At 38.4% G+C, this 137,960-nt stretch overlaps 5 protein-coding genes across 6 annotated transcripts; 3 read left to right on the plus strand and 2 right to left on the minus strand.

Annotated features, from left to right (window-relative positions):
* Positions 1-5,964: 5,964 nt before the first annotated feature.
* On the plus strand, positions 5,965-11,422 carry LOC116710487 (keratin, type II cytoskeletal 8-like). Its single transcript, XM_032549567.1, has 9 exons — positions 5,965-6,454; positions 7,977-8,185; positions 8,594-8,654; positions 8,753-8,848; positions 8,950-9,114; positions 10,316-10,441; positions 10,634-10,854; positions 10,953-10,993; positions 11,096-11,422. Exons 1-9 carry the CDS (start codon positions 6,044-6,046, stop codon positions 11,350-11,352), a joined length of 1,587 nt encoding a protein of 528 aa, XP_032405458.1. The 5' UTR covers positions 5,965-6,043; the 3' UTR covers positions 11,353-11,422.
* Positions 11,423-28,793: 17,371 nt separating this feature from the next.
* On the plus strand, positions 28,794-32,885 carry LOC116710654 (keratin, type II cytoskeletal 8-like). Its single transcript, XM_032549813.1, has 9 exons — positions 28,794-29,264; positions 30,460-30,668; positions 30,773-30,833; positions 30,931-31,026; positions 31,139-31,303; positions 31,413-31,538; positions 31,627-31,847; positions 31,938-31,996; positions 32,093-32,885. Exons 1-9 carry the CDS (start codon positions 28,902-28,904, stop codon positions 32,200-32,202), a joined length of 1,410 nt encoding a protein of 469 aa, XP_032405704.1. The 5' UTR covers positions 28,794-28,901; the 3' UTR covers positions 32,203-32,885.
* Positions 32,886-53,273: 20,388 nt separating this feature from the next.
* Positions 53,274-66,185, plus strand: vstm2lb (V-set and transmembrane domain containing 2 like b). Its single transcript, XM_032550563.1, has 4 exons — positions 53,274-53,583; positions 62,839-63,008; positions 63,914-63,958; positions 64,868-66,185. Exons 1-4 carry the CDS (start codon positions 53,469-53,471, stop codon positions 65,165-65,167), a joined length of 630 nt encoding a protein of 209 aa, XP_032406454.1. The 5' UTR covers positions 53,274-53,468; the 3' UTR covers positions 65,168-66,185.
* Positions 66,186-67,279: 1,094 nt separating this feature from the next.
* Positions 67,280-81,903, minus strand: tgm2b (transglutaminase 2b). The gene is made up of 13 exons (XM_032550394.1): positions 81,771-81,903; positions 75,816-75,995; positions 74,751-74,969; positions 74,352-74,470; positions 73,925-74,053; positions 73,655-73,832; positions 73,430-73,562; positions 73,249-73,352; positions 72,926-73,165; positions 70,505-70,780; positions 70,256-70,416; positions 68,159-68,295; positions 67,280-67,880 (listed from the first exon to the last, which is right to left on the minus strand). Exons 1-13 carry the CDS (start codon positions 81,778-81,780, stop codon positions 67,730-67,732), a joined length of 2,037 nt encoding a protein of 678 aa, XP_032406285.1. The 5' UTR covers positions 81,781-81,903; the 3' UTR covers positions 67,280-67,729.
* A 1,700-nt stretch (positions 81,904-83,603) lies between these two features.
* Positions 83,604-119,479, minus strand: quob (quattro b). Of its 2 annotated transcripts, none has more exons than XM_032549758.1 (24): positions 119,147-119,479; positions 104,051-104,248; positions 102,072-103,551; positions 100,326-100,499; positions 99,924-100,047; positions 98,271-98,364; positions 97,886-97,972; positions 97,652-97,768; positions 95,902-95,997; positions 95,669-95,817; positions 94,906-95,044; positions 94,577-94,699; positions 93,136-93,333; positions 92,096-93,036; positions 89,730-89,979; positions 89,219-89,308; positions 88,537-88,761; positions 87,741-87,911; positions 87,127-87,304; positions 86,121-86,237; positions 85,759-86,013; positions 85,288-85,562; positions 85,086-85,149; positions 83,604-84,576 (listed from the first exon to the last, which is right to left on the minus strand). In XM_032549758.1, exons 1-23 carry the CDS (start codon positions 119,147-119,149, stop codon positions 85,111-85,113), a joined length of 5,523 nt encoding a protein of 1,840 aa, XP_032405649.1. In that variant the 5' UTR covers positions 119,150-119,479; the 3' UTR covers positions 83,604-84,576; positions 85,086-85,110. The 2 variants fall into 2 exon arrangements, with proteins under 2 accessions (XP_032405649.1, XP_032405648.1); XM_032549757.1 differs by having other exon boundaries at positions 95,902-96,000; positions 119,147-119,478.
* Positions 119,480-137,960: the final 18,481 nt, after the last annotated feature.

Genomic DNA, 137,960 nt, shown 5'->3' on the forward strand with positions numbered 1-137,960 from the left:
TTTTCACATATCTTGATGCATAATAGATGCAAGAGAGGCCGCTTCTAAATGTGTGAAGGTGACTCATTCTTACTCAGAGAGTTCCTGACATTCCCCCTCTCTACTCATTTCTCCTTTTCCTCCTCTCTTCCTGGCTGACTAAAGACACAGTATTAAAATCCACCCACTGGAAACAAAATGACAAAAAAATTGAACAAATTCAGATACATTTATTTATTCTTTTTCCAGTTTTATGGGGAGGACAACTGACAAAAATGTGAAGGGGTACACATCACACCGCAGCTCAATGAAATGTGTCGTCTCAGAAACATTTTCTCTGTTGGTTGTCATGTCCATTTTGAGCTCAAAGACATTTCACAGGAAGACTTTAAAGGATTGACTGTTCATTATTTGTAAATTCTGAAGAGCCAGATCCATTTCTCAAACTAAACAGTACATGTTTGTTTGGTTATTCATGCTATGATCATAAACTCTTTAAAGGACACTTGGATTTATTTTTAATATGGTGGAAAAAATGTCAAAGAAAATGCACAGTGAGTAAATGATTCTGCCTCTTTTGTTCAACTTTTCATAGTGAAATGCAAACCAAGGGTTCTTTTGACTTTTCCGTTTATAAAGATATATAAAAATGTGAAACTGACTTTTATTTTACAGAAATTGTCAGACAGTTTCCACGTGTGGCACTTGTGATTTTCTTAAAAAGGATCATTTAGTAATATTTTCCCTCCCACTGAACAAATGTAGTTGAATAAAAAATTTTAATTCAACATAGCACTACAAAGTGAAACCATTTTTATTGATATTTTGCTATTTTTTTGTTAATCAGGTTATTTTAAGTAATGGAGTTTTTAAACAGTCTATCTGAACAATGGAAACTGAAACACAAAAATGTTCTCTTGAGGAAAATCGAGTCATGTTAAGGATCTGTTCACGTTAAATAATTTTAACTGTTAAGTTATAGCAGTGGCCCATAGGTGGCGGCATCACGTTATAATTTCTCCCGCTGACGTGGAAACACTGTGCAAGCTCCAGGAGGGTTTGCTCTGTTGATAACAACCAATTTGAACACTAGAGGGCAAAAGTCTCAACTTAAACGGTGGTGTAGCTGAAGGATAAAAGGATCTCCACATTTACTGGGTCTCAAAAAAGTATACAGTCAATATTATTATTTTTAGAATGGACAAAAACACATGAAAAGGAAAAGCTGGGGCTAAAGTAAGAAAAAGCTAAAAAAGTTCTGCTATGCCAACAATCTATAGATCATAATCAGTAAGTAATAATTAAACAATTTCCTCTTTTAAATGGGTTGATATTTTTACGCTTTTTAAATAGAGGCCCAGTCTATCACTAGAGTGTCTTTAATTGCCTCTAAAAACTGCGTACGTCTGTGTAAAAATACCAGATTCGGTGCAATAAAAAGTAGCACCAAAATAAATAATTTAGAAGCACTTCCACCTTCTAAGTGACATAAAATCTGTATAATTCAACTAAAAAAACAACCAAACTGAAGAATCAAGAATAAAATAAAATTTAAAAAATGCAATAATCTGATTGGACAAATGTGTATACTCTTAACTAATTTTTGCTGAAGCTCAATTGAAATGTTTTAAATAGTTTTTTCATTCGGTATTCTTTTATTCGTTCAGCATGGCCCCAGACAGATTTGGTGACGCTTAAACCCTCAAAAATGACCAGATTGTGTGGACATCTTTTATGCAACAAGTTTCTTTTGATCTCTTTGACACTGTTACTTCAGCTAAAAAAAATAGAAATGAGCAAAACTTTATTTCAGGTCAACCTAATTCACTGTATTTGATTAAAATGTGTGAGTTTATGAAAACAATTCGATGTAATACTTATATGTAATATTTTAGAATATTACAAAATATTACATTTTCTCTGTTGGTTGTCATGTCCATTTTGAGCTCAAAAACATTTCACAGGAAGACTTTAAAGTCAATACAAATATTTGTAATACAGACATGTGGGATCAATCAAAAGTATGTTTAGTACCTGCTTAAAGGTAAATACTTTCAAAATTTAATTTTTAATATGGTAAATGAGCCTCATCAGAACATATATTCCAATTTGATGAGATGTACATCTACATGGGATACATATCAGTAAAACTGAAATAGCTTTTTAAAGATGATCACAAATCTTTTTTCTTTTGATCACCAAAACCTGGGATTTTAACAGGGATGTGTAAACTTTTGAGAGTCACCTTCCATACTTGGATTTTAGTGGTTGTTTCATCCGAGCTTTGACAACAAAGGATTTAACATATTTCTTAATAACCTACTCATCACCTGCTTTAAAGTTATTTGGTTATATGACTCCAATAAATAATTTATATGGGTGAGGTCAAACAGGGATCCATACTAACACTAACTGGAGCTGAATTTGTGAATTTGTGCATTTCAGCACTTGGATAGAAACTGATTCTGTTTACAAATATAAGTTTGAATAAAGCAGGGATGAAGTAGTAACATGTGAGTAAGAGATAGATCGAGGAACTGGCAAAGGGCTGAACAGATACAGAGCCAACAGTGGGATTTTTTGTTTGTTTTACTCAATGTAATGGCATTAAATTGTGTAGATTTCTGTCCTGACTTGGGACAGAGTGTTTTATTTGTCTAGGGTGAAGCAGGCAGAAACTCTTGCAACATATGCTTCTAACAGCACATAATGCACAGTCAAACTTGAAAACTTGAGATAAAACAGAAAAATCAAACAAAGTCTTCTTGCAGACTTTGATCAAACATTGAACTTACTCTATTGTCCTTGTAGTTTGCTCAATACTATCTACACATTTAAGTTCAAAGTTACTCAGAGCTATAGCATGTAAAATATATGTTTAAGAGAGCATTAAATGACAGGAGCAATAAAGCATTAAGGCCAAGAACCATTTTATGTGTTGACATTTCTTTGCAGTTTCATGCATCCCACCCAGTTCCCCCGCCAATCCCCATGAGTCAGCCAGTGGTTGTGAAACAGATTTCTTTCTTATCTTTGCTAATTGTCTTCTCATATACCCCACCGGCTCCTCTTCTCACCCTTGCTCCCGTCTGACTTGTCGCACATACGTGTGTCTCTCGGCACATTCCTGCCTTGGTGTGTCATTTAGCAGCTCTGCACAGGAGAACGTCTTTGTCTTTTTCTGAGATTTGAGAATAAAGTTTGCAAATTGCCCTCTGGGTTCCCAGATTTCCTGATCAAATAAGGAATTGTATCAAGGATAAGAAAAGCGACCTTATTCAGATTCAACCCAATGAGCTGTAGCTTTGTGTAAGGGAAAAAACAAAAGTTGGTTGACTTGTACATATATGGTCGTCTCCAAGTTCAGCACAAGAACTCCTTCGTGAAGAATTACGTCACTCCTTGAGAATAGCCAAGCAAAACATGTATTTTTAACAGGACAGCTTCAATTGTTGTACATTTTTAAAATGTGCCTCCTCCTGACATGTTTTAACAATTCAAAGTGTTAAAATGGTAGTTAGGGTGGCAAGGAGACCACTCTGGTTAAAGTTGGCAGCAGCAACATGAATCACAATCCTGCCAAGCTACACATGCATCATGATTTCCACACAATAAGATTTGAAACTTTTTTTTAAAAATGGTGAGGTCTTCCCAGAAAGCTGTTTAGATTTGAGATATGCGGCGCCATGGCAACAAAAGCACACAAACACACATGCACACCCAGGACCAACATGCACACGCACACCCCTTCATCCATCCATTCAGTTTTCTGTTTCTACTTGTTTGTCATTCTTAAATATTTCAAGTCATCAAACCATTATTACTATTTTCCCCTCCCCTCCAGGGGGTCTTTTGTGGGCTCTAGTGTCCCTTATATGAAAGTAGGCTGACAGGAAAGAGAGAAGGGGGAAGACATGCGGCAAATATCGCCGGGTCCGGGAATCGTACCCGCGACGGCCGCGTCGAGGACTCAAGGCTTCCAAACGTGGGTAGCGCTATCCCCTAAGCCAACACAGCACGCCCCTGTCAAACCCTTATTACAGTGATTTTTTATGCTGACACATGAAATTGATACTATCTCACAATTAGCAAAATCAAACAGTTAAGGAGCAAAGCACTAGTCCAGATTTGTACAACTAAAATCACATTAACATCTTCACAGGCTTTGCAAAATCCTACACACAATGATTTCCAAAACATTGACCAAACTTTTGTGCCTTTAACACTGAAATCGATCATAATGTAGCTTCCTTCTGTGATCCAAACAAAAACTTTGAAATAAATACACCAATTTGATGTGAGAAAAAAAAACTACAGGTATGGATTTGTCACTTTGTCACTCCAGAAGATTTTTTCCCCACGTTGTCAAACCCAGCTGGGAAAAAGAAGTGGATCATGACTAGTGTGATCTTTCTTTTTCATTTCTGGACTTAGTTAATTATAAAAAGTTGGGACATGAAGAGAAATAAAGAAATTAATAATCGGAATTTTATTGGTCTGCCCAAACAATCTCAGCTAATGTTGGCGAATTTATTTGTATACTTTCTCTGTGTAAATGCAATAAGTGTTTTAGGATGAACACAGGAATGCTTGCCTGAATCCAACAGAATCAGACCAGATTGTAGAGCGCGTTGGATGTTTTGACAGGAAAATTGGAGTTTTGTAAGTAATTACAGAGTTTTAATTGAAGTGTTCCAGTTTAAAAAACATCTGAGTTAAATGTGTGAAGTGTTATGGAACACCAGACAGAATTGCTTGCTCCTCTATCTTAGTAAATCAAATGATTAGCATCAGTGCCAAAATAACATGCAGGTACTTATAAAACTGATCAGACTCTACATCACAGGTGTCAAACTTCAGTCCTCAAGGGCCAGTGTCCTGCAGTTTTTAGATGTGCCACACGTACAAAACACTGGAATCAAATGGCTTTATTACCTCCTTCTTGTGTAGGTAGGTTCTCCAGAGCCTTGCTAATGACCTAATTATTTTATTCAGGTGTGGTGCAGCAAAGGCACATCTAAAAGTTGCAGGACAGTGGCCTTCCAGGCCTGGAGCTTGACACCCCTGCTCTACATGGTTCCCCTTTCACGAGAACTGAAGGTGTTGAACTCAGCTTATTTCTAAAATCCATGCAGAAATCTTTTGTCTTGGTGACATTTAGCATTAAGTTGAAATTGAGAGCGAGAGAAAATGTTTTCTCAGTCTTTTTATAATTTGCTCTGTGGGTGGGTTGTATTGAAACTAAGGTGGGGTCTGGTGATAGGAAGAAGGATTGACCGCATTTGTTTTTGACCTCACAGATGTAGGAGGAATTCACTTGGTGGGTGAGTACATAAACACATCAATCCAGATGGATAATAAAAGTGCTCAGAAAAATGGCTGAACCATAAGGTCTTTTCCTTGGGCCAATAGTAAATGCATCCATAATTCCCCTATCTATTTTATACATGGGTTCATATTTTTGGTTAGTGACTGTTTTGGACAAGGATCCTTGAATAAAACCAAGTAAACAGGTAGATCTGCTGCTTCCACAACTATGAGACATATGGTCACTTCTCAGCACCAATATCACACTGAGTAGCCGAGTTTCACTGACACATCTATGATAAGAGGCTGTGAAGTGGATAAGATGGTGGTAAAATTAGATTCTTAATTATTTCCAAGGTATGAATTTTTATAGATAAAAAAACATGAGAGGCATTGGTCAACAACTGTAAACCTGCTAGAAGTTGAATTATTTCTAAAGTATGGAAAATTCACCTTTTCAAATATCTGAACAAATTTGACTATTTTTCTGTATTACAACCGTAAAACAAAGAATGCTCTGACTGTTCTTGTGACTTGAGTCTCTAATTTGCTACAAATGTGTAACATGACGTAATTTTCTTTCCTGACATTGCCTCACTTCTACCCTTCTCACTCTCTCCTCTTCACTACAGCCAATCGCAACCCGGCGGGGTCCCTCCCCTGCTCTGATAAATACCACGGAGGACAAGAGAGGCTCCATCTGCCCCGACTCTTCTCCTCTCTCACCACCTCGGTGCTACAGACTCCCACTGTGACCATGTCTGTCAGAGCTGTAAAGACCACCACCCTCTCCACGGTGTCATCCTCCAGGGGTCCCACCCAGGGCTACAGCAGCCGCTCATTCTCCGGCTATGGGGGCTGCGGTGTGGGGAGTGCCAGGCAGAGCTACGCCGTCCGCTCCTCCTATGGAGGAGTTGGCAGCAGTGGTGCTTCTGTTGGTGCTGCTGGGGGGTTTGGACTGAGAGGAGGTGGAGGGGATTTCAGCCATGTGGGCTTTGGTGGGGGTATTGCCAATGAAGTGGTGGCCCCCATCACCGCCGTGACAGTGAACAAGAGTCTGCTGGCTCCCCTTAACCTGGAGATCGACCCCACCATCCAGGCCGTCCGCATCCAGGAGAAGGAGCAGATCAAGACCCTCAACAATCGCTTTGCTTCGTTCATTGACAAGGTCAGTCACTCAAGCGGTTAATATAGCAAAATGCTAGGGACCAGCACAACCTCAGGGAGAAACCTTTGTGTCTATATAATGGGGGGGGCAACCATCTATCACTCTGTTATAGAGCTAATCTACAACAATATGGTAAGGCAATTAGATCCATTAATCTGCCAAAGCGGCCAGGACAGGACACATTAGAGAGGGTAAAAGTTTATATCCACAGCAGAAATAGAAAAGAAATAACGCACATTGTGTTGAACTGACTTTTGGGATAGATAATAAAAAACTCAGGAAATGCAAAGGAAATGAGTGTTCTGCACACCAAAGCAGGTGATCAGCCTTGGGACATTGTCTTACAGAACAACATTCTTTAAAATTATATTTGTGGAACAAATCTGGGGGAAATTACTTGTTCTGCATAGAGCCTAAATAAGTTCACTCAAAGAGCTCAGGATGAAAAGTCAGACTCAATCCAGCAGTGTTTTTGAGAAATACCCTGCCGAATCACTTACAGAAGAAAAAGTTTCAGGGGTCTGTTTTACTTACTGGTTAAGAGTAAACAAATTCCCTATGCTTTTTTTTTTTTAAAGTGCATTTACAGGTTGTACAACCATAAACGGAAAGGAGTGGAAGTAATCTGAGAAATAGCTGCAAGAGACAAGCCTCTTGTTGATGTTCAGTAAATCTTTGCAGAAGAAACTTGAACAATGCCTGTTTTATGAGGCCAAGAAAGCTTTTATGCTGAAAGAAGAATGGATCATTGTTGTACCTCCTAAATTAAACATGACAATTCTTTTTAGAGAGCAATGCTTGTTTTCTGCAACGGACTTGTTAGATTCTTCAGTGAATTGCAATTTTTCAGCACTGTATAATAGTTTTCTTTATTCAAGGAGGCGCTCAATAATGAAAGGGAGTTTTAAATAAAGCCTGCAGTAATTCCTTGGATCACAAACCAAAGTTCACTCTCCCTTTGCTTCCCGGACCAGTGTGACAGCAAAGAAAGTACACACAGAACTGTGCCTTTGTCATCATGTTGACTCCACCTAAAGACAGGATGGCAGAAAGAATCATTGCACAATTGGAACCTGGGACACAACACCACATTGTGTTTAACTGTAGCATTCTATGAAAAATGTATTATTTTTAACCTAGCATTTAGTGTCTCTGAGCAGTCAAACTTATTGTTTTTTGAGTCATCCTTGGACTTTACATTAATTAATTATCCATTTGTTCTTTGACAATTGAAAGAAAAAGAATGTATGTGTTTTTACAAATGAATATAGGTTGCAAAATCTCACTCTTTTATAACATTATAATAGCCATTAAGTTTAGCTTCGAATCAGAAGCTTTAATGCAGACTCCCATTTCTGCATCATCAGCCAGTGGGGCGCTGAGTGGACATGTTCATAACTCAGGAACGACTTGTTCAGGTCGAAAGGACAGATAACTTTGTGTCTGGTTGTGCTGCACTGGGAAGAAAGCCACACGAGAGAGAATAAACATAAATTTAATTAATGACTCTCTTTGTCTTCAGGTACGCTTCCTCGAACAGCAAAATAAAATGCTTGAGACGAAGTGGAAGCTTCTGCAGGAGCAGACCACGTCTCGGTCCAACATCGACACCATGTTCGAGGCGTACATAGCCAACCTTCGTCAGCAGCTGGACAACCTGGGTCATGAAAAACTCAAACTGGAATCCGACCTGCACCAGACGACTAGCCTGGTGGAGGACTACAAAATCAAGTATGTGGAGCTGCGGCTAAAACACTAAAACTGGTTTGATTCTTTTTCAACTTCACGTCCTGGAAAGTCCAGCTTTCCCAAAGGTCTTTTGGTGCAGCTTTAATTGGCCTGTAGTAATCACTCTGAAGTTTTAAAACCAGGGGGGAAAAATGATTAAGAAATTGTCCCAATTGCCAGTTCGTGTCATTTAAGATTAAGTATTTGCCAATACAGAATGTAAGTCTGATACTTCACTAAACTCAACCCCACCTTAACTCACATGTGGAGCAGTTTACTGAAGCAGTATGCTAAAGACAGTATTTGTTTTATATCTCTTGTTAATTTGGATCTCAATCACTCGTTTGAGGACAGTGTTGGTAACATGACACATTAAGTTAGCATAAGTTCTCATTGTTTCTGCTTTCTAAGGTATGAAGAGGAGATCAACAAGCGCAATGAGTGTGAGAATAACTTTGTCCTCATGAAGAAGGTTTGAGCAAATTTACCTACAAAAATAATGTATTGGGTCATTACTATAAACTGTCTGGTATTCACCATTAAATGCTATGATTACTCCGTCATCTGAAGGACACAGATGCAACCTACATGATCAAAGTGGAGCTGGAGGCAAAGCTGGATGGGCTCTCAGATGAGATTGAGTTCTTGAGACAGCTCTTCGATGCAGTAAAAACCTTTTATAATCACACAATTCCACATGCATGGCTCCCTAAAGTAAAAGTTCTGTTTTTTTACAGCTTATTTCAATATCTTATCATTTTCTGTAGGAAATTATTGAATTGCAAAGTCAGATCAAGGACACATCTGTCGTAGTGGAGATGGACAACAGCCGCGATCTTGACATGGACGCTATTATTGCTGAGGTTCGAGCTCAATATGAGGACATCGCCAACAGGAGCAGAGCGGAGGCTGAATCCTGGTACCAGAACAAGGTGGTACAAAATTTCTGATGACTTAACATGAAACCCAATTGATGAGCAGCCGCATTGTTTTGTTTATTATATTTTTATAATTATTGTATAGCTCGATTGAAAAATCTTGGGTTGTTTTTTTTTAATACTAGTCTTATGATCTTCAGAAACTGGCTAGAATAGGAACAATCCACATATATTTTTCAAACATGCATCATGTGCCACATGGTTTATTACAAACACCAGCTAACAGCAGCGTTTCATGTGACACTGACACAAATCCTATCTCTACAGGCTCCAAGAATTTTGACCAGCTGAATTGACCTTGTTACCCTCTTACACCTAACTTCCACATTGGAAAGTAAAATCTCTGGCTTGGAAACATACTAGGTTACATATACATACTTATCCCTCTGGTGGTCATATGTGGCCTCCATCTGTTCTTCCCGTGGGATCAGTTCTACCATGTCTGCTACCCTGGTAGATACTGATGTGAGGACAATATCTGGGCGCAGATATTTCATTGGGGTAATTGCAGGAATTTGGTACATTAAGAGTAATTTTCGTAGGATGGTTGTTGCAAAAGGACAACAAGTTGTGATGAGTTCCATGTATTTTAGGTAGTTTCACAACATTAACAAAGCTGATTGCCATTTATGAATGCAATGTTAGTGTCATGTTGAGTAGCAATTTTCTGATCTATGTGCAAAATCATACTATCAAGGTATAAGGTAAGACTTTTTATCTACAAACAATAATAATTGTGCAAAAGTCAAGCCCCCTCAGGACAAAGCTGGATTTGGTATCATTTGAAGGGGAGAGACGTAGGTTAGTTGGGGTTCATGAGACTGAGGTAGGTAAGGAGGGAGACTGGCGGTTTACTGTGGCTTGAGGCAGGTATTAGAGGGGCAAGTCGGGTTCTGGTGTGGAGCAAGGAGCACGTATGCATTCAAGGCACCAATTCTGAAAATGCTGGGGAGTCTGAGGAACCAGGCAGGATGTGAGTCTGATGGCGGAGAGCTTGTTGTTATTTCAGGTTTCATGTTGTTATCTGCCTCCAGCAAGCTCTGCTCTCTCTGGTCAGACCATTAACATAAGAAATTACTATTTGTGTACTTCTAAGAGGCAAACAGAGTCAGAAGAAGCAGCTGAAAAACATAATAAACTTCAGATGTAAAAATGAAAAGAATGAGGAATTAATGAAACAATTTTTGTGTTCCAGTATGCAGAGATGCAACACTCAGCTGGGAAATATGATAACGATCTAAAGTCAACCAGGGCTGAAATCGCAGACATGAACCGCAGAATAATGAGGCTCCAGTCTGAAATTGACATGGTTAAAGCTCAGGTGAGAAATCAAGCCTAAACGTTATACGGTCTGCTTTCTTTACTTTATTATAACTTTGGATTCACATTTTTGAATACTCATCAATTCGTATTATACGCCTACGATCCAGAGACTACTTTGTTTCAATTTATCAAGGCTATAAGTTTTCTTTTTTTTCTGCATTGCTCTCTGTTTATGTCCTCCCAATCTTAGAGAAACAACTTGGAGGCTCAGATAGCCGAGGCTGAGGAGCGGGGTGAGCTGGCAGTGAAGGACGCCAAGCTGCGGATCAGAGACCTGGAGGAAGCTCTCCAGAGAGCTAAACAGGACATGGCCCTGCAGGTCCGCCAGTACCAAGAACTGATGAATGTGAAGCTGGCTCTGGATATTGAAATAGCCACTTATAAAAAGCTACTGGAAGGAGAGGAGATCAGGTAAACTGTTGCTGCTTTGTAGCTAATGCGCCACCTGGCGGTGATAAGGAGAACTGCGTCCACTTGAAAAATAAAGTTGGTTTCTATTCCTTCTGCAGGCTAGCAACAGGAATCAAGACCAGTGTTTCTAAGCAGACTTGTAAGTCTATGCTGTGGTTTCATGGAAATAAACAGTGTCTTACACACTGACACAAACAGCATCACTTTGGTTTTTAATCTTTTCTCTCTTCTTACCACATAGCCTTCAACTACAATGCCGCCTATAACCTGGAGACCTCCTGTATCCCATCCTACGCCAGTTCTTCCCTTGATTCAATTAAGTCAAGCAGTGGTTTGGCCTCTGCCCTCGAAGACGGGGCTGTGAAGACCACCACGGTGACCACGACCGAAACCGTGGTGACCAAGACTGAGGAGAAGAAGGAGGAAGAGACTCAAGGAGTAACTGAGGAAGAAGAGAAGAAGGAGGAGGAGGAGAAGGCGGAGGTTGAAGCTGAATAGTGGTGTCTTGATTTGTTCCTGATTTTGATCTTGGTGACTAAAAATAAAGCAGATCTTCCCAACCTATTGATCACTTCTTTAAAACTCAATGATTAAAAGTATGTTCTGATACAAGAGCTATAAACAAACATTTTTTCTCTCCAATAAAGTACTGCTGGATGAGGCAGCTTGATTTCCAAACCCTGAAGTTTTTAAAGGGGGCATATTATGCAAAATCTTTTTTTTTTTTTTTGCTTTATGTCACGTAATAATGTTATTCCGTCATCAAACACAAACCTGGAGTGTTGCTTTCACTCATTCCCGCATGTTTGAGAAACCCTTGAATCTCCTGTGGCAGTCATTTTGGTATGGAGATCTTCCATGTCTGGGTGGGGAGGCCTTAACTCCTGCTCATACAATGAGTCACCTAATTCCACAAAGCTCTTCCTTGGAGCTGCAGACTCCAGCCGAGCTTGTCTCACAGAGCAAAAAGCTATATATTTTTCTACCTTTCTGTGTTTTTTGGTTTTTTTGGGTTGTTTCTATAACTTTGTTGAAAAAAAAGAATGTATTAAATTCAGTTTTTGACAGTAATCAGGGATAATCGCACTGGCACTTTTCACCCAGCAGATGGCGGTGCTATAAAGCACAGCTGTAATGTGGACCTTCAATTCTTTCTGTGATCATTTAAAAAAAAACACAAGGATAAGGAAGAAAACGCAAATTTAACATATTTCATAATATACATGATGTCATATCTATATGTTGGCAACAAAGTCAGTTTTCACTGGAAAAATAAAAAAACGCATTCAGTTCTGTTCTGAGTCACTGCATTAAAAACATTGATAAAAGGTTAGTTGCACTTCACTCAGCAGCAGTAGGAAAACATTTGAAGCATCATGGTGGTATTTTCGTATTATCATATTACGGTTTGTGTGTGTGTGATACGTGTACATATCACACACACACGCACACGCACAGACAAGTTTACCTATTAACAGAGTTAGAAAGAGAAACCTAATGGATACGAGGGATGCAATCGTTTCTTTCTCAGAAACACCAGACCAGTACCAGCCTGCCTGGGTCCTGACTCACATCAGCTTAAGAAATTTCTATTTGACAAAATCAATGGCTGGTCATGGCTTCTTGTTAAATGATGTCAGACCCTTTTCACAGTTACATATCCAACCAGAGTTCTCATATAGCAATGTAATCAAAAATGCAGGTAAATACAAGTAAAACTGGGGTAATTGAGGGGACAGCGATTGTGCAAATGTGGCCAAATGTGACCAAGAATAATTCAGTAGCAGAATCTTTTCTCTTTTTCAGTAAAAAAGGAAATCTATCCAAGTCCATCGAGGAACAGGTTTGAACAAGGATAATGGATGGAGGTGCTCCACCTCTCATGGAGTCAGAAACGGGAAACTTGCCAAATGCCCAAATCCCACCCAATGTTTGGCTTTTGTTAATGCGGAGCTGACAGACACTGGTACAGACATGAAAAAATAATGACCTAACCGAGTAAAAATGCCACCCCAAAGAGGACCCACAGTTTGTAAACAGATTGGGTTTGCCGTAGTATTTATATCTGACCTGAAATGACACTAACAGTTCATCTCAGGTGGGAAAAATGACAGTACAAAAAAAAAATCTCTGAAAGCCATTTTTACACATGTACTTCACTTAGAATAGAGCGGGGCACACCCGTGGGTCACCGGTCGATCAAATTACTAACATGAAGAGAAAGAAACAGACACCCACACTCTCTGATGAATACTGCTTTTCATTAGGATGAACAGCAGAGAACAAGTGGGAAAAGAGCCATGAATGTACAGAGATAATGAAAATAAAATACACAGTAAGATGTCTATTGTTTGAAAGCCTGATTATTTGTTGGTTATGTAGTATTTGTTATTTTGTTGTATGCTGTCATTTATTAATTTTTTTGTTGTAAATATAGACTACATGGGCATGATGGGTTAATATTAACTCAAGTATGTGTGGGTTTTCTGTTGATACATCCAAGAAGAATAACATGAAGGTAAAGGGGTAGTTTTAATTATGTAAAGTTTTTGTTGGTACTCCTGTAGTAGCCTTATGTGTCGTAGATGCCATTTCATAGTTAGATTGCTCAAAAGTAGATAAATCTTTTGAATGTTGTGAGCTAATAAGCTATTCAAATGTACACCATCTGTTTTAGGGGACTTTAGAAAATTAAAACTGCAATGGAAAATGTGTCAGTGGAACAAAATGCAATATTACGACGCAATATTTTCCAATATTAGACGTTTGTCTTCTAGGCCCCTATCTCATTATTCTGTAGGTACACTGGTCAAAATTTCTTGTGGTGATGGGCTCTATCCATTAAGTAAAGAGTGTCTCTTAACTCGGAGGAAGTTGTTGGTGTGTTGCAGAAGCTGAAGAGAGCCCAGTAGTAGCTACAAGCAGCAGCAGGCAGGAGCCTGCAGCACATGAAAAAAAAGTGAAACAGGATTCTTTGCAGCTTAAATAGACCTTTCAACTTGCTAAGGTATGCTTGATATATACTGTGTGTGAAAAATCATGCATGAGGTAGCACCTATCCTGGGTCCAACTCAAAGGCTTTGCCTCACTTTTGCTGTTAACAAGAATATGTAGTTCTGGCAACCAACTTATTTATCTGTTGTTGCGCCAGAGCATGACCTTTTCTGCTCCTTTTATGAGAGGAATATACCCATGCTAGAATGACCTGATATGCAAATATGCAGATGATAGCGCCCTGCTGTTAAATAATAGTAATGTATCAATATATCATGTTGTAAAACAATAAGGAAGAACAAACTGAAGTCAAAATCAGTTAAGAAAACTTAGTAGTAAGTAGCTAAGTTTCAGAAATAAAACAAAATCTGCCATGAAAAACAAACATAGACATACACATCAACAGATTTCCTGGAATTGCTGAGAAAAAAAAAAAGTTGTACTGTCGGTCAGACAATCAGAAAGTGAATTAAAGCGTTCAAGCAAGAGTTGAAGTGAACTGAGGCATACAAACATGGAAAGCAAAATGTACAGAATATGTCTGAAAAAGCACAAATGTGTATTTTCTCTTTGTATTTTGGATGTTTGGCGCAATTAATGTTCTCAATATGAACATGTATTGAACTTTTCCAAGTTTATTTAGAATCTGCCATCCAAATGTGTCTGAGTTGAGTGACACTCAGACACAGCTTACCTGCTAGCCACACAAGTGGCTTCATACGCCCATTGATAAATCAAGTTCTACATTCAGAGTCTTGGTCACCTTCTAAACACTGAATCACACCTTTTATTCTCTGACATATAAACACATGTATTCACTCAACAGCTCATTTATCTCTTGTGTGTTTAGCCAATGGGAGGAATGGGTCTACTTTACACAAACTCAGCAGATGACATGCTAAACTAACACTGTGCATGCTCCACCTTGCCGCAACAATGCTGAACTTAGCAGTATTGGTCTTAGTCATTGAAAACGGTCAGCGACAGTTGCTCTCCTTACTATGATCACAATTGTGGACTGTTCGAGTTGAGAGACAGGAGTTTTTAAAGAAAAATATTTCAAATACTTGGCAGGTGAGAATATGAAGACAAAATGGGTAAGCAGGTAAAGTACACAGGAAAATATGAACGAATTCTGAGCTCAGTAGTTTTATTAATGGATAGGTGGGGTCATTCTGAATGTCTTCAAGCCTTGAAGTTATCAGTTTTACTGCCAGGGTGTGCAGTCTGCACGGTATGCCTCTGTGGAGCTGTGGTGTCAGCTGGAATTCTCAGCAGAGTAAATATGTTCACACATGAATGGGAAGGAAAAGTGAACGCCTTTCTGTCTGTTTTGTTTAGAGGTCAGAAAGGTTGGAGAGTTGTAACACTGCACTGAGTCATTAAGGCTTCCCAGATCACATTTCAATCTGAATGTTTTGTGTGAAAGCTGATTAAAATTGGCAGCTCAGAAAACCGAGCACAAACACAGCATCTTCACAGAAACCCACTGTTTCCGCCAGCTGAGGACTTATTTAGATTTGAGTGACTGAACAAAGCTGAGAGCCATTCTGTCTTAATTCAATCCAGTTTATTCATGTTGCGTCAGTTCACAACTGTCATTCAATTAACCAATTCTGATTTAATTAAAAATGAAAGAAAAAGGAGAAAAATGTTGAACTGAGTGATTAAAAACCTGAGTTTTAATGGCTTTTGGGTATAATTTATTAAGCATGGTTTCAAAATCATTCGAAGCTTTGGGATTAAATACTTTCTTTCATTAATCCACTTGGTTTATTGCTGAAGTCAGATGATATCAAGGTGAAAACAAGATGTGGAGGAGAGGGTTTTTAAGTATGTTCACATAGCCAAAACCTCGGATCAACAGAATGACCCACGGATAGGCTCGGGCTGAAAAGGAATAGTCTAGAATAACAACACTACAGCCGTCTTACCTTTCCTTATATATTAGGTCATGCAAGGACTGGAGAATTTTATCTTGACACACCTCATTGTTGCGGTGAAAAGTTATGCATGAGAAAAGTAGATGTCCAGTGAGACTACATGCATTCCTGCGAGAGCTTGACGTTTATGATAGAAGTTGGCTCAGCGTCTCAGGGATCGGATCAACAAACAAGAACACAACCTGGACCCGTGCCCACGGATGAGCCGATCCTAATAAGGAGCTTGTATCTCAACTGATCTATTTCCAAATCATAAAACTGAAAAGCAAAAATGCAAACACACATTGTTGTCAACTGAGGGTTAAATCTTGTTGTCAGCAGCGGATTGTACTGCTACAAAAGATAGCTTGGTACTTTTTAAAACTTTTGAACAAACTTATCACCGTATTTCATCTGTAGCGTAAAGGTCTTTGAACATCTACTATTTAGAGGCACACCCTGTTAGATTATAGAAAAGATAACAAACTTCAATAATCCAGCTGGCATGTTGGTCCAGCTGTCAGATGAGGTTTGACTGGCAGGACCTCCCCCTCCTGCCTGCAGAGGGTAAACAACTTGTCATTCAGCGCAGGTGGAAAGTGACTGATAACAACCAGAGCTTTGTTGTGTTCTGTCAGCATTGCTAAACAAGCGAGCATTTCATGTTTGTCAGAAACCAAAGACCAAATAATTTGAATGGTTTAAAGAGGTGCAACCAGGTGTAAGTAATAAAATGTGGCATTCTGGCTATTGAACTTTCATTTTGTCTATTCGTGTTCACTTCTCACCATGTACCTGTCATGTATCAGTCTGCTCTGGACTGATTGTTTCCCTGGTTTTATTTGGACATTATCACATGCAGGATGGTGATTGAGCAGAACTTACACTCGCCTGGACATTGAATGCACCTGTGAAATCCACAAATACCGCCTTGGATTTCATTTCTGGACTTTTCAAAGTTTTGCTTGTTTTGCAAAAACCCTGAGAGAATGCAAAAATATTTTCACACTCAAATAATTAATCAATGAAGATGTTTTACTTATAACATGCAGTACATCGAGGCTTACGCTAAACTATTGCTAAGATGACATCTTCATTCACAGGTAAAATGGTTTGCAAAGACAAAAAATAATTAATTTCAGTCGAGTAAAAATGATCTTAGCTGAAAATGTGCAAACGATTTTTTCAATTAATGACCTACTTGGCTCACATTTTAACTTGCTTTATGTACATTTGCATTACAGCTTTCTTTAGTTTTGCTTTAGGTGTGATTATTGTCTCAAAATGTTTTAAATTTGAGCTACATTTAATTCACTTGTCCAGCCTGTTTTCAAGTTGGTACACTGAACTTTTAAGTGCAATAAAAATGCCGTTCCCCGCAGTGCAATTTCAAGAGTTCAACAAATACAATGCATTTTTTTCATTGCATGCATTTGGAGGAAAAGTGACACACCTGCACCAAGCATGTGCAAAAACTGAATAGTCCGTCGTTGTTCAGACTCTAATCTTCCATGTCTCAGTTGTCTCCAACTTGAACCTGCAGAGGAATCCCAATCCATTATTCAAGATGAGTGACAGAACCTTTTTTTTTTTTTTTTACTACTTTTTCCTCACTAATGTTGGTGTGAAAACATTTGCCAATCTTGCAGGGATCACCTCAAATCCCTCCCCCCCAAAAAAACAATTTCTAAGTGAGACAAATTGGTGTAGGGATTTACTGTATTGCCTCTGGTGAAGGTTTGGTGCATCTAAACCATTAAACCTGACAGCTTACGAGACTAAATCATATAACCACAGGAGGAACATCATGAACCAACATGTTCCTGAGCTTCCTTTTTCTATTCATCACTGCCACTCATTCGAACCTGGAGGATATATTTAATTTTTACAGTTTGAGAATTGGGTGCTATGGAACTATTAGATTATGCCACTTGATATCAGTGCCAAGGAACGTGTGATTGGCAGGGTTTGATGAGTTGTGCACCTGTTCACCGCTGCAGGACGTTAGTCCTAAACCATATGGGGCAATTGAAAGTGATTGGCTGATTTTGCCTTTAGTAGTAAAGGCAAAATATAAAAAGCATTGCATAATTGCAGGCCTATCTCTGCGTGGTCATTCAACTAAATAAAAAGGACAAGAGAGGAAAGAATTAATAAGAGAAGCAATCAAAAGGTCCATCATAACTCTGGAGGAGCAGCAAAGACCAGGTCATCATGACAACTTTGAGTTGTACACTCCACAAATCTAGCCTTCAATCTGGAGATTGGCTAGAATTTTGCTGCCAAGACATTAAAAAAAAAAAAAAAAAAAGATTGTTTTCATCTTGCAGAAGTCCATTTTTTTGCTTGCCCCCAGTCTCACTATGCATTAGCTGGACAACTAATCTGTGTTTCATCAAAGTGAAGGCAGTGAAAGACCTACCTAGTGGGTGAGTTACCTTCACAGAAAAACACGAGATGTCAATAACTGCTAACATTATCACACTTCATCTGTCCTGCCCTGTTAGCAGAAGAAACTGTAAACCTACATCAGAACTTACGCTGTTGTTGAAATTTTGCAACTTTTGCAAAAGGTTTAAATGATCTTAGCTTAAATGCCCAGAGAAGTGTTCCCTGTTTGAGTTGTGAGAGTGAGGGTTGGTTTTAGCAAAATGGCAAAATGAATGCTGATAAGCAGCAAACCTCTAGCATCCTGTTGGCAGTCTGAAGAGTAGGAGGTAAGGTTAATAATTTCCTACTATCAAAGCTAGCATCTTGAAAGTATGAGGCTTAGAGTGGTGGTGTGGCTCCATGACACATTCTAACTTTCCTTCTACCTGTTCAAACAAGCAAGGTAGTAGGCATGTGTCAAGTAGTGTGCTTTTAGCTGCAACACTTCTGTTTCTTTTTAATCCTTTTCTGATGTTTTCACTTGATAAAGAATAAATCTTAGACCGTTCTTTTCACATGTTTTCAAAGCACACGTAGACATCTAACTCTATTTAACAAGTTGACAAAATGCTCTCCAATTTCTTAAACTTTCACAATCAAATGATTATCTTTTACTCTTACTCAAACCTAAACATACCGTATGTAAGTTAAGTCAAACATTTACAGGTTCCACAATTTGGCTGCAACTGTAAAAAGAAATGCCCCAATAAATTAGTGTCCACTCTTGTTGTAGATGTACAAAAGCACACATTCACACACACAAACCCACCATAAACCACAATAAAGGAATTACGGAGATTATGACTCCGCAGACATACTGGTGGTTGCTAGGCATCGCAACAACACCAACAAATGTGTGAAAGGGATGTTCCCTGTGTCAGTGCGAACTATTTTGTAGTAACAGTACACACAGTCAGGTGTTATTTACTTTATGACTTCAGAATGTGGGTAGAGTTTTAAATGATACAGCTGAATGCTTACAAGTAAGTTTCACTCAGATTCTGTGATAGACAGTAAGTACTGATATTTTTGAGACCTCAGGATTAAAAAGTTCAGTTTCAACATCAGACAGGAATCACTACTCGCAAGAGGCATATAATCAGCCACTGTGTTGACTAAGCAGCTACTACATAACCACACCCTTTGTGACTTTTCTTTTCCATTTGTTTGATTGTAAAACATTGTCTGTTGCAGTCAATGTGAAGTAGTAGTAGTAGTAGTAAAGTTTGTAAACCTCTGAAAGTGACGGATGTGCAGGTTGATATAAGGTCATGGGTTATACAAACAGTATCTACTCATTGGAAGTCAATGATAATGCAGTCCCTTGTGTTTGCATGTTCTCCCTGTGCATGCGTGGGTTCTCTCCGGGTACTCCGGTTTCCTCCCACAGTCCAAAAACATGACTGTCAGGTTAATTAAATTCTCCGTAGGAGTGAGTGTGAGTGTGCATGGTTATTTGTCCTGTCTGTTTCTGTGTTGCCCTGCGACAGACTGGCGACCTGTCCAGGGTGAACCCCGCCTCTCGCCAGGATCATTAGCTGGAGATAGATACCAGCACCCCTCCTGACCCCATTAGGGACAAGGGTGTTAGAAAATGGATGGATGGATGGAAGACAACACAGGACATAGTGTGACTGCAGCTTTAGTGGTTACAGCTGACCTTTGTTTCCTGAACATTCCTTTAACTTCACAAAGCCCACTTACTTGTCTCATTTTCTAGACATTGTTAAATATTGAAAATCATATAATGCTTCCAGAAAAGTCATTTTTTACAGCTTGGTTTTCTTTTTACTACCTTTCATCAACATACCTAAGGCATATGGTTATTGGGTTTGTTGCAAAGACAAACAATGATGATGATAAACTGAACAGTCACTTTCCAGATTATCCATTTAAGCACACTAACATTTTTTTAATATTGTGTACTGATTTAATGTATTTATACTACCTTGCAGCAGTAACAAAACTTAAGATTAAAGGTATTATGTCACAAGATTAACTTTCAAGCATGCTAGCCTTAACATAGGATTGCCAGAGGTATTGTATGAAATGCAAAATGAGGTTGCTTTATGGCTTACACATCAGTACCTGTGAGACACACAGACAGTTTCCAAAGCCATTCTTTTCAGGGTAGAGTGAAGCTTTTCTCAGACTCACTCTTAGACTATTAGATATTTATTAATCCTTAGTCACTTATTGTGGACGGAGTTGATGAGCACTGTAGCATAACTGTTAAAACAGAACCAGTAACAGAAAAACAATGTGTGAGACAGGCAAGATATGTGACATCATACATAAGCAAATACTGTAAAGCATCACACACACGCACACACGCACACGCCCCCACATGCACACACACACAAATAGGCCGGTTGCTAGGTTTTTATTTGGCCAGACAACTTTCCTGATCTTGCTTGTCTGACAAAGAGTGAGTCATCATGTCAGATTGCAGCATTGCCGGGGTTCCCATGCTAGACAGTAACTGTGCTGAGGTGTGTGGAGAATTTTGATGTGATCTGGTTGTTGTTTTTCAGTACATGAACTAAAGTCAGCCTAAAATGAGACTTAGATCATCCATATTCAGTGGAAGCCAATGAAAGGTCCAAATTTGGGAAAATAGCTCTACAAGTTTGAGTGTGTATGCGTTAGTGCTTGGACGATAAACAAGATGTTAAAGTCCATTACTGCATGGTAATTATGGTTTATTAATAAATGCGTAGTCATTTGAGAAGTTTCTAACCTGCCAACAGTCTGCATGCAAATAGTCCTGCTACCGTGTGAAATTAGCTTGCGACAGTGACTCTGCAATGCAGCTAAACGTGTTAGTCACTGGGAGGGTTTCGTCAGATAGGGAGCTCATTGTTCAGCCAACTAACTTTTACATATTCACCACTGCAGATTAACCGCATTCTGTTGTGCTGGCCTTCACCAGACATTTCTGTGCTTGGGCTGTGCTCACTGTGTTGTAAGGGTGTGTTCCTTTTTGCAGGTGATGAAATTGGCAGGTCCATGTTCAAACACCATTAGACACCACTCCATCATGGTGAACACACCCAGAGCCTTGAAGAAAGGCGAGGGACATGTAGTAGGGTGTGTTCACACATCCACAAGTCCAAGATTGTGTGGGCTATTAATAATTCTTTTTATCATTAGTTAACAACTTGGTTATCCTCTTACAAATTTAAGAAACGTTGTTAAACATTTATCTTTGCTATTGAAACGAAGCAGATTTGCATAAAATAAAGAACAGTGTCTTTATCTAGTTTAATTAACTTCTAATCCTTTGGAGCATCAATAAGTCCTATATTGTTTGCATTGTTGTCTTGTTTTTAATGTAAATCATTGGGAATATTCTTGTTGATTACTCTTGTTTCTGCATTCGCTGGTTTTTCAGTCCACTCTGCCTAGGTTCAATAATAATGTAATGTTCTTAGCATGACTAATTAGTGCACAATTCAAGTGTATTTGGGTCACACAACAGGACAGTTATCAAAATCACCAAGTCACCTCTGAAAAGATAAAGAGTACCTAAGTTTTTTAACCACGCTGGTCATACTTGAAACCGCCTTCTTACTACTTAAAATACCTAAATGCATTTGACTGTCTTTGGTTTTGTTCTTTTCTTTGATAGAAAATTCCCATGTATGCTTAAAAAGAAAGCAGACATCTCTAACCACACTGCAATTTACAAATCAGGAAATAAACTAATCTAATAATCTTTTGCCTTGCTGAGCTATGGTTAAGGTGTGGTTATAAAAATATTTGATTTATTGGTGCATTAAATCTTTGGCGTCATAAGCCTTCACCATGCATCAATTAATTGCAACAAAATCCTTCAAAGCCAGTAGATCTGGATGGGAAATCAGCAGGAGAACTACATTTTATTTGCTATGTGGTACCATCATGCTATTGTTGACTTTAACTATATGGTTTCTTTCTTTTTTTTTATTTTTCATAGTCAGTGAAATGCAATGCTTTGCAAATGTATTCATTGCTTCTCCAGATTTCTTATGTTACAGCAACATTCAAATTCTACATATTTTATTGGAATTGTGTGTGATAGACCAATACAGACTAGTGAATAATTGTGAAATGAAAAGAAAAGGAGATTGGTTTTCAGAATCTTTTGCAAACTAAAAATCTGAAACATAGACAGTTTTTCTGCTTAGGTGTAGCTTCATTATAAACCCTAAAACAATTGACCGACCACTTATGAGTTCTGCCACCACTATTCCCCTGCAACTGAGTTTAACTTTGGTATTTATGTGGCCCCACTGCCTCAGAGGCTTTGGTCCAGTCTTGTTGTCAGCGAGAAAGACAATCACAGGAACAAAACCGACTGACTCAAAATGTTTGTAGCTTCCTGACATAACAGATTTGCATAGTTTCTTTGCTTTGTCGTAGTGCTACACCCAAAAATCATTTAAATCAGATATAAACCTCAGTGATCCGAGATTAGCAAAATCTTCTTTCTCTGGAAACTTGTATTTGCAAAAGTGTCACATTGAAGAACGCAACATATGATAAACTGTCAAGCTGCTGACTCAAGCGTGATTTGGGTCATTCCACGCCTAACGAAATAAAGCACTGACTTTGCCATTTCAATCAGAGACCAACGTTAGGAATTATTTATTTTTGCCTAAACATGTTTCCCCTGCACACAATGTGTCCAATGATTAAAAACCAACAATATTCAAAGTCCGATGTTTCCCATTAATTTGGTTAATTCTTTCTGCTTCTAGGGCATGTGTGATTATGTGTATTGTTTTACGTACATTTTGCACCTGAGTGACGTTTCACTGAACAGAAAAAGAGAAGTATTTGTTGGTGAGGATAAGTGGGCTATCATCACTGGCCAATCTCTTGTAGCCAGACAGCTGCATTTATAACATTAACAATTTAATCTGAGATCCTGTGATCTGAGCAGGATAACCGTGTTAAGTACATAAGAAATAAGTTGCGCTGAGAAACATCAGAAACAAAGCCCATCGCCAACAACATTTGGAGGCAGAAGCTGTCCAACAGGTTTCTGCTACCAAGGGAAAGATTTAAAAAAGGAATCAGAGCCGCAGAAACAAACAGACTCAGGAATTTAGTTGTTGACAGGTGGAATTCAAGTTTAGTCCTCCATTTGCCTCGGGCTGTGAAGATGCTGCCAGCTTTAAAGCAGAAAACTTCCTTTCCCCACTTTTACTGCCAGGTTTGCTTCGAAACACCGGGGCGGAGCGCCTGTCAAACATAATTGCAGTTTTGTCATTTCTGCTGTGTTATTTAATTTGGGTTTTAAAAATAAAGATTGTGATGGTTTTATTGTGGAAGCTTGTTTCTATGGCAAAGAACCAAAATGCTTTTACTTAAGCAGTGAGGATCCCCTTCCTGCGGGACAGCGACCGTAGACAAACATACACAGTTGAAGCAGGTAGAGTGTTTTTCCGCAGGATTTCCAGGTGTAATAGGAGTGAAAGGTATTTCTCCAAAGCATCGACTCAGATGCCCTGGAAACATACACATACCATGCTTTTCAGGTTCTGATTTATAAAAAAGAAAATAAATTAAAGTATCCTTCCTTTTAATAATTCTAATCTAGTTTGGGTTGATAAATCATGAAAAATTCTGAAAAAAATATGTAAAAGTTCTAAGTTTTAATGTGGAAAAGCCTTGCAATGAATGAATTCCTTTTTCAAAACGCTGTACTCAAGATTAAGCCAAAAAAGCAACCGTTTATTTCACAGAAATGGACATTTTGTGAGTCAGGAGTAACTGCCACTCCTCCATGACCTGACCCGACTTTCTACGTTAAACCTTGCAAAGCTGAATGAAACTTTGGTTTCTATGCTGTAACTCACAAAGGAATACCACCAGTGCGATCCTTAGCATCACACATAACCAAACGTGTGAGGCCCTGCTCTGCGGGTATTCAACACCTCACGTGGATTTTACGCCTCACACAGATTGATTCATTATTGCAAATGTTGTGAATGGATTAAACAGTCCACTTTTGTACATGTCCACTTATTAAAGTGTGTGGTGTAAAGAAGGACAGCCTGTCAAACCACACCTCAGACATTGTTAGGTGTCCACACCCAGTTTACACATACTACGGTACAAAGCAAATTCTATAAAGTTTCATTATGTGTCTACAAGGCAAGTATACCCATGAATCAAAAATCGTAGTTTGAGGTTTTATTTGTTATTTAATTGCACATGCAGGACAGCAACGAGGAAGTTAGAGTGGATAGGCCTTGTGACATCAAAAACTATAAAATCTCTTAGGTACAAACGAAGAGCTAATTCCTCCCTACTCCTTTACTATGAGCTGAGATAAAAGAAATGAGATTTTGTGGAACCTAAACTATGTTGCCTCTTTGCTTTCGTTTATTCACAATGGAATTACAAGAAAGAGAGATTGTAACATGAAAGCTACATGGATTGATTTTTATGACTTAACCTCAACAGTTTCACTTCCTTATAGTTTCACTGATTTATTTTCTACTTGCTCTCCCTTTTCTTCAAGCGCAGTGACATCTGCAGCAACCTATTGCAAGCAGCGCTGCCACACACTGCCTGAAGTAAAAAACGTTTTTACCAACTCTAACGACTGACACAAGGTGCATTCTCTGCAAGATTATAATCTGTGCTATCTCAGACATTAGCAAATTTCTTTGAGGTTGAACATGAGTAAGTGCTCCATGTTACCCTGACTTGACCAACTTTAATAACTTACAGTCATAATCAGTAATGGCAATTTTAACAAGAACAGAAAAAGCTCCAATAATTTTTTTGCCCTTAAGCCCCTTTTGCACTGCAAAAAAAAAGCAGGGCCGACAGTTTTTGCATTAGCACTTCCAGCCCGGTATCACTTGGCTCCCTGGAACCCAGAGAGCTGCGGTTCCAATCGGGCCGGTGTTCTATCAGATCATCATATGCTGTCAGAATAGCATACATGCAGTGAGTACGCATGCCTGCGCATGCGCATTAAGAAGTCCGACCTTCAGAGGAGTTGTCAGTTCAAACTTTCTCTAATGCATACACACACACACACACTTGCACACCTGCATATGCACCCTCACACACACATCAAATAAACTGGACTGATGTATGAATTGAACTTGTATTTGACCTGCACCTGCAGCTAACCCCTCACATCACACAAGCTCCCAAACACAACAAAAAAGAATCTCAGACATAATAAAAACAAAGTCAGCAGAGAGGATATAAAGGTGCTCTAAATCAAAATACACCTAGTTGATTCCTTGCTGAAGTTGTGAGTGGATGTTTCACTGTCCAACAGGTCATAGGTTGTATGTTCACACATACTGTCTGACACAAGACGTTGAACATCTTATATAATTTTGCAGGATGCTAAACAATATTTTGAACATCTCATGGTCAACATCTTATGTTGAAGATGTTCTTATGTTGAACATCTTCAACATTTCATGTTGAAGGATGTTGTATGAGAGCAATATTTTCATAATTGACGTCCTAAACAGTATAAAAGAATGAACTGTTGACAAAAAAGTTACCGATTGTTGACTTTTTTCCCTTTCAGTATAGTTAATTCAGCAGTAATTACTTCACATTTATATAATTACAATAATAAACCTTTACTGTGTAAAAAAGAAAACTTATGACAGTTGGTTTGTCGTAAAAAGAAAAGTGTAATACTGTTGATCGTCTTTTTGTATTGTGTAACAAAAAAAAACATGATAAAAATGAATTAAATTGAGTTGAATTGATAAATAACAGATTGTTTCATCATGCAAAATATATTTTGGATTACAAATTCAAGTAAGCTGCTTAATTTGGGGGCTTTTGTCAGGGCGGGATATTTTTGACCCGTAGGACAAGGAGAGTAAACAAAATGTTAAGGTCACACGAGGGTTAATGCAAAACGACCAGGGCTATAGGACCAATAGGAAAGGTGTTCTATTTATCTGTGCTACCCGTAAATCCGTCCTACCTTGTGGTAAAGCGCATGCGCGCATCGATGCTACGTCACATACTGCTTACTCAGCAGATTTCTTATAAATACGTCCCACCTGTGGACGTGTCTTTCATGTGTTTTATTTCATCGAAGATTATGGTAAGCTTTATTTAATTTATTTTATATCTGGCCTTCATGAAGCTGCTGTATAACTTAATGTTTTTAGTTTACATGACAGGCAGCTTGCAAATGTATTTATAAATGGCTTTAGTTTTGCCGTCTGCAAAGTCGTTACTACTGTAAACAAGTAATTGTTTGGCGGTTAATCAGGAAAAAATACGTCGTTTTGTGGGCTATTTTGTCCCTATATTTTAAAATATTTTACTTTAATTACACTATTTTTTTTATTATTAAACTTTGCTAAATAGATGTAGGTAGCGATACTATGTGAGATTGAAGCTGTGTAATAGCGGCGTAATATTAGCGTCAGCATATCCTATCATTTCAGTGACATGCGCAGTTCGGTGGACACGTTGTGGCTGCGCTGCATCTCATTACAGACATACAACGTATTAATGCGCAAAAAAAGAGTTGCGGTGATCTGTTGTCTGTCTTTAATTTAATTCCAATAAAAACGTGTTTCCCCTGTCTGATACTGTTTTATTCTTACAAACACCTTTGTATTTAAAATATTTTTTTAACAGGTAGCATATCCTAGTAAACGGATTAGTGCGCATACATCTATAGCTTTTCATTTTAAACAGGTAGGATATTCAGATGAAGGAAGTGATCTTCTTGTGGTTTCGTCGTGTATATAAATTGTTCCAATGCTAAGCTAAGCGTAACTCCTAAGCTTCCACTTCAGTCCCGCCACTCAAATAATGTTATCCAATGCATTTAACATAAACACAACCCGCCATAGTTTTCTGTTTGTAAACATGACGGTAGCAGTTTTGGACGAGTAGCACTGACAGATAGCCGTAGCTATCTATCCGTACTACGGTAGGAAATCTGATGAGGTAGCACTGATAGTCAGAACACCGGGTCGAACAGAGCCTGGCTGGACCAGGCCGGACCCTGCAGTGCAAAAAGGGCTTTATTCTTAAATCTGTGACCAGACTTGGTCAAGAGCTCTGCCTTTGTTGTGGGTTTGGCTAAGTGCTGTTTCTTCACCCAGCTTCAATCGCTGGTCTGATTTATTGGCAGCTGTAAAGGACAAGAATGTACTCTGACTAATGCTGTCAAAATGTGCAACACAGGTTAAAAGACGGAGAGGACAAATGCAAATATATGCATGATTTTTATGGTTGTCGATAGATAAAATATCATGGGAAAAAAATATTTTCTCACAAGAGAAAGTGCAGAGCAAGAATTTATTTGAGCTTTAGCTTAATATTTGACACGTTTGCTAGAAACTAAAGGCATGTGCATGTGAAAAGATGGAGAAGGATGAAAAGAAATGCAGGCCTCTCTTCCAAAAAAAAAAGTTGCAGCGAGAGAAACGACGCAGTGAATGTGTTTGAGAATGCAGGGAGTGGGCTTAGCGAACTGCATCAGCTAGAAAAACAACTTCCAAATGTTCAATGCACGTCACTGATCAACCTCAGGGGATAATTTCAAGAAAAAGCATGATAAGACTGAAAGACCCTAAAGCACAGGTGTCAAACTCCTGTCCTCAAGGGCCAGTGTCCTGCAGTGTTTAGATGTGCCACAGGTACAAAACACCGGAATGAAATGGCTTAATTACCTCCTTGTGTAGATCAGTTCTCCAGAGCCTTGCTAATGACCTAATTATTCTATTCAGACATGGTGCAGCAGAGGCACATCTAAAAGTTGCAGGACAGCGACCCTTGAGGACTGGAGTTTCACACCCCTGCCCTTAAGGGTCTTTTTCTTTCTACAGGCTTTAAACACAAAACTTCTTGGCAAAAACTTCTTATATTGTTGCAAGAATTTCATTAGATAACTCAGGCAGAAAGATAAACTGTAATAAAGTTTTATATTTGGAGTTGAGTTCCCATGTTTATCCTATTGTTTGCTTTTTGGGAAGAGATTTGGCAGAAAGAAAATCTTATAGACTTTGTCTTTTGACATAAAATTGATCCTTTAAAAGTAAATCTGACAACTGAGGTTGGAAAAGGAGCAAGCCCTTCATAGACTACATCACTTTGCAAAACTACCTAATGCACACAATTAGAATATAATGTCCTGCTATAAAGTTCTCTGTCTTGCTCAGAAATCTATTTGTGCATCTTCAGCAAACTATGTCTTAGCTGAAATGTGTAATTGTACATACATTATCTTTTAGTTGAGCAATGTATTTCATTCAACTGTTTATTTTCACTATTATTTTCCCTGTTGCCCATGTAAATTCACAAAACATAGTAAAACTGATCCAAGATAAACCAAGTAACAGCACATAAAGGAGGTTCCCTGTAGTACTTTACTCCTACCCTTGTCTCCTTTTTTCTCGCTGGAGTCTATCCCATGACAGGGTGTGTCACGGCTTATCTCTTGGCGATCCCTTCCTACCTGCTCAACAGGATTAGCCACTCCTGTTATTCAGCATAGGTGTGGAGAGCGGCGGCTTTACAGCAAAAAGTGAGAGAACAGGTTCAGGTGGCTGAAGAAGAGGCTTCCCGCCCCCTGCTCGGAGCATAAAAGGAGACAGCATCAGCAGTTAGACACTCAGAGGGACTTGGCTCTCCTTTTGAAGCTTGCACATCTCCAGCTTTCCTTTGCTCAGCCAGCGGACAACCTTTAACTCTGCCAAGATGAGGAAGGCAATGTCAACCACAAGCTCCACCAGCGTCCGAAGATCCTACGCCACACCAGTCAGCAGTGTCTCCAAGACCAGCTACGGTTCCAGTTATGGCGCTGCACCCAGCTACTCTGGTGGTTTCAGCAGCATGTCTTTGACAAGGTCAGGAGGCTATGGTGGCTTCGGCCAGCAGAGTTTTGGCCAGCAGAGTTTTGGCCAGCAGGGTTGCGTGCCACATATCACAGCAGTCCAGGTCAACGAGAGTCTGCTGGCACCAATTCCTTACACCTTCGACAAATCTGTCGAGGTTATCCGTACCCAGGAGAAGGAGCAGATCAAGACCCTCAACAATCGCTTTGCCTCCTTCATCGACAAGGTTGGTGTCTACCTTTCTGCCCCAGTTCATTTACTGTAAGCTTGATTTGCCTTGGATAATTGCAGCTAATTCTGCCATCTTTAACCGGTACGTGAAAGTAAATGAGGAGAAAGTTGAATTCAAATTGTTTAGGATTTTTGTAGGCTGAAAGATAAAGAAACCGCACAGCAGGGAAACTGTGGATCTTATCCTTGTAGCACAGTCAGCTCTGACCTGTGGTGTCTAGAACCAGAGGAACTCATAAAAATATTAAGTCAGACTGTCATGCGACAGTTTGCCTCTTCATCCTTTTATTCAGAAAAAAAAAAAAAAAAATGACTGCGTTTGCTTGGATGGCCTGTCTGAGTCCATGGCAGCTAACTCTGCCCGCTAAGTAAACATAGCATCAGTGATATCGATGCTCACTTCTCAGCTGGTCAACCGGAATAAAGAACAGGGACATATATGCACTGCTTCCACGGAGTCCAAAGTCTGCCATTTGCACATTGCACACCTATCACCTGGTTGTTAGGGGCAACATGAATGATAACTACATGGCTGTAAATCCACTTTCACCTGATTCTATCTTAAAACCACAAATTTCACCTTGAAGTTAGAGATGTCTTTTTAGTGCTCTGCAGTTTCCTGCAAACACTTCAGAAAATAACCATTTCATGACACACTACTGCTTTGTCTTCTGTGCCTAAAGTGCCACACCTAGTTTTTTGTATGGCTAGAGAAACATTGTGGTTATGATAACTCAATAAAGGCTGGAGGTTGAGTCACAGCCCAACAATAGAAACATTTTCTCAGACGCTCCTGGTTTTATGAACCTTTTGGTGTCATCGGCATCATGTTGTGCCAAATTAAAGCTATTTATGCCAACATAAAACAAATTCTTAAAGAGTATGCACTCAAACTGAGGCGACGATGAGTTGCAACTGTTTCAGCAAAGGTGTGGCAGTTTAGGTAGGTGTGCATGTAATCAGTCGCACAGTGTAGACATTCTTAAGCATTATCCCTGAAGTGACACACCCTTTAAATCTTTGTTTTGCACAACTCCTCTCAGTTTTTATTCCTTTTGCTTTTATCTTTCAGCTTAAAATATTTTGAACTACCAAACATCGTTCTATATCATTTCAAATATATGAAGAGCACTACCTCAAAAAATAAAAACATAATGGGGTTTCTTTTTCTTCTTTTTTTTTTTCCATAGGTCCGTTTCCTGGAACAGCAGAACAAGATGCTGGAAACCAAATGGAGCCTCCTGCAGGAACAAACCACAACCCGCTCCAACATTGACAGCATGTTTGAGGCCTACATTGCCAACATGCGCAGACAGCTTGATGGGCTTGGCAATGAGAAGATGAAGCTGGAGGGAGAGCTGAAGAACATGCAAAACCTTGTTGAGGACTTCAAGCATAAGTTAGTATTTAGAAAAAAAAACACAGCATATATGCCCAGAGTTTCTTTCACTTTGCAGATGTTGAAAGCGTTTTATGCTCATGATTTGCTTCGTGTTTCACCAGGTACGAGGATGAAATCAACAAGCGTGCAGCTGCTGAGAATGAGTTTGTGCTCTTGAAGAAGGTGAGATGACATGAAAATGGCTCTTTTAATTGTGTCAACTATTTCTATGGATTAGTGTGGAAAAAGTCTCACGAATTTTTGTTTCTTGTATTTCCAGGATGTCGATGCTGCCTACATGAGCAAGGTGGAGCTGGAGGCTAAAGTTGACGCACTTCAGGATGAGATCAACTTCCTCAGGGCCGTGTATGAAGCTGTGCGTATAACTTTTACGGTTGAAATCGAGCTACTTGATACAGAATTATGACTACTAATTTAGTCATAATTCTCCTGCACAATTGAGCTAATTTGGCATCTTCTTTGTGTAGGAGCTTCGTGAGCTGCAGGGACAGATTAAGGACACCTCCGTTATTGTGGAGATGGACAACAGCCGTAACCTTGATATGGATGCCATTGTGGCTGAAGTCCGTGCTCAGTATGAGGACATTGCAAACCGCAGCAAGGCCGAAGCAGAGATGTGGTACAAGCAGAAGGTAAGCAACATTGAAGTTGATATTCTTTCCCTTATTCTGCTGCGAGTGTGAGCCTTTAACCTTCCTTCTTTTTGGTTTTTGATGTTCTGTTTTTATTTTTTACTGACAGTACGATGAGATGCAGTCCTCTGCAGGACAGTGTGAAACAGACCTGCGCTCAACAAAGGCTGACATCGCTGAGCTGAAGCGCATGATCGCACGTCTTCAGAATGAGATTGAGGCCGTCAAAGCACAGGTACACTTCAGTGACCTCTCGTCTGTCAAGCATTATTGTTTAGAGTCTCGTTTAGACGTTCAGACATTTGTGACATCATTTCCCACAGAAAAACAGCCTTGAGGCACAGATCAGCGAGGCTGAGGAACGTGGTGAGTTGGCAGTAAAGGATGCCAGGGCTCGCATCAAGGATCTGGAGGAAGCTCTGAATAAGGCCAAGTCAGAGATGGCCAAGCAGGTGCGCGAATACAGTGACCTGTTGAACATCAAGCTCGCCTTGGACATTGAGATTGCCACCTACAGGAAGCTCCTGGAAGGAGAAGAGAGCAGGTGGGAAAAACTTAAATGTTTATGTTTCAAGGCAGAATTGTAAGCTTAGCCACCACTTTAAGCACTAACATGCCGTTGTTTCTCTCAAAGACTGACCAGTGGAGGATCCAGCGCCACCATCCATGTGCAGCAAACCACCTCCAGTGGTGGTAGGTGTCCAGCGTAATTTATCATTATCACAAGTAAACCAGTGTAATAGCAAAGAAAAAGAAAGGTTAACCTTTCCTTTTTGTTTTCTACCACAGGACTGTCCAGCAGCAACTCTGGGTTTGGCTTTGGTGGCATGTCTGGTGGTTATGGTGGTACCATCACCAAGTCTGTCACACAGCAAAGCAGTTCCAAAAGATACTATTGAAGCCTTTTAAAAGGAGAGCCACTCCCTTGCACTTCAGAAACTTTTTTAAATCTGTACTAAATCAACGCCCTCTCATGGTGCTAAGCAATGCTGTCACATGAGTTCAAGAAACTATCTGAGCATCCCAAAAATAATCAGCAACTCTTAAAACTGGTAACATTTGTCTGTCCTGTTCAACAACATATAACAGAAGTTTCTGAAGGCTCAGGTCAGTTAACATTACAATGTTTTCTTTTTCTTTCTGCACTGACATCTTATAAAAACAAAAAAAGAAAAACAAAGGCTAATGTGGAGGAGTAAAAGAGAGATAGTTTGAACATCTGAACTATGACGCTTTTGCGATCTGTGTTGCAACAGTCTTGCTTTCCGGTTGCCTGATCTGCTTGATGCTAAATTGGAGCAAGTCACCGACCAAACCTGAACACCGGAAAAATATGAAATTTGAAACATTTAGTGAATGAACATGTTTACATTTGAAACCTGTGAGCTGATTGGTTATTGACTTGCTCCTTTTTGTCTTGTTCAAACTCTCATTCAGTTTTTCCGCCCGTTGCCTTTGACCTCAAATGATGTTGAAACCAGGTTTATTTTATGGAAGGAAGCATTCTAAGTGGCTTGATGCTTGAATGTTACTGAAGACTGTATGAACATCCCATTAAAGTAAATCTGAGAAAAAAACCCAACACTCTTTGTTATTGTTTTGATTACTGAAAACAAAAGTAAACATGTTTTATAGTTTTTTTAAGTCATGGAGCCTTCACATAAGAGTAAAAATGTCCCACAACTGCAGTTTCTAGTCATGTTATAATATGACTACACATCAGCACACACAGCAAAGTCATCAAAGACATGGGAGAGCGAGTATGGTGTGAAAAAATCTGCAAAGTTTCCTGACCTCAACCCAACAGAGCAGCTTTGGGATGAAACAGACCAGAGACTGCAAGCCAAACCTTCTAATACCACATCTTACCTCACAAATGGGTTTCTGGTAGAATGATGCAATATTAAAAAAATAATAATAATACCACTCCTAAACTTTCCAAGGAGTTTAGCTGGGCCAAAATTGTATTTAATCCTTTGACTTAAGGAAAGGACGTCACATGTATGTGTGAAAGCAGAAGAGCAAATACTTTTGACAATAGAGTCACAGTAAGAAAACCTGCGGTTGTATTCGTATGTAATTATGTGCAGATATGCGACTGGTTAAACGTTTGTGATCAGAGCATATCAAAGGCGAGAAAGTCAGCCATCGTTACGATACAAACATTTATAGTAGTCGTCATCCACCCAGGGAATATTTTTTCTTCATCAAAATGCTTCAAACTAGTCGTTATTTGAGATTAGGGACCATTCACAAACTGTTAACAAACTGTTATCGGCTGATTTTATTGCAGTCGTGTGAAACAGATTAGATTTTTTAAAAAGCACAGAAGGATGTTTCTTTAAATACCACCTGGCAGTGATCATGTATCACTCACTTTTATCTTCCAAGGATCTAAGGTTAGAATAAGTCATAATAATAATGCTGTTACATGCCAAAAATCTCACGTAGCTAATATAATAATAATAATAATAATAATAATAATAAAACATTTAGAGGAGAATTTTCCCCACCTCGAGGTAGATAAAAGAAAATCGCTCACATTGCCGTGAGCGATTTCCTTTGCTGTTATGAGTATTTTTAATGTATCCTGAAGACAAATACTCCAATCACCCAAGTCTCAGTGTTTATGGCCTCGCTACATTGTAAATCCTCACTATATGAACCCATAGTATAAAATGTACAATGAAAAACAGAAACTGAAAAGTACCTATCAGCTTGCTCAGCTTTGGGAAGAGGCGGCGGACGTTACAAAAGGCAGTAAAGACAAACAGTAGAGGGGCATCATGGATTTGTAGGGTTTTTTTCTTCATACTAACAGCCAAAAACTAATACCACTATTACTTTCTGGTATAACAAAAAACCCACCAAAGGTTATATGACATACAAAATTCAAAAGGTATGTCTTCTTCTGCCATAGCGCAGACAGAGCGCAGACAGTGACACTGCTGACACCAAGCACACACCAACCATGAAAGCATGAAAGAATCAAAGCAACACTCCATGTGTGCTATTAATGAGTGAATAGCATTATAACATGACATAAAGCTCAAAAAAGTCAATTTTACATAATACTCCCCCTTTTAAATTCATAATGTTTTTTAAATTTCATTTATACCTGTGTATAAACCTGTGGCTCTATTGCCTATTTGCACAACATAAATGGATTTCATTTGAGTAATGTCAAAGAAGATAACCCACATGGGCCTGAGGAGCTGCAGAAGTAGCTGCTTTGTTTCAGCCCCGCCTCTCTCTGCCCTCCAGCTGATGTATTGTGTCTCCTGACCGGTGTTCAGATGCTCCAGCTCTTAAAGTGGGATAGATTTATAGAGCTGTCAGTTATGCTCTTGCAGCTTTGGCCTTGGTAAAAAAAGAGGTAATGAAAGAGGTTTTTTTAAGGGTGTTGAATTATTTGGGGGATTCTAAACGATAGCATGTTTGGCATTAACATATATAAGAGGAGTTTTTTTAAATTCGCAGACAAGTCCTCAGTATCTTCTGACTGACTTAATGCATGCAGAATTCTGCTTCAGCTTCTGTTATTGATGCTCACCACTGAGGAACTGCTGAATGGTTCTCTATGTGTGCAGCAGCAGTATTTCTTCCATACATTTAGCAAAGTCTTACTTTTGAATCAAGGGTAGGACAGGAGTGGAGACAGACTGTCTTTGCAGGGTCAGCTGAGGAAATGATTAATGGTTGCACTAATTTTAAACAATGTGAACTAAATTTCTGGTTCCAGAGCCAGCACTGGGTAAATGGAGCACTGCCCGACAGTCCAGGTAGGACCTGCAATCTTATCTTTTGCCACAGGTGAACTCATCCTCGTGTTACACACCTGCTGAAAATTGTTGAGCAATACCGGAAAAACATAAATAGAAGGTGAGTGAGATGTTATACCAGGATGGCGGTACTTGTTTAACTTATATTATCTGCAGCAACTTTTCAAAACAAGTATGGTACATGTCACAGTCATTAAACCATTTCACATTTACTTGATTTGATTGTTTGCTAGATCTTTGCAGTCCCAGTCTGGAAATCATGCCTCCATTTCCCAATACAGAGGCGTGTTGTTTTTTCTTTTCTTGATTGTAAGTTAAAATTATATGTAATGCTTCATTAAGAAAAAAGTTGATTGTAGTGGGCATAGGTCTCAATGTATACAGAGATTTTAAGAAGCTATTGTTTAAAAACTCAGTTTTCTATTATTCCATTCTTAATTTCTAAGGTTGTTTGTAAAAATGCCAGAGGACTTTTTATCCAGCTGACTGAAAAAAGGTTGGATCTCTTTTTCCAGGCTTAGGACAAAATCAAAATTGGCTGTTTGCAAATATATCTGGTCGTGGTTATACAAAATAAAGAATTAAATGCAAATTATCTACAAAACAACTATAAGTTAACATTAAAACAGCTTCATAGAGCTGAAGAAAGAGGGAGACTTTTGAGGTCTTTGGCAGCTCAAGACAGCACTGAAGTCTGGATGTTTCCAGGCAGCTATAAACACCCCCCATCCCAATATAGCCTCTGACTTGTGTCTTTTTTTCTTCAAAGAAGCATAAAAACTTTCATCCTTTGAAATCAAACTTTGCTGTGTCCTCTAAGAAATCTTTCTGAGGACATATAAAGAGAGAACCATATCAGAAAATGTCATTTTAGAGCGCTTATGCAAGCCTAATGGGTTGTCAGCTTCTATCAGAACAGCCTGACTCTTGACACTGGGTCTACCAGAAAAGCTTCACAGACAAAACTGTCACTGTGCTTTCACAGCAGCTTTTAAGATTTACTTCTCCGCTGTCTATAAAGAACAAGCTAATTCTCGCAATCTAAATTGAAAACTACTGGAGGGTAAAATCACAGTGTGTCAAGCACAAGCGAGAGCCGAGACCAGAGAGAACCATAAAGTGGCTGATGCGTTGGCACCCATCAGGGGGGATGTTATGACCTTGAACCTGGAGAAAAAAATAGTTGAACAGAGAACTAAACACTCCCTACTATCTGTGTATTCGCTGATACTTTTCATAAACTTACAGTTATGCTCAAAATTATTCATACGGCAGACTGATTTAGATTTCAATGTATTTTTATTCAACTAAGAAGTGTGTTTTTGAAAAGAAATGAGATAAGCATATTGGTTAAACAAAATTGTTTTGTACATATTTCTGGATATGTACCTGTCAAAGAAACCATGCTTGCTTGTACCATCAGACTGTCTTGATTTGTTTAACACATGGTTTCTGCATGGCTCTATAGTAGCAGGTTAGGCCCTTCATTTGTACAGATCTCAACCTTAGCAGTTTTGATCCATTTTTCATGTGATGGTGAAACATTTTTCTTCATTTCCATAAATGTATTTATTGTAGTCTTGAATAAGGATTTATACCACCTAGAAAGTGAGAACTATCTGTCCAAAGAAAAAAAGATCCTGCTATCATCTTTTACATTGATCTTTTATGGATGCCAAGTTTGTTTTATGTCTCCGAGCTCACCATTAAGGATTTTTCTCCTTGTGCTGGTGTGTGTGGCTTTTGCTTCTCTGCAGGAGGAAGCGTCCAGCACTGGTTCAGAGAGGCAGGTTGATTAAACTCAGCTCTGGTACTGCGCTAATCGTCCTCTCCTTTTTCACGGAGTAACCCGGTGGGAAGGCTGCCTGCAGCTTGGGTGACTGAAGTTGTTACAGTTCTGAAACCAAACCAAATGTGTTGCTGAAACCCAGGAATTTAAAGTAAGCCATAGCTGTCATTTGACTATGCTTCTGTATGTAGGTAAATAACTACACAGATATTTCTCAGGCTTAGTTATCTCAAACATTTATGGTGAAAAGGTCACATTTCAACATGTACACACAGCTAAACGCCCCACCTTGTATTTCTCACGCTTAAAAGTAATGCACATGATGTGTTTAATTATGTGTAATTGATAAACGAGGTGTAATAGTACCCTCGATTATATTGACTGGTTGTAGATTCAGATATATTAATGTTATCGCCATTTACCTTGTAGTCAGAAACAACAAATACCCCTGGTTATGCCAGGATAAATTCCAAAATAAGTCCATTGTGATCCTTTAGCCAGCAAATTTTTTCCATTAATGTGCGAATGCATACTGCAAAAAGGGAAGGGCACAAAATGAAAAACCCTGACACAATAAATAACTCCACTCGGATACTTCCATTCTGCAACCTTAACAACATTTTTGCTTTTAAAACCTACAGGATCTGCAAACAATAAACTGATTTTTTTTTTAAATCTGAACCTTTTAGAGCCACCCACAGTGATGTCTATTTTTAGTTTGCTGTGGATATATGTTTTTATTGTTGTGCCATGTTTGGTAAAAATGTACCAAACATACAGGCTATAAGAAAATATATTCCAAAAGGATTATGTGCAAGAAGATTCCTGCATTGAAAGCGTCCCTGTCCAAAATCAAATCTGACTAACCAAAAATCAATCCAGCATAGCACTTTGTTCACATCCTCTATTCTATTTAATCATTCTCCCAAAAAGCCGATGTGTGTTGTAAATTTCATAATGCATGTAAGACCAGCATGCTACAATATTTCTCTGTATTTCTCAATATTTATCTTCTAATGTCTTTGTATATCTGATCATGATGTTCTCCTTAAGTAAGAAGAGAAGCAAATTAGAATTTTCATATTGTTGCATGATGGACAGCTACCAGATTGTTTTTTTTAATTATTTATTTTACAATGCATACTTGAGTCGGAAAGCTCACCCAGTATTCAGCAAAATGTGAGTGTTTCATCTCTCAGGGTTATTAGCCGGGATAATTATTATTGTCTGCTGTTTTCAGAAAACATTATGTCAGTGCTTACCAGTGGAAAACTGGTTGATTGTCCTTGCTGAAAGCTGTATCCTTTAACAGAAATATGGTGCTAATACTTCTGCAGTAGTTTCATTATTGATATTATTGACCAACATTGATCGATTACAGCTGTCATTATGTGCTGTATCTATAACTAACCTTTTGAGATTTGCTTCTCCTGCAAAAGATGCTCTGTGCCATTTTCTTCCCCGTTTCCTTCAACCATGAAGGACAGATGATTTGAATTCCTCCTGGCTGTGCAATCTTGCATCCGAGGATTTCCAGTTGTTACGGTCATGTTTCCTGGCTGCTCAGCATCCATTAGTGACACTGATTAACCCCGCAGCGTGTGACTGTTTGCCACTCGATGGGGCCAGACAGCCAAAGGATCTGAGAACAGGCCAAGCCAGAGAAGACTTGTTAAAATGTATGAGTTTCATCACATCTTATTGGGGCTTTTTCATGTGCTGGTTAAAACCGAGATGTGCCAGACTGTAGCAGAATGAGACCGTCAATTGCATTTTCAATGAGGCTGCCTTTTGAAAAGCGATGTGTATGGCTAGCCTGTAATTTGCTCCCTCTTCAGTTGAAAACACACTGGCACAAGCTCTTCGAAACTAAGCAACAGCAAATGAGTCAATTTTTTTTCCCTTTTTGTAAAACGATGAATCCGTCACGTCGTTGCTGAAACATTTTTTTCAGAGGAAGAAACACTGAAACAACCATGAGACAAAGCCATTTCCTCTTAGGTTTGGTCGCCATGTAAAATGCAAGCAGAAAATTACCACAGAATTACATTTGAAAGTGTAAGACCTCATGTAAATTGTGTTTTATAGCCAAGCTGTCGATATAACGTTTCTGTATTTGGGTAAACAGTGCGATCATTTAACATTGGGTCTCTGTGGATCGTGTGTAGATTTGAAAATGTTCCCCTTTGAAATTAGACCTGCATTTTTACTGCATTTTCTAAAGTGCACCTACAGAAATGGCATGCCTGAAAGGTGAAAGGTATGAGGGGCCGTTTAGGACAAAATTTACGTTTTGTCTCTCACACACTACCAAAAACTCTTGCATACTCCAAAAAAGTAGCCACGCACACTCCAAAAAATTACGTTTTGTCTCTCACACACTACCAAAAACTCTCGCATACTCCAAAAAAGTAGCCACGCACACTCCAAAAAATTACGTTTTGTCTCTCACACACTACCAAAAACTCTCGCATACTCCAAAAAAGTAGCCACGCACACTCCAAAAAATTACGTTTTGTCTCTCACACACTACCAAAAACTCTCGCATACTCAAAAAAATTACATTTTGTCTCTCACACACTACCAAAAACTCACGCATACTCAAAAAAATAGCCACGCACACTCAAAAATTACTCACGCACATTCAAAAAATACTCAAATTGCGTATACACACACTACTAAAATGTCACACACACACACACAAACGTTAACTTTCTCGCTCACATACACTACTACCAGCTCGCGCACATACACCCAAACGTTAACTTTCTCGCTCACATACACTGCTAACAGCTCGCGCACACACACCCAAACGTTAACTTTCTCGCTCACATACACTGCTAACAGCTCGCACATTCACAAACGTTAACTTTCTCGCACACATACACTGCTAACAGCTCGCACACACACAGACGTTTATCTCTCACATACACAAGACTAAAGTTGAACACACACACAGTACTAAGACTCGTTTTATGAATGTGTGAGAGCGACACTCTTTATGAATGTGTGAGAGCCAGACTCTTTTTGAATGTGTGAGAGCGACACTCTTTTTGAATGTGTGAGAGTTGTCACGGAAGAGGCGGGGCATAATTTTTGGATCAAACTGCGCATGCGTAGATCCTAAACTATAAGTTTCGATTGTTGACTCACTGTATGTTCTATTACTTAGTATATTTGTGCTTTTAAATATATATAGAACGTTTAACTTTCTTGTAGATTAATTGTGCTATAGAAATAAATGAATCTGATTGATTGATTAAAAATAGCAAAATTGCTGTAGTACAATCTGTCCACTGGGTGCCAGATTGTAGCACTGCGGGCAGTCGTTGAATCGTTTAATGCGCCTGTCAAAGTGCTGGTTGCCTCCGGAGAAGATAGAATGGTGTTTAAAATGGCAGCTGCCTGACCAATTCTCTCTCGTTTCGAATTAGAGTTAGCCATGTTCGGTATAGCAAACTCTTTCTTCTTCGGCACTAGTTGGCGCCGGTTAATAATTCCTGTAATACTGGCACCCAGTGGACAGATTGTACTACAGCAATTTTGCTATTTTTAATCAATCAATCAGATTCATTTATTTCTATAGCACAATTAATCTACAAGAAAGTTAAACGTTCTATATATATTTAAAAGCACAAATATACTAAGTAATAGAACATACAGTGAGTCAACAATCGAAACTTATAGTTTAGGATCTACGCATGCGCAGTTTGATCCAAAAATTATGCCCCGCCTCTTCCGTGACAACTCTCACACATTCAAAAAGAGTGTCGCTCTCACACATTCAAAAAGAGTCTGGCTCTCACACATTCATAAAGAGTGTCGCTCTCACACATTCATAAAACGAGTCTTAGTACTGTGTGTGTGTTCAACTTTAGTCTTGTGTATGTGAGAGATAAACGTCTGTGTGTGTGCGAGCTGTTAGCAGTGTATGTGTGCGAGAAAGTTAACGTTTGTGAATGTGCGAGCTGTTAGCAGTGTATGTGAGCGAGAAAGTTAACGTTTGGGTGTATGTGCGCGAGCTGTTAGCAGTGTATGTGAGCGAGAAAGTTAACGTTTGTGTGTATGTGCGCGAGCTGGTAGTAGTGTATGTGAGCGAGAAAGTTAACGTTTGTGTGTGTGCGAGCTGTTAGTACAGTGTATGTGAGCGAGCTGATAGTAGTGTATGTGAGCGAGAAAGTTAACGTTTGTGTGTGTGTGTGTGACATTTTAGTAGTGTGTGTATACGCAATTTGAGTATTTTTTGAATGTGCGTGAGTAATTTTTGAGTGTGCGTGGCTATTTTTTTGAGTATGCGTGAGTTTTTGGTAGTGTGTGAGAGACAAAATGTAATTTTTTTGAGTATGCGAGAGTTTTTGGTAGTGTGTGAGAGACAAAACGTAATTTTTTGGAGTGTGCGTGGCTACTTTTTTGGAGTATGCGAGAGTTTTTGGTAGTGTGTGAGAGACAAAACGTAATTTTTTGGAGTGTGCGTGGCTACTTTTTTGGAGTATGCGAGAGTTTTTGGTAGTGTGTGAGAGACAAAACGTAATTTTTGTCCTAAACGGCCCCTCATAGAAAGGTGTTTTCACTCTCTGTGCCCCAGGGAGCTGGTCCGACTACTTTTATCTCAAATGAGCGGACTGCTGAAGGACTGCTGACAGTGAGAGAAATTATTTTTAGCTCTGCTTGTCCAGAGATGTCTTACTGTATGCTGCTGACTTTCTCTGATATCATGTCTGCCTTTCAAGAGTAGCGTAAGAACTTGTTTTTTTCAAAGCTAAATCTTAGATATATAGAATCGTCCATATTTATTTGAATCTGAGGTGCAGATGTGTAAAACATTTTCAAATATATTCTGAAGGACAAAATATGTCAAACACAGTCATTAAATATATTAGACTGAGGAAAGTCAGCATGTGTAGTAATACATGCCGACTTTCATGTATTACTTCATGTATTACAAACATGCATTGTTACATATCAAACATGCATTGGCGATATAAGGACAGACAGCAATGGACATGCACCAACTGCCTCCCTTTGTCAGCGAACGCACCACAGCATCATCAGAGGTGAGGCACAGCTCATCACTACCTCACCCCTCTTAAATTCAGATTTCTTTTTGATCATACAGAAAACTAATTTATAGTTATCAAGTCGACAAATTGATTTTCTCTCACCGTGGTTAGTGTTATTTTTATTTATCATGATTTCACTTCTTCCCCTGACTGCATGTCACTGATCCAAGTGAAGCAGACGCTGGTTTATCTTTATCAGTCTGGAAATGGAGTGACTCACCTGAACGTGCCCATATACACAGTCACAATCATTGGAAAAGTTTAAGATCTTACAAATCTGGAACTAATGTGATGAAGATTGGGGGGGCGAGGACCCAAGTTGAGCTTGACACCATGCAAAGCCTCAGAAGCTCATAGAGCATCTATCAGAAAATACATCTGGAAAGACATTTTTTATTGCCCTGCTATTGGTTGGAAAGAAGACGTACTACAAACCATGTTTTAAGGAGACAAACTATTCAAATTGGCACAATTTGGCTCAGGGTTGAGGGGATATGAATGACACTTGATTTAGTGGGGGGCAAAAAAAGCTGAAGCTCCTCACAATCAAGAGGAGTAAAGATAAACAGAAAGGAAACTCTAAAGTCTTAATAATTTCTTGGTTTCTATTTTGTAGAAACCAAGGTACTCTTGAGAGAAATTTGTGCCTTTATTCTGACTTCTTTTGTTAACAGTAAATGTCTGACACTGGCAGCTGCTGCACTGATCGGAGGTTGCAGTTCATGATTCGGTCCCTGTGTGTGGTGAAATACAGAATGAGCTGATTTGTATGCAGACACACAGAATGCTCCACGTGAGATGTCACCCTGTGATCCGCAGCCCTTAATCTGTGTTGTTTGTGGTCACAACTCTGCAGGAATGTGCTTCGAATAGCAACTGACTGTTCAGGATTCTCTTTGAAAACATCTCAGATTATTACTCTGAGTCACGGACAGATTTTAACTAAGACCTGACGTGTTCCTTATCTCTGAGATGGTCAGCTGTGTTTTGTCGCCACAGTTCTGGATTCTGCTCTAGTTGGTGTGATTGTGTTTGCATTGCCAAGAAGCGGCCTTGTGATAACTAGGGGCAACAGGAGCACTGCACCCCCTGCTGGAGGAACTGTTCATTATGGCCAGTGATACTAAAATAATTGAATCAGGACAGAGCACATAGCATTTGTGACTTTGATTTTTTAAATAAAATGATAAAGTTGTATGACTATTTGGATATACAACAACAATAATAATAATAATAATAATAATAATAATAATAATAATAGCAACAACAACAATAATAATAATAATAATCTAGAATCCAATGAAACTATAACGTAGGTATATATGTGTATAAAGTTATATTAGGTAATATCTATCTACCTGTCAACCTATCGACCATTCTAGCTGCAGGCCATAGTATCATAGGGGCTAGAGATTTGCATGATCTCACTTCAGTCACCTCTTGGGATTTATGGGAAATTTATACTCTTCATTTGTTCTGGCAGGATCTGGGCGGTGGGCCGTATATGGGCTCAAGACAACAAAAATAACAATACCTTCAAACAAAGTCTCCTTAAAGTCTACAGAATGGATTCATGGAGATTAATTACATGAGCCTAGGTAATATTTCCCTTTATCCCAGTTTAAAACCACCCTCTTTTGTATAGTTCGATACTCTGTGTTTGATATGAAATGCAGCCTTTGTAAGAAAAAGAACAATTGTAAATCTCAATTTTCTAATTACAGCTGGATTTTATAGCTGTCTATTTTATTTGCATTGCAAAGAAAAAGTCAAAGTGCTGTAAGGCTGTAATTAAAGCTAAGAACGGAGTGAATTTGTCAGATATTTCAACAATAAAAAAAAAAAATCAAAGCCATATTTGATATCAAAACTACAACTCTCTAATTTAGCTGTTGAATAAATTGTATGAATTAAAATTGCCAATGTGATACCTTTAAAGGACATAATTCTGCGATGTAAGCTTTTTATCCCTCAGAACTCCTGGGACCTCATTCAGAAAATCAAATTCTTAAACAAACCAAGCATGGAAAGGAAACTTTGACAATTATTTTTTGCATAATCTCTCAAGACGATTGTCCATATTCCTGGGTCCTTCATAGGCTGGCTTATCTTCGGCTCACCCAGTAGATTTTCCACAGGGTTTAGGTCTGAGGACTTGATTCTGTGTCACTTGAATCATTTTTGTGTTGTTTTCGCCGTGTTTTTTTTTTTATTTTACCATTGGCTTCTTGAAAGACTCAATGTTGACAGATTGTCACATTACCGGCACAGACCAGCAGATTTGTATTAACCCTCTTATTAACCCTAAGTTCACAATATTATGGATTCTAAGTTCCCAGTGCTTCTGAAAGTAAAACAAGCCCACAGCATCGTCAATCCTCTACAATACCTAACAGTAGGCTATATGAACTTCACCTAATATTCATCCTTCATGTCATGTCAGACCCGCATGGAAACTCTTAAGTTGCTGTTTTTCACAGTATGTAATTGCTAGTTGCACTGATAATTGTGACACATAATTTTGGTAAAAAAAAATGTTAGCCTATACAGGTGTTTTTGTCTCCACTGAATAAATGCTCTCAAATTAAAGGTTGGATGTTACAGATTATGCTACACCAGTGAAAGTTTAGTTTATTCAGTGGTTTTACTGGGGGTGTCAACAACTGTGGGTGGCACCACCACTTGCTCTGCAACTTGCACAATACACTTGTACGCACTTCAAGACAATTTGCCACCACTGTCAGAGCATTTGATCCATTTTCCTCATACTCCGTGTGTTTGCTATCGCTTGCAGGACTGCACAATTTATCTCTCTCTCAGTTCTCTTTCAGGTCTCCTCTCTCTGGATGCCCAATACTTCATCCGTCTCTGTTATGTAGGATTTGGTGTAATACTGTTTCTGTGCTTTCTCACTTTTCCCCTGACCTCTCTTCCAACTCTCAGCCCAATTTACTCCCTCTTTATGAAGGGAAATCATTTAAACTTTGTGTTTCTGCAATGTTTGATCACAGACCAGAACACAACAGCTTCCGCTCATTTTTCCTAATGTATTTGTTGTAGCTCTGTGATCATGTTGACTGTTACACCTCATTTCATCAATCACACATATGCTCTCTCTTCCACAGACTTAAAATATTGCCCCATTTTTCTTTGCAAAATAGCTCTAACATGGTCAAAGTGGATGGAGAGCATTTTTCAAGAGTTACTAAAATTTTCCTGAAACAAGATGAAAGGATTATATAATTTAATGGTGTATTTTGCTTTCTAGTAATTAATTAAAGACTGCTAAATATCTGCAGATCTACAATATTTGCATCAGAAATTCACTAATGAACTAAGACATTCCAGAAACACCTTAAGCCGACTACTGGAGACCCTCTCGCTATGCAGGCGACTACATCAGTAACCTCCAAGTCATCCCTGCTTCTCTTGAGAGAGGTCATGAGCCTCTGTGTAATCCAATCAGTCTTCTGAGACTGAGGGAGGAGGAACAGAAACAAGATGAGGAAGGTGTACGCTACTTTTACTGTGCAATAGATTAGTGACAGTTGACAGGTCATTACATACTTGGAAACCGAAGCTAATCAGAGTGTCAGTACAGGCCAGCATGCCCTCTAAAATGATCACCTCTGCTTTACCTTTCAATGCTCCTCATTCATTCTGTGGTGTTGACAAAAAGCTGACGTTTTTATGGCAGTGTGTTGTGCCTTCCTTTTGCAAGCACTTCAAGATGTCCTCACCTTATGTCTTGTCAAGTGGTGGCTGGTTTTCTGCCTTCCTCAGCTCGGCGCTGTCTCCAACCACTGAACATCTGGTACTTCTTGGGCCTTCAGGTAGGCTGCAGTTGTTGAAGTTTACAGCACTGGAGGATAATAGGTTGCTTCATGTTTAAATCTTCTCAGCTCTTTCAGTATCAATTAGATTTTTTTTTTCGTTTCTCAACACATGGTTTTGTTTGCAAGAAAATGTTTCAGCTCAAATGCTTATGTTACAACATAATAAGTGCTGAAAATCTCTCAGACATTTTACAAGTTCTGATTTTGAATTATGTTTCTTAGGTAGCGTAGGAATAGAACCGACTAATAATCCTGCAAGCCTTGAGGTGGGGTGCTGATCTCCTTTGGTCACATCCTCTCTCATTACACAAATGTACATCACCTCATATGCTTAAATTGAACAAGTATTGTACTGCTTGAGCTGGAAAAATGGCAAACAAATGATGATAATTGGTCAAAATTGTGGGCACATCATTCATGCTACTGAGATAAACATAACATAAGTTTATGTCTCTGAGATGCGTGTAGCCTAACAACAAAACATGTCATAAGTAGGTTCAAGAAATTACGTTTCAGTGAAAACTCCTGTATGTCTGATGCTGAAGTTTCTTTTAGAAAATGAAATGCCACAACTGTGAGGACTAGAAGAAAAACAACTCATTCCCGCTGGTTGTTTTATCTCCCCCATAAAGTAGAAACCACAGTGACATAGAGTCTGTTAAGCTAATTTTATGCAGCCTGGCAAACTATACCAGAGCTCTTGTTCTTCATAAGATACATGAATTTGCCAGAGGGCTCCTTTGGAGTGCCTGCCAGTTCACTGGGTGAGCTTGGCACCTCGGCTTATAAAACTGTAATAGAAATCCATCTGTTGGAGGACTGATGGTAAGCCAGTCCTCTGGAACCAAAGCTGGTCCTCTGGATTGGAGCATGTGTTGTTTTGTTTGTGTGGAGGAGGAGGTGCAGACTTCATTTTACACCAGACTCTTGGAGGTTCCTTCTTCTCCTTATCTGCCAATGAGAGTTGAAAATGAAAATATAAAGAATGCTTTTTGGGTTTGTCCACAAATACCGATGTGTATATATCAGGCCTGCAGTTAGATGCATTAAAGAAGACTTGTAAAAACTTCAGTCGATAGCAAACATTCCCTGCCTCATAAGAGTAATTATTCCTCTTTAGCTTTTCAGGTTACGACCCCAAACTGTGATATATTCTAGAAGGGTTTTATGTAACATAACAATAAAAAGAAGTTCATAATTGTGAAGAGGAAGGAAAAAGATATAGTTTTCAAAAATGCTTCATATAAAAATCTTAAAGGGGCAGTATTATGTATTTTCCGGGAACATAGTGCCATTTTATAGCACAATCAAGTAACTATTTTACCTTTTATGTTAAAAAATGCTGTATAAATCAAATATCACTTAAAAGAAATTTGACTTTGTAATTTAGCATCTTGAACTTGGCCCTCTGTCTCTTTAAAAATTCCTGCTCTTTCTGAAACTCTGCTTTCAGGAAGCCATCACAACATTACTCCTCAATTAACCCTTTAACAACTTTTTATCTCATTATATGAAAAGTAGCTCATATAATGAGCTCAGCAGATGTGCAGTTCTACCAGGTGTCTGCTAATTGCTTCTGGCTATCAGAAGGAGCTGAGAGGGGGAGTTGCTCCAAAAGCATGTAGACAGTTCACCTCTTTACCCCCAATTTCCACTTGCAAAATGCTATGGGTGTGGGAACATGATTTGGGGAGGCTTTCCCTCGACAGGGAAAATGGAGATAAACACAGGGACAGCAACAATGGAATGCTTTTTAGACAAATGCATCTTAGCTCATCGGAATGGCACAGTCAAAGTCCAGATCTAAATCTAATTAATAATCTGTGGCAAAGCGGATGCCCTCCAGCCAAGCTGACTGATCCGGAGCTATTTAACAATTTCAGGTCACTCTGGTGTTGAATAGAAATGGACATTACACTTTCCAGATTTCAATTTACAATATGTTTAAAAAAACAATTGATCATTTTCCTTCTGCTTCTCAGTTAAGTTCTGCTTTGTGCTGGTCTGTCACCTAAAATCCCAGCAGAATAAATTGCTGTTCGTGGTTGTAACATGGATGGTTATGAACACTTTTTCCAAAGCGGTAAATATTTTGACATGATCTTGTAGAGACAGGCATAAAAGCATTAACACTCAATCTGTCCAGGAACGCAATGGATATGTATAATAACGGCGTCCCCAAGACATGACACTAAAGAAACAAATCAAGGTGGTGACGGCAAAAAAATGAACAGCTGATTGATTCAGCATTCAGGAACCCTGATGAACTTACAATGAGATCCAACATTACTCTTAAGGATTCTACACACTCTCCAAATCTCATCTTAAGCCAAATATGTGGATAAATCATTCAGAAGGCAAACCACATCAGTCTACATGTGCACATCATCACACCCGACATGATGGTTCCTTAGGTTTAAATATGTGATGGCAAAAAGTGTTTCCTTACAACATTTGCTATGACTTTCATGTTTGTAGGGTCTTTTGAGGATAATGAGGCTAAATGTGGATATTCTTCACAAATGATTCAAACCCGGGAACTAAGAGATGTGCTGGTTTTGAAGCTCCACATGCAGAAAATGTGTTGAGACAGTCTGTCAGTTCAATGTGTCAAGGTGGTAAAGCATTAACAATATATACAAATTTTGAGTATTTTGTACGATGAGTCATAGTTGCTAGCTGAAATGAAACAAAAACATCTCAGCCCAAGAGATCTTAAAGAATAAAAGTTTGCTTTAGCAAACCAAAAGCTGCAATTTAATCATTTTTCTTGCAGATCTGTAACAAGCAATAAACCAACAACCTGAATTTCCTAAAACAAATAGTGCTATCTGAGATCCTGCCCAAGCTGTCTCGCCTTGTTTCACTTCTAACTATGTTTGTATCAGTTGAGTTGATCAAAACGTGGTCAGCTAGCTGGCTGGTAGAATGATGAAGTGCACTGATGAAAATTGGGGGATGATTAAATGTCCGTTCACTACAATCTGCCCCACTGTGTTGAAATGTCCTGCGCTGCCGAGAGAGAAAACGCAGACAATTACTCTGCCTCCTGTGCAAAAAGCTCTCTCTAATTAAAGCACACTTACACTGCCTTCTTTAAAAGACAGAATTTGATTTTGCTTTTCCAGTTCCTAAAAGACTAGAGGGCATTGTTATTCTGCACAAGTAGCATTTAAGTGACTACAAAGGTACTAATTGCTGATCCATATACTAGGACTTGTTACTGCAAGAAAAAAAAAAAAAGAAATAAACAAAGGAAGAAACAGCAACCTTGTTTTTGTATTACTTACTTGCACTGAAATGTTTTTGAAACTCATTTACACATCTTTAAGTTCATTGTTGACTCATTCTAACACCCAATATTAGCATATTTTACAATATGTGGCTGCATTAGTTTATAGAAAAGTTGTATTATTCCATAGTGTCTCACAATACATAATGTTGATCAGTTTGACAAATAAACGCAGTCAAAAGACACGTAAGAAACTGTAAGAAATAAATGTTACGTTACTCATGCGGAACATGAACACCATTACTCACATGTGAAATACAAAACATTAGCAACCAGAGCCTGGTCCATCTTCATGTTTCCCATGTTTCTGTCAAGCCACATTAGCTTCATGAAAACAGGGAAAAGAGAAAAGTAGTTAATGTATCACACCTGCAGTCATCCTCTCATCTAAGCGGCACAAGTTAAAAATGTACCAGAACTGAACATCAAGCATTCACTGGAGCATAAAGCCATACCCAATGAACCAGGAAATGGTGGCATAGGTTGCTTCCATTATATAATATATCCTGAACAGCTTCCACCCACAGCAGCTACAAAATGATCATGGAGACGCTGATCTTTTCTGACTGTTTAATAAGTAGAAAAACAATTGAAAAGGCACTGCAATAACCAATCAGAGGGACAATAATGAAAAAAAAGGCTTTTAAAGTTGAAGCTCAAAACAAAACATCTAACAGCTCCATTTTCTGTTTCAAAATAAAAACTTTTCCTGCTAGTTTTAAATAAGACGTTTAAATAAATTCTAAAAACAATTAACTTACTAGACTGATTATCCCAAGTTAGTTCAATTTTGTAATCTGTATAAACATAGAGTTAATTTAGTTCTTATGAAATCTCTGTTACTGTTCTGTAGCATAAACATTTTACAGCCAGCAGGATGACGGGTGGAGGAGAGAAGCTAGCAAGCAATCTACCTGGAAGGTGATGGATTCCTCCCCACTGTTGTAAGTTCTACCGTTTGTGGAGGGTCATTTGGTGCAATAAAAAAAGGATTTCACGGTTTACAGTCCGGTGGGCCGGCAGTTGTAGTGACAGCTGATTTTTAGCACATGAGTTCAGAAACCAATTTTCATCCCTCCTCCACTTGACCCCCAAAAGGAAAATGATTTTCTGAATGCAAACTACATTTTCAAAGGAATACGGTGGCAGTTTAATGTTAAATTAAGTAAAAGAAATTGATGCAGCATGAAATGTATGTACAAGAAGCTTTTATCATAAAAGTGGTTTAAAAAATCCAAAATATCTAGTAGAAAGAAGGAGAAAGCATGTTCGCAGCTGCTTCTGCATCTGTCATGTTCAAGATGTTTGAAGGGTGATGTTTTATACCTTGGAGATTTCTTTGATATCCATGAAGTGACAGCAATGACATCTCTACACAGTCAAGGGTCAGAAAATACTCTGTTATTTGGCCCAAAGTAGAAGGAGTAGAAGCATTCGTCTCACACAGGTTAGGTTGACGCCAAAACTCTCTGTTACGTCAGCATGAGACAAAAAGAGGTTCAGGTAAATGTTACAGAGCCTGAGTGTTAGTCTACGATTTTGTGAGATAAAATCAAGAAAATTGTGTTGTTAAAAGGAATTTAGTGAGTGTTGGAGGGCAGACAGGTTGGAGGGCGAGGAGTCTTAGTGGATTATATCCTTTCTCCGTGCTGAGTTCTTGATGTATGAGGTTGAAAAAGAGTCAGTGAGTTGAATTCATGAATTCCATTTAATACCAAAATACAGCTGGTCCATTTCACATGCTACATTTAGGAGCTAGCTGGACAAAATGGCATCAAACAAAAGTTTTCCATTCCTTTTCTATCTAAGCTACGCCCTAAAGAGGGTGTTCCCTGGTGTGTCATATTCTTTAACCCTAGCCCTCATTTGCATTTCCTAACATATCATTTCCTTTAGCTTTAGCTTAGCAACTAGCTAAAAAACATAAAAGGAAAACACAGATCTCAACAATTACCAGGGTAAGGAGCTACCAGGAGCCAGGAAGTTACGACTAAAAGTATCTGGGCACATTCTAACAAAAGGAGAAATAAGTCGGTTTCACTTTGTAGAAAACAAAGATCAGATAAGTAATGCTGAAATTCTAAAAGGTGTGGGCAAAACACAAAGGGTTTGAGGTTACTACTAAAGCTCCGGCGTCCGGAAGAAGAAACCTACAGCTCAGGAGTTCAGCACAATGCACAGACACAGCAGAACTCACAAATCTAAGCAAAAAGGTTATCTATAACCAGACTGGTTCATTTTTATTTAAGACACTACACCAACAAATTACTAATCGAGTTGTTTTAGCTGCAACTAAAACAGCTAAAACAACTCAACTCACTAAGGTTACAGTGTTGCCAATTCACATATTGCCGCTTAAACCACGGTTCTCCAACTCTAGTCTCCAACATCTGAACATTATGCTAATAACATTATGAGCTAATTCAAACGTTTTATTCAGATGTTGGAAAGGCTCCAACATCTGAATAAAACGTTTGAATTAGCTCCAGACCATGTCATCAAATTCTGCTGAAATCCAGCAATGAGCCATTTATTTGACTGAGTTGTGTCGGAGCAGTGATGCATCTAAAAAAAACAAAAGCAGGATAAAAGTTCTTGAGGATTGGAGTTGGAGATCCCTGGCTTAAAGAGTACTAACGGGACATTTATGCCATTCAGATTATATGAAATAACAAATCAGTATGCAATAAGATACCATAGGATAAAGTAATTTTTTATACAATAAACTGCACAAACATTTATCAGACCGGAGAGGACTGTTTTCTTTGTGGATGAATTTCCTCAGATGTTCTAGCGGTCCACTTTCCTATCTTGCACGGAAAGAGGCGGCTGAATATGTCAAAGAGGACCCAATAAATAATGGATGCCATGAAGCTTCGGTGGAGGTTGTCGGCTTTGAAATGCACTCCCAGGTTGAGTCATATTCTCAGTTCTCTCTCCATTTTACATTTAACTGGCTCTCTGCGGTACAGCCAACATGCCCAACGCACACCCTCACACACACATGAACACACATTTATGGCTAATTTTTTGATAGAGGCTGTCTGAAGTAGTTAGTGCTGTGGAGATGCTGAACTCTGAGTTATTACACAGGTGTTGTCTTTGTCTTGAAGGCTATCTCCTGCATACATCAGCTTCAATTTCACTCAGAGTACTTCAATCTTGAGAGGCCAGTTGATTGTGACAGGAAAAAAAGAGACAGCAGGACAAAAGAAGAACACAAGCGGCTGTGTGAGCTTTCTCTAAACCAGGTGCTGAAGGAAAACTGTATGGTTTCTCAACTAGTTCAAAAGGAAGACTGCAGTGGATTTATAAACTTTAGGAATTATCTTTATGCTCAAAGCAGAGGTCTTGCCTGTGATAATCTCTTGTGCACAAACTCAGTTTAACTCACTTTGGGTACAGAAGAAAACCACAGTATTGGTGACATTTTCAACAAAAAATACTTGGTGTTCTTTTTATTTTTTAGCCAGGAAATCTTAAAGCTATGCTGTGGATGCCACATACAGAATCGTACAAAGATGCATCACAATTAAAATCATTAAAGGTTTACTTACATCTAAGCATAATTAATAACACACTATGGTGAAACATGAATATGTGTGCTCTACTATGCTATAACTTACTGTAATAAGTAGCAAAATAATGACCATCTTGCTTTAAAAACCTCTTAAGACCAAAATCATATAAAAGCTGTATGGATTTATTAGATTATCAATAAATTATTGAAAAACAAAACGAAAACAAATAGTGCACTGAGCTTAGCCCTTATTTTCATTACAATTTTGGTTGATGTAGGTTGATTATTACTGTGTTCTTTCTTTAAAAGCCAGAACAAAAATTACATGCCAAATGCCATTTTTGCAAGAGGGCAAAGGAGGATAAAAAAAAAGAAAACAGGATAAAGTAAAAGGTTAATGGAGTGTGAATATTAGATAATCAAGAACCACGAAGGTCTAAAGAAACCAGAAAAGTGCCTTTTAAGATTGCGTATCTCTGGTAAGGTTGTGAATTTTACAGTTGCGCATCTCATTTGTGAAATATTAAATCAAGTTTTAAAATTAAATGGAGATAATTGAGAACCCGGCATTAATTTGTGTAGGCTAACTGTGTGGGGAGTTCATAGCGGAACTAAAGCAGTCTCACTCCGACTCTCCACTCACGTCTTTCTGAGATACATCCGCTTAATTGAGTCGAGCCGCAGCACTCCTTTCTCCCTCCGCCTGTCTGAACGCAGCATCTCCTCCCGCTCAGGCAGGAGCGACAGCCCTGTGTTTTGCTCCAGATCCAGCTGTGTATGTGGGCGTGTGTATGAGAGTGAGTGTCAGCGGGGAGATCAGCTGCTATCCCTGCTCTCTTCCTAATGTCACAGTTTAACTCAGCTGCTTGAAACACCGGCTGCGGCTATGGGAGCCTTTGGATTGATCATGAGGATTTTACAGTACGCGGGACTTTACGTTCAACTTAACGCGGGTCTGCGTGACGGATATGTAAAGGTGGATAATCGCATCTCTGGAAATGGTACGTTCTTCCATGACTGAGATCCTTAATTTAATAAGCATAAAAATCAGTGTCCTGGTATATTTTATTGAATGCTACTTTGATTAGATGAGGATTTGTCTTTTTTTTCCCCATTTCATTGTTTTTGGATTTTAAAACACTGAAGAGATTGTACAGCTAATAATAAAGGTAAAATCTTCATTACAGTTTTCGATTACATTAAGTTCCATTAAAGTTAAATGTAGAGCTTGGCAAAATATATATATCACTGTTTACTACTTATTTATTAATTAAGCTCCAATCTTGCATATTCAATATTATCAGTTGAAGTATGTAGAAAACTTCAAATAGCCACAGCTGCTGATGTTAGGCTCAGCTGGATGGAGGACTGCAAGATTTTCTGCTAACAGATCCTGCAAATTTCTAACATATCACTGACTTAAATTTCACTATCCATACAAACAGGTTTCCTTGGAAATCGGCAGGACCTTAAACACCTGGTTTAGAATAAGGTTTGTGTTAACCATGCAGTGTAAAGCGAGCGCATGGCACTGCAACACATTAACCTTTAATGAATCTTTCCTGCTTTCTCCCGGCTGCAGCTTTTTTTTTTTTATTACCAACAGTTCATAACACCTGCAGTTGTGCAGTAAATGTATTACTTTAAGAGTTTGCTTACAGAAATGTTGGCAGCTTTTCTGGTATTCACATCTTATCAATGTTTAATATTCCACAATCATAAAATTTCATGCATTGATAAATTTTTGCTGTAATTCACTTGTTGTTAGAAAACTTGTGGGGAGGAGCATTGGAATAAAATATACATTGAGAATAAATGTTGTGGGGGCAAATTTAAAATCGGACTATTTTTAATTGTCTACTACATTGCCCAAATAACTTACAGGAGGATACACCCTTTTTCACTAGCTAGCACAATTTCCACAGGTTTGCTTTTATATTCTTTGATGTTCCTTGGGTCAAACACGACAAGATTCACTCAACCAAATCTTAAAGACCAGTTTTTGTGACCTTCTCCATGCAGCAGATTTTGTAAGAATACAAAATCTTACAATCTTCTTTAATAATAAAAATAGAGTTTCTCCACTATTTAGTAAAATGCAAAACACATTTTCGTATCTTACTGCTCAGTTGCAGCACATATGGCATAATGTGTTGTAAAGTGAATGTTAAGGAAAAATATGTGTGTTTACTTATTCAGTAAACTTTCGTTGAAATGTGTTTTAAAATACTCAGACCTCCATAAAACTAAAGTCCCTTATATGCGTCTCTAATGCAAAACCCTAATAAATATAAGCCTAACGCAAAAAGAATACATTATAGCTAAACAATTACAAATAAGTGATTGACCTAGTGTAAAGGTGAACTTTGAAACTGTCTTACAGTAAAAACAAACATGCAGGTATCTTACTAAACTGTCTGATGGAGGCCATCAACAGCTTTTGCTGAAATTTATTCTCTTTCACAGCCTTTCTTTCTGTAGCTGCAAGGTTAAACTGACTTCCGTTTTGTAAAAATATTAATTAATATTTTTTTACAAAATATTAATCTTCAGGTTTTTGAAATATATGAATGTTTTTTCATAGAGATAAAAGTCACTTTCACGAATATGTACATGCACGAATAGATTTTGCAACCTGTACATCAGAGGTTAACACCTGATCCTAAATCTCATTATTATTATTACCCCACATACAATTGAAGAATAAAGAACTTGTGGATCAGCCTACTGCCCTTCAAAGACTTTTAATCATCTCTAATAGTAAATCATCAAAAGATGTGTGGAAACATCAGAAAGCTGGTCAGTAAATTTATGTAGGTTTTGATTGCAATAACACCAATGAAGTTTTTGCCACTGGTTATTCAGGAGGACACAAATTATTCTCAATATCCCACTCTTTATGGTTGATTAGAGACAATCTATTGATTTCAAAGTTAGCTTTTCTTTAACATTATTTTACTATGTTTCAAGAGATGCTTCTTGGTTGAAGGAAAAATAATTTTAAATATAAATCTTTCAAGAGTATGAATAATTTAAGGTCTAGTAGCAGGGCTTGAAGTCCCACAATATTTCACACTTAGCAGCACACAAGCAACTTCAGTAGCAGAAAACTTAAGACTTTTGTTATTTCTTATATTTTGGTAATCCTCCAGAGATTTCTTTCTTCCTCTCTTTGATTTTTTTTTTTAAACCAGGCTCTTTGATAAACTGCCTGAGCAGAGGGGAGCTGAGCCTTCATGCAGAGCAGAGAGGCTGCATGCACCGTTCTGAAGAGTGCTTGTTAGAGTCAACCCTGGCTCATAGGTTTTAGATAAGCACATCTGGCCCCTGCACCCCACTTACTGCTTGAGCTGAGGTGTCTGGTGAATCACATGCAGCAAAAAATAAAAGATCTATGCGAAGAACGAATGCAGAGTTACAGCATCCACTCAACGCATTATGATTCTTACCTGTTAGACTTAAATTGAGGTCAGATCTCAGCTGTCAAATTGGGTCTGTGAGTGCATTTTAGTTCTTGGACAGCACATAGTGAGGACATGTAATGATGACTGTTGTGAAATCTGCTATCTTTGAACATTTCGTAGCAAATTTCCTCTGCAGATACCCTTCTTTCATCCATTGTAAGTATGGCACCTTCACAGCGTTGGAGTGTGTAACAATTCATTAGACTTCCAAAGTGTCTGGGATCCTCTGCTAGGTGTCCCCCTAATGAGGATGACCAGACTCGGCGCTTTTTATTGGCTTTCAATTTAATGGTGCTCTGACAGTGCTGGTTGGAGTGGGGGTGGACAGATTATAGAGTCATGCTGTCACAGCACAGGCTGGCAGAGGATTGCTTAGAAAGGAAAAGGCAATAAAGGACACTTGAAACAATGTACCCTATAAGATATGCATCGAGACCAGAGTGAATCTTATTTGAAGGGATGGTTTGTCATTTGTGAATGGAAAAGTTGCAGATGTCTTGGGGGAAAAATTTTTTAGAAAACAAAAATGACACTCTCCCCAAGGAGGGTAAACCAGAAAGGATCATTGCTAAGGAAGCTGGTTGTTTACAAAGTGCTGTATCCAAGCATATCCATAGAAAGTTGAGATGAAGAAAGAAACGTGTGGTAGGAAAACGTGCAACAGGAACAACTGCAAACTGGAGAACATTGTCAAGCAAAATCCATTCAAGACTTTCGGGGTGCATCACAATGAGTGGACGGAGGCTGGAGTCATCATATCAAGAGCCACTACCCACAGATAAATGCTGTACATAGGTGTAACCACTACTTAATTTAATTAGCAATAAATTCAGTAGGAAAGTTACTTTTGTTCTAGGGTCACACAGGCGGATAATAAGCATACAAGTTTTAACAACTCAAGTTTATTTTTCTTTCCCCACAAAAAAATAATAATCCAGGTAACACTAATTACCTTAATAAAATTAAGGTATAAAACTTAAATTGTCCACCCTTTTATAAAAATATCAAATTAATATATATAAAATTGAGGGTAGTTTTTTTAAACAGCAGCTTTAAAGCTTATTTCAACAAAAGAAATTACATATTCCAGTTAGTCCTTCAATATAACAGTTCAGTCAGTCAGTTCAGTCAGTGTGCACATAAGTTGTCCGTTATGAAAATGTTCATGAACAAATAGTTTGTGGAATTAAAAAAAAAGATTTGGGGGCCCCTTTTTGTTCAATAAGCTTATCTGTTGTCCACGCAAAACATCCAGCAGCACCTGGCCCTCCGTCTTTCCAAGCTACAGTCCGAGTCACAAAGATGGCGGCGGAACCCTCCTGCTTCTGGAACCACTGGCTCGTTCAGATATCGGTCGTCCAAAAAAAAAAAACAACCTGCATGCAGAGCGTTAACCGATCAGGCAGGTATACGGAAATCATAGAAATCTTTCAATTACTTCTCATAAACAGTCTCATTTCACAGAGCTATGCTGCTTACAGAGCGACATTTATACTCTGGTTGGTTTTTTTTCCAGTTCGAAAAAAACTGAGCAACGTTAGCTCCAGCTAGGTAGCCATTCTGCGTAAGTAAGCAGCTGAAAATAAAACAACAGACTCACCAGAGAACTCTCAGAACAGAATGTACATTATCCAGTTCAGAATGAACAGATTTCTCTCATATCACAGCAGCACTTATGCGTAGTAACTTCTCTACTTCTGCATAGTCTGCATTTCTTCTTCCCTCTTCTTTACTCTTCTTCTCGTACCGACACAGGAGAAATGTGGGTCTAGTGCCCTCTACAGGACATTCTAAGAACTAACAAACACATTAAACATACAGACAGATCAGCATAGTTTATGGGGGTTACATAGGCTACAAGCATCTCACCGGGATTAAGGAGAAAAAGAACTGGACTGTAGCTCGGTGATGTAAAGCTCTTCTTTCAGATGAAAGTAAAGTTTGCATTTATTTGGAGGAGAAAAACAATTGGAGTCTGTAGAACGGGTGGAGAGGCACAGAATCCACTTTGCTTGAAGTTTAGTGTGACGTTTCCAGTTAGTGATTATTTGGGGTGACATGTCATCTGCTAGTGTCGGTCCACAGTCAATCAACCCATCTATCAGGAAATTTTAGAAATCTTCATGGTTCCTTCTGCTGACAAGCCTAAATGAGATGCTGATTTCATTTCCTAACAGAATTTGACCCACTCTACCAAAGGTACCAAAAACTGGTTTAATGACCATAGTGGAAATTGACCAACACACTCCCCTGACTTGAACCCTACAGTCTGTAATTCATTTAGGGTTCAGGTCCATATTGTTGGGTCTGATGAGAGACACCAGACCCAACAATACAGAAGACCTGAAGGCTGCCAACACAACAACCTGGGCTTCCTTTGCACCTCAGCAGAACCACAGGTTGTTTATCTCCATTCCACACTACATTAATGTAGTAATTCATGTGACATTTCCATTTTTAATATCCCTTTTACCGAGCATATTTAAAATTTCTGATACACTGAAAATTGAGTTTTTTTGTCCATCTGTTAACCAAACGTTCTATCAATAAATACTTGACATTTTTCACTCAATGTTTACATATTGAGTTTAACTTTATATGAAATGAGTGACAATTTTTTTTTCTTGAGATTCTGGATTTGTGAATGTACACAAATTCACATTATTCTCTCACTACCTATGATGTAGTACAGCATGCTTAGGAAAAACCTGTGCGAAACGGCATGTGTTACAACTTGTGCTAAATCATTCACGTTGCCTCTTTTTGGTGGAGGATGCAGAAATAGCTTGTGAGTGCTGTATCCCAGGGGCTATGAAAAATTCACTCCACAAGCCAGAAGTATGGGTGGCAACAGGCAGACAGCTGCTCGGTTGATTACTGGTGCCATTCGTATTTCATTATTTTTACCTTCCACCTTGAATTCAGGCTGAAGGTCTCTCAGCGTACTGTTATTTCCCCAAGGAGAATCTGCCGGTATACCCCATTAATGATTCTGAACCAAATATAGACTTATTGACTTTCATGCAGTATCCCTCAGTACTTACTTGTTGTTTTGCTTTAAAAACAATAATAAAAAAAAAATCTCTTACTATTTGCGTTAAGAATCTCAGAAAACTTACGTCAACATTACACGATTATCCAATATTTCACTCTGTCAGTGTGATTCGATGTGTCAATTAAAGCAATATCTTATTAGCTGCACTCAAAAGAAACAGCCCTTGAGTATTGAGGGATTGTGTCCCAGATCTTAACATTTCTCACACTAACTTAACATACTTAGTATTTTATTGTGCGCAGGATTACAGCTTTTGATGCGAGATTAAAGCTTCCGAAGATCAAGATAAACATCCCCTGTAGATTTTCTTTTTAACAGCAGCTTACTGTTGTTTTCACTCCAAACTCCCTCTGGGTGTCAGTGAATATTAAATCCATTCATCACATTACTGAATTAAATTTTTGCAGAAGGACTCCATCCACAGGCTGTTAACATTCTGTGTGGTGGAGTTGTATGCCTTAAAATTTCTTCTCATTGGTTTTGAGACACTAAAAGAAGTTGATGAAAATGAGTTTGCGCAAAGCTCCAATGAAGAAGCATCTTCTCATGAAAAACATTGCAATTAAAGCAGACGGAGATGTTCCAGCTCCCCTCAGCCTACAGTGACTTAATGAATGCATCTGTTTTAGAAGAGAACTGTCAGGAAAACTGTGTTGAGTTTGGTTGAGAATTTTAATCTTAAAAAGACTTGAAGCGCTGTGGTCAAAAACTCCTGAGTTAGCTAAAACATATTTAACAATAAATAAATTACCACTATTTTAGGTCAGTTAGTGCCTATTGTATTTTATGGTGTTAAAGTTTAAATCTTTAATTTCTAATTTCATCAATCTAAACTTGCCTTGCGATGGACTGGCGACATGTCTAGGATGTACCTGAGGCTCTTTTGGGTCGGTTCCCTCCCTTTCTTGTTCACAAACACAATGTAAGATCCAATACACGTCTTGCTTGCTTCTCGTCCATATTAACATGTGTTGCCTTTCTCCCATTACCTGCTTTCCTTATTTTATCCCCTCTTAATTTTTAATGAGTCTATAGTGGAGAATAAGCGGCTATCACTTCTATCACTGAGCAATAAAGTGAAAAATGCTAAGGAGGGCCTTTTTAAATATGCATGTGCCCTATGTACAGCTTCAAACACGAGTCCCTTGCGTCTGCTTGAGGATGGTTCTGACAGTACTGCCTTTATGAAAATCTATACTTAGACGAGGCCAAGCCAAGCAAACTCATTCTTCGCCAGCTCTCAAGCATTATAAATGAGACAGCCTGGTGTGCTGAAAATTTCCCTGGAAGTCAATACTGAGAACTACATGTTTTTCATCTTTTTACAGACAGAGCCTTGAAATCTTGCAAGCAGAGTCAGCTTTTGGGTTGATTTAGCATTCTGCCAAGGTTATAGGATTGATTTCTGGGAGATGCTGCTGTGATTCAAGCAGGGAAGCTGTTGGGTGTCTGTTGAATAGGCTCCCTTCATGTGCAGCAGCACGCAGTTTGTTTGTGAACAAAGTCATGTTTAACACCCAGTTTGGGGAGGAGGGTGTCTGCATAGCAAACTAAAAATGTAATTTGACAACTGTCAGAGGGATTATCCAACCCTGTTAGGGGATCAGAGCTTAACGGAAGATGCACACCAGCATTCTTGTGGCTGTGGAGAGGGAGTGTAGTAAGCTTCATGAACATCCTCTTCCTTCCATACTACTGTACTAGAAAAGTGTTGGAATGCAATTGTATGTAAGATTTGACCTCAGTCAAAAGATGTGCTGACAGTTTGGAATGGTTAATGCATCATATGCACCATGTGCAGTAGAATGACAACCTATCTGTTACATATTTTCTTTTAAATGTTAAAAACAGTTTTCAAAACATCACTTGTGTGAGCTAAGCAACCTGGCCACAGGTGAAAACGTAATTGCCCTCCCTAATTAGACATGTTTTATGCTAAAAGATTGCAAAACTCCAGAAGAACCGTGAAGGACAGAACAAGTCAGAAACAAATGGGCAAATAACTTCTATTTGTTCGGAGAGGCTCATGAAAACATTTTTAAGTGTCATCATACACTAATTAAGAAAACATTAAACGATGTTCAACTCCAAATGTTTATATTTGTTTGTTGAAGGTGTTACACCTTCAAAGGCATCTGCAGTTCTGAATATGGGGCAGAAGTAACAAAACCATTGCACTGAAATGGGGCCATTAAACTAACACAAGTCAATCAACTGACTCTATTAGCTGTTTTGGCCACACGTCTCAAAGCACAATTGGTTGTAAAACAGCTTGTGGAAATTGGTTAAGGCTCCACTGTTCAGATTCTTAATTTATTTGTTAACTGAGTCAGTCAACAAATGAACCATTCAGTCTTCTCTATCCCAACTTGGACAAAGCCACCTACTGAACTTTTGTATGGTAATTAATTACGTTCTATATAAAAGATCATATCAGCTTTTAAGTTTCAGTTCCACTTCATAATTATTGAATTAATTAATGTAAAATCTTCAATCAAGATGCATGAAAAAGAAACCTGTTCTCAAGAGGTTATTAACTCCAACGGACTCACATCAGATATAGAAATTTTATATTGTCCTCGCTCTGTTCATTTCTTTTTTGCTTGTCAAATAACATCTGCCTCATCAAAGCTAGCTTGGAGTGACAGACACTGTAGTTGTCTGTTATAGCGATACTATTTTGATCACAAAGGTGTAGGTGTTAGCATTAAATTTTACATTTATTGAACTTAATTGCTTTAAATAATGCTTTCTGTTGTGCTGGTGTATCTTAGTCACAATAAAGCTATCTGTGCTCAAGGACAACACTTTGTTCTAAGTTTTGTCTCTTAACACTGCGTGCACTGAGCACCTGGGAAAGTTTCACTTCTGAATAATAAAACTTAAATGCTTACATAAAGTCAATGAAGCAACAACCATCTATTGTCTTTACCCACTTATCCTTACAGGGACACAGAGTGCTTATCTCCAGCTCTCATTGGGCGAGAGGCAGGGTACACCTTGGGCGGGTTTCCAGTTCACCGCAGACAAAACAACATAAATAAGATTAATAATAGAGTAACTATACATGGTGTCATTAGTGTCTACACTTGTCTCAAGAATTACACGATTTTGTCCCACATGATGCCTTTCTCACTGGGCAGAATAAATAGAAACAGAAGGTTTTTGTTGTTTTTCTTAGATGCTTAAAAATCTCAGAAAACCTCTATTTTTAATTTTATATGAATCATGCTGCCATAATGCATCCCCAAACCTTGATATTTCTGCCACATACAGCAGAGATGCTGCATATGGTTTGTGCATGTATGTAAAGTATGCATATATGCATTAAAAGCAGTCTTGCTTATTCTGGAATATTTACATCTGTTCCTTCTACTGATATTTATTCATATGTTTTTCTTATTTCAATAAATGAAAAAGTAGATTATAATACCTTTTTGACAGGCCCTCTGCTTTACTGTAGGTTTAAGGTTTATTGGCCCGTCTTTCTTCCAACCCTTGAACATGCCAGAACTGCGAACCCACCCAGACATGGCCAACTAAACTGAAAGGAAGACAGTGTCAAATAGAGGAGGGGCCAGGAGGGCCATGATAACTCTGGAGAACCAACAGAAAACCATAACTCTAGAAAATAAAAGTTTTTAAAAAAAACTGTTTGTGATACTGTGGGGGAAAAGTACTAATCTCTTTACTCTGGAGTTTCTTCCATTTCTTATTCTCTTTCCTCTACCTACTAGCTCTGTTTACAGAGGTTCCTCATGACGTTACGACACAGACCGGTGAAGACGTGGAGATGGCTTGCTCCTTCCATGGGGCAGGCTCTCCCTCATTCTCCCTGGAGATCCAGTGGTGGTACATCAGGAACCACAAAGACTCACAAGGGTTGGCCTCACAAATCTCTAACACAGTAAGCTAAATGGCATTACACGTCTTCCTTCCTTCTTTGTCTAAACAAAGATTTTCAATCTTCAGAGATATATGAAAAGCAAAAATGTAAATTTTAAAGTTGAAATACTATCAAAGTGTAATTCACAGATGCCAGAAGCTACTTTCTCATTGTGATTCATGGCTGAATTGAATAGGTTATCAAAGTCTCTTTACAGTCCTCATTGAGGGGCATTATCAAACTCAATATTGTGAGCTGAGTTATCACTAACAGGTACTGACGGGCCTAAGGTTGTAAAAATTTCATCTTGGACCCTGTTGATTCTGAGTAAACGAGCCCCTCTAAACACCTTTTACCTTCTTGAGCTGTTGCCACTCCAGCTGAATACAAACTATCTCCAAGAGAGAAAACACTATGAGGCTGCTAGAGCTGAGCTTAAAGCTGGCTACATATCAGTCAAAGTGAAATGTAATATTAGCCAGGGCAGACAGCCCCTGGTATAAAAACGAAGGTATAATTGCTGATTAGCATTTGCCAGCGCTAGGGAGACAGGTTGACTTCCTCCCATTGGGTGGTGGTGGTGGTGGGGTTGGGGGGACTCAGGCTTCCCTGTTGAGCCTCTGGACACCATAATTGGCTGAGAAAGAAATAGATTTTCAAAATCTCCCTTTTTTCCATGCATAATTAATACCCATGCCCAAAAGAATACCTCTGTGCAGCCGCATACATAATTGCAAGTTTTCCTAGTCGGAAGCTTACGTGCTTGGGGTGCATGGAAGCTTGCATATTTGTGAGTCTGGACTACGTAAGATGTGATGTCAGTGACAGAGAAGGGACATGAAGAACATCATCAGACATGTTTGTTTCATGTTGCTCGCAGAGAAGATGTTTTTAAATTTCCTAAGCTGCTTTCTGTCTCTGTACAGGTTGGGACTCTCGAGGAAATGCCGAAAGATGCCACCAAAATTAGTGTAAGCAGGATTTGTAAGCACAAAAACCCAACTTTTGAAAAATTATTCAAACACACTAAGCCTTTTTTAAATTGTCATATTGCAGCCGCAAACTTCAAGTGCTAAATTGCTAAGAGGAAAGAAAAGGTTGTTAATCTGAAATACTATATTTTTCATAAATAAGAATTTGAAATGTGCTTTAATCTATGCTTAATAGAACGACTGTTCACTAGTGTTACAGCAGAGTGTTTCTCTATTGCAGCTTTACACATATAGAAAGCGTATCGCAATTCTTCTGTTAATATTCTCAATTTCGCTTCAAATTGCTGGAGAATATCTGTTAACTTTCATTTTCAAGCCTGACCACATACTCAATCCCATTTAGATTTGAACTACGATTGGGCCAATCTAACCTGTGAATGCATTAAACTAAACTATTCTATTTTAGTTAATTTCCCCCCCTAAATATATGACTACTTCTCTGATTATTGCTCTCCTTGTCTGGCCTTTTGGTTTAGGTGGATGGACATGTCTTGGTAGGTTTGTAGTTGTGCCATGTTCAAAATTTGGGTTGCCAACTTTACTTGACTTTAAACTTCTCCACAGCTTTATCCTTGACCTTTTTGCTGTCATCATTAGTCTTCATGGCATTGTTTCTGAAGACCTCTGTCTATTAGTAGCTTGCTGATTCACCTATTTACTAATGTTTCTGTGGAATGTGAGTCTAAGTTATTTTCAGAAAATTCTCCTTGTCGCAGAAGCATAAATCTAAGATATTCCAAAGAATATTTAGCTTAAGATGATGAAATACTTAATTTACAGATTATTTTTATAGACAAATTTAAAAGATTGCTTGGGTCCTTTATTGTGATATTTCATGTAATTTCCAGCAGTGTTTAGTTCAAAATACACAACCTCTGTTGGCGACAGGTGGTAAAAGTGGCAGGCAGCAACATCTCCCACAAACTCCGTCTCTCCGGTGTGAAACCAGCAGACGAGGGCACCTACGAGTGCCACGTCATCGACCACAGCGGCCCTGTGGAGCAGCGCTACCGTGTCCAGGCCTACCTCCGAGTGGAGCCAGACAGGCTTCAGGAGTCTGATGATGCTCCGCTTCAGGAACTCGAACACCCCTCAAGGGGGAGTCGCTCGCAGCAGAACAACGACCGGGAACTGAGGAAGAGATCCGCTCACGCTATTCCTGACTGCAGGGGGCGCTGTATCCTTTAGAGTGGGAACTGTGTCTGTCTGCATGTTCATGGGTTTCCTCTGTTAAAACCACCAGTGCGTATTGGTTACCACACTAGTGGCTCTTTATTTCTTGAAGGATATTCTGTGCTTAATGATTTGACTTTTTGCTTTATCTTATTGCTTGGAAGCCAGTGTTGGTGGATGTTATTTAAAGGGTTTTGTGTACCAGTACATTTTCTGATGTACTGAAACTGTACATTCTGTTCTTATTGTTCTTTCTTTATTTCTATGTGCTTTTTGCTTTAAAATTATATAACTGCTAGCAACTGCAAGTAATGAATAAAGTGAACTTTTTTTCTGTTATTTTATGATTATAAAAAAACAGCAATGCAAAATTTATTAATGCATTTGCAGGAAATGGAGTTGGAACCAGGTTTTTGGGGGTTTTTACCTTTTACTTAAGTTGTCTTTAACTGACACACAACAGGATTATCAGTGTTATTGTAAAAATGCTTTAAAAAAGAAAGCATATTTATTTTTGTTCTTCTGGAAACTAAGAATGAGTCGCAGTCAATTTAGAGTAAACAGTATATCGTTTGACTTTAAACCAGATATATGTCCTCTAATCACCTCGGGTTTTAAAATTTGTTTCTACGTATCAAGCTGACCATAAGCACTTTACTGTTAGTAATGTTATAGCTGCCATTATTCACAGTATCAATTTGTGTCTCCACTTTAATAGAGCATGTAATTTTATGCTCGACTTGAATTGTGTTATTTGTGCAGCTGTTATTTTTTCTGTAAATGCATTATTCAAATGTTATTTTCTCTTCTTGTTTGGTGATCTTGCTTGGTTCCTGATTAATTAAATGATAAATAAGAAATTACAGGCCAGAAGATAGCTATCTAGCATTTTTATATCCTTGACTCAACAACCAAAACGCATCTTTTGTTGAGGGTTACAGATAGAAGCTACGGGAAGCTAATAGTGACAGAAATCTTGAATGTAAATGAATTGCTCAATTAGTGGCTAATAAAGGCACCCTCTTTTATCTGCTTTGGATTGTGTGGGTTTGACTTTACTAATATTTACCTACATGCATTTTATTGCACAAATTGCATCACAGAAACTATATGGAAAAATGTTCCAGATTCTCCTTTGCTGCCAGCTCCTGACTGACAGGAGCAACCTCTCCATGCTACTGTTCAACACTGCGTTCATCTTTTTAACCAGCAGAGAGCAGCACTGTTTAAGATATACACATATTTAGAAAAGCACCAGGCAATACAGAAATGCTGCTGCAGATGTACTGTCGGAAATAACAAAAATATTATGGAGTGCTGATATAATATTATTTGAACTCAAACTCTGAAGGGTATATGTTCCAGGGAAACCAGTGTTCACTGGGAAGTTCTCATAATTGTACTACTGCACTAAATGTTCTGCTGGCATCAACAGGGTTCTGGTTTGGTTACTGATACTTAATGTTTGATTTGATGGTACTTAATGGAAAAACACTGGTTCTTAATGGCATTCCTTTCATTAACGCCAACCTCAGTGAGGCTTATCTTTAATTGCTGAATAGTTTCTAGTTTGTTTAGTCTGTCTCAATTTAAATTTCAGAATAAGAAATGACTTTTCAGAGTAAATAAAAACAGCTGAGCAGTCCTTTAATTAAGTGCTGACCAGAAATCTACCTTAGCATCGCTAGTCAAACAGTGTATAGACATAATATCCTGTAGAAAAATTGTTTGCTGCACAAACTTTTTATGACTGAGTCAATTCGCTAATGCAGCATCGCCCAAAGCAAAGAGCCATATACCCAATATTTTTAAAAAAAAGCACTTTATATTTACCTGAGATTGTACATTAATAGTATTCCTCTATAGAGTACTAAAGTATAATGTCTTCACAATTTTGGCATTGTGAACTGTCCATAAAAAATGAAAATGACATTGAAGGGGGTCATTGAGCAGAAAATGTCAAATTACGTTTTTTACATGTTGTCAAAGGAAGAAATAAAATTTACAATTGGAATTGGAAAGCCACGTAAAATCAATTGGGAGTGTCACTATTACTGCCGTATGTGAGACTGAAGGTGGAGAAACTATTTGAAGAGCATATTCCTCTGAAATGAAAGTCACACATCGTCCCATTAGATAATGATTCGTGTTTATTTCACTGTTCCCGAAATATGATCAAAATGTTTATGCATCAGATGCTGCAACAGTTATCACTCTTTGTAAAATCTGTATTCAGGCTCTCACAATTTTTGATTTGTTGTAGACAGGACTTTTATTGTAGAAACTTTTAAAAAAGGTAAGTCCTAATAGCATCTGAAGCGATGCTAATCATTGCTTTAGACTGTGAGAAAAATAGAAATAGAGTTTAAAATATATGCCTTGAGTAACAAAGTTCTCCGCTAACTTATTCAACAGGAAGCTTAAAGGAATGACATAAACAAGAGAAGAGGAAAAAAAATGAGAAAAAAAGCTTTTTTAGTTGGTAGAAATAAAAGAGTTTACATTTGCTTGGAAAAGCATGAATATAGATAGAAAAACAGATGGAATATGTTTCCAAATTCAGGTCTATATAATACTTTATTTTCCAATAATGACATTCCTGTAGCCCTTGACGTGGCACAACTTGTTGCTATCGAAGTCGACAACCAGTTTCCTCAAGCCAGAATGGGTCGGAGTGAAGTAGATTTTAACTTTGGCGTCTTCCCCTGGTCCCACCGTGCAGCCCAACCTGGAAGGTAAATATTTAAGTATTACTTCTCTGAAAGCTGCTTGAAGACTTTGTCAAGATACTCAGATTGCATAAACATTTCACAGATAAATCACTACAGACACAGAACTCTTGCTTATGACTATCTATGGCGGTAATGCAGCCAGAGCAACATGGCTTAACATGTTTAAAATTGCTCTAGGCCAAAATCTAAATGCAAGGATTCTTTTTAATCTCCTGTCAACACAAATTAGGTGTAAACAGGGGATCATTTTAGGTGCAGCTGGAAATCTAGCAACCTCTCGGAAATGATGTTTCCTCCAGTGAGGTTGGCCCCCTCAATGCTGAAGCAGCAGTTGTCCAGCGGCTCTGGCAGAGGGTTCTGGAGGCTGATCTCTGCAGCCAGCTTCCGGTTCTCCTTTGGTTCACCCAGAATCTGTAGAGAACAACCACATTAACTTGATTAAAGTCTTGCAACATTGCAACTAAGACCTTTAGTGTACAGTATTTTGTTAGGATTTTATGTGGTAAACCAACACAAAATAGAAAGTAAGTGTGAAGTGGATATAAAAATCTTATAATTAGATGCTCATTTGTATTCAACTCGCTATACTTTGTGATCCATGAATCAAAATCCACTGCAACCAGTTGCCTTCTGACTGCACCTGATCTGTGTGTTTTTTAATGGCCCAGTCGAAGTTCACCTAAATTGAATCCAGAATTTGTAGCAAGGCTTGAAAAGACTTGTTTATAGATGCCCTCCATCTAAAACTAGTAGAGACTTTCCCCCCAATAGCATACCAGACTTCAAATTAAAATTCACATTTTTGAGTAAAATTTTAGAACTATGTATCTTCCTACTTCATCTCCACAATTAATCAATGCTTTCTGTTGATTTTTACATAAAATCTAATTCAAAATAAATGTAGATTCACGTTGACTGTAATGTCTAATGCTGCTTCATAACACTGTACGACTGATAGAAAGCTTTAGTAGATTGGTATACAGGGATCATCAGAGTGAAATCTACATGTTGAGGTATGTTTACAAGCAATACAGAGCAGCCTTAAAAATGTTTATCTGCAGAAGGTGACCTAAAAAAGCAAATGGAGACAAGAAGCACCAAAGAAGGGAAGGACTGCTTTACAGCCGATGCCTTGCAGCTGTTTGAGAAGTCAGAAGGACTAAAGATAAATTTGAATTCCTCAATGGAGTAACTCTCAGCTTGTGTCTCTGAAGTTTCTGTCATCTACCTCAGCTGTAGTCTCTGTGTGTGTTATGTGTCTCTGAGCGTGACACTCCTGGACAATCAACTGCATACCTGATATTTACAGCATATTTACTCTGGCGTCTCACACGGTCATTTCCAGGTCAAACTTCTACCAACACAGATCTGCGTATTCACCATTCAGCTCTTAAACACGGCATTGAAAGCTTATATTTGCAATTTAACTCTGACTGATTTGACAAATTCTGTACACTCCTACAACTATTGCTTCTGGATAACCCAGCTTAACCTCTTTACCTACTATGTAGCTCCAGTACTATATGTACACACTCAGCAACAATACCTTATAATCACCCTTAAAACGGTTCTGCTCCACTTCATCTTAGAGTCTGTACTGCTTTTGATCTGTTAAAATTACCCGATTGTTAAATAGCTTTTTCATCAACAGTGCTTTGCAAAGAAACTTTTACAGCGACTGAAGTTTTTTACAATTTTTGTGTTACAGCCACACATTTCAGTTCACTGTATTTGAATGTTGACCGATGGACCTACACAAAAGTAGCACAAAACTAAAGAGTGCAAATAGTGGAAGAAAACAGATGTGCATTTGCAAAAGAAAAATCAAATCCGAAAAGTGTGGCATGCTTTTATATTCAGCCCCCTTCACGGTGACACCCCTTAATAAAGCCCAGTGCATTCAATTGCATTAAGATGTAGGATAATTAGTAAATTGAGTCCACCTATTTGCTATTTTATCAGTATAAATCCAGCTGTTCTGCGAATGTTTATTAGAAAACATTATTGAAACATTATTGAAAAAGAAAACATTATGAAGATGAAGAAAATGTAAGAATATCCAAAGCTTTTAATATCTCACATCTGTTAATAGAATAGAATGGAGATTATTGTCATCTATCAAATCTAAATTGAAAAAAAAAAGGCACATCTGCAAACCTGCCGAGACACGGCCATCCACCTACACTAACAGGCTGGGCAACGAGAGCCCAGAGTAACAGGCCAAAGGTAACTCTGGAGGAGCTGCAGAAATGCACAAGAATCAAAACTAAATCTTTACAATAACTGACACACAGAATAACCTCAAAAGGATTTAAAAATATTGGTTATGCACCACTCCTCAAAGTGCACATAAAGTTGGAACTGTACTCACTCTGACTTTGATTTCAGGATTGTCCAGCACGATGTTTCTCATTGCCAGTTTGGCCTCTCCTGTGGAGTAGTTGTGCAGTAGAACTGCCAGCCGAATTAAGTTGTCCTCTGTGACTTGGTCCCCATACTTTGAGTAATTCAGCCTTAGGGGAACTCGCCTCTCTGGAATGTCACACACAAAACATTTTTGACAGAATTAGAACAAGCATCATTTCAGAGATGTCCCTGTCCAGACGGTGGCGCGACTCACCTGCACCTGGTGGGAGCTGCACATTGAGCAGGTCTTTAAAACCACAATTCCCCCCCAAAACTCCGTTGTAGGACACAGCACAGGACCCAAACACCAGGCGACACTTCTTCTCTTCTTCGGTGTTGTTAGTGACAACAGCAAACACGTCAAAGTCGCAGCCCTTCCTCATGTCAGATGTAACTTTGATGGTAACGTGAAGACCCGGGTCTGGGTTCTCTTGGAGAAGCTTGTTTAGGTGATTGGCTTTCTTGAATGCTTCGCGCTCTTCATCAGATCCTGGGAATGTGGAAGCACAATACACTGACTCACAGGAACTTTGTAGTTTAGGTGATCAAAAAATAAATAAATATTCAAAATACTATGTATTATTTTGTCTTATACACACAAGTTGATAACCTGTTGATAAGGAATTTATGGAATAACAGAAAGCTTTAACAGCAATTGATTTGACTGTTTCCAGCAGGCAAACACATTTAGAAAAATGAAAATTATGCATGCAACAGATGAAAAATACTTTGTATTTTCAATAATTACACTTCATATACTCCAAGGAAAACTAAGGTAAAAATAACTTAAACATAGGATGTGAGATTTTCTAATTACATTTATTCAACAGAAGTCAAGCATTTAAATTTGCCAAATGCTTGCACAGGTTGTAAAAACACAGCTGTCTTCTTTATGACCTAATCAGTCTCTCATAACATGGGGCAAGAAGTTGGTTCAATTTTTCTTACACAGCTTCTTCACTGAGCTTTGCGTGCATTTGTTTATAGATGTCCCTCTCTAAAGTACAGGCTGATACTTTCAGTTGGGTGAGGTTTGAACTTCCGCCATCCCGATGACTCGATTTGTTTTCCTTTTTGCACCACTGTGATGGACATTTGTGCCTTCGCTTGGGTTAATTGTTCTGTTTCAGGCTTCGGCTTTTGATAACATCCAGCTGTCGGACAGATAACCTCACATTTCACTAAGGAACTTTCCTGCATAGAAAAGTTCATACTTAACAATAACCTCCAACTTATATAAATGGACTATGTGGTTGCAAATCTACCAAATTTACTGATAGTTGGTATGAGGCGTTTGTGGACATGTGCTGTTTTTTTTTTTTTGTATAACAAATGTAGAAATGCGAGGACTGTGGGAAGCTAATGATGCCTGCACAGTTTGAGCTGTCGCTCTGAGATCTATAAGTAAGCATGTCTCAGAGTATTACTTAGTTTCACCTCGGTGTGAACTTGCTCATATGTCATCTTTTGAGAGGGTTGGCAAATGTGTAATTTTTTCCACTTGTGAAAGATCTCCCTTACTGTAGAGGGATGGATCTCAAATTCTTTTCAAATGACCTTGCAACTCCTACAGGATTTATGGGCTGCAGCAGCAGATGTTTCCCTGTGAAAACTCCTTATCTAATTTTACCTTGGCATTGTGTTAATCCACACTCCTAAGCATTTGCTTTAATAGTCACACAGGCTGTTAAATCCGTTTAATAGGCACATCTATATTAAAACCTACTAATTAATTATTTTGAAAGCAGTTAGAGGAGACATAGATGTCTTGACATTGTTACATTTAAATGTATTTTTTAAGATATCTATATCCTAAATTAAGGTGTTACAATTTTGAATATTTATAAGGCATTTCAATCACATTTAATTCCTGATTTTACAAGGGACCTGGGGGCAGCATTTATATTTTAGCCTAAAGGTCTAGGCGAGTTAGAATAGCTCTGTTCACCTAAATAAGTCAAACCATCATTTGAAATCTACATTTTTTATTTTCTCTGGTTATCTTTTGATTATTAATTATTTGTGCTTGTTGATTTGAAACATTTAAGAGTAATAGAGGAAATCTATATTGGGGAAAATACTTTTTGCTCTTATCTTTTAACTACTATTTTTGTTGCACACGTGAGAATCTAATGGTAATGCATTGCTTGGCCATTAACATATTCAATAAAGGAAGAGTTACTTGCATCTATCCAATGATAATTAATATGAATGGCCTGAGTGCAAATCAGCCTAAAAAATGAAATTTATAAGAATTTAAAGTGTAATAATTTAATTATTAATAAAATAATTAAACTATCAACACAATCGGACACACGATTGGAATATATAATAAATCATTATATCACCAAAATTTTTTGTTTCATGCAGTTTCATTAATTTTCTTATTAATAGCGTACTGCAAAAATAAATAGATTTAATCTGATTTTAAATGTTAATTTTCTTACAAATTATGCATATTTCTTTTTAATTATTTTTAAAATTTTATTTTTGCTTTTAATTATTGACACATTTAAGTAATTGAGAATACAATACTTACCTGCCTTTTATATGTAAGTATATCTACGTCCCATTTTATTCTATCAATGACGCAGAAAATAAATATTTTGACGTTATGAGTAATATATTGTGGTACCTTCAGGGTACTTGTAGAGGTGAGTGACGTCCTCTCTGCTGTCACTGCCAACGCTCTTGGTGCTGATCATCTGGCCCACCAATCCAATTGTGGTAACTTTTGAAGTGCTGCCGTCCTTTTTCTTCATCACTGTGACAACATCAGCATTGACTTCAGCGAAAACAAACGGGGCGTCGTACTTGAACGCAAGCTCTCCCTCCTTGATGGCCCTGAGAGGGATGGGGCCGCAGCAATACACTCCTAAGACAAAGGGGACAATGTCAGAACTGAAAATGACAGATAATAGTTCTACAAAACATATATACTTATTTTAAAAGTATTGCCTTCACTCTTCTCCTGGGGTGTGGGGTCACTAGCCTGCCACCCGTCAAAATCAGGCTTGAGGTCAGGTCTGGTCATCCAGCTTTCCACCCAGCAGTGATAATTCCTGAAGATATATTACACAATGTGAGTGCTCATAATACTGCCAATCACTCATTAAATACAATGTAAGTAAGGTCTAACCAGATCATTTCTCTGGATTGAATGAGTTCCCCATTTTCATTGACGTAACGCTCAATCACCAGGTTGCTGTTGGTGTCGTGGGCAGACAGATAGTTGGTTATGACTCGGCAAGGAATGCCCAATGCTCTGGAAACTAAAACAAAGGACGATAAAGTTTGCTGTTTTTGATTGACAAAAATAATGAGTCATTTTCTCTAAACAGGCCAATAGCCCACCGTTTCTTACCAGAGCAGGCCACGGCAGCAAACACCCAGCATTGTCCGTAACGAACAGGCTGACAGGACTGTGTGTCCCAATTTCGCAGAATCTCCACACTGCCACGCCAAACCAAGGGACTGACGCCTCCCTCATATCCATCTGTCCATTTTCCCAGCAAGACTCCTTTATCATCATTGCAATTCACCTGCCGGACAACAAAAAAGCTGGGCTCACATGTGAAAAAAAAAGTTTTTCACATGTGAAATATAAGACTTGGAGAGGAGTAATTAGTCGTACCATGGCACTTAGCACTCGGGTTACGTAGATGGGGTTTCTTCTCCCTGAGTAGTCTTTTCCAGGATTTCGTAAACATTTGGGATTCATATCCAGAATCCTCAGACAAATATCCAGGATTCCACTTTCGAACTGCAAACACAGCAAATATACTTGATGAATGTTTGCCTGTAGGAAGGTATGCTGTAAACGTGGGAAAACAAAACCAAGCTGGATATTTTCAAGAAGTGCAAACGCAGCACAGTTTATGCACACATAGGTTTTGTAGCGTTTTAGAAATTTCATAGGTTATCTTGTAAGAGCATATTTTCCTCTTATCGCAATCACTCTTATTCAAGCTCATTCAGCACTCTGACAAACTCCTGGCTCATCTGATTGATTGTTTATGGTGATAAGGAGAGGTTAACAGAGTCAGTGTTGGTGTTGGTACCTGGCCAAAGTTCCAAGGAGTGGGTATGGTGTGTTTGCTGCTGCCTCGAAAGATGATCCCATCCTGAGAAAGCACATACTCTGCCAGATTCTGCTCATTGTCCATGTACACTGCATCCGCTGTTGCCAAGACACAGCACAAACAATGTCCCAACGTGAGATCAAACTGGCGGTCCTTTGTTTTAAACAAATTCCTAAAATGCTTCACTGCGGCTTATTATCAATTAATGTACCAAGTTTTGGCAATTATTTGTTTCTTATGATTTATTATCCCCTCTTCTTGTTGGCTCTAATCCTTAACACACGCTGGTGTGAAACATGATCATCTAAGCTCTTGTTAGCTCCACTAGATCCTCTGCTTGACAGACATGTCCTCCCAGATGCAGGCATGTTTACCCACCTGGACACCAGGGATTAAACAGAAGAACGAACTCAATCTTCTCTGATTGGCCCAGGGTAAGGGTGTAGCGGCCAATTGGAGCTTTGGGAGAAGAGCAGATAGACAGGGCCACCATGTCCCCAGGGGGGCTGGTTACCGTAGCACTCCAGGTGGACGTGTCCATGCTAGAAGAGAGACCAAAACGGGCCCTGGTGCCATACTGCTCAGAGGGCTGAGGACCTGAAAACAGCCAAAAAACAGTTAATTAGAAAGAAGAAAGCAAATCTTTCAAAATTGTTTGCAAATTTACCTGACAAGCACCTGAATCTAAACATCTGCAACTGTTCAGCCATACATTTACAACACAGAGGTACCATAAACAATCAATAAATGCTTACCCACTAAACTTCAGAGAACTCTGGAAGATCTTCCAGCAGTGTTGCCGACTAAAGCAACTTTGGCTTTGCATTGTGCTATTCTTTCTGTCTTGAATGGAAGAGCCAACTTGAATCCATCAGAATATGGTTGTGTGTTAAGGCCTGATAGTTATTATCTGTGATTATACACACGCTTCCCTTCTGACCAGCAACATTTCCTGTTGAATTGGGTGGTTTGCAGCTGTTGCCTTATCAGGCTTTTTGTAAGAGACAGATAGATTTTTTTTTTCTATACTGAAGACAAATGCAATGCAAGAGCTACGCTTTCCAGCAATAACAGAAGAGCCTGATTACAGTCACACACAAAAATGTAGGAGGGCTTGACTTCAGCAATGGAAATACAGCACACTGCGCTAAAGATGAAAAGTGAACACATTCAGAAACACCTCTCATGTTTGGACTAGAATGCTGCCCTTTCCTTTACCACCGCTGCTTCCTTTCCCTCTTCATATTTGAACAGGTTGCAAAGGAAATTCACATAAGCAAACACACCCAGTAACAAATGGTTGAGTGCACTCACTTCCCGAATGAGAGGAAGTAACCTCAATGCTTTTTCACCAGAGAGAAGTACACTTGTACAATCCATAATTTAAATGAATTCATAACATTTTTTTAATGAACAAGAACTATTTAAATTGAAAGACTGCACCGGTTTCTGCGATGCAGTCAAGAGAGCTGATGCCCGGCTGGTAGCTCCCAGACCGAAGATACAGACTGACGGTGAAAGGCTGGCCTCTCCGGACGATGAGTCGATCCACTCCGTTGAGGTCAGTGCGATGGTCCGTGTTGTTGAACAAGCACTCCAGGTTCCAGCGCTCAATGTCCAGAGCTTAAAATAAAGCAAACATAACCATCAGTAGCTTAAATAGAATGTGTTTTTACTACAAAAGTGTAAAAACACATGCTTTTACCTGATTCTATCATATTCTAAAAATATTTTTGGTCTTTTTTTTGTTTTAAATTAAGTCAAATTTTGTTTTTCTATTAAGATGCTGTCCATGCATCCTTTAAATGACCTCATATAATACCACATAAAATGTTTTGCTGTAAAGTCAGTGTGTTGTTTAAAAGTCATAAACTTTATTGAGCACCAGTACATAAACCAATCACACCTCTGCAGCTAAATGCATCTAGCTGTGATGGATGTGAAGTTTTAGCGGATAGAAAAGGAGTTTGACTTTGAACGTGACATGGTTGTTATTTCCAGATAAGCTGTTTTGAGTGCTTCAGGAACTATTGATCTGCTGGGATTTTCACTCACAACCATCTGTGGAGTTTTCAGAAAATGGTGTGAAAAACCAATTACATCCATCTATCAGCAATTGTGTGAACTGCTTGGCCTTGATGTCAGACGTCAGGGGAGAATGGGTGTCCTGGTTTAAGACAATAAAGAGGCAACAGTAATCAAAATATGTTGAATGTCATCTCTGAATCTACTACACAGAAAACCCTGAGACTGACGGACTACAGTATCAGCAGATCCCGCATTTGTCATTGCTGTTAATTCATAACTATCTTTTCTAATTTAGACATTATGTGGCTGCATAGTAGGATTTAGTGTGCGCTTTTCAGATCAGATACATAACCACCGACACAAAGAGCAGTTTGTTCGGTTATTTACTATTCATTAAGATCATTTAGTTTCTGCTTGATTCAATAGAAGCTAAACACAGACAGTGTCTCCCTTCTCCAGGGACCTGGCTATTACACACAGAGTCCTCCCCTTTGGATTGTTGTATAAACAAGAGGCTACAGTTCTCTTGTGTAACACTTCCACAGATGGAGATGCATGTCAGAAGGCTAGATTTTCCCCACTTACTAAAGCCCAGTGCAACGATCTTCGCTTGAAGTCCCTATTATGATGTCAAGCCTGGACTAGACTTAGTTGCACAAAGATTTAGCTACAAAGGCTTCCTGCTGTTTCACATAAGTTACTTAAAAAACATTTCTGGGAAGTAGTCAGTGTTTAATCTTGGCCTTCGTCCAAAAAGAAATACACACAAGATGGTGTTGGTACAGCGTTCCAGACCAGGGGCTTCAACATTTCCCTCCCTCACGCCCCTAAACCACCAAACTGATGGACAGACAAAGCAAGAAACCTTAATGGCCCTTAGTATATTTAGACTAGATTTAGTACTAAATAAAACATTTAACATAGTGATCAGATTTCTGAACACTTAATGTGAGCACTTTTGACTAAAATACATTATTTCATGCCTCCTTTCATCAACTTGTTACTTGTGGCCATGTTAATGTCTATTTGAAGACATAACTTTGAAAAGATACAGACAAAAATTGGTAATCAGAAACCGTACCACTCGTTATCAACACCTCAGTGCCCCACTTGGAGATGCGACTCTTACACTGAAGACTTCTTTTCTAGATCATTGGCCAGCGGGGGGAGACGTGGGCCCCCTCTTTTTGTGAATTTCAAGCCTTAAAAAGTCAACACATTTTTTCATCTAAGCTTCTGCAGATTGTGTGATTAATAAACAGAATTTCTGAATTTTAATGGGAAATGAACTTAAATTGAATCGGAAATTTATGTTCCAATTTAAGTTTTCATCATTTAAACTCGCCCACCAATGATAATGTTAAGATTTCTTTGTTGTTGTTGTCAATAGGTCTGTTTTAAAAACAGAAAATTATTTTCTGAGGAAATTTACAACTTGATAAGTGTACCCAGGTTGTCCATTGGTGGTTGATCATTTCCACCACAGCACATGATTGTCTTTCCTGGGTGTCCCTGTAATAACCTGATCACCTATCCTGCCTCTCACTCATTAACCATTGGAGACAGACAAAAGGAAAACTCTCTCCTTCCACCCAAATGATTCTGGAAACATTAAGTTGCTGAAGAGCATTACTTGTTTAATAATTGATTTTATTGATTACCCTTATCAACCCACTTTTCTGTAGCCTCGCTTTTAAAAATGAACCATGTTAACCCATAACCCAACACTTCATTGTTAAATCCAACCAGAACGAGACCAGCAGATGTTTGACCCAAAAGCAGGTTAACAAATTAAATTGGGTTGTTTTGTTACCTCATACTTTTAAGAGTGTGCTGCTCGATTAATAACATGAAGGCATGCCCCAAGATTTACGAATATGATGTCTGAAAAAGGAATGAGAAACAGATGCTCAACTTTCTGCAGAGATTTATGCCCTTTGTTGGTAATTAAGAAGAAAAAACACAACACAAAGCGAGCGCTAGCTGCCAGATGGTGCACATTTGTGATATAAAGTGGAACCGTATGCATACTTGACTTTCAGCTAAATCTGTAGGGGTATCTCACTACCAGAACGGATTGTAAGAGGAGAGATTCCTGAGATTCCCTGCCTTTTTCTCAGTGTGCCTGTGCCTCTCCTCTCGTTCCTTAAACCCTGAGGGAGAGGAGAGGCACAGCACAAGGGGACTCTGTCATCAGCAACACTTAGTTCAGTATGAGCATTAAAGGGAAATTAAATAAAGATGACTTAACATGGTAGTAGGGACCAAAAACACTATTTTAGTCCAGGAAACACAAACAAGCAAACACTCTGACGTGAATGAAGTTTTCAGTCTCACAGGTAACACCCACTCAGACTCCAGGTCTACACCACAAGAACTTTTTAAAATAAAAATGAATGCTTTATTCGTGTGGAAAACAGGTGCCACTTGTGACGCCATAAGGCTGTTTAGCAATAATTTGTTGACTGAAAATGTGTTGCGGAGGTGGAAATAAATGTACAAATAGGAAGGAAAAACAGGTTCTGTTTGCTTTTCAGAAGTTCTCTGGTGACAACATGAAAAACAAAATGTAGCATTGACCAAAAAAAAAAAAAAAGGTATCCAGAGCTCTATGAGACAGTTATTTACTCCAGCCTCCAACTTGATGCCTGCGTGAAAATACAAACATGGAGAGTTGCTCTTTGAATGTTTCTGAATACCTTCACTGGGCGTCTAACGCAAATCATTCTGGAGTGATGGACTCTCAAATATAGAGTCAATTAGCGGTAGCTCAGAGCTGCACCTGTTTTCAGAGGCTATTATAATCTCAGAGCAGCTGTCTACTTAAACATCAAGCTGAAATATTTTTTATGCTTTCATGTCAGCAAGACCTTTCCTTCTGGCTCTGTGCTGCTGATTGATGTGGATTTAAATTTTTGCCATGTTATGCTGTGTTATCATTATGCCAATGATGAAAATAGTGATAAAAACAATTTATTGCTTATTTTGTGGGTAACTGTTCGGCTGTGAATGTATGGCAGAGCATTCAAAGCACCAAATGCTGCTCTTGAAAAACATTCATCTTTGAAATAGGCTTCTTCAGATCTGGACAAAGTAATTTCATTTGATCATGTTTTAGAATTTACTGATATTTATTGACGCTCTGGAGATTATAGTAAAATTAAAAGTTCTGATGATATTGTCAGTTTGGGGGGGTTTAACGCCATTAATTGGAATTCATTGAGACAACGATAAATCAAAATTATTATTTTTATGATAGGAAATTTCTCATGATAAATGATAAACAATATGACAAATGTCCACCGAGAGTTCATCTGGTGTTACAGTACATATGTTGTAAATGGGAGTTTGCATGTTCTCCCTGTGCATGCGTGGGTTCTCTCCGGGTACTCCGGCTTCCTCCCACAGTCCAAAAACATGACTGTTAGGTTAATTGGTCTATCTAAATTCTCCCTAGGGGTGTGTGTGTGTGTGTGTGAATGGTTGTTTGTCCTGTATGTCTTTCTGTTGCCCTGCGACAGACTGGCGACCTGTCCAGGGTGTACCCCGCCTCCCGCCTGGAACGTAGCTGGAGATGGGCAGCAGCACCCCTCCCGACCCCATTAGGGACAAAGGGTGAACAGAAAATGGATGGATGAATGGATGTTTGTCCTGTACGTCTTTCTGTTGCCCTGCGACAGACTGGCGACCTGTCCAGGGTGACCCCGCCTCCCGCCTGGAACGTAGCTGGAGATGGGCAGCAGCACCCCTCCCGACCCCATTAGGGACAAAGGGTGAACAGAAAATGGATGGATGAATGGTTGTTTGTCCTGTATGTCTTTGTGTTGCCCTACGACAGACTGGCGACCTGTCCAGGGTGTACCCCGCCTCCCGCCTGGAACGTAGCTGGAGATGGGCACCGGCAACCCTCCCGACCCCATTAGGGACAAAGGATGAACAGAAAATGGATGGATGGATGGATGTTGTAAATGGCCATTTCGATAGTGTGACTGGCACAAGAAATCAAAAACCAAAAATGTTAGTAATGAATAAAAAATTATATTAGATAAAACTAAGTCTGAGATTGCTGGGGTTTCTTTAGATTTAGTTTCTAGTACGAAGCAGAGTTCTTTCATTTAATTATTGCTGGATTTTGCTCCACAACTGTTTGGTTTCTGCTCACTGGAAATGTTTGCATTACTTCATTTAGATTGTTTGCAAACAGCAACAGTTTCTTTTGTAAAACCATGAGACTATTCAAGGAGTAGTGAAGACTCACTGTGAGATGATACAGGCAGAACAGGAGGGTTTTCTCAATGACTGCCAGTCAAAAAAATATTTACTACTTGCAGGAAGCAGGAAGTGGGGCGAGAGCCAGCAGGGTTACAGTCCAACTTTGAACAAGACAACTCAAAGAGTAACGTTACACAAGTCGAGGCAATAAAACACTTTTCTCTAAACAGATTTTCTCAAATATACTATCAATCATAAAGGAAAACAGAAATAAAAGATAACAGTTCAACTTGAACAATTTAAGTCACATAACTAGAAAAATCTACATATGCAGCACAGCTACATGCTGCAGCAGTTGAGAAAATTAGCAGTTTAAAGCCATCAGGCTGTTGCCTGTCTAACTCTTTACTGAGTATTTTCTCAGTATGTACCATCCATATTCATAGATAATTATTATAATCATTGCGTAGAGCAAAATCCACAAATCTAAATACCCCACAAAATTTATTTTTTTTCTCCAAATTTTGATGTTTTAGATTAATTAGTTTCACCAAAATAATTTCTATTGGCCAAATGCTGAAAAAATAAATGAGACTGAATTAAAAAAAGAAAGAGAAAAAAGATTCAGAAATTTCCATAAGATGACTATGTCTATGAACAATTTGAGAAATCCAGATGATGTTATGGCATTGCAAGCTTCTAATAGGCTATTTCACAACAATGAAGTTTATTGGATGTGGACGTATTTACGTTTTGCAAACAGAAATATTTGTAATTCTACTGATCCAAACTAGTCTGATTTTATATCAGGCAGAGAGAAAAAAAGTTTTTTTTATTGCAGTCTGTAAATCTGATTTAAAGTGGAAGTTTCTTACTTATAATTAAGACATGATCTGTTTTCTGCTAACAATAAGTTTCTGTATATTTGTCGTTCAAATATAAAAGGTTCATATCGATCTGAAAACCTAAACGCGCTTGCACTATCAACCAAGACGTCATTAAACCACAAATATGTCTGCGGTGCCGAGAACCAATCAGCGTTAGCTTGTAAGCTTATGTTGTTTGCAACCAGTAAAACAAGCGCATTTTAAGCAATCTAGGTTTGTGACAACCAGAATAAGTTAGATTTAACCAAAGCGTCCAGATGCATTTCCTTACCTTGCGCCATAACTGCTGCGGTGCTTTTCAAAGTTTGAGGTTCTGTTTGAATGAATGTCTTGCTCAGTGCAGAAAGCGACGCCTCTCTGCTGTTATCTCGGTCTTCTATTTAAACCTCCTTGTACCAGTCAGAGTAAGGGGGTGTGACACAACCCTCATTAAACCGGAGTGGGGAAGAAAAAAAAAAGGACGACCCGAGGCGAGAGTTGACTGCATTGCGTGCAGAAGCTGTATGCAATAGTGATTCACTCACTCACCTCCTGTCAAATGTTTTTTTTCCGCAGAAAACGTCGATGCACTTTTTGATAAAAGGTCACTTGGACCGTTTCTGCATCACCCAGAAATTAAACATGAGTATTACTCATATTGGCTACATGAGTAATAATTAAAAATGAGATATGTGGTTTCTTTCAAAGCCTCCTGTTCCTCAAAGACTTATACTTGGAATGTGTTTAAAGTTGTTTTATTCTATATTTTTGAAAGAAAAGCATTTTTGTTACAATTTTATATAAAGTATATTAAAGTGCCACAACTTTACTTTTTTCACGTTACAGCCTCAAACTAAAGAGATTTTATTTTGACAGATCAAAGCAAAAATATCTGTAAAGTACAAATATCAACGTTTTTCCAAATTTTATTATAAATCTGGGAAGTGTGCCATGCATTTGTTTTTATACAAATGCAACCTCATAGTTTCTCAGCTGCATCGACATAGATGGATTTTGCAAAACTACAATGGAAACACTTTTTTTGCATCACACGATTCACGTGATCAACAGCCGGATGTTGCTACTGTCGGAAATGATGAAGAGGAAGACAGGAAGTAGGTATTAGGATGATTATTAGTTTTTTTGTTCTGACATGTTCCGCTGGTTGCACCAGAGCGCTCACAGCATTGCACAGTTCATAAGAACTTGTGTGTCATTCATGCATGTTGATTCGAAAGCTCTTCTGTAAAATCACTGACTACAATTTCACCGTTCCCAAGTAAAAGGGGTTTGTCGCTCCAACGCCGAAATAAGGCGATGCCTCACTACAGCACAAAAACCATATCCGTCATCTAAACCAGGGCCGGCCCAAGGCAAAGCAAACTAAGCAGCCGCTTAGGGCCCCAGAGCCACTAAGGGTCCCCCTGATTTTTTATTTTGTAATAATTTCTATGTCATTATAATATCAAAAACAAACAATTTCACCATGAAGTGATTTGTTACAATAATATATATTTGATAATGTATGTAGAAATTATTATTTTATTGATAAAAAGAAAAACAAATTGCTCTTGGGGGCCCCCGGTGGCCGCGGTAGGTACTGCATGCTTTGCTGGTAACGTGAGCTGCTACATTGATGAGCTACTCTATGCTGTATTTGGGGATATGTTGTTTGCTGCTGGGCATAATCATTTTGTGGCTAAAACAAACATTATTTTTACATCAACTTCTAAGTTATGTGAAAATCATCTGAAGGCACAGAATCAGTCCAATACTGATCCAGATTCTCAGGGGGAAAAAAACTTACCTGGTATAAATTAAATTTTTAGCTATTGGAGTAACGCTTATAAATAAAAACTATTTTTTCTAATTATTTTGTTGTTGATGAAAGGAATTTTAAAAAGTCTTTCCAAACCAACCAGCCCAATGTGAAAATGCCAGCCTTGTTGATCTATGATTGAATTATGAATAAGTATCTTTTTTTAATTGGTTTTTGTAATCAGACACTGCTGAATCTGTAGATTCAAGAAGTGACAAAAATACAACTTGTGTGGCGACATGTAATAGGCTAGAAGAAGTCAAAATCAAACACTCCATGTTCTGATTTAAAGAAAAAATAATGAGGTAAGAAACAGTCACAATTATTTTTATTACAAAACACTTAAATACAAACACAAAAAACTTTGTGGGAATATTTTTTGTGATATCAAAAGCTAACACATTATGCACTACCTACTAGTAATGCAGTTTAAATGGGCTGAAAATGAAAAGAAATACTTTAAAAAATAAAAGCAATTTTATATCAAATGTTAAACACCAAGTTATTATATTTAGGCCAACAGAATTATTACATGTTTTCAAGCCACTGTGCAATTAACTGCAGCACTGCAATATGATAACCTGACTGTAATAATTTTATGATCTACATCTAAAAATATCTGATTATAACAACTAGAAATCACATGGCTTTATTTTATGTAAAGTCATACTGTATGCATTCGAAAATCAAATTTATCTCAGATCAATTAAGATGTATTTCTAAGTGATTGCTTTAGTGGTGATATAAAAAAAACTGTTTTTTATTTTTTAAAAAAAGCTATTTACAAACTTGTAACAAAATATAGAAACAACTGGAAACGATGGTATGCTCCACATGGACTTGGAAGTCAACTGGAAAATCCTCTGAAGTCGAACTTCCAACTCAAATATTTGAGGTTACTCACTAACCCAAGCTCAAAATGCAAAATGATTGGTACTGTCACTTTATAAAGCATAAAAGTGGCAATAGTAAATAAATTGCGTCCAATGTTTTGTATCTCGTTAAATCAGTTGGATATATCATAGTGTCCAACATCTATTTGTGAACGCATTCCTTTAGTGCTTAAATGAATAAAACACAAAGAAATACTTGTCATCTGTAATAGTAATAGTGGTTAACCTGATCACTGAGTACAATAATTAACAGTTCCCACTGGTTTTCCGTCTCCAACGAGGTGTAAAGTCCTTCCTGGATCCGACTTCCAAGGCTCATGGGTGCAGCAAAAACAACTTTATTCAGGGCTGACGACCTTCAGTGAGCGTTTATTTCTTTTTAACCTCTGGAGAAAAATGAAACATAAAAAATACAACCAAAAAATAATTTATTCATGTAAAATTCAAAAGTGCAAATAACAGTTTAATTCCTATCATCTGTGTTCCAGTGGCACAATTAGATCTCCAGAGAATGTTTTTTTTTTTTTTTGAAGAGTCAAAGGATTCAGTGTTACCACTGATAAAGATTTGCTCATGTCTGGATCATCAACAGAAGCCAAATCCAGCTAGCTGACAGCTCTCTGTGCTGCTATTTGATCACTTTAGCTATCTTGGATCAGCTGATCCTTATATAATTAAAACAGTTTAAATGAGACAGCGATGTCAAAGCAAAAGTAAAACAATGCATAATTTACATCCATCAGAATATACATAAACTACACAAAAACAGAGGTGCAATCACTTAATTTCCTCTCCTTTAGACCAAAGTAGCATTTTGTTTAATACACCAACACACTTTTCAAGACAGAGGACAGTGTGACAGCAGTTTCAAGTATCAGTTCTATGCTACACTTACTTTATCCTGTACCGCATCTCACATATCAAACCTCTGTAGACTTTCCAGCACTTGTGCTTTCACCCTGAAAGATTCATAATTGAATTTTAATTACACCATCTTATAAACTGTGTATTTACTAATATAGACACTGCAGGCAAATATATTTTATTGTATTGTTTTTCAACCATCTGCAGAGTAAATTAAAGGCCCTGCATCTCACCTTGCTGTCAGGCAGATCCTCGGTCTGATGCTGCTGCTTGAGTTTCATCCTGGGTGCTGCTGGTGATGGGCTGCTCACTGCAGATTCTTGAAGAGTGTTTGGGCTTTGGGAAACGGACAAAGCTTCAGTGGAACGAGCAGATCCAACTTCTTTCAAGGTGATGATCGAGGCGCAGACAGAAGAGCTGTCCTCCATCTCTCCCGCAGCGGAGCGGCAGCTGTGACTGCAACTGCTGAAACCACTCACGCTCTCACCCGACGACTCGGAGCTGTCCACTGGAGGACGGAGAAACGTGAAGGAGTTTACCAACTGCACGGTTTTACTTTGGTGTTAGCAAAACCTTCTACCTTGACAGAAACAAGTTTTGCAAAGGAAAATCCTTGCCTTTGCATTGGAAGTAATAACCCAGATCTTAGATTGCTAATGTTGTAAAGGAAATGTGAATCCTGCCTTCTTCAAATTTTCACTCACATAGTAAGTTCTGATTTCCACTCTCACGGTCCAATTCATCCTCTTCTAGAGATCCAGGCGGTGATACATATCCCACAAGCCCCCCTGAAACCACCCTTCGCTTTGGACCACCAACAAATCCAATAGGGGGCATGGAACCGCGTCCAGAGGAAGAGGAGGAAGAAGAACTGCTGCCTGAACCAACAGATTTTGGTCGTCCCTCCAGAAGCCCACCCTGTGAGCCGCACGACCCCAACGAGGACAGCACCTTGTTTTCTGCAGGGACATTGGAAATTATGTTTTCATCAGCGGAAGGATGACCAAACGTTATAAACCTAATTATGAAAAAAAAAAAGGTCATAGTATTTGCACCAAATACTCACCTCTGCCTATCAGAACATAGTTTATAGCTCTGTCACTGATAGCCGCTTCGCTGGGCTGGATGTCCATGAAGGGCTTGTTTCCAATACCCAGGAACACTCTCTCCTGCATACGGACCTCTGAACAGATAAGACAAATGTCAGCTGACAAAGATTTAAAACTGACAATGAAGTGTCTCTTTATCATATAAAAACTGCAATTGTGAAACCACTGAAATAAATGTACATTGACTTGCAGAAGTATGATCTCATTAAAACAAAAATCTAAAAATACAAACTGTTTGACATGCAAAATCATTTATGCTATTATCCCTAACAATTCCTTAAAATTGACATAAATGAGATCTTTTTTATTTGTGATTTAATAAAATCCTCATCGGGATTTCTAGGAACTTGTACAGTAATCAGAAGTTTCTGGGGTTTTTTTTGTTGTTGTTGTTGTTTTGTGATAGAAAAGTGATTTATCCAGGGTGTTCCCCAACTCTTGCCCAACTCTAGCCACTAAGCTGGATAAGCAGCTATATTTATATTTTCACACCATGAGCAGAATGGCAAGAGTATTAAAAAAATCTTCAAACCTCACCGTTAGTGACCTGCCGCTCTCAGCATCAGTTCCCAGATAGATTGTACAATGGGAAATGGCCAAATATCCCCGTTTCTGTTTTCTGCAGCCTTATGAAATGTTGTTTAGAACGACTTATATACAGTCCCATTGGCAGAACGGAGTTGTATTGAAGAAAAGTGGCAATAAATGTGCCACAAGTTTGTTAGTTTCAAATTCATAAAACTGGATCTTGCAATACTTACTGGAGGTTTCATATTAAAGGTTGATTTGTTTCAGAAGTTTTCAGTGTGATATTAAGCAACTTCAAGAAAATGTTTGATTAAAGTTTTTTATAGATATATATTTATCAGAAGTTTCAATACATGTAGCTAATACTACAGCTCTTACTAAATGAATTCCCCACATAGAATTGCTTCGCAAATCAAAGTGCGTTTATATTTGTACCCCTGTTGTGTATGGCCTGCTCCCACAGGATCCGCTCCAGGTCTTTGGTCCAGGCCTCCTTCACTTCCCGGCTTTCAGCTTGCAGTGTGTATGTGTCTTGGCTTTTCCTCTTTCGGAACCAGATCTCAAAACACAAGCCGCTGTCACCGCTGTTCTGTGTCATGCCAATATCAGACGTCTGAATACAACAGAAGGACAACATGATTTCTTAAAACTGGTGCTTCAAATGCAGCAAAGCAGTTCCAGGAGCAGGAGGAAATGCCAAGCATGCGTAAAACGTTAGATGTAAGTTGTGTTTATCTTTGTGCAGAAAGGAAGAAACAGAAACAAACAAAAACATTGCACTCTTCTGTAAGTGTGAAGTACAGTCCGTTTTATATGTTTATTTTTGTTGTTTTAAATTTATTCAGAAATCTTTGAGGGGTCATTATCGTTAAAATAAAATAAAAAAGGACAGTTGTTGAAGAAGCATCTGATTAGCTTAGTCAGTTTTATCCGTTACATAAATGCTCCTTCTCAGCATGTTAGGAAGTGTTACGAAATCTTGGACAAAGAAATGTTTTTCTTTCTGCAGGGTTATGTTTGTGAATGGACATGCTGAACTAAATGGTTACCTTGAAGGACTGTTTGTAGACGTATGTGTCATTTCCCACATCCGTCTTTCTGGTCTTGCTGAAGAGAACGAGGTCTTGAAAGAGGAAAATGTGACGGAGACATTTCTTCTTCCTGAAAGTTACCAAGAACTCATCCTGGCGTATCAACTGACCTTGTTCTTTCAGATTGACCTGTGCATACACAAGAGGAAGTGTGGCTATTTAAAGTGAAAACAGTTTTTCAAAGGAAGTTTCACTTTGTTTACTATACAGTCTCTGTTGGAATATCACCAATTGCTCCTGAAAGGTTCAAATGGACAGAAGTCAAGCAGCATAAAAAACAGAGGTTTCTTATTATTAGAGCATCTGTTTGCCATTGAAGAAATAACTGTATTCCTGTAGATTCAGCTCCATTCCAGCTGCTGTTGCTCACTGGATAATGGAGCTTCATCGTACGCCACACAGCAAAGTTCAGGGAAAAGTTCAGGAGAGATTGATGATCTGTCATTGTTTCTAACTCACCTCCCTCCCATGCATGTCAGGATAACTAACCTCACCAAACCAATGAAAGATGAATTTTCACATTATCAATAAAGTCGCCTTCTTGCATCTTAGAGTCTATTGCTACTGCCAATTCATCACTAAGTCCTGTAAAATTGCCTAACACCACATGGAACGGATCCTGTGTCTGGAACTCTCCATCTTGTATTTGTTGCGGCATTGTGATTTTAAAAGTATGTAAAGGAAATACAAAACGTTAATCTTGCTTGATATTGTTTTGATACTAAATTAAAACAACTACTGCGTCCCCGCTTACATCACATTGGCGGATGGCGTCCATGGCCAGCAGATTGTTGCCGTGGCGAAGCTGGAAGTGGATGACTTCCAGAGCTGCCTTGATCTCGGCGACCTCTTTCGTTTGCTCCGGTCCACACTCCCTCATCACGTCCTGCAGCAGCAAGCTGTACTTACTGATGCGCTGCACAGGCTTCAGCAAGTAGGACCATAAGTCCATTTTATCCCCCAGCTTTAGCTGCTTTTGCTGAATGACGCAACAGAAACAAAGCAGCACTGTGGTTAGAGTGCAGATGTGGTATGAAATGGTGAATGAAGGTTGTTGGGTTGAATTTACCAACAATCGAGTTATACATACTGTATATATTTTTAAGTGGGCTAAAAGTCAGTTTAAAGCCATAAAGTGAACTTATGATGTAAGTGGTTTGAATGTGTTTGTTTAATCCAAATGGACAACACAACTGTCAGATTAGTATTTTTGAAAAACTTGGTGTAATTTTCCTTCAACTTCAAAGTCATGCACCACTTTTGTTTTGGATTATTTCAGAAAATACCAATAAGATCCAGGAAGTGACAAAATATAAACCAGGCTAAGAGGTAAAACAACTTTCATGAAGCACGACATCCAGCGAAATATCAGGTGGTTTTCCCTGCTACAGAAAATAACTAAATTATTTTTGGGACCAAAAAAAAGGGGTTCTCACCTTGAAAAAACTTTTTCCATGATTGGTAAGAAGAGAGTCTGACTGGGGTTTGTTTTTGCTGTAAAGGGCATACAAAGCAAAACTCTCTCTCTGAAAGAAAGGAACAAATAAACACCATCAATCATCACCTTTAAAACTATTTATGTCAGAATGTAAAACGCAAAGCATAAAGGTGAGAACAATTTTTCGCACTTCTTTTAGTCAAACACTTACTCCCGTCCTGTTTAGGAAATTAATCGTTTGAATTGTTAGAAAGAAAGACAGACATTTTTGGAAGCAGCAGACGTATTCTCAGTCATCAGCTATGAAACATCTGGAATGGTTTTCACTGGAACTCATTATGGTGAAGTATCCAAATTTAAGGTCAGAACTGAAAATCGTGACTCCACACTGATTAAAATCTGCCAAATTACAGTTGGCTCAGACAAAATCTTGATTAGGGTTGTAATAAATGGGACTTTATCTATTATTTATTGCACACAGTGCAAGAGAAAACAATTCAGGAACTCACATGACGCAAAAAGCAGCGCCCGACTCTGAATGGTTCCTTCACGCAGCTCTCCAATTCATCCGAGAAATAGTGATGGTGAAAGTCGTGGAGCTTTTCCAAATTCCCGAAAATGCTCCCCCTCTGGCCCCGGAGGTCCTGCGGGACGTCTGCTCTCTCCAGCTCGGGAAAATAGTGTTCTCTGACGTAACCCAGAGCTTTGACATACTCCCGCTCTGTGGACAGGAGCTCCTCCAAGATCTTCAGGACTTTCCTGTTCCAAGAGTAGGAAATGAAAAATGCAAATTTACTGATTTTATAAAATTGCTCTTTTCATTAGCTATGCATATCACATAATTTTCTTCTTGATCCATGTGAATATTTCTTTTACATTTACAGCTGAAACCACACATTGGTACAGAAAATACACGGTATTTCTCGTTGTCTGACATTTGATTAGACTGTTCCTGTTTTAGATCAATTAGGATAAACCAAATATTTTTACTTCCTAAGCCTTTTTAGTTGCTTTTTTTGTTTTTGTTGTATTATTGTTTGTTTGTTTTTTTTTTTTACTTTTTCCAAACTAAGAGATTTTAATACTTTTTCAGAGCATTTTGTAGAGCTGTTTTTTGTGATGGCCCTTCCAAACGATTGACTTAATTGTCCTTAAGCCACTTTGTAAATAATTTGATCAGTTGCTTAGGGACATTGTCCAAACTATTTGTACCCAAACTTCATGGCTGATGTTGCTTCAACATTTCCACACAAAATTCACTCATCATGATGCAATCTAATTTCAAAAGAAACATCACCAATCCCTCTTGCAGCAAAACACCCAAAACAACATGACGCCGCCACCCAGCGTGGAAAGAATATTGGGCTGATACAAACCATTAATACTACTTGCCAATATTTTTCATTTAATCTTATTCTGAGTTACTACATTTTCTGTGGATGCAATGTTACAGTATCCATTGCATCCACAATAGATACAATAGTACAATTGATACAATTGAACATTGTAAGTTAGCAACTTACAATGTTGCAAACATTTTGCTAACAATGTTGCTAACATTGTAAGCAACATTGTAAGTTGCTTACAATGTTACAAGTAAGCAACTTGTAACTTTTTAACACCTTTGTTACTTATACAAACGTGTTACAAGTTACAATGTTACAACTTGTAACAAGCAACTTACAATGTTACAAGTTGCTTACTTGTAACACCAGATGCGTTGATATACCCATACTGTACAGTTGAGATGATATTCTGGTTTGAACGTTTCCTTCTTTTTCACCCAAATCTGACAACAGTTATTATTGTCACATAGGGGAGAATAGAGCACATCACCAAATTCTAAAGTTCCCTGTAGCTCAAAGAATAGACTTTAAAATATTGCTAGTTTATAAAACACTAAACGGTTTAGCACCACAATGCATTAAAGATCTGCTGTTGTTGTATCAACCTTCCAGACCTCTCAGGTCTTCTGGTTCTGGTTCTGCTCTGCATCCCCAGAACCAGAACCAAACTTGGAGAAGCAGCATTCAGCTTCTATGCACCAGAAATCTGGAATAAGCTTCCAGAAAACTGTAAAGCGAAACACTGAGTTCCTTAAAAATCAAGACTTAACACCCACCTGTTTATAGTTGCTTTTGTATCATAATAAATGAAACACTAACCAACAGTTTGATGTGTAATGATGACACTTGGAAAAATTTAATGTTTCAGCTGTTGATTTTTGTGTGTTTATGATGTAAAGCACTTTGAACTGCCTTGCTGCTGAAATGTGCTATACAAATCAAATTTTATTGATTGCTTGATTGATTATGGTCAAACTTTTATTCATTTCTGTTTCCAGAGACCAAAGGACATAACTCAAGTCTTTGATTAGTTTGAACAGCTCCAATATATAAACATAACATCTTCTGGCATCTGAAAATTTTACCCAGGAATAAACCAGACTTCTGCTTGAGGTGTTGCCTTAAAATAAATGAGTCAGATGTTGTCATTTAATCTATCAGACATTCAGAAAAACGCATCACTAACCGCTGGATTTTCCCAAAACATCTAAACGCCCAGTAATCTTAGTCCAACAACCTTGTCAGACAGCACAAAAAACTGAATGTGTCACTTATTTGAAATTAAATGGCAACATTTAATTTCAACTCTAAAGTGGCAAATTGTGATTTTATGGAAATAAAGACTTGAAGGCAGTCTATATGTGATTACATGTAATGTGTTTCATTTAGTGGATTACGTTCATGAAATAAATAAAACTTTTAAATGATTTTCTAATGCATTGAATATGAGTGTATGTGACTGCATTTGCTGTTTTCCACTTACTATCCTCCAGTATCCTTTAGAAACTGAAGAAGGGAGGATTACTTACAAAATGTTGCTTTCTGTTGGAGTGAGTAATGTCTCTGAAGTCCTTAAATCCTCCGGACTCCGGGTGGAGATGGTACCGTCCTTTCCCTCCCCTTGTTTATGGTCTCTTTTCGACTCACAGCTCAGGTTGTCTGGCTGCACACCCACTTGACGGAAAGTCTGCAGCTTTTGGGTGGGCTGCAGATTTTGATCCAGGGAGTGTTTCCTGCTGTGGCAGTGTTTGTGACTTAGAGGCAAAAAGCCAGAGATACTCATCTCGTACGAGCCCTCGCTTAGAGACCGACCTAGAGTCTGATGGACAGGAAAATCCTTTCTTTCTGCAGGACCTACAGTGCTCAGATCTGTAATGCTGTGGTGCTCATTTGACTTGCATTGGCTCGCTGTATGAAAATCACCAGTTTGTGACAAATCAGAAGTATTCTTTGAGTTGTTGCATTGTGCTTCAAGTAATTCTTTCTTAATGTTGAGGTCAGATTCACAGTTGTGCTTTGAGAATGCTGCAGAGATCGTTTCTCCTTGACATTTCGCAGTGCTGACGACTTCCACATGAGAGCTCTGCTGTGGGATCTGTACGTTCCGAGCCTCCCCCAGCTCATTCCTTTTCCCCTCCCTCTCCTTTTCTTTGTGCTCCCCCAGAGGGTTTGCAGCTGTGGTATGCTGGGTTGGGTTCTTTTCTACACCTTTGTGCTTCTCTTGCATCTCCTCAAGACGCTGCTTGACTTCCTGACTCTGGACCCAGGCTGCATTCCATGCTCTCAGCATCCCTGAGGACTCTGCTCCCATGGCAGAGGCCTTAGCCCTCAGAGCCTGGAAGTGTGGGGCGGAAAATTCACCAGTTAATCTCTCTTTTTGCATTTGAAGTGTGTTTAGGGTCTGAGATGAGCAACATCCTGCTTCTATCTGTTCCAAAAGGCTACGGCATTCTTTAGCCCAGTCTGTTGCCTGTAAATATAAAACAAAATGGCTAAAGTTTTGGAGAGCCCCAGTGAGAAGAAATATACAAAGAAGGGTGAAACTACTGAAGATTATATTTATACAAACCTGTTTACAAAATCTGTACAAATGCACGACTGACAGTAAATCTTTCTGTCTTTGTTCTGCTCGCAACACGAAGTCTTCTACGTTCGATTTAAAAGTGCCGACCAGGGTCCGAAAAATCTCAGCAGCAGGACTTGAGTTAATGGTGCCAATGATCTCCTCCGCCTCCTTGATGAGTATCAAGGCATACTGCTGTTTATCCTGTGACAAATTACATAGTATCAAGTGTAGAAAATGTATTCATTTTCCTGTAGTATTTTCATATTTTTCACCAAGCAACCACAAACCTCAATGTATTTTGTTGGGATTTTTATAACAAAAACAACGTAGCACATAACTTTATAGTTTAGTCAAAAGGATATATGATATTGAATTACTTATTTTGTTGTATTAAAACTTACAAGGAACATCCCCCTGGACATACCACTCCTACTATAACTATATATTAAAATCTGAAAGTGTGGGCGTGCCGTGGTGGCGTAGGGGTTAGCGCGACCCATATTTGGAGGCCTTGTGTCCTCGACGCGGCCGTCGCGGGTTCGACTCCCGGACCCGGCGACATTTGCCGCATGTCTTCCCCCCTCTCCTTCCCCATTCCTGTCAGCCTACTTTTGTAAAAGGGACACTAGAGCCCACAAAAAAGACCCCCTGGAGGGGTAAAAAAAAAAAAAAAAATCTGAAAGTGTGCTTTTTTTCAGTCTTTCTCGTATCTGATAGCCGGCGATTCCAGCATCATCCTCTGGGGATGTTTTTCCTTCTACTGGGAAGAAAACAATCACTGGAAGAAGTTCCACTTCCAGTTTGCCACAAGCCATGTTTTAGTAGATGGATGCAACTAAATGCAGAGAAATCTGGCAAAAAAAAAAGAAAGAAACCCAATTAAGGCTAAAAAAAAGACTTGAAAAGGGGAGAGATCCACTTTCCAGCTGAATAATGACCCTAAGCATACCACCAGAGCTACATTGGTTTAGCTCAAATCATATACATGTGTTAGGCAGACAAGAACTAAAAACTGTGCTGCCCAATTAATTCCAACCCCCTCTTCAGGCTAAGGCACTTTTTTCTACATCTGCAAAGCAGCTAGAGACATACATCAAACGTTTTACAGACCTAACAGCAGTACGACATGGATGTGAATACCAATTCAAGCATTCAAGCAGTGGTTGTCACATTTTGATTTGGAAAAAAATTGAAAAGCTCATTTAATTTCTTTACACTTCTCATTTATGCACTCTTCTACTCATGTCTGTTACATTTCAATAAAATACATTAAAGTTTGTGGCTGTAATGCAACAAAATATAAAAAGGGTAGTAGGGGTGTGAATACTTTTACCATGCCCTTCAATTATTTCCCCTTGTGCTTTAAAGAGAAAAATGCAACTAAATGCCATTCAAATATTCCTGATTGTAAGTGAACAGCATTTTTCTTAGTGTGTTAGTGTACCTTGGATTTAGTGAGAAACAGATTAAAGTCTTCCAAGGCCTTTTCCCTGCCCACCGGTGTGTCATCAGTTGAGTAAGAGTTCTTCAGAATCTGCTCCCCCTCTGTACTGAACCACAATCCCTCCTGGAAGAAATAAAGCAGGAGTTAGAGAGAAGCTTCCTTATAACTTGGCAAGGTGTAAGACTGCTAAAACATAGGGTGTATGAAAGAAATAGTTCTGTATGAGCTTCATGTCTGGAAATTTCCACTAATGTCTTGTGGTTGAATATAAACTTTAGCGGATATTTAGAAGCACAATTCAAAAGAAAGAAGAAAAAGAATTTTGTTACCGAGATGATTTTAGCCTCCATGTCTCTGTGCCTGAGCAGGTTCTCCAGGTGTTGCAGCGACTCATTTGATTTCATCACCAACATGTGGAGCTTCTCCTCCACTTGGTTGTAAAGACTTGTTGCCAACTCCAAAGCATCTCTGAACAGAAATTGAAACACCCCTGACCATGAAGTTGATAAAAATGCCCAAAACGTTGTAAAAAGTAAGATTCTTTACAGTGTCTGAGCAAAATCAATGAAATACATGAGATGGGTTTTTTTGGCTTCCTGTCTATTCACAACATTTGGAGCATTAGCAAAATGATTCTAAACTTTTGATATGGAAATCAATCTATCTTTCAAGCTTCAGGCAGGAACAACAAAGCTTTAAAATCACTACAATGATGCCCTTTAAACTGTGTAAAGTAGAACATTCAATATGGAAATATACCCACAGAGATGAATGCACATAGTTAGCATTTCTACTTCCACTATTTCCTCAGAACTCTGAGTGTGTAGAAAAGAGCCTTGACATATAGCAGCTTCTCCTTTATTTGTCTTTGCCCATGTTGAGCAATTTAAACACCAGCTCTCGAATTAATCATTCAATAAAAAAGTATGATTTTGGTCAGATATGGGAAATTTTACTAACAAGACTGCATGTACACAAGTTCAAATAGTGTAACTGAGAAAAATCTGTAGCTATGTCGTTTGAGCTTCCTTTATTGCAGCATATAGATTTTGACAACCTGCCAAACAAAAAGTCAAAAGTTCACTCTTGTACCTATAGTCCTCAGACTGCAGAAATCTGAATTCCTCTTTCTTCATCCTCGCCAGTAACGTTCCTCCTTCCTTTTGCAGAGTCACCAGTCTGTCATCTTCCAGAACCTCCTTCATTAGAACCCTTTGCTCCTGAATGCTCTCTTGAACTTCCTGCAGTAACCACAGAACTGGGGGTCAAAATGTGAGACCAATGGATAAACTGACAACATCTGTTACACTGTGAACCTGTCCGACCTCAGCAGAGTCCATTGGTTTCCTTCTGTCCACTCTCTTGATGGCCTTTTGCAACAAGCTGTTGGCCCCTCGCAGGTTTGCCATGAAAGGCACATGCTTCTGAAACAAATTAAATAAAAGGCAGAAACATGATGTGTAACTATAAAGATGTATATTGTATAAGATTCAATAAGAAGCAAGTTCTGTTTATCACCCAAAGCTTACTGCATGTCATGGAGGAGATTTCAAACATATTGTTTAGGTACAGACTGAACACCTCAGATTATATTATTACTAAGAGTTACTTTAAATACACACAGCTCTTGGTTCTTAAATATTCCTGCTGGTCACTTGTTTAGTGAGTAGCAGACGAACGACCACACAGAGAACCTCTCTTTGTGTCAAGAACAGGAACAGGAACTAGAGATTTTCATCATGATTGTGATTCTATCATGTCTATTTGTACCAAAATCTCTACATAGAGAAGATGATGAATAATTCCTTGTTACCTTGTTGAATCTATGGCCCCAACCCCGTGTAATACCCAAAGGGACCTGTGAGTGTAAATACAAAGTCCCAGGTTTCTCTTGTATACAACAAAACCACAGAAATGTGATCCACAAATGATGTCAGAGAAATTTGGAGGCAGAAGAAAATGTGCACTCGTATGTGAAATTTGCAACCACAGAAAATATTCACACAAATATCTTCTGAAGCTACATCAACAACTTCACTCAGTCATCTGAAATAATAATTATGAGTTTGTTTTTCTCTAGGTTTTATTACTAATTTGATGCCGTTAATAAAAATATATGCTTCGTGTCTTTACACAGATCTTCAGGTAAAGTACTAGCTGTCAACTATTTAACACCATATCGTTATCTAGTTTCTACATCTCATGCTGCATCAAACGACTTACAGGCTAGGTGTTGTCGATCTAAAACTGCCAGAGTAAAACTTTATAAATTCCCTTCTGTTTAGATTTGTAATCTCATGCAAAGCAGGAAGCTGGAACATTCTTTGGTTCAAGTGAAGTCAAATAAATGGTCCAAATCAAAAATGCAAGCAGAACCACTGTAAATATGAGAGCACATAAACGTTTGTGCTGCTACACATGTTTATATGGCATGAGCTTTGTTTATGCAGAGTAATAATGTTGTATATACTGTCCATTTGATCACATCAAATGATGTGAAGTGCCTTATAAAAATATTTACACTGACTGAACCTTGCAGATTAAGTCACATGACAACCAAACATGAGGCAATGTATTCCGACTATAAATAAACCTGCTCTAAGTTCTCAGAGAGATGAAAATTTGCTTAACCAACAGAATCATGAAGACCAAAGAACAACCCAGATAACACAGGGGTAAAACTGAGGTAAAGTTTAAAGTGGGATTCGAAAGACGCCACATACACACTCTGAGATACAATAAAATGGTTTCGACCAAAGCCTGTGGCCCAGTCAAAGTCCAGACCTAAATTTAGAAAGAACTTTCAATTTAATTTAAGTGAGCTTGAGTTATTTTGCAAAGGCAAACAGGCTAACATTTTAGTTTCTTGATCTAAAACCATCAGAAAGTGAAAGGACGTGATGCATCCTCTTTTCTGTTACTATTACTCTTTTCTGTTTTATTATATGATTAATAGCAAATAAAAGTATCTAAATATTATTTGACCTTTGTTTTAGTGTGATTAAAAAATTTCTTCAGATGAACTGAGGTTAAGCAGTCCTGAGTTTCGAAGGGAAATTTTGCAGCTGGTTATACCTGATGGAACTGCATCCAGTCCTTGTGATTGTAGGCAAACGTCCCTCCCAGGTCAGAGGTCAGCTGGGGAGCTTCCACTGTTTTGCTTAGGGCTCTCATCGAAGTAACAACATCCATCTATTAAAACAAAAAACAAAAAAACGCACAAAGACTTTGAGGAAGTGTGATTCATCTTTCATCTAACTACAACTTTGAAAGAAACTGATGGATGTGAAAGTTGCTGTGACTTCTGACCTGCAGACCCGGCTGCTTCTCCGGCCGGGGACTGCTGTCCTTATCGATCAACATGATGATGCTGTGAACAGCGTGGAGAGCTTGCTCCTGTTACGGCAGGCGAAAAGTCAAACACAAAATATATAAGGAGAATGTGATTTGCATTCACAGAGCATCACTGTATTTTTAAGATATTTAGACATGATATAATCTTTACATTAACCTACAGTACATACAAAGTATGTAGCTTTATAGCACATTTAAACAGGGAGTAAACACCCTTAACCCTCAGATCTTGTATCTACTTGAAAATCAGGCAGGAGCTTTGGTAAAAAATGCCTTCCCAGAACTATGAATCTTATCAGACAGCTTCGTGAGCATGTGCATGCAGTTTTCATGTTTTAACCTGTGCCATCAGTAGAGCCTTGTAGAGGTGAAGTGGAGGCGGCTTCTTCTTGCCATTAATCACCAGAGTCATTCCCAGCTCTCGGACGTCCTTTCTATGAAAACATTGCATCACGTTAAAACACACCAGAGCTTGACACAGTATCTATTTTTGTGAATTCTCATTGCAGGCTTGAGCTACTCTAAACATTTGCATTCCTTGCCTTATTTCCATCTGACATGAACCTGCTCACAAACCACTATAGGATTTCTCAATCCCATTCTAGAGATTATTATTATTATTATTGGGTTGGAAGTCCCTGCGAGAACTTACTTCCTGTTACCTGTTGTGGGCCTGATGATGTCACACATATTTATGTGCTCAAAAAATGCCTCACTGTCTTGTAGTTTGTGCGCATTAGTTTAATGATGGCATGTGATTTTCCTGAATCTTTTCCCCTCTCACCATGCTATGTGACCTATTCTACTTTGTGCAATCAGATATTTAGGACTCCAGGTGTTGGAGAGAGAGAGGAAAACTTGTACTGCTTTATGACAATTAAATCAAAGCAGAGGAAGAAGTCAAATTACATTTTATGTAAGTTTTATCTACTCAGAATGAATTAACAGGCCACATTATCAATGGGCCACATGGAAATCATGTAAGCATGCTAATATTAGCCTAGCGCTACAGCAGTGTTTCCCAATCCTGGTCCTCAGGACTCATTATCCTGCATGATTTAGGTCAGTAGTGCCCAAAAAGTCGGTCCTTGAGGGCCGGCATCTTGCATGTTTTTATTTGCTCCCTGGTTTAAAGCACCTGGATGCAATGATGGCTCATTAGAAGGCCAAAGAAGAACAACTGACATGCTGAAAAGATTGTTACTACAACCAGGGAGAGAACTAAAACATGCCAGATGCCGGCCCTCGAGGACCGACTTTGGACACCACTGTTTTAGGTGTTCATCTGTTGCCACAGACCTGACTTAAAAGAATGTGTAGTTAACAAGTTTCTGTAAGATTTGATAGCATGCTGAGGAGGTATTCACATACCACTTATAAGGGCTTCTTTTTGAGCAGGCAAACTATTATGTGTGAGCTTACATGAGACAAGGCTGCTAATTCTGGCAAGACACTACATACCAGACTGCTGGCAGCTGGTCTGGCTGCAGCAGACTGCTGTGGTATGTCTCTTTGCTGCAGACACTGGACGGTCAGAATAGTAAGACAAAGAGCTTTTGAATCTTAAAAGTCAACAATAAACCAAGTGTTAACAAGTGATGTTGATAAAGTTCTTAATGATAGACATTTGAGAGTAAGTATTCCCAGTTGTGTGGAAACACTGGAAATGTTGGTCATTACTAGATGCTCTCATTGGATATGGATGACTAAACTTAAAAAATATACTGTAGAGAAACGGTTATAAACTAACAACAGGGAACTCTGTGTGGCTGGAATGTAATGGCTCCCTTTTGTAAAAAAAAATAAATAAATAAATCATGCTGGAAATATTTCTAAATGATGTTCTGCAGCCCTCTTGTGGTTAAATGTGTCACTGCATGCCAGTTTTCATTCCTCTCAGCTGAAAAATAGAGGTCTTGAAATCATCTTCCAATTAGTCGCACACCGTTTAGGAACTAATAATTAAGGACAATATGTGACTTGTCTGGTGTACCTTGGTATGGAGTGTAAGTACAGCAGCAATTCACAAATGCTTTCTGCTGACACAAGAGGGGACATCCACTCCTTCCTGTCACCATGGACCTCGACCACCGCCCTGCCATTTCTGTCCCTGCTGCCTGCAAATGTAGAATTATTTCTTTAAAGAAATGCACGTTTGTTTGTTTGTGTTGTTAAATGCACAATCAAATGGTTGTTAGCTTTGGCTTCTCGGTTTTAACAAAGAAGAATCTAGTGAATAATGTAAGAAAATCACCTTGGATTCTACAGTGTTCAATATGTCTTGGTACATTTAAAGATAACATGTCTATTTTGTTTGATCATAAAAAATTTACTTTGGTTTCATGTTTTAGAAATAATCTTTACATTTTTTGAGAGAATTATCAGCACAAATTACCTGGTAAACAAATAATGCCCAATTCCAGCAGACCCCTGATCTTCCTCAAGCAGGATTGTTCTGTTTGTGAGCCCTGCTGACATCCAGATCCTGTTGCAGAAGGTTGTTTTTCCACCTTTATGCTGAAAAGTTTGGAACCCAATCCATTCATGCTGGATGTGCTCGAATCTAAATCTGCAGAAAACACAAAAAACTGTTGGTTTTCAAAAGCAGGCAGTAATTTTGTAAAACAGAGAAGCAAGACAGATTTCAGTGATGAAGTTGTATGCTTGACATCTGTAGGTGTAGGTTTTGGTCAAACAGCCTAACCTTGAGCATGCTACTTCCCAACTCAATGTCTTTCTCCAAAAGGTACTTGGATTTTCCATGTGTGCAACTGCAAATTTCAAAGACTGTGTGTATAGATACTGACTTCTGTGGTTCTTTCTTTGTGGTTTTTGGGATGTTGTTGAACATCTTGACTAATTTCCATCCATCTGAGGTTTGGGAAAAATGACTGAAGATTGGACAAAGTTGTCTGTCCCAACAGAACAGTGATTCCAAATATACACCAAAGTCCTGCTAACATAAGTTTTCTTGAATGGTCCTTACCCCAACCAATTAAAAATGCATGCTCTATATGTTATGCTTAGTAGAAGGAAAGTGGACTCTACCATTCTAGCTGCAACTTAGTCAAGGACACTCAGGTAAGTATTATGGAGTTAGGGTTATGTGAATACTTAATGTATATTTCAGGGTGTATGTATCATGTGTCATCAGTGGCGATTGGAGGACAGAAATTTAAACTTCCTGTTTCTAAGTTTCATTAAAGTGGGAAGCTTTATTTCTTAATTACACATAGGAAAGAATGGTTCAAATGAATATTTAAATAACCTAAATTTACACCATATCTATGCTAATGTTGAGTGATCCTAAATTTGCATATATTCTTTCCACCAATCCTTCCATGTCAACAAGTACTTTTATTTGAGTTTAGACAAATTCAGCACAGATACACAACTTTATATAGACATTCTGTAATAATAATAATAATAATAATAATAATAATAATTTAAAAGTCTTAGCCTGGCAACAAAGTGAGGCAGACATCCTAATTGACCTCCTCTCAACAAGGCCCCATCTATAGTCCCCACTATTTTAATAGTCTATGACAAGCATGTCTCCAGCCAAGATCTCAGCTCGTCCCTCTGAGGGCATTCTTAGACATGAAAACAAAAGAGGAGAGCAGAGAAACTTCCTCCTTGCATGTCATTCTGTCTCCCTAAATTAGACAAATGCCCTGTACTTTTTTTTCTTTCCACCCACTGGGTTCAGACCCTCTTTTACTGGGGTGCAGGTTGCTATTTCCTTTCCCTCCCCTGATAAGAGGAATGACGTGAATGTGACCGTCCAGCCAATGATCTCAGACAGCACAGGGGAGATTCCCGGGAGGATGATTGTGCTGAAGTCTGATCTTTGACTTTTGAACCCTTGTTCTGAAGAGTCTTTATGAAGCGTAACCCTCAGAGGAGCCACATTCCCTCAAACACAACAAGGTCACGGTAGAGTTTCTTGCACTCGTTTTTTTTTCTTCATTTTTTTTGCTTGAAAGTTGGGAGATTCTTTGAGCATTGAGAGACACTTCATTATGAATGACTGCTTGGGCATAATGTTAACAATGTGTGGACTGTGTGTGGGGGCTACGTTCTAAAATGAAATCTGCAGTGAATTAGCCAACAGAGACGATGAAACATTGTCTCTACTTACCTTTTTTCAAGCACTTCAGTCTTTCCACGTTTGAAGCCTCCTGATATTCTGCTGTACTATTTTGATGCTGCATTATGCTGGTTACTGTTTCAGGACAAACATCACTGTGGCTCCTGTTGTTGATTTTGTACAGAATAGGACTCCCTGTGGGGGTGTCTGACAAAGCAGACATAGATCTCACTTTGACTTTGTGTTTTCCCGATGGTTTTACACCCTCCTCTTTTTGGCGTGTCTTCAAACCTCCGTCAGATGTCGCCAAGGACACAACTGATCCTGGATGCTTAAAAAAAGCATGCCCCAACTGGTGAGAAGTTAGTTTACTGTCACTGGGGCTCAGTCCAGAGAAGGGTTTTAAAATCAAAGCTGATTCCTTCATCGTGTTTTCTGATTCACAGCTCAAAGGACGGTGACATCCCGTGCTTTCACAGGATTCACTGTCCATCGCAGGTTCTTGGCAGTGGTTGGATAAGTTACACAGGTGGTCTTTTTGACCTTCAAATGCCCCTCCAGGTCTTACATCATCATCCTCAAACAGTCCAACCTCCTCCAAGGCACCTAGGAGGTCCACACCTCCCCTTTCAAAAGGCACCGGGTTTTTTAGCGCTGCTACATAAGAGTCTCTGTATCTACATTTCAAATCCAGGTCAATAAGATCCTGATCCAGCTGTCTTTGGCCACATGGCATACAGGGTTCATCTGCATACTGCAGGGTTTGTCCACTATTTCCAAGTGGGATGGGTGGCGGCTGTCTCACAGGTTTGGGCAACACTGAAATAGGTTGAATTTGTTTATCCACAAATTCCTTCCCTTTAGCAAAGTCCACCAAGTCAACATAATCCCCCTCCATTTCTTGATAGGTCAGACTCTCCCAGGTGTTAGGAGAAACCCAGCCCACAGGTTTGTTCATTGGTTTGGACCCTGATCTGGGCGGTCGCCTTTCCATTTTGATGAGTTTTGAGGATGTGTGCAATGGTCTCAGAGATGCTGACATCCTGTCTTCTTGTGGCAGCTTCACTGCCTCCACTGGAAGGGTTGATGAATTGAAGTGGGAGGAAGCTGAGGCCTTCTTGGTCTGAGGCGCTGCTTCACCACAGGCGGAGACAGTCTTAGGCTTGTCTAAAAACTCTGGAATTGAAATTTCAGACCACTGCAACTTGATCACACCTTGATCTGTGCAAAGTAAACAGCGAGACAGAGGAGTCCCGTGGCGTCCTTCATTGATATCCTGCAGCCACTCTTCAGTGAAGAGGCAGGGGTAGGAAGTCTCAGGGATCGGTGTCTCCTCAACCTCTCGACATCCCTCCTCCAGAAGGCTCTTGAGGACAATCCGGGCCGCTTGGTCACCAAAGGGTTCCACCTGAAGATAGAAGTCTCCAGGACGCAACAGCAAAGGGTTCACAGACGCTAACTGGACGACGGTTTTGTCATGCAGACAAAGAGGCCAACCCTCACAGCGGAAAACTACGTCAGAGTATCCAGCCTGAAAAAAAAAAAAATTGTTATTACAGAGTGACAAGGATTTTTAGATTTACTCTCTGATACTTAGGAGCTGCAATTTTCATTCAGTTATGCTGTTTATTGGCAATAAGCAGAATTATAAGGACTATGACTGTAATAACAGGCACTGAAAACAGTAAAAATCTCAGCATCAGAAGTGCTTCATTTAATTTTGTTAGGACATGATGCTGAACTGTTTGCTGTTACTGTTCTCAAGCGTGCAGTCTGTTGTCCACACAGTAGAAAATATTAACAAAAAACTATAAATATATTCGAGTAAAAATTCTGGATTGAAAAATATCAGTAACCAAGCTATGTAAAGTTAGATCTCAGCAGCTTCTCTATTAAGTTTCCACTATTTTTGTTAAAACCTTTGACAGTCACAGCAAGTTATTTACTTATTCTTTGAACCTCTGTAACCCATTTGGGAGTCTACAGCATGACTGAAGATGAACAGTATCTTTTTATGCATTCACACTCACACATGCAGCCTGCTGGACAGACTCCAGCAGGTGTTTGGAGGGAATAAGGAAGTCCAACAGGCACTGCAGAGCATCGCCGTGGTAACGTTCATCGATGGTACGAAATAGCTGGCAGAGGACGATGGGTGCTGTGACCTCAAAAGGTGGGAAGAGTGCCGACAAGGCACTCTGGATAGACAGGTCCAAAGATTCTGGGTTCTGGAAGAAATTAAAAGTTAAAAATGATTATTTTCATAATTGCTTTGACTCGGTTATTTCTCAGCCACATGCATTGCTATAGGACAAAAATAAAGATTGCTTGCATATTTTATGTATTTTACCTTTCAATAACCCAGTTCAGAAAATAAGCTTCAACAGTCATGGTAAAATAAAAGTACACCTCTTTAAATTGTAAGGCTTTTTTGGGTTTTATTTTTGACATAGCTAGGGTTTTAGGAGATTGTTTTTTGTTTGCCATTTTCACTAAAGCACCACATCAGCAGTGTGAGCAGAACACAATCAGCTGTTCAGACTTTTTTCATTTCACTTCCTGGCCCAGACATCCGCTTCTTTCTTTTTTCTTTTTTTTTTTTCTTGTTTGGCGCTGAAGTCAGAGGAGAATTTTACAGTCTTGGCTGTCTTGACTCACTGGATCAGCTCCCTGTAAGATTTACACATCAAAAGGGGAGTAAGAATATGGCTAAAAAGAAATAAAACAAAACAAAGGAAAGTCTTTCACCACCAAAGAAGTCTGCAGCGTGAATAGGAGCCAGACATACTGTCTACCCAGAGTAGAATACTTTTAAAATGTAACTAAAAAAAACAAAGCAGGAAATAGTAAAAATACTAAAGTTGATTTAAAGAGAACTGGCAGACTGCACACTTTCAAGTTTTACACATTGTGTTATCATAGAGGCAAAGATCCCAGAGGAATGTGAGGTGATGTGACTTTTTATGTGGGAGTTCACTTATCTCATTCACTGAAAAGAACAAAGATGTTCACACAAATAAACTACTTTTAACTAACCACATGTTTACATTTCTGAGTATTTTATATAAACTGAGCTGATTCACAGATAAAGTGATTTTGTTAAAACACTAATGGCAAATATTTAGCTCAGCATCATAAAAATGTATTGCTTTTTTATGTATTTATGTATTAATGTATTATAAATGTCAGAATATTATTCTTAAAATGAACAGTTCACGATATTTGAAATGAGGTTTATTCAGTATGAATCCTATTTGTTTGGTACCTGATGCCAGTCTTAGAAGGGCCAAGACCACAGAGGACTTATTTTCTACATTTCTGAATAAAAACATCTCTTTGAGTAGCTGTTAATGAGAACCACTGTGACTAACTCATTTTGATTTTCACTTACTGAAGAGAACAACAAGAAATATACATATAAGCTGCACACGACTTTCAAACAGAGCCTCATACCTGTACTTTTGTTAGTATGACATTTCAAAAGTTTGGCAGTCGCATTTTCGAAATTCTGAGCAACTTAACTTCAGTCACATACATTTGCTTTATTACACTGTGCTCCGAGAAGACCATGAATTACTAAAAAGAATGTCTGTGTCACCACTTGTGACATTTTCAAAACATTTTAACTGTGACTCATTAAGGAAAGTCCTCGTGGTCCAAACAACTCAAAAGCAAATACACTTCAGAGCAAAACAACAGATGCTTTGCCAACCTTTGATTCATTGGTGTTTTTGCTTGGAGTCTCCTCAAAGAGGTTTTGGATTTAGAGTTGGGCAAATAACGAAGGAAATGGCTGCATGGTTTTCTGCATGAGTACACTTTTGGATGTCATCTTTATCACATTAGGGAACATGAGCAAGGGAAAAACCCAAGACTACTCAACGTTATATATTTTTTTCTTTATTATAAATATGATTAAGTATTCCCTGTGTTGCTCTGCTCACTTCTTTCCTGACCTGGACATGGCTAATTTAAGTTAATGTATTTTCAGCTGACCAGGGTCACCAGATGATCAAGGTGACAGGAGCATCTCTTCTAGACACAAATGCCCTCAAAGACTCAACTGTCTGTGAAACAGTTTTGGGTCAAGTACTGCACATGGAGCTGGTTTTCACTGTAAGTACACCTTTTTGAGAAGTAATCCTCCAAATGTCTGCAAAGTCAAGGTATCAGCAGCAGCTGTGCTATTAGTGAGGAGCAGCCAAGCATGTGGAAACAATTCAGATGAAAGGAGAGTGTCTTTAAAGCATTTCAGTGAACCCATCCGACAATAAGTTTGCCTTTGAGTTGAGGATGTTTCGAGATCTGCGATTAGATTAGTGAAATAGTCGAGCACATACACAACACTTTTGATCTGGCTGTGCAGCACAGCAGCTAAAGTAAAAATAAATCTGGGTCTTGGCATGTCAGCTGGCTGTGAAATGTTCCATGAATTTAGCATTTGGCACACAAACTTCTAGTTTGTATTTATAAGGACAGGGCTCTTGAAGGTTTAGTCTGCAAATATGTTGAGTCTTTTTTCAAAGTTGTGTTTTCCCTTCTGTGTTTAGAAAGAATGTATACACAAGTCCATTAAGTGTTGGTAAAGATCAATAATGCAGAAACTTAAGTGAAGCACTAACAGTTTTTTCACTTGTGTTATAAATGATAGTACTCTATATGAAGTAACGTGATTTAACAGTAGCACAAATAGTAACGTGATTAGTTCAACACTTCAAACAGCAAAATTTTGAAATGTTTATTTCACACAAAAAACATAGATTTGAATGAATATATATAAAACTTAAAAGATACAAGTGTGAATGAGTGCAAAAGAACATGCATTAAAAATATTAACTTCTCAATAAATGGATACAATTAGTAACCATTGAGTAGCAGGTTAACTTCCAAAAAAATAAATAAATAAATAAAGTAAGCAAGTTGTGAAGCTAATAAGCATTAAGTTGACTTGATTTGGTATGGTATCTCTCAGGGTTGTGTGCTCAGCCCACAGCCATTTATACTGTAACAAAACCACAGTGCATTAAAACATAATCAAAACTTTCTAAGGGCATTTGTAGATGACAGGTACACCAGGTAAGATTGTTTTTAAGTGGCTGAGAATTAATTTACAGGTAGGAGGTCAAACAATTATGGGACTGGTGCTGAGACAGTCACCTGGTGCTAAGTGATGACAAAATGAATAAAATCATCATAATGTGAAAATACTGAGCTTCCGCTACAATTATACACTTTACATAAGTATACTTATTGATTTGTTTAATGTTTTATCTATCAGGACTTTTTTTTAATTTCAGGATTTTCCATAATAGTCCCTTTCATTCCAGATACATAAAGCAGTTGTGGTATGAACAATACATTAAACTGACTATAAATCTATTTGATTTAATTTTGATGTCAATTTGATTACTAGGCAAACTGGAATGAAAGTAAACAAAGGAATGATCACCTCACCCACAGCTGGAAACTCTAATGCCATGAACAAAAAAAAATTAAAAAGACAAATTAAACTCTTATGAGTTTAACTTGTCTTTTTAATTTTTTTAATATTTATATCTTTTTAATATTATACTGATGCCAAAGCCTTACAAAAGCATTCAATGAACGCCACATAATAACTAAAACAATTAATAAGTTATATTTTTAATTAAAACAGCTGCCAAACTGATAACCAAAGCACATCTCACACATAAACTAAATAATTATTAATGAGTACATTAATGATTTGCATAATTCTCTCTGATATATTTGTTTTTATATGCTTCCCAGTCTGGGCAGAACACCAAATGTTGACAGCAGCCTTTACAGAGAACCAATGTTTAATTTTACAGTAAAAAAAAAAGTTGAAATTAAAAAGAAAGGTTTAGTGAAAGACATGGCTTAATTTGAGGATACTACTTTTGGATCCACACCAGGCAATCTATTTATACAACCGGTTCTCAGTAGCCTGCTGTGTTATTGTAAACCCCCTGTCCAACAAAGGACCCTGCTTTAAGCACGGTCCTGGTAAGGCTTGATGGCTTGAACAGGTCCTGAGGAGCTCAAAGTAAACAGAAAACACAGCAGCATCAAAGACCTCACACTGGTCAACTTGAAGAACAACTGGCAGAGACAGAAGCATCTGTCTGCACTTTGGACATGAAGTGTTGAAAACAAGTGTAAGATAATTTCAGCTGTTGTTTATGCAATAACACCTTAAATCTTTCAGCTATATTTAACATTTGCAATCACAGAGAGCTAAAACGAGTTAACGTTCACCAGACAGTGCAGGGTCCTGGATTTAATTCAACATCAATATCTGAGCACCTGCAGTTTTTCTCACTCTGCGCACCTCTGTTAGTCATTGCATTCCTTCATTTTCCTGATTGTGTACATCTGTCACAACAGCCTGTGAAATGGAGAGCAGAATAGGTTGGAGGGAGACGGTCGAATGATAATACATCACAGCTGTTTAAGACTCACGTAGCCCTTGAAATATAGGTTCTACTGTACTCTGCAAAGCTAAGAGCGTATCTGGGGACATTTCTAATAAAGGGCTGAACAAAGATGAGTGGCTCAGCTTTTCACTGAATGTGTTTTATTTCAGTTATTAGACTCTTGCATGCTTGCTGTTTCCAGAGAAGTTCAGATCTGTTATTTTGTTCTACATTCATGGAAGTTTAATATCTGTAATGACTGTAGTTAACATTCTCTCAAGGGATGCCTGCCAGCTTTTGTCTATTATTACTGTACGTTATGAATGCAAATCATGTCCTGTTTTATCCGTTGGCCTAGTTTGAATGTTATTTTATGTAATAAAATTAGCAGCTATTAACTGCTGCAAATTATTTTAAAAATCAACAAGGTACAATGCATAGCTCATTAGAAATATAAATATGTGCTTAAAAAAATACAGCTACATTATTAATACCCTCTGATATTGAACTCCTTACTCTTAGTAGAATGATTTGCAATTGGAAACTAAATCTGTATTTAAAGCCTTGTTGTCAAGTTTAGAAAGTGAATTTGTTCCAAGGTTTCATATAAGCTTGGAAATTAAAAGTAGGGTGAATCATAATGAGTTAAAACATTTCCAAAATTATCCAAAGTACTGGAGTCCAGATTGACATAAATACATATGACCAGAAAGAAAGAAGTCTATTTTATGTCCCTAGTATTGTTATACAAGGTGCTAAGCCTCTCCCAACTCTGTCAGAGATGGGTTTTGAAGTTTTCTTACCAGTCAGCTTTAAAACCTGATTAGTGGTGAGAGTTCATGTCTCAGACTTAGTTTTGATCTCTGGCTTTTGTAATTAAGATGTAGTCAGTCTGAAGATTATTAGATATATGTCCAAAATATTTAATCTTCTTAATGGTTGCAATTTTTTTAAAAGGCACTGATTAAAATCTGTCTATTTTTGTTTTTTTCTAAGTGATTACAGAGGGAGGTTTCCTCAAATTGTCCCATTTGCTGAACAGTTAGGTCTAGATTCCTTCAAAAGGCAACCAAACATGCTAGATGGTCCATGTTTGGAACCCTAGTCAAGGATTTTCAACTCAAGTTTTAACATCTAGGTGTTTAATAAACCTAAGCTATGTAGCGATCGATGCACAGAGGGGGAACAATTAAAATTTCACAAGTAGAAAAAATGTATTTTGAAATTAAGAGATATTTTAAAGTTCTATTTTAGATATGCACTGTCACCTGGTCTTCTGCACAATAGTCAAGTTCTGTTGTTTTCTTTTCCATGTAGATTACAAGCACTTGTGTATAAATCTCATTGCTATATACTGCCAGATAAAACATTCTTGTGGTATTTTATCTAGTGCTCTACATTTAGTCTTGGTGGCAGTGTTAGACAAAAAATGATTTGGTCCATTTGTATTCAGTAATGTATCAGGGTTTGATGGGATCTTGTCCAAAAGCTCTTGCAATACCATGACAATATGTTTCATCAAATTAGCCTCAGAGGTTTCTAGTTGCTATGTTGGTCTTACTTCATCTGATAAAACAGGTGTGAGCTGCAACTACGAGTCTAGTCAAGCTTAAAGGCAAATACTTTACGTTTGGGAAAAAATACTGTGACGAGAAGAATCAATTTGCATGTATAAGATAATGTTCGCTGCAGCTGCCTCACAAAGTTAGCATGTAATTTAAACAAACAGTTCTTGCTAAAATCTAAAATACTTTGTTCAAATCTGTGCTAGTCAATTTTATACTAAAAAGAGCTTCGTTAAAACACATTCTACTCTCTCGATAAGCATTTTGGGTTAATTGCCTGCACTTCTCATGACGTGAAGTATAAACCCCTGTTTTGTTACTCTTGCTAAGATAGCAAAAAATGTTCCGTTACTGGAAGTCATGGCTGTGGGTGGTTTGGCTAGTAATATATGAGGTAGAACCTCCTGAGATTTACCCGAGCAAAGCTCAGCTGGATCCGCTTCAGAAAGTCCAGTCAGCCAAATGAAAGAAGGGAGGTTGACTGTTTTCATGTATCTCAATAAAACAGACTCCACCTTATAACAGACATGAACTGCAGGCGTGAATGAATCCGTAAAAATAAAAAGTTTGAGAAAAGCATGTTTGAGAACAACAAGCACACTTTGCAATCACAGTCCTAGTTATAGCAGTATTAGAAATATTAGCAGTGCGGGTGTGGAGTCATGAAAGGAGACAGATTCAAGTATGATCTGAGTTGAGTACTGAACAACAACCAAACTGTAGAGCATCAAGTCAAATAAAAAACACAAATTTTACGCAAACAAGGCTGGTAATTATGAAAAGCATAAATGATAGCTCCTCCCAATAAAATCATTTATTACAGTAGATGGTGCCACACTGACCCCATTTTATCAGCTCACTCACTTCACTGCTGTCTGTGGCAAACATCTGAAGAAGATACAAAGTCTTCACACAGTTCATCACTAAGTATCACACACAAAGATGCAACTGTTATGAGCACTGCTAAAGTCTGCTTAACAGTGTATTTGAGTTGACGTACTCTAACGTCAGTCCTTATCACGATCAAATTATGTCACTACTTAACTAACTCTTGTTTTTACACTGTGCAGCACATTAGCATAGCCAATGCCATGCTCACAATAACTATTTACTCCCACAGTCAGACACTGAAGTGTATTCAGTCAACATAAATCCCAACCTTTATCTAGGTCTGCAGAGGCTGTTGCTTTTGATCAATTTCCAGCTGACCACATTCCACCGCTGCCTCTGCTTCACATTCACGACACGGGGATTCCCTTTCCTCTTGCTATTGTCCAGAGCAGCCAGTGATTTAACTCTAGAAGGAGCTTCAGGCTCCAGCAAAGGTCATGGTATGACCTAAATGGGCAAGCTAGCACAGACAGGAGGCATTTGTTTCAAAAGTTGGCTTTCTCTTTTTCTTGCCCACCATTTTAGCCATCCCCCCGTCCTTTACATTGTTTTGCTAAGTTTGCTTGTGAGCAAATAATTGCAGGTTGGAGCACATCGCCCCAGGATCAGGCTAAAGAAAGTTTCACCTCATATTTGAGCCACAGTATAAACAACCTGTCAGGCATGCATTGGCAGTGAGTTTTTTTGTCATTTGCTACAACAATTAAAGCTTAGAAAAGAAAAACTGCCTAGAACACAAATGTTAAGATGATTGACTTTAATTAAGTTGTAGCAGCGCTTGATGTGACATTTTGAAAGGATTTTTGTTTATGTTTTCATGCCGATTGGCTCTCAAAATTCCTTTGAATGGAGTGCACATTCATTCCACCTCCAGGCAAAAGTGGCACTTAAGGTAAGATGTGTCGTAAAATACTTGACACTGCCTGGTTTCTCCCTGTCTGGTTTTGTTGATCTGTCCAAAAGTTAACCAGTTCAGCACTAACAAAAAGAATTCGGTAACTGATAGAGATTTTTTATGGGAATATTGTGCCTGCTTTAACTTGCCTTATCACTTTGTCAGGCAATAAACAAATTCAGATTTGGAAGTTAGATATTTTTCCTGCAGCCCAAAGTTGAACTTGAAGCTCAATTTTGCTTTGCACTCTGAAGTTCTTCCCTTGTGTGATTTCCCTTTTAGACTGTATGTTTGTAATATTTCTTAATATTCATATGTTCTCAGCAGTTGACTATGTTTGATGAAGTAAGCAGGGGCGCCGCCAGGAATCCTGGGCCCCATGACAAAAAATTAAATTGGGCTGCTGCTACATTTCTTTGAGTCTATCTGACCCATCAAAAGCGTCACAATTTTAAAGGCTTGCAACAGCCTTGCTTTCTTTGGTTCAATACTGATAACTAACACAATATTTACTGCTCATGAATTTAACATCCGCATACAGTATGCAAAATAGGTTGCTTACATTTTTTCTATTAGTTTTAGATTACTGAAATGTCTCACCCCATGAGCAACAGTCATAGGCAACATGCAAAATACACATAAAGCAATCCAGGCGTCTCAAAAAATGCTATGTAGTTGCATTTTAAACAAGCTGCAGTATATAACTTTAATAAAAAATATGTTTTCTCCATATTTGTTAAAGCTGTCACCATGTCGTGACAGTTTGTTACGAAACAGATAATCTGTGAAAACAATCAATCCCCTCCACCTTCTTCCTTAACTACTATTACTGACTAAAGTAATGCAAATTATTTTGCCAAAACAACCAATCAGAACCAGGAGGAGGATCTTAGCGCTGCCAATCAACCTCATTCACTCACTGCTAAATGTGCTAATGGTGGAGAAACAACATATCATTACAAATGTTTATCTGCTGTCACTGGTAGCTATGCTAACTAGACTGAGCATTCACAACAGCTGGAGGTGAGCTGTCGCTTTTATCACAGGCCCAGATGTGAAGATGTTTGTTTTAACCCTTCCAGACTGAACGGATTGGTGATGGTGCAGCCAAATTTGCAGTACCATAATTCTGCCACACTTTGCACAATCTGAAAAATTCCAGCGGTTTCTGGAAGGGGAGGTGTTGTGCTTTCCAGCCAATATCAGGTTATTACGGTAAATTCACTCCCGCCGGAGCAGGGAGTGAAATTAATCTGAGGGCCGCTCTTTTAATAGATGGTACATTGCGTTTTTCTACGCTGATGGTGGATTTTTTTATTTGTTTTGGAATACTGTTTATGAATAAAAAGGGAAGGCGGGGGGCGAGAGGGGATTTGTAGTTTTCCCAAAAATACGATTAAAATCTCATTTCATCTTTTGGTGCCAGTAACATTTACCGTACCACTTAATGAGGTTGGCGTATCGCTACGGCTGTATTTTTTTGGATTTAGCCTATGGTGAAGCATAAGTGACCCCAAGCTCAACGATTTCCTTACTAGGAAATCATTTGGATTGAGATGGCAACAACCACAGTCAAGACGAAATACTTTTTGTACTCAGGTAAAGTGAGTGCAGACTTGAAGTGAGTCATTTGCTTCTTTATATCTGACTCAGAATGATTTTTTACACGTGGCTTAAAAAACCTGCTCTATAGCTGGTTTCGCATGCAAACCACATTTGAAATGAGGTTTTGTCTCAGAGCAATTGTGGTCGTAATCAAAACGACCGGATTAGTCATAGTCATATAATCAAAAACATGCGGTCGGTATCTCTCATCCCTCTTTCACATTAAGTGTCTTCTGCCTAGTAAAGAGACAGCTCTGTCTCCTGCTTAACTCAGCAGAGTCAAATCTTTCAATCGAAAGATTTATCGATTGAAATCTTTTCAATCGATAAAAATAGTCAGTAGAAAAACATGGCATTAAATCTCTGTTTATTTGGAGGGACTGAATATGTTGCTCATTTTGTTTTTCGGTAGAAATCTGAAATTACTGGAAAATCAAAAAGGAAAAATAAACTGCCAAATCTTTGGGATGTAATGTAAAACTTTTATTTAGGTGAAAATCCCATGACATAATATCTAGAAGTTTAAGTGCACACTAGTTTAACATGTAGACTGGAAATGTCACGGGTCTGAACAATACTTCAACAGGCAGTCATACTGAAGCTGTCTCAAAACAATGAGCTCAATGTGTCTGGATCCAGCTTAAATTTCTGATGTCTTCTCTTTTGAGAAAACAATCTCTGACTCACAGCTGCAATTCAGAACAAGTATGAAGTTAAAAAAGTGCTTCAAAAATGCTTCCATTGTGTATACGGCTACCAGATGTTATGAAATGCTCAATAAACTACTTTCATATCATCTGTTGCTCAACCACGACCTAGAAAATAAAAAATATATAATGTGCTGGCAAAGGCGTTTGGTGAAAACCAGCAGCATGCCAGAACACACCTCAAGATAAAAGAAAATTTGTTTGGCAAACACTAAAGTTAAACTTTAGATATTTCTCTGTGAATGTATCACGAAAAGATTTGGTAGCCTGTGTGAATTTTAAAGAGAAGGAAATGGCAAATAGCTCCAAAATATTTTTCTGTGTTTGATTACTACATGCTGCACACTGACAGCTAGAGTGTGAACATTTTCCCATGAATACGTTTCTCTGCACTGGTTTTGAAAATATGTGGCAAAGTGTTGAGCTCGACCCACTTTTCTCATACAGATAAACAAATGAGATACAAGTTATGGCTCCAGAGTTCTGACTTGCTGACTAAAAGAAAATTAGTTTTGTTCACAAGCCAGCAGCTAAAAGCTGTGACCATCCACAGATCATCTTTTGTTTGATACATTGTCCTCCTTTGCCATTTGAGTTCCTGAGGAGACAAATGATCCCACAATTGCACTAAAATTGTTCAGAAATGTTGCATCAACAACTAAAGACAATGATCTCCAATAAATAAATAAATAACTAGCTGAAGTCTATTAAAGTTGCTCTCTGAGCAACCGTAAATTGAAGAAACATGCTAATATCTGATCAAATTTAAACCACAATCAACTTGTGTCTGATTAGATATTTGATGCAAAGGTTACGGAAAGGTGAAAAAAAGCTAACACTATTATATTTCTACGTTGTCCTATTATGGCTTCCTTCAAGCTGTTAAAGTTTGAAACAATATGATTCACGTAAAACAAATATTTCAACAGGCTGCGAATCAACATGGTGAATAAATTTCACTATAACTGAGATGTCAAAGCAAATGTAACAGACATGTTACAAAAAAGGACCTCTTTGAACCACAGTAAAACTGCCGACAATAGATTTAGATTGCAGAAACCCATTCATGTATTGATATATTGACAATGGTATATTACTTGATTGGAATTCAAGCGATTATTGCATGACACACATAAGCCTTTGCTCTCCGGGTTTATCAGACGTGGGGGAAATGATACGGCGTAACAAGCAAAGACAAGTCTTCAGACTTGATTATCAAATCAAGTCTGAATAGCTTGATTTGACAACCTTAACATGTAAGTGTGTATGTACATATCCGGTGTTGAACCACCAATCGTGTTCACGCAACCACTTATCAATTATCGTGAAATAAAGATAAAATCTGAAAACAAAACACTGTAACACACTGAATGTTATTTGTTATTGTTTCTAAAAATTCAATAAATGACAAAAACTGGACTGCCTTGTTCGCTTGTCATCAACTGGGAAAAAAATATTTTATACAGTTTGTTATACACCAGGGTTCCTACAGCTGCAATTATGTAAAATTAATTAATTATCCAATAGACAAGAGAAATAACTTGTATCTTGACTTAACTGACAGAAACCAAACTGCTTATAGATTTATTACCAGGGACAAACAGATTATATGTATCACAACAGCTTCAATGTTCTGATCCTTAATTTTAAGCCATATTTTATTTTTAAAAATGGCTAAGAAATAAGACTTATGACTATTTTTTGACAGATTCAAGCTGAGTATGGTTTATTTGCTGACGGTAAACTTAGCAAGGTGCCGCTAGCATTACTAAAAAACTAAACTAACACTAATATTAGTAAAACCTTTTGTCATAGTAAAACCTTTTGTCGTGGAATAGGACAAATTACAATAACTATTCAGATAGAAAATAAAAAAATCTCAGAATTTTCTTAACACTAATGCACCATATCTAAGAACTACCAGGCTGTGATTGCAACAACACTCTTCGGTGTGGAGGTTGTTACTGATGTTAGCTAAAGTCTGAATCAGTGAGGTGTGAAGATCACAGAAATTTAAGAAGTTATTTAATGTCTACCTGTTTGAGATTTCTTTAGACTGAGAGAGAAAGAAAGAGCAAAATTTCCTGTAAATACTGGGAAGGATCATGAAGTTTTTAAAAATCTTTTCAAGTTTTAAGCTCATTATGTTGTGGAATATGTTAGATTAAATATTGGCAACCTTTTGGAAATGTCAGAGGTAAGAATCTACATTCTCTAGAGAGTAAATACAGTGACTATTAGTAATAATAGCAACACTAGCTGTACTGATCACTAATGTAATATAGAATTTAAAATGTCAACTCTGTCATCAAATCTCGTTTTTTACTCTCTCACACACGTGGCTTCTTCTTCCTCATAATATAAATAATTGTATGAATAATTTCTAACCACTCGGAGCAGTATAGATTGTTTATTAAAAAGAAATCTGAAACAACTAAACTCAGCAAGAGGAAAACCACAGACCACAAATAAGCCACAAAATTCTGATATGGGCATCTTAATTACAAGATTAGATCATAATAATAATTTCCATATCTTTTTATTTTTTTAGTATGGCTTTGCAAAGTGAATGCAGAGCAAGCAAAGCCAGGGAAGGTGTTTTCAGAATTAAGGAAGTGATATGATGTGAAAAGATGTGAAGTGATTTGTTTTAGCCAAAGCCGGGATTCACTAATAACTATGAGAGGATTACAGCTGTGACTGTATGAAGTCGGGTTAGGATATAGACCATAAGTCAAACTGCATCCTGTTTTTTTCTCTGACATCAATTGATGACATAACACAAATAAATAATGAATAATCATGTCTGACTGACCTGAAAACCTTACTGCTCATATATAGCAGGTGTGCACTGCACTTGACCTATATCTTTAGCAAAGAAATGAAACAAAACTTGCTTCTCTTGAGATTTGCTCAAGAAAGTCATTGACCTTACTAATACTCCTGAATGAATGGCTGCTGCTAATGGATGTCAAACTGTAACCAAGTGCAGGTACAGTGCACACCAGTGAGAAGGGATCTGGGTTTTGTTCCCTTGTAAAGTGTTTACCCAACATATAAATCATTCACGGTGCAGTAATCAGATGCTTTAGACTCTTTAGGTTTAAATGACTGTAAGTCAGGGTGGCCATGAAGGAAAACATCACTCATGTTTTAAGTAAAACAAACAACCACGTCCCTGAATGCTGGTTAAACAAGTATGCAGCTATGGATATAGAGGCAGATAAACTACAGTCTAGACTTTTGACTCAATCTTTTGATAAGGAGTCTGACTGAGATTCATCAACTCAGATGTTTCTTTCAGTAAAGGAAGTTAAAGAAGTTATAGTTACAAGACCTTGAAAATATACTTATATATCTTACACTTTGGTAAATTAAAACATTTGGTAAGAATTGTGTTGTAAATCAGCTTGAAGCAGCGCATGACTGCAAATTTGAAGGAAAATGACGCATGGTTTGCAGGAATCCTTAAAAGTAAAATATCTGAAAAGAACAGGATCTGTTTGTTGTCAGCCCTCTTGGTTCAATGTGAAACTACTTCAGACTTTAGTTACAGCCAAAATAATTTTTGTGTATGTCTCGTGAGTGATTTGTACAGTTAGATAAAGAAAATGTTGCCCAATTTTCTAGCAAAATATCTTAAGCGCAGTCAGATCGTATGGGGATGGTCCATGAACAACAATTAATAAGTGATTTTATAGATGTTGAACTTCTGTCCCACTCTTCTCTGTTTGTCTTTTGGAGCCTTTGACAGATTTTCCAGCAGAATTTCTTTGCATTTAGCTCCATCAATTTTCCAATCAGTTCTGACCAGTTTCCCTGTCCCTGTTGAAAAAAACAAACAAACAAAAAAACGCATCCCCATAGCATAACACTGCCACCACTGTGTTTCACTGTGGATGTTAAGTGTGACGTGTGCTATTTTTTTTCTCCACATTGTTTTGCACCTTGGCCAGAAAGTGAACGTTTTGTCAAATTGGATTGGAACATCTTCTTCCACATTTTTTGCTGTTTTTGTGACAGTTGTGTAAAACTAAAAACAAAACTTGTTGTCACTTTCTGTCAATACTGGACTTTTTGAAGCTCTTTTAAAAAGTTCATGTTGGTAGAGTTCTTTACTAATAGTTAAAAGAAGCTTGGGATCACTGCAACTCTTCTAGAGGTCCTACCAGTCGCCTTACCCCTGCTATAATTGAGTCACATTACACACGCACACGCACACGCACACAGACTCTGAAGGCAGCCAGTTGCGTTTGATTTTTTTAAGGGTATCAAATCCCAAAAGTTTTTGTATGTAGCTGACAAAATAGGAAAAAAATTAACAGGTATGAATACTTTTGTAAGACACTGTTTTATATATTCCAAGAGGTTCCATTTACCACAGGTTAATAAAAACGCTCCCATCATGTGGCTAACCTGTTATTGTTAAATTAGCAGTGCTACAACTGGGATTAAACCACTCATAAAAAAACTAGAGAGGTGTGGATACTTTTTAAAGAGCCACAACTGAACACATAACAAGGAGTCAAATCAGTTACTAACATCCTGAGATTTCTGCATCAATTAAACCCAAAAGGATTAAAATGTTTAACACAAAAGACAATGAGCTTCATTCTCTCTTTCCCAGTAGGCAAACACTTGAAAAGCTTCAGATGTTGTGAGCTGTCTCACCAAGAGAGTTCAGAAAACAAAAAAACCCTTCACTGAAGATGGTTACAATAACACGGTGCAGACTAAGTTTTACTACCTAGAGAACAAGTGAGGTGAAGTTGTACAATACAGTCGATGATCCTGGGAGCTCGTAAAAATGCAAAAGAAAGTATAGTTATTCATAATGATTTATTTATTTTGTTGGCGGTGAGGATCTGCGGGTAAACAACTCATGGTTGCTAAACTTCACCCACAAATGCCCTGCAAAGCCGCAGAGTTGTCCAACAAAAAGACAAGGTCTGAGTTAATGGGTCAATGGAGCACTTGCTCAATTTAACTTCAAAATAACAATGAGCAGGAAGGACAAACAGGAGGTAAAGTTTCCATGATACTTTACCATGATTGCTGGAGTTTCCCCTCTATCAGGCAGAAAGTTTCTTCATTTTTGGATTTCGATAATCCTCTTTACCTAGCTCCACTTGGCTCTGTGCTTGGAGACCTGCCATGTTTAGCATATCCCCACCAGAGACTGCCTGAAGAACATCCACATGACAGTGAGTCGACTTGATTGAAAAAGAAGAAAAGTCAGCCCCATTGTTCACGCACTTTAACTTTGTGGCATAGAGAGACGTGCATTGCTGAGCTGCCTGTTGATCCTCCAGCTCCTCTTTCACTTCTATTTCACTTCCCCAGCTCCTCTGAGTGTCGGGGGGTGAGAGGAGGAAAGAAGGGAAGGAGAGCAGGGAGGGGGAGGAGAAAAGCGCTCCCTTTTCAGAGGAAAATCCCCCTCCAGGCTTTTCAGAGATTTTCTTTGCTCTCTCTTTCTTTCCCTCTCTCTAACGCGCATGCTTTATCACACACCCACAGACGCAATAAGTCACAATCCCAAACACAAAGCATTCAGAGAAACACTCACTGGCTGTTACTGTATTCCAAGTAGGAATCGAAACATTTCCACATCCATTCTGCCATGCCTCCCCAAACCTCCCCATGCATGAACACACTTTGAAGGAAGCAAACCTTTTTGGCCCAGATTTGCAGAAATCCAGCCCCTCATTTTTGGCCCCTTTTCTTTGTGTTTTACTCCCTGACAGCTTTTAGAAGGTTAAGTCAGTCTTTCTTCTCTCCCTTTTACTTCATAGACTTCCACTGTCTGCTTAAGGCTTTCTCATTTCCTCTCTTCAGCAATTGTCTGCCGGCAGACTGACGCGGTCCAAGCCAAGCAGGACTGCCGTCATACTGCTACATAAGATCAGAGGAAAGTACTGTATATACACCGCTATGGGCTGAAAATTATATTAGGTTTGAATGAAACCCAGGCAGGAGCTGCTGCCATTGCAGGCAGAAGAATTCACTATTGTGGCTTTCCATGTGTAAAAAGATTGACAGGCCAACATTTATTTTTTTGGGCTGAAGCCCAGAGAATGCATGTGATTCTGGTGGTTAGCTAACAGCTGGCCTCCACCTCTCTGTGTTTATCCATTTGAATTCCAGAAATTACATGGAAATCCATGAATATTTCCACTAAAAACTCTGAAGAAACATAATATTTCTTTTCATCAAAGATTCAGGTAAGGTTTCAGCTGAAAGTATTAAAAGAAAACCTTCCCCTTCGGTCTGTGAGTTGTTTCGCACTCTGTAGAAGCAATGGTAAATGCTAATTTGTCCTTTACCCTAAACTGTGAAACTGATATTCTAGACATGAGTTACACAGTTTTATTTACATGCCACTGAAATTTACTTTTGAATCGTCTTTCTTTCATGCCATGAAGAGCTAGAATGAAATAGCATTGTCATTGAAAGTCATACTCATTCAGTGTTAAGCAAAGTCTGGGACAAACAAATAAAAATTCTCACATTAGCCAATGTGAGAATTGGCTAATTCTCACATTGAGAATTAGCCAATGCACGCTGATGGGAAATCATGCCAGCGTGCATGATTTCCCAGCGTGCTGAGAAATCATGCACGCTGGCGTGACATGATTTCTCAGATGTACAGTAAACTGGAAAGCATTTTCAAAGTAAGATCACTTCTGTTTTTGCTTTTTTTGTCACACTTACACATTTCAGATCATCAAACAAAGTTATGCTAAGTAAAAATAAGAAGTTTTTTAATTATTTTTTTCCATCTTAAAGGGGAACAAAGTTACCCAAATCAACCTTGCCCTTTGTGAAAACACAACTGCTTTTGTTAAATCATGAATTACCATGGCCATTCATCACAGGTGGAAAAACAAGGAACAGTGGTTAACGTAGGCATAAGTGTTCAGTGCAACAAAATTACTTCAATAGCACATTAAAGACTCGTCCAGGTGGTCACAAAACAACTCAGAACAACACTTAAAGCGCTGCGGGCATCCATTTTCTGAGTTAATGTCAGTGTTCATGATTTAACTATAAGACAGCGACTGGGCAAAAACAGCACTAAGAAACAAAACAAAGCAAAACAAAAAGAAGAAGACTGCCTATCAGCAACAAGCACAAATTGTTGTCAGAGTATTTCTCACTGTCTTCTCTTCACAAAGAGGAGACAGACTGGCCCCCTTCTTTCCTCAACACACACACACACACACACGCCCACATGCATACACTTCTGCCCATGAAATCCAGATGTGCTGTCCATCTACGCCAGCAAGGGCAGATCTTTGTTTCATGAGTCAGTGAATGTGGGGATTGGAGACCACATAAATAACACACACTGTGCACCAGACAAAACTGAGACAGAGGAACATACACAAAGATTAAGCGTCAATAGTACCGGAAATAAGGCCGGACAGGAAATCTGCCGCACACACCCTTACCGGTTTGTGCATGTTCTGCAATTTATTAAACGCAGACATAAACACACAAACCCACCATAAACACATCTGTGCACAGACACAGACAGCTGAGAACCTGAGCGCTCCAACTACTCTCCGTCACTCCATGTCCAATTCTTTCCTGATGAGACAGAAATCCCCCGGAGAAAAAAGTAATTCGGACCCCTTCGAGGATTCACATCAAACTAGCATTTACCCACATGAGCTCCCATATGGACTAAGACACAGCAATGAATGTCTTGACAGTCTATAAAGAATGACTACTGCACATACTCATAGCAGCGGCCATTAAAAGTCTGGGAAAACTAACTTGCCTCCTGGCAATCTACTCCCAGGATTATTTTATGGATCAATTACCTGACCACAACAAGTCTTTAGGCTTAGGTTAAGTCATTTGAGGTGCAACATGCTGTTTGCATGTCAGAAAGTGTGTGTACTTGGGGTGGGGGGCGGGGGGGGTGGGGGTGGGGGGTGGGGGGGGGGGTTGTTTGTAAATCATGAAGTTATGCTAGTTTGGAGGTTTATGATGTTTTAAACATTTGCCAGTCATGCTGATTAAGGAGTTATTCTAGATGTTTGAGGTTTGCTACTTCAACTATCTATGGAGATTAGCTAGCTTGGGGACAACTAATGGTAGTTTCTAAGTCATGGTTGCTGTGTGAATTGTGGGTTTATGCTTGTTTTTAGGTTGTGCTAGCTTGTATTAAAGGGAGTCCTCATAATTATGGAGTTATGCTTGTCTTGGAGTTGTTATTTTTGATAGTTATGCAGTAATACTAGTTTACCTCTTTATGGTGTTACTGTATATTAATATTATAGTGTTTATATACTAAAGAGTTTTGCTTGTTTTAGGGCCTTGTTAAAGTAAAGAGTTTTAATCTTGGAATGCATAGATTTCTGCATAAGAGCCTCTGTGACATTGATAGGACATTTTCTTCTATGAAGGATATCTGGGTAGCTTTTTACATATCTTGATGGGACAAGATGAAAGGATGAAACAAAGGACAAAAGAGGGATCTATCTCTTGCATGTTTCTCTTTCCCAGGAAGAGAAACCTTATCAATGTTTGGCGATCTGAGCCTGTGACTGTGACATAATTTCCTGCTTGGTCTTTTCATGTAAGGATTACAGGAAACCAAGGCTTGGTATTTGACATGTGCTTTCACATAACATAAGCAGTATGTTTCTTGGACTTCTTATCTGTCCACTTAATAGGTGTGGGGTATTTTTATGTTTATTTGGCTCCTTTAAAGGTGAATGAGAAGCATGTTTAGAATAGAAAGTTACACTGAGGTACTGAAGAAAACATCGTCTTCTGAAAAGAATGCACAGTTAGCAACATTCCAGATGTCAGCAGGATTCTGGGCATGTTTGTTGTTGTCTGTACTTGACTTTCATTTGCTTGTATGTATTCATGTGTGTTTATTATATTTTCAGTCACTCCAGCTGAAACACATCCTGTTTCTTCTTTGTGGCTAATAAAAGACAGGGTAGAGACCCTACTTTTACTTTAAACTGCTGTCACATTTAACACTACTGTTTCCACTGGGATTTTATGATAAAACATCACATTTCACACAGAAAAGATCCTATTGAGAAATTGAGCCATTCTTTTTGACAGTGAGCTGTAACTGAATAAACATACTAAAACACTGAGGTCTTTATGTGCATGATTCAGATAATACCATCCTTGTGCTTTTTAATCTCAAAATTCACATTTGGAAACAGATTGCTTTAGCGCCACCTGTTAGGGTTTAATCTACCTTTGTCATGACTTAACATCAAATTCTGATACAAATGAACTCCAGACACTCAATAGCAGAGAAAATAACCCTTCTTGTTATTATTCCTAATAAGATCTTTGTCTAGATATCTTATTAGAGTCTTAAAATACATACACAGAGAACATCCCTTTTCCGTGGAGTAATGATGCAAAAGAAGTGTGTTTTTCTGACAACAAACGATGACTGTCACATGTGAAACCCTCTAGGCAGTCATCTAAAGCATCAAAGCTAACCAGTTACACATGTTTTTGGTTGGATCCTCATTGTTACAAAGAGAGTGAGGTTTAGTCTCAGCTGGTCACAGCTGGTAGTTGTTCAGAGTGGAAAGCAAGAGCTAAATTCATAACAGCACTCAGACTAGTCAAAATTGTAGAAAAAGAGTAAAGAAAAAGACTATTTGAATAGAGAAACCCCCCAACCCATCAGTCTGAAGCTAAAATGAAGGACTGACGATGAGAGCTATATGGACAGGCAGCCAAAATTCAGCAGGCCTCATGCTTTTATTGTGGCAGGTTCTGATGTGAGAAGCTGACAGGGAAAATGTGCTTTGGAAACTTTAAATCCCTCTCTCGTTTTTCCCCCTTTCCCTCTCCACCTTGAGTAAAAGATTACCTTCTAATTGATGGCTCATAGTGAGACCAGAGGCCCTCAGAAAATTCACCAAATAATTTCTTCAAAAGCAATATGAAAAGCAAAATTTCTATTTGCAAATGCACAAAATGATACAAATCTTCACTTTTGGAGACATATCCATTGTACTTTATTGAAAGTAAAATTAAAATTTTCACCCGTAATGACCGTTGTTGTATTTGGAGAAAAAAGCGAGAAGCTTGCAGGCTTGAGAAGACCATCCTGATCCCCCTCTTTTTTCTCTTCAAGGTAAAATAAATCAAAAACTTTTATTCTAAACTAAATCACACCTGTAACAGTCATTGCGACTATTACTTTTTCATAAAAATATGCAGGCCAGTGGCTTTCATAAGGTCACTGGACTGAAGCAGTGGCAAGAATGCCCACAAATACTACACCAAGGCGGCATTAAATAGTTAATCCTCGACTTTAGATGTTTGGGTCAGCCCTGCTGTTGACACAATGGTGTTTGGGGAAAGCTGTATCTGAAAACACCGCCTGCTGCCACGGGCCATGGGAAACGGAGAGAAGCTTGCATGCTTGCTGAGGCAAACTGCTGCATACACACACAATGTTGTTTTAGGTTAATCTGAGGACAACAGGTGTGTGAGAGAAAGAGGCAGCCTGGAGGGGATGTCTCCATGCTTATTGTCACATGTGATCAGTCAAGAGTAAACACATCGCAGTTCACTGAGGTTGGGATAACGTGTCGCTACCCGATGCAACAGAAGGGGAGAAAACGGGCCAGTAGGAGGAAGCTGGAAAGTTTATTCATCAAAGACTTTTTTTAATAAAGTGGAATGTAACTGGACCCAGCAGCAATGAATTAAACAGCTAATTTAATGAACTTGGCATGTGCGTAAACTGTGGTGTTGGGAAACATAGAGACCACGAGACAATTTCCGAGTTTTATTAAAAGACCACAGAGTCGCCACAAGTGCGAAAATCTAAATTGTCATCTGTCCACGCCCCTGTTTTTCTCCGTCTTTGACAGTTTCTGTCTCATCAGCTGCCTCATCATCGTCTCTGGGGATTTTTTCCCTGAGATCGCTTCTAGCATCTCTTCCATCGGCTATCTCTTAGGGCTGTTCTGATTTTGGAGTTCCCCAGCTGTTTTTTTTATTTTTTTTATTTGTTTGTCTCATAGATGCTGCATTTTGCATTTTGCCTAATTAATTCCTTCTGAAATTGGACTTGGTTTCTACATTTCAAATCTCACCGCAATGAATTTTGCTCAAGTTTATATTGTTAGACTTTATTTTTGTCAAACTGTGAATGCAGTAATAATTTTATGGCGATTTTTATTGTTATGCACAAAGTGTTTCCCAGGCAACACATAAAAACAGACAAAGTAGGTGGTGCAAATCTATGCAACACGAGAATACAATCAACAGTGCTGAGCCTATATATAAACCTATGGAAGTGCAAACAAATGGATATCTGGGTCAATGTCCAGAAGCAGCTGTTTGAGAGTGGCCTCCAGTAAGCAGAGGTGATTTGCAGGATTTAATCTGATTTATCACTTAATAATTGTATCTTTAACTGGACAAAGTTGATAACTCTCTTCTCTCTGTGTGTGCACATCAAAAATGTTCACCTTCTGAAATCACTTGTAATCTTGAATAAGCAACTCATTCTTTCAAATCTTTTTTTTAATTATTATTTCTACATTCCTTCTCAGATGTGCTCATTTAAAACTAGACAAGAGTTACTGCCTTATTTCAGTCGTCCCTGTGGCTCTGCTTTCATTGGTTTGTGGGAACGAATGAAGGAGATGTTGTAACTAACCATAAGGCCACAACAAAGGGTTGACAGTGAAGAGGATGACTGCTTTGAACAGCTGGAGGAGGATTTATGCCAGGGTGATAAAATTATAGTGAAGCCCAGAATATTATAGTGTCTTGCAAAAATAAACATATTCCTATGTCATTTTCACAATTTGTCACTTTGCGGTTGCATATTTATGATTTATATTAATCAAGGTTCTTTGTGTTACATCAATGCAAACAAGTGGTGTAAGTGGGGTGGACTTAAAAATGTCACAAGGTTTTCAACATTTTATGTTTTTGGATTTATGTTGGAGGTAGGTCCTGGGCTATCCTTACACACTGATACATTTTGATTTATGCTATTCCAGAGTAGATGTGTCTGTATGTTTTTAGTTTGTTTGGGGGTTTTTTTAGGGGTTTTTTGCCTGCAAAAGGAACCTTTGCCTCCAACTCAGGTTTTTGTATCCTTCAACAGGTTTTCTTCCAGGGTTGCCCGGTTCAGCATCTTGTATTGTTCCATGAATCTGCTCAGTGTCACACATCTGTAAAAGTCCTGCAGCATAATGGTGCATCCACTATGTTTTACCTAAGTTTTTAATTTGTTGAGGGTTTATTAGGTTTCCACCACACACAGCAATTTGCACAAAGGCTAAATTTTTACATTTTGGCTTTATGAGATGTTCTTGACTTTTGGTACACTTCAAATGGGACTTTTATGTGTCGTGAATATTTTTCTTCTTGGTTTCTCTACTGCAAAATCCAGAATTGTGATAACTAGCATACACACTGTCTCTCCTAAGATGTAGATCTCTACTGCTCATTAACAGTAGTAGAGACCTACTCAGTGTTCTGACAGTGGAAGGGCAGTAAAGAGGAAAACATATACATGCTACACTTTTGAGGTTTTTATTTATTTAAAATCTGTTTTAAATTATGTCGTATTATTCTCCCACTTCATATGTTGCTTTGTGTTGGTCTATCTGATTTGATACTTGTACTATATTTTAGTAGCTCTGTTTTTTTATTATTATTATTATCTTTAGGTGCATAATCTAGAGGAACATTTTAAAAATAGATCCAAGTACATTTACACATTAACCTCTAACCTCTTAAAATAAGGTCTTGCAGTTTACACTTATAACCACTAGGTGTCATGTTTCATTAACTCCAACAGCTACTCAAGGACAGGACTTCAAGAAGTGAAAAACGCTGCCTGTTAAGACAGAAAGCTGTGTACACACTTGACACTTTGCTTAGCATTGGCTTTTCTTTTCTTAAAATTGAAGCATCTCAAGTAAGCAAGAGCTGACTCTGTGTATGAAACACAAGACTCTCTCCTAAAAGGACACACTGAACGACTGGAATAAGTCGGGGCCAGACAAAGTGTGATCATGACGCTGCCAGCTGAAAGTAGTCATTTTAACTGACAAGATAAATTGATCCAGATGGCATCATGACTCAGCTGCAGTAATACCATGACCTTCTTCTCACCTGCCTCCTTCCAGGGTATTATTACCAATGGAGCAGAAACCTGAGCCTGGCTGCACTGAGATGTTCATCCAGGCATAGTTAAGCTACACACATCTTTTTCTACAGAAACATTTACATGGTTTCATAAGATTATATGAGGCTATGCAAACATCTGAAGTAAAAGAGAACAAAAGTAAAGCTCAGTTTCCTTCTAGGCAATCATAACTCCATGAAAATATGTTTTTTTTTGTGAACTAGAAGGCAATACTGTTGGCTACTGCCTCAAAAATAAGACTGATAAATTCAGATTCGGTTGTGAAGATAAACAATACTTTTTTCTTTTTTTTCAAACAGGACTAGGTTGCCAGCATTTCATACATCTGTGAATTCAAAAGAGAGAAAATGAGGAAGAAAGGGGGAGAGAATGTGTGGGTGTGCATAAACAAGTAAGGAGCCATGCATGCAATTAATCTGACACTCACATCTGCAGCTCCAAGGCTTTAAGCACAGACCCCCCCCCCCCCCCCCCCCACACACACACACGTCAACATTTACGATCAGATCATCAATTTTTATTTCATCATCCTTTGGGGAAAATTGTGCTTTAAAAGGAAATGGTTAAATGACTCAGATAAAAAATTCAGAAAAAAATGTTTTCATGATAGGTGCCATTAAAGTTCTTTTTAGTGGTTTTCTACCCTTGATCTTCCTCTTGATTGTGATGTTTATGATGCCCAGGCTTATTGTAGATTCCCCCTCAGTTGTTTAGCAGAAATCCACCTCTACCGGTCCTGAACATCCAGCTCCTCTGACCTGAATCTAAGGGCACTTTCACGCCAATTCTGTTTGGTCTGCTTTAAAAGGACCAAAGTTCACTACTTCAGATCATCAAATTCATTTAGGCAGCACTGACTCCTCATCCGAACTCTAGTGCTGACCAAAGCAAACTGTGTATCTCTTAAATACATGATTTAATGACATGCATGAAATCTAAAATTCTTCAAATCTTATTTTCCATAACGTGCATAAAGTGGTAGTCTGTTCCTCTCCACTGTTTTTCTTTACTACTGAATTTGGATTATGCATACAAAGCAGCACAATTAAAGCTCACTGTGGCGCTTATAGTAAGATGTTTTATCATTTATTGCCGATGAAGAAACTTTAAGCCAAGTATTCATAATTTCTAATTGTCCAAGTAAAAATTTAGTTTTGAGGTACAAACTGAGCATCGCAGCCATCTCAAAAATAATTGCTACTTGGACAGATGATGTAACAGTTTTCATTTATTTACATCAGATTTGCAGCTCACCTCAAACACATTCTCCCCATTCAGCATAAACATTGCACAAACTTTAAATTCGTACCCAGAGAAACTTTCATGTCAGACATTCATATTTCGAATAGGAATTAGTAGTAGTTGTATTTTTATTAAACGTTAAAATGGTTTGCCACCCTTTCTAACTGCTCATTCTTCTGCTTCTAGTCATTGCACAACAAATAATCAGCTGATGTAACTGCATGAAATTGCCCAGGCTGTTTCTTAGACCTTAAGCGGTGCAGTTTAAAAGGGAACCTAAGTAAATATAGGTGCAGCGTTCCTCACTGAAGTGAAGTAAGTCCCTGGGATTAGTATAATGCTTAGAGTTACTGCCTTTCTTATAAAAAAAAAGTCCAAAGAGGGTTCACCATGCTCTTGTTATCCATCATATAGATTATGGTAATGTTCTGTATGTCGGTCTAGAAGGGCCCTTCCTGCAGGTCCAGATCTATCAGAGCTTTCATCAAATACAAGCTGAACATTTTGGACATTTGGCAAACCAGACAAAGTATTTATGGTTGCAGCTTGACGTTTACGTGACACGCAGGTGTGAATTTGGATTTAGGGACACATACCAAGACCTCCCAGACTTTTCTTCAAAATTCCAATGAGAAGGATGGACGCCACTAATTTCAAAGTACCACATGCATTTCTGTGTCATTCAGTGTTTCAGAGGGCTTACCGACACACCTGTCTTTGCCTGTGTTTACTCAGGACTCTGAGGATTTCCTTTCTTGAAGCAGTTAAAAGCATTTTGTTTTGGCAGGGATTTAGTGCAGTGTATCTGCTGGAAGTAAAAAGAGGATATTTAAGAAGGTAACAGCATGGTGCTCTTTATGTTCATTAAAATAACAAGTAGAAGACCATTTGTACATTTCCTGAATTTAGTTTAACTGGTCAAATTGCAAAATCTATATTCCATAATTAAAAGGAAAAGTGTCAGGGATTAGAGGGCTGGGAATTTTAAGTACATAACAACTACAGGCACCGAAAAAACTGCAATTTCATTAAAACAACCTCTACTACTTATTAGATTAGTTAGTCTGAACAAAGAGAAGAAATGTCAGATTTTACCCAGAAGAGTTAAACTAAGAGGTAGGTGTCGTAACAAGCAACAGAGGCAGCTGATCCTGGAAGAGGCCACAGGAAACAGAAAGGTCAAGACCTCCAGTCTTCATGACTCAACATATTTTGCAAGTCTAGAAAGAAAACAGCACACCCGTCCATCAATGTCCCCGACCAACAGGTGGGACTTGCTTACAGGGGACAGATTTTGAACTGCACAGTCGGGAAACTTGTAAGGTTTGTCTAGATCCAGGACCCTCCAGGATCATGAGAACCACTTTTATTATCCTCAGACATGCATAAAACTTTTGTGTTTTTATTTGCTTTGTCTAAAAGTCAAACACGAACAGGTTTCATGTTGTCATTTTATAATGATATATGATATGCTGACATTTCTAAACTTAAAACAACTCATTTATTCATTCGTCTCACCACTTGGAAGCAGAAGTGTCCCTCGCAGATCAAGACGATCAAATAAATAACAATTTAGGAAAATTACAAAACTGAAAAAAAACGTGAATATATTTGTTTCCTTTCATTTGGCTTTGACAGCTAACAACAAATTGTTTGTTGTTGCGCCACCATAACTGAGCAGACATAGTAATAAGTAAAATTGTAATAAGTAAAAGGTAAACTTTTCATAAGGATATGGTTGACCTGTAGATGCATGAAGAGCTGAAAGTACTCTGTAATCCCTAAAGATGGTTTTTAACCTGAATTGTTGTGCAGTTTCTGTTTCAATTTTTTATCTTTTATCCTTTAGTTGTTTCATTTGACTATAAGTATTTTTTTAATCTGTGACCTTGAAAACAGTACCACTTTCAAACCACTAGATTTAATGTAATATCTTTTATTTTCAAATCCATAAAAAATAATTGTTTCAAATATGAGCATCCATAAAACAAAAATACAGCCCTAACATGTCATGAGAAAGAGTAGTCTGTACACAGACAGCCTCTGCTTTCCTCATTTAATGCTCTAAACAAATTTCCTCCAGCTGAGGTGAAACCTGAAAGATCCAGTCACCAAGCATTTTCAAAGTTTCACCAAATTAAAGTGTCATTTGAGCTGGATTTTGTTATTTGAGTACCATTATTTGCAAAAAAAAAAAAAAAAAACTAAGGTCAAAGAAGGAAACGGAATTTGAGTAATTTGAACTTACCTTGTAGTGTTTTGTGATCGGTTACCAGAAGAGAATCATCTTTGCTCCTTGTCTTTGGAAATCCCCTGAAATTTGGAGAGCGAGCTGCCATGACCCGAGCGACAGGTGTATCCCTGGAGGAAGGGTGGAGGGAAAAGAAAAGAAGGAGGGTTCAACGATGAATGAGAGGGGAGTTCATCTGAGATAGATAAAACCTTTGTGTGAAACTGTGGGCATGTAGCAACAAGCCCAGTTTTCCTGAATCCTTTGTTGTCTATGTTTTATTCCTTCTATCGCAGTTTGCGAAAGGTTCGGGAATCAAAACCACAACAACAAAAATTAAATCTGCAGAAAACCATTTATCACCATCTGAGTACATTTCCAGTAAGAGCAGATCAAGTCATGTCCAAATCATCTACGAGGAACATACAGATCATCATCACAGATCAGCTTGTAGAGTTATGGAGGTAACCTTTTTTAAATGAAGAAGGATACGCATACTATAACCCGGTTCCTACTGTGCACACTGTGCCTGTGTGGTACCCTTCACACGAAAATGGAGCTCTGAATTTGGGTCAAGCAGCCCCAGGAGTTACAAGGTCGCCTCGTTCAGACTGCACCATCATTCGGTGAATCACACTTCAGTATGCGTATCTGCACATCTATTACAGGAACAAGCTCAGCAGCGACATACTTTGATATATCTGAAATCAGAACAGTATGAACCAGAGAGAGCAGAGGTTGGTTAATACATTCGATAAAGTAAAATAAAGTGGGGTCAGATGAGAGTTTCTGAAAAATTTGCCTGTACATTTCTTTAAGTGCATGTTTTAGTTACAAATCACAAAGAGTAATGGTTATTATTCTGAACAAAAACAGTCAGTCCCTAATGAACCCCATTTTGAAAAAAGAACCAAAAAAAGATTAATCTGATAATAGGATGAATGAATTTAAACAAACCTAAGCATTTATTCTCTTTTTCAAATAAATGTTAAACCAAAAGCAAACTGTGGTATAAAACATTCATAGAATGAAAACGTAGAATATTTCAATCCATGTTTAAAAAGATAGCGTTGAAAATGTTTTCTATGTCTGAGGGTTTATGTGCAAAGAATCAAGGTTCCTTAAATCTAAAGTTTTATGCAGAATTTTATGCAGAATTGTTCATTTCAGAGGTTTTAACATGTGTGCATGTTTATAATGTTGAACTAGAGATGATCAAGTGCAGTTTAGGTTCTTTGAAAATGATCAAAGTAGCCTTTTACTTCAATGACAAATCAACAGTTGCATATAAGATACTGAGTTAAAGAAATGTACACCAACATTTCTTTAGTGCTTCAACTGGAAACCCCAAAGTCCCAAAAAGTTTAGAGAAATGCCATCAAAACTACACTAATGGAGAGGAAGGATAATAACCAATCATTTCTGATGAAACAGAAAGAATAAAGAGAGACAAATAAGAAGCAATTGAAATAAGCAGCATTTATTAAGCAGCATCATAACAGCTGGTGTACTCTATTTATCATAACAGAATCATCACACTTACTTAAAGAAGTCACTTTTACATTTTCACAGAGATAAGTTCTCTTCCTTATTCCCAGGTAGATGCTGTGCACACTTATCACCATGCTCCGAATAATTTTATGACACATTATTTTTGGTCAAGTAGATTTTTAAACAGACATGCAGGATATCACAAGTCTGCCCTATCAATGCTTAGAACTTACAATATCTGATGGCCCTCACTTTTGGATGTAAAAAAATATATTTTCTTTGTTTGGACAACCAGGCATGCAGCAGCCTTACAGTATGCATGCAGAGCAACCACACACTTTTAATATAGGCAACTTAAAATAAATGTTGAAAATGTTAGAAGTGGAAGAAGGACAATTTGTTATTATAATATATTGTTTTATTTTAAAAAATCTGAATAATTCTATGCAATCTCCCTAAGTTAATACTTTGTATTACCCTATTTTGCAGCAATTACAGCTTCGCCTGCTTTCCACACGTGGTGGTCCACCTGCTTTGCACATTCTGTCTTGGAAAGAGAGGATCTGTGAAGAACAACTTGCAAGTCCTGCCACAGATAATCATATGGATTGACTAATACAAAATGTGTTGATCCAAACCATGTCATTATTGTTCTGGCTGTGCGGTTAGGACCATTGTCCTGGTGCAAAGTGAACCTCTGCCCGAGTCTCCTTTCTTTGTCTGTTGCCGCTCCCTATAGGCTTTCTTCCAGGATTCCTCTGTATTTGGTTTAATCCATCTTTCATTCAGGTTTGACAATTTTTCATGATGCTGTTTGTTCACTAGTGTTCTCTAACAAACTTCTGAGGAAAAGTTGGAATTATGCTTTGAAGAAATTACACGCTGGTGTACTCTATTTACTTATAGGTGACTTTAGATGTTTGCAATGGATTTTATTTAAGGCATGGGCTGAGTAAAGTGAGGCATAAACACATGCCACACTATTCAGCTTTTTCTTTGCACAGAACTGTGGAAAAACATCCTTTTCATGTAGCCTACTTCTTTTAGATTTTGTTGTTGCTCTATCATGTCAAATTCAAATAAAACATATTGATTTTTTTGGTGTAAAATTATGTTTTTCACAGGGCTTGTAAATGTTGCTATCATATTTAACCTGGCAGTTGATCAAACCAAAACGCTTTCTTTTGAGAGTACTTGCTCCTGGCAATGGACCTTACCAGAGGCGCCGCTTTTCATTGGCTGATGCCCATTCTACGTGGTCACGTGCGTGGCCGTCTCACAAACATACTTAGCTTCCCGTTAGCTAAGTACAGCATAATGGCAGCACTGATACAACTTCTACACCTTGAAGCCTGTCTGCTACACAGTCTTATGTTAGCTAAACAGATCAATATGCAATGTGTGCTGTATCTGACATACACTAAAGATTTTATTTTAGCAGAAAAGGCTTTGGACTAAACTGTTACTCGTGTTAGCCACGTTAGCACCAAGTACAGCTAGTCAATCAACCATCGCTGTGTTCAGGGAAGCGCTGATTAATAATCGAGAAATAAATATCAAGCCTGGAAACTTGATACCGTAACGAATGTTATGTTTTTAACTTAATCTTTGCTCGTCTTGCGGGGCGCAGGCGGTTGCCATGGTAACTGGTGTGCTTAAACTATAAAGAGAGAGAGAGAGTAAAAAGGTAGGAGTGGTTTTGAGTTGATCACCTGTTCGGGTTATTTTACCTTTGTTGACCTTTGCTGTGGCGCGTTACAGCCGCTGTAGTTTCTCAACGTTGGACTAATTAGCTCGTTGTGAGTTTACGTCATTCACAACAAACATCAAATAGAACAAATATATTTCATAAAATTTTAACAAACAAATGGCTTCTACCGCGATAATTATGTGAAATTAAATTAATTATATCCCAACTTCAGAAGATTTGCCTTTACCTTTACAGAGCTCTTTGGTTCCTGCTATCAGTCTGTAGCTTCTCATATTGACATCAAACCAAATGTCAGATCTACCATAACTGACTGACACCTGCTGGCCTCTGGTTTGCAACCAGCTTGTGACTGAGAAACCAGTAACCTCCTCCCAGATGATGACCTGAACTTGTTAGTTCCCCTGTCCATTGTAGTAGCTGATATATTGTGAAAATCCGGTAGAAATGATGCACTAATCGAGTCACGTTTACATAGAAACAAAGAGCCGCGAGGCTTTGTTTGTGAGACTTGCGGTCACGTGGGTCGGTTGTGGGCGGAGCTTGGTAAGGTCCATCCCGATTTATGCATTAAAACTACTAATGAAGATAACACTTGATATCCAAATACGGACAGCGAACGTGGTGCTTCATGACTGAGCAGAACAGAAAGAAAGTCTAATGAGCTGCAGTTTGATCTGCCATCAGAACCACAGGCCTGAGACGAAAGTGAAATATTGGGAATGCAGAGTTTGTTTGTGTTGCTTCTCAGCTCATATCAATGAGACACGCAGTTGTTGCCCAACCACGGAGGACCTCACTCGTCTGAGGGAAAACTACTTCTCCTTAGGCTAATTCTGACTTCAAAGATGTGTATTTTTGGCAAATATGACTCATTTCCTCCTGCCAAAGCTGGAGCACACTTTCACACAAAAATGTTGTTTGGAGAACATATACTTCTGTATGAATTAAAATGCACTTCCAGGCATAACATTGCAAGAAAAATAATTTAACAACTACTCTGAATATTGAAGTTCCTCTAATTCAATTACTTTCTTTTATTTTAGGACTCTATGAAAAAGAAAACCCACAGATGATTTGAGGCCTTGACAGAAACAAATATCTGCAACAGAATTTCAGAACCAAATGTGCAGCTGAACAAACAAATAAGGTGTTGACAAATAAAATTTAAACTCAAGGTTTGCTCACTGCAAAGTCAACAAATGAAAAATACAACTCCACACAACCCACATGTAAATTCTCTTTTAGGCGCTGCAGTGTAACTCTTTCTGCATGTATTAATATTTTCTCTTCACTATATCTTATGCCAGTTGTTTATGTTTACCTTTCCAAGGTGTATAAAAGAGGGATCTGTGCCATTGGGCGTTTAATGACGCAACAGCAGCCTCTGGTGGATGACAAGATGGGGGCGGACGTGTAGTTACATGTTAAAAAAATTTAAAATCCCCTCCTAGAACTTTTTTTTTTTTAACCACCTTTTTTTTAATCTTATTTGTGAAAGTTATGAGGTGAATGCCATGTGAGGCCAACATAACCACATGTAGGTCATGTCTCTAACCAGGGGTCTCAAACTCCAGTCCTCGAGGGCCGCTGTCCTGCAGTTTTTAGATGTGCCACAGGTACAAAACGTTGGAATGAAATGGCTTAATTACCTCCTCCTTGTGTAGATCAGTTCTCCGAGCCTTGCTAATGACCTAATTATTCTATTCAGGTGTGGTGCAGCAGAGGCACACCTAAAAGTTGCAGGACTGCGTCCCTCGACGACTGGAGTTTGAGACCCCTGCGTCTAAGCACACATTTTTTACAACCTGAGCAAAAATGTCTAGGCTTAAAATCTTGAGAGGGGTTGCCCCTCTTCTTTTTGCAGAAACTCACTACTTGTTACCACTGGAGCCTTCCAATACTGATCCACGGGTAGTTTAGTGCTGTCTCGCCAGCACAGATTTATAAGTTCTGACCTTAACCAGATGAAACTCTTGTCCCTGAAGTGCGTTGACAGTTCTCTGGTTTTGCTTAATGTTGAAATTAAGAAAATGGATTCTGCAGACAGGTGGGCTTTATAGATGTAGCCAAATGAGATCAGGTGGAAAGGATATGTAATCGACTGACTGAGTGATTTGTGTGAAAAGCATCCAAATGAGCAGAAAGGCCCTCACACTGCAGGACTCCACCGCCGGCTCGTTTATTGTGTGCAAGCCTTTTCTACTAATTCAGATGCTTCTCGCTCATATTGTGGCTGAGCACCTGTCGCCTTTGTTCGAGGTGCGAACGTAAGCTTTTGTATCTTTTGATTGATTTGTGTGTCACAAAGGCATTTATGTGTTCTCTAGGTGCCGGAATGCTAGCTGGGTTGAAGAGGATCAAGTGATTATTTATACCATTTTAAGGGTGCCTGGATAAAGTATTTACACCCTTTGACTTGAGACGTTTTTTTCAAATGTCCTCACATTAGAATTATATAATTCTACATCTTTATTAGAATGTTAAAAATAATAATTTGTACAAACAATAAAAGGTTAAAATGTCGAAAGGTACTGAATACTTTTTTTGGCACAGCAATGCTCTTTGTGACAGTCTTTTATGTGAAATATGTTGGAGTTTCTGGATAATAAAATATTCAGAAATTTGCAAGGAATATGAATATTTTTGCTAATTATTTTTGTAAAGGCAAAATTCTAATCATCCTCTGGTTTACAGGTCTACTTGCAAACATTTTAAATCATACAATCCAGAATTTCCTCCTAGCATGCAAGTGCCTATAATTTGATCGACTATTTTTAAAAGGACATAATAAAGGATGCATTTATTCTGGATGATGAAATTTTTAAATTTCTCAACCAGCTCGGGCTATTTCTGCAAGTTAGATGCTTCCGTGTAATTTTTACTCGGAAACTTTGGTGAGCAGTACCTTGTATCAGGGTATATATATCTAACAGGCATCAATATTGTGAATTTCGCCCACACAGTCAAACTATATGCCTGCAGTACTCACAAAGTTGAAAGCACAAGGATAATGCTGCAGGAAAAAAGTCATCCTCTGTCTGTGGGTTCAAAGTACGGGGACTGCTTTGAAACTGGAGGGAAATTAAGAATGCTGCATGGTTTCTAGTTAAACTCACTAACAAGAGGATATTGCTGTGCAGTGGTAGTCAAGTTTAGCCTTGAATTTGCACCATGTTACAAAGGAGAATGTTAAATGACTCTTACAAAATATCAGAGCACGACATGGCACATGGGATTTAAACTCCTTTGTTAAAAATATCTCAGTCCACGGTGTTTCTGGCATTTCCGCAAGCTGACATCTTAGGAAGATGCTCTTTTTATAATGTATTTCAACATGCTAAAGAATTTTCTGTGTTCGATCATTACACCTCCGCAGCAGAGTGTGCTGAGTGTTGAGTGAGACCATCTACAGAGACTGCCAGCTGTGATGCTCTGTAGAGGTATGAATGATACCCTGAGGTTTCACTTCCATCAGATGTCAGCCTCCTTTTTTCATCTTTTATTTAACCTTTCTTAGGAAGCTTAAAAAGGGGTGACAGGTGTAAGGAGAGAGAGCTGGCAAAGCAGTGTTAGATATGTGTCAGATGTCACAGAAGACAGTTGCATGATTATGACCTTTGCAATAAAATATTCAGCCCAATGTTATTGCTAAAAACGAAAAACGTAACCCTCACCCTTAAAAATATCAGATGAGGTCATATAATTTGATCAAAACCAACTGTCTAATGTACAGTTGTATACTTCCAAGTTGTGACATAGTAAAACAAACAATGTGTTGCTTATTTCACCAAAATATTCAAAAATCATGCTTATTTGTTGAACCTGTGTTGCCTTATGATCATGTTTGCATCTATTTAAGTATCAAAGGTGGCTCATCCGACATTCAACCTATTAAAAAAAACAACATGCTACTGTGCAGCTTGATATGTGTGGCACACCGAACATGGATCAGAAAAATAAAAGACCAGAGCTGTTCTGACGAGCTCACCAAGAAGGCTATAGATATTAAT

This window comes from Xiphophorus hellerii, chromosome 20 (genome assembly GCF_003331165.1).
Source record: "Xiphophorus hellerii strain 12219 chromosome 20, Xiphophorus_hellerii-4.1, whole genome shotgun sequence".
Lineage (NCBI taxonomy): Eukaryota > Metazoa > Chordata > Actinopteri > Cyprinodontiformes > Poeciliidae > Xiphophorus > Xiphophorus hellerii.

Coding starts and splice junctions, on each gene's coding strand:
- LOC116710654 (XM_032549813.1), top strand. CDS start 28,902: ATGAGGAAGGCAATGTCAACCACAAGCTCCACCAGCGTCCGAAGATCC. Junction 31,304..31,412: donor AGATGTGGTACAAGCAGAAG/GTAAGCAACATT, acceptor TTTTACTGACAG/TACGATGAGATGCAGTCCTC. Junction 31,848..31,937: donor CTGGAAGGAGAAGAGAGCAG/GTGGGAAAAACT, acceptor TTTCTCTCAAAG/ACTGACCAGTGGAGGATCCA.
- vstm2lb (XM_032550563.1), top strand. CDS start 53,469: ATGGGAGCCTTTGGATTGATCATGAGGATTTTACAGTACGCGGGACTT. Junction 63,009..63,913: donor CCTCACAAATCTCTAACACA/GTAAGCTAAATG, acceptor GTCTCTGTACAG/GTTGGGACTCTCGAGGAAAT. Junction 63,959..64,867: donor AAGATGCCACCAAAATTAGT/GTAAGCAGGATT, acceptor TGTTGGCGACAG/GTGGTAAAAGTGGCAGGCAG.
- LOC116710487 (XM_032549567.1), top strand. CDS start 6,044: ATGTCTGTCAGAGCTGTAAAGACCACCACCCTCTCCACGGTGTCATCC. Junction 9,115..10,315: donor AATCCTGGTACCAGAACAAG/GTGGTACAAAAT, acceptor TTTGTGTTCCAG/TATGCAGAGATGCAACACTC. Junction 10,442..10,633: donor TTGACATGGTTAAAGCTCAG/GTGAGAAATCAA, acceptor TCCCAATCTTAG/AGAAACAACTTGGAGGCTCA.
- quob (XM_032549757.1), bottom strand. Junction 100,048..100,325: donor GGGCATTATTTGTTTACCAG/GTAATTTGTGCT, acceptor CTACATTTGCAG/GCAGCAGGGACAGAAATGGC. Junction 95,818..95,901: donor AACCAATGGACTCTGCTGAG/GTCGGACAGGTT, acceptor TGGTTACTGCAG/GAAGTTCAAGAGAGCATTCA.
- tgm2b (XM_032550394.1), bottom strand. Junction 74,970..75,815: donor TGACTGCATCGCAGAAACCG/GTGCAGTCTTTC, acceptor GGCTGTTTTCAG/GTCCTCAGCCCTCTGAGCAG. Junction 73,563..73,654: donor TGCTGCCGTGGCCTGCTCTG/GTAAGAAACGGT, acceptor CCTTTGTTTTAG/TTTCCAGAGCATTGGGCATT.